This window comes from Pungitius pungitius, chromosome 3, assembly GCF_949316345.1.
Source record: "Pungitius pungitius chromosome 3, fPunPun2.1, whole genome shotgun sequence".
NCBI lineage: Eukaryota > Metazoa > Chordata > Actinopteri > Perciformes > Gasterosteidae > Pungitius > Pungitius pungitius.
The window spans coordinates 5,807,086-5,944,106 of NC_084902.1; the positions used below are offsets into that span (position 1 = coordinate 5,807,086).

The window sequence follows — 137,021 nt, forward strand, 5'->3', positions numbered from 1 at the left end:
AAGGAGGCCAGAAGACAATCTCAACTTGGGTAGAGGGGCGAAAAAAAAAAAGAAAAAAAAAAATACGCTCATCACTACCCGCATTCAACCAGCCAACTGCAACTCTCATTGTCCACAACTCAAAGCAAAGACACACAGGGAGCAGAGGGAGAAGGGGGGGGGGGGGGGGGGGGGGGGGGGGCAGAACCAAAAACGCAACACACAAACTGGGGGTCAATATAATACAGAACAAAATGCAAACAGACGGACTGAGGGGGAAGAGACATGAGAACAAAGAGCTATTCTATCAAATGTGTAGAATGAGCAAAGTCTGCAAATTTGTCTGTACAAATGATCTTTGGAGCTAAAGTAAACCTAGCTTGCTCGATGGATCCCCCCCCCCCCCCCCCCCCCCCCCCAATCCTACATCCTACTCCTCCCTGACACGCGGTGACGCTGTCCACCACCCTGGAGAGGAGACATCCCTTTTTTTTTTTTTAAATATCACATAGCAATGCAATTTAAAATGTCCCCCAGATGTTTTCATCTTTTTTTTTTTGTTTAACATTAACTACTGATATAAGTTTTACTCTCTTTTTTATATTTTAAGTTCTGCGAGTCTTGGAACACTTTTCCATTTTTTTTTTGTATTTTTTTATGTATGTGTTTTTTTGAGAGACCAGGGCAGCAAATATATATTTAAAGTCTTAATTTTTCTGCAAGCTGCTTTCTCTAACAAGAAGGCTGTACACGTAGCCTCGATGTATGTGGTTACAAAAAACTAAGAAGGAAGTCGTGATTTCATCAGTCGCTGTAGAAGGCATTTGAATGTGAGATGGGGAGAGATCAGGAAAGGTGGAACGACTGCTGGCCCTCGCGGGCCGCGATCAACAGTTTCTCTCGCATTATCTCGATGCTGGAGTAGTCAGGCAGCTTCAGGTAGTTGACACAGGTCATGACCGAGGGGAGGAAGTCATCCGGGTTCTCTGTCGACTCGAACGTCTTCCTCACAATTGTCAGAGGGGGGTTCAGGCTCCGGAAACCTGAGACACGGGAGCCAGGCGTCGGGTTAGAGTGGAGACACGGCTTTCCGTTTAATTCATTCATGTGAAGTCAGAAAAAGTCCCGTTGAGCCGGTGACTGATTGTTTGAAGTCTGCACCTATGACCTGTAGACGCGGCTGTTTAGAAACCCGACCTGCTCACAGGCATCTGATGAGTTTCAGGGCGGGAAATTAACGCTCTCAATTGTGAACCACAAATACGGAGCCATTTTAAAAGCAGAGAGCCAGTTAGAATCATTCTAGGCTAAACAAAGGAGCAACTTAAACGGACGTGGAGAACTATTATGTCCTGCTTGTAACGGAGCTAATACCTAAAATCAGAGGTTGCATTGAGTTACGCTGCAAACAGTATGTATCTGGAGATATCGGGATGCACTCAAACTTAATCTTATACCAATCTTACACTTAGTTTTTGTGAGGTACAGCAATAAAATTCAAGTGCATGAAGTTTATACAGCAGAATGAAACAGATATTAATGAGGGCGACTCACCACCAACAGGCAGTCTGGGGCTTCCTGTGACAAACTGCAGAAAGAGTCTCTGCTGCTCGGCATCAAAGCTGCTCAGCACCTCAAACAGGAACCGCACGGCACGGCTGCAGACACGTGGGAGGAAACGCACGTGAAACGTCACTCTACTTTAACACAAACCGTGCGAGATGTGAAGATTCCACAGCCATGAACTCCGTACAGACAAAGGGTTTCGTCTCACCTGTCATGTGTGTAGCCGTGGTCCGGTCGACAGCACTCCATCAACGTCTTCACGTCCCACGTCTCAGATTTACTACCACACAGCAACTGGTCAAGCTGGAGGGAGGAAGGAGAGCGTGAATTAAAAAAAAACAACAACAAAAAAACACTCAAACTCTGCTGAGGCGAGAGATGCCACACTCTGTTGATTGTATTATTATTTTGCATGCTGGAATAGTATGGCCAGCCCAAACTGGGCTTACAAGACCGCACCATTAAGAGAAAGACAAGTGTAAATAAAAAAAATGAATCTCCAGTTTCCCGTTTTGACGTGAGGAACGTAAGTAAGGAGCCTCCTGCACCTCTTCTGCTGCTGCTGCTGTTTACTCGTCATCCAGCTGATCAAGCTAGCGTTAGCTTGCTAATAGCAGTAAAGCAGTTAGCAACACTACACGTTTTTATTTACTTGCCTTTTTTGGACCATTGCTTTTTCAATCTGTTGTCTTGTATACATTTCGTGCTTTGTCCCATTTCGGTTGTTATATTATATATATATATATAATTATAAATATATTTATATGTTGTACTTTTTAACGCGGCCAAATACGGTTGTAGTGCGCTTGCACATCTGAGGGTTATACGGTAGTTGATGTTATGCCTGTAAAGGGACACTGATCCATTGAACCAGCGCAGCTAACTAAGAAGCCTACAATGATGGTAATAATTTAATGAATAAGGTTAAAACGGGAGGGTGTGCGTCTGAGTATAGAGAACAAGTTTTGACGTTGAAACCAATCCTGTTACATTTTCTGAATTATATTTTTATAAATTATTATTATTATTATTATTAGGTTTAAGGAGCAACTTATACTTTATACTAAGTATTTTTGCAATGTTAATTTCCAGTTCCGTTTTAAAATAAAGGATTGGAATTTAAAGCTTTTATCCGATTTATCGATTATCAAACCGTTAGTTGCAGCCATAGAAACAAAGACAGTCAACTTGAAAGCATAAACATGAAATAGCCACTTCTTTCCATCACAGTCAGTTCCCCAAATTGTAAGAGACATTTCATTTATACGTAGATAATATTAGCGCTCTAAAAAAAAAAAAAAAGACAATAAAGAAGAAAATGTCACGTAACTAACCAGCGAAAAAGGCCAGGATGAATGAGGACAAAGTAAAAGGAAAGGAAATGTGCTCACCTCCTCTGGATAGAAATACTGCAGGTGATGCAAGGGGAAGACAGATTCAAACCCTTCCCTAAACGACTCAAATTGCCTGGACACTCCTTCATTTAGAGTCCAGTACACCACCAGCTGAAGTGAGAGAAAGGAAGAACAAAAAAAAAAAAAAAGAATATTACAGGAAAAGATAGTCATTAAAAGGAACGTCAAGATGGATTAAAAAGCGGCATCTGCAAGAAGAACTCATTTTGCGGACCCTGAGGTACTCCTCCAGGTTGTAGATTGTGACGGGAAAGTCCTTGCCACCCTTTTTCAGCTCAATGTTGGGGAGCCCTGGAAGGGTGAAGTCCAAACCGAGGTCCTCCACGGAGCAGCCATTCATGTTTAGGCTCTCCAGGCCCTGCTGTAGGGTCTCCCTCGTCTGTAGCACAACAACAAGCAGGTTCACCAAGAGGGAAAAACAAGAAGTAAACAAAGGAGGCCGATGATGGAGGTGGACGCTCGCGTGGACACAAAGCATGAAGACCCCTGTGCTTCACCTGTGAACGGTCCTGTTCCAACCTCTTCTTCTGGCGGATGATATCCTCCAGGTGCTGGATGGACTTGGCCACACCGGGGTCAATGTTCACCAGGTCATGGGAGCTTATGGACGCCTCGTGCCGTAGCATCCACTTATAGAACGGCAGCCCCAGGGGCAGGTCCAGCTGGGAAAGGTAGTGGAGAAAGTCAGTTAAAAATAAAGACATGTATGAAAACCTATGCAATGTTTTAAAATGCTGAAACATACACAACGACAGTTACAAAATGCATCCGACTGCCGGCCTTATGCCTAGAAGCTCTTACTGCAACAGATCTAAGCAAGATGAATTTACGAGGAGAGAAAGGAAAAAAGAGGTGGTTACCAATCTGAAGTCCATAATGGCTTTGGCCATTAGCTTTCCTAAGAAACGGAACTTCATTTTGATTTTGGCTATGTGCGCTGGTTTGGTGGTCCTTCCGAAGGGAACAGCAAACAGTCCTTTGGAGCTGAACATGTACTTCGTTCCCTCTTGGCTTCCTGTTGGGACAGACAAGAGTCAGAGTTAAACCCACTATGCACGCACACGTTAATGAACAAACTTAGTGCAGTCATATTTAGAGCGCCTATTGTCTAGTTGTGGGCACATTAGTGAGGACATCACTGGAAAAGAAACCTAACTAATATCTGACCGTTCACATTAGCAACTCCAACACAACGGCCGAGCCACACAGGGCTCATCATTTCACTTTGACAGTGTCTCACGAAGGGTGTGAAAAGTAAAAGCTAAGATTGAGATTCTCGTGGGTTTGACGATTTGTACCTTTCGGATTGGCCAGAGTGACCTCTTCACCCCTCCACAGGCCGAGGTCGGCCCGCTGGAGCTCCTGAGACACCAGAGCGTAGAACTCCAGGGTGGGCCCGAGACCTGTGCCCACCTGGAAGATAAAGGGATGGTAGTTAGAACCATTTTTTTCCCCCCCCAAACAAAAAGCATCTTATTGCCCCAAAAGGGAGAGACGTCATTCAGTTTCAACATGACAGATACCTCGTTCTCGTACTGAATCTCCAACATCGCCCTGGAGCTGCCGAGGTCCTGCATCACGGACTCGGCCTGTTTCAGCAGCTCGTCGCGGTTTATCGTCCTCTGCGAACACAAGACAAGTGAGAGGAAGGAATTAAGTTCAAGCTAGAAGTAAAGTTCATAGAGCGATGCGTGAAAACGGAAATGGTGACTGAAACGGTGATATATTAAGAAAAAGAGCCCAACAATTATAAAAAGGGCCCAATTGATCCACTGTGTAAAATAGTTGTCCTCCATAAGCTGCAACAGAGTAAAGAACAACACAGCTCAAAACATCGCACCTTCTTCCTGTCAAGACGCGGTGCGACTCTGCTATCCTGAGAATCCGATTGGTTGATCTCAGGGTTTGTGTCCAGTAAGCGCTGCATGGCTCGGTCACGATCGAAGGCGGTTACGTAGAACAACATCTGCCGGGTGTCAAAGGGGAAGAAGAACGGACTATAGGGGGAGAGAGGAAAAGAGAATTAATCTTGTGGCAAAGATGGAATACAGGTGACTGATTCAATTCAAATTCCTCCTGTGAAACACTCACCAAGTCTTCCCGAGCTCTATGAGCCAAGTGGGGATGTTCCCCGTCATAATGACCAGCGGGTCTTGGAGCTGACGGTTTGCTTTGGCTGTCAGCTTACTGTTGATGAACTCACTGGTGGGCATGATTTCCTTACACACAGCATTCTGAAAAACCACCAACAATACTTTTATGTTACTTGCGCGCACGCACACACACACACAGCAAAAAAAGACTGCAAGTCACTGCGCTCCTCGTCAGGAAGAAGACTCACATCATACAAGTAGAACCAGTATCTACTGATTGAGTGCAAGACCCTCAGCAGCAGGTTGACCTCCAAAGAGGGGTCATCAAAGGTTATGGTCTCTGGAGGCTCTGAAGTGAGGTATGTCTCTAGGGGGTTGACCACACTGGGACACACGCCGTCTAGAATTCACAGTAGCAAAGATTAAGTTCATTGCAAAGATTCAGACTTGGAGGAAACCAACGATGAGAAACATTTGTTTCTTCTTCTCACTCAACTAGATTCTGATTTGCAAACATCACAACTAGGAGTTAACAATAACTTGCTGAGACACCCGGATAACGCGAGCGAGAAATGTTGAAGGTAGTAAAATGGCCCACCGTGCCACAGCTCATCCTGCTTCTTGGCGTTGCGTGGCGAGGTTTTGGTTGGAGCGGTCTGGGCCCGACCCCTCTTTCCACCCACAGCGTCTTTACTGCCGTCCTCGTCCTCCCTCACGGGCTTATACCTGTCGGTGGAAAGGAGGGTCGTTACGGTTCTGAATGCTCCGACTCGGAACATTTTAATTTGCATCGAAGGTGAAGAAAGTCAAAAGATGCCCAAGAGACACATTTAGAGCTAGAAGAAAAATAACTATAAATAAAGAAAGGGCATTTTACCATATTGTGTGCGTTTTGGTCCAGATGCCCGCTCGGCCAAGTGGGTTCGCCTCGTCGTCCGTCGACTCCCTTTCTTCTTCTGCTTGGAGACTGTACTGCCGGACGGCCTGGTACACGGTCATGTTGTACGGCAGCAGGTGGTCACCGATGTAGAATTGTAGTCTGTGACGCACACTCCCGGAATTCAGGAACTGGGCCGCCTGGGTTAACCGAGGAAGAGCATTTAAGGTTTATTGACACTGGGGGAGTTGCAGGATTAAAAGAGGCGCCTTATTCGGCATCAACGGCGCCACACACCAGAGACTCGTCGATTTCATCGTCTGAACCGTCGTCGTCGCTGTCTTCATCCTCTTCTCTGATTCGGCCGTATCCTGCAAAAACAAACATGTGATTTCAAGTTTGCAACCCAGCTAAAGAAACACCAGATTACCCATTTTACAGCATGTGGAAATCTCCCACAGCCCCTCACCTCTGACAACGAGATATCTCTCAATGGCCTGCACCAGGGCCAGCGGGTCAATCTTCACCGGGCCGCCTTTCCACTGTTTAACATTCGTGCAGTCCGGGTGTCTCTGCAGCTGACACTTGAGCTGATGTGTGTTGAAGAACTTCAGTGCCTGAGAGCCCCTGGAAAATGAAATGGATATCAAACTAGACAGTTTAACAACTTAAGATGCAGTTAAAATTTTAGTTCTTTCATCAAAACATAAAATAAAGCCACAGACCTGCTGCCATTGCCGTTGCCACTGGGGAAATCGTGCACTTTGACAGGGAACTGCTCCATTTGGCTCAGGCAGCTGTTCATTTTGTGCACCATTGCCAGGTACGGGCCATTCTCTGTGGGGTCCAGACGACCTAGAGGCTCCATTCCTTGAACCTGCAAAGCAATTGAGAGAGGACAAAAGAAGATCAACACCAGATTCTGAATATCTAGGCCGCCAAAGTCTTAACATTCCATTTCCAGTCCCTCACCGGACAGCTGGAGAACACATGGAGGAACCGCTTGAGCCGCACATCGCGGCTCAGCAAGTCCCTGTCGGTGTTGGAGGTCAGGTAGACCAGGAGCTGCTTCACCAGCCCGCTGTGCTGGATCTCAAAAGACGACACATCAGATTCTGATACAATACTGGAGATCTCCACCAGGCACTCCAAACCACCGTCGACCTGGGAAACATCAGACAATGCGTCAGGATTCAAGTGCAATTCTCTTTTACGTTAAAAAAACTACGTAAACAACAAGGCCTATCCTTACATTTGTAGGCAAAGTTATCATCTCATCACATGTTTTACCTGCAGGTTGAGCTGCTCAGTGGCTGTGCAAAGTCTCTGGAGTACATTCAGCGCAGGGTTGCTGCCGTCCACATTTTCAGAGTTGAAGTAGCGCTCCACAAACTTACTCGCCTGCTCTTTGATCCAGGCTTTTATTTTGTCTCTGCAAACCATGAGGAAATTCCTTGATTACATATAGTGGAGGCATATACGTCCACACTGTGCACCGGACATTACAAGAGAATGTCATACCTGTTGTTTGAAATGGAGTCTTTGGGGGGGGCCCGGGCCAGGCCACTCACTCCTGCTGTGCGTGAGGGCTCAGAGTTGGCATTGTTGGTCTGGGCACCCAGCTTCCCCCAGGTCTTGGGGTTAAGACTGGCCAGGAAGGACGATTTGGGTGACTGAGTACTGGTAGGGCTCTTGGCTGTAAATAACCCCCCAAAAATTAGATTAGGACGTGATCATGGATAACTAAAAAATAACATTTTAAAAAATGTCTTCAAAAGAGTAGTGGGGACGTTTGAACATTTCACACACACAGTAACACTTTAACTCACCCTGATTGTCTACTTTGTCATCATCTCTTGGGGGAGAGTATTTTGGCCTCCTGGGCCCTCTTTTAGGAAGCCGTTTCCTCTTTAGGACATCACTTAACCGCCTGGATGGAGGAGAAAATAATTATTAGAATGCTTTGGGGGAGTGGGGAAGTATACACTGAGCATAGCAGACATTTATTATTTGTGTATTTATTAAGCAACGCATGTCATGTAGTATATTCAATTCAAGATGTATTAGCAAGGTATTATTTAAATAATTCCAGAGGCAGACGTGGCCACACACACTCACCCCTGGGGGCTGAGGTCCAGTGAGTCATCCATGCTGTGCTGGAAGCTGGGGGAGCCCAGGTCAGGAGTTGCATTGTTAGCAGACGTGGTGGACGCAGTGCTGATGGTGGTAGTGCACACACTGGCAGTACTACTGGGGCAAGCCTTTGGGGGACTAGTGACAAGAAAGCTCTCAGATTCTGACAGGTTCTTCACCTGGTGCATCACACCTGTGAGGGAAAAAAGACAAAAATTGTCTAAAGCCCTCAAATGGCATAATACACAGACATCTAGTGGTGACAGTTAGGCAGAAGTCACTTGGATCTGGCTGAGGGCTGACTTTGGATCAGTGCAAAAGCAACGAATGACATAAATGCAAAGGAAAACATTGGCAGTGAATTTTACCACAGACTTAAAATGGTAAACTGCAGGAGACATTTGGCCTCATTTTGCCTTTCTAGCATTAATAGGTGAGGGACATTTTCGTTGGTGTACTATGGAATGGGACTGCAGCAGAAATAACACTTGCCATGGGGAAGTAAACTGATCTTCATACGGGATGTGCCAATTTATTGAATATTCAGGAAGTAAATGAATAGTGAAATAAATGAGGTTGGTCCCTGATTATGCTACATAGGGAACAAAAAACGTTGTCGACCGATGCAGAGCGGGTTCACGTTATATTCAGCGTTTGCCTTGAATCAGTGGTCACTTCTGCATCCTCAAAGCGTTTGAGGAATAGAAGATAGCCATCTGGGGTTTTCAAGGGGATATTACGCTACCTTCTCTTCTGAAATAGACACTGAAGACATCAGGCAGCTTCTGCATGAGGATCTCAGCCATCTGCAGAGAACCCACTACAATCTTCAGGTCCTGGCTGGATAGCATGGAGGCAATGTGACTGTAGAAATAAACGTACAAAAAATGGATTAAAGTCAAGTGACTTTCAAAACAAAGACTCGTCAGTAACTCCTGGGTTCTCTTTATTATAAGAAGTTTTTAACGTCACTGAAGATGCCACTCTGAGGCGGTTTTAATGTCAATTTTAGTCCACAGTCCACAGCACTGATACCTGGACACAGAATGGTTCCTCAGCACATCCTTCAGCAGCTCTGCATCAGCAAAGAAGATGATCCTGAGGATGGCTCTAAGGCACTTGTGTCTGACCGCAGGCCCGGCCGAGGAGCTGTACACCTCATACAAGACCCCAAACAGAGTTTTGATAAAGCACTTTGCCAACTCAGGGTCCTCCTTCATCAACTGGGCGCGTGCGTCCTCTCGACGGACCTCCTGGTGACTCCCTGGAGGAAGACAGTGAACGGGTCAGGTTCATTTGGTGACTAAATCCCACTGTCTTGCACACAGTAAATGTATAGTGATTTACCTTATCAAAAAATGACACTTATTAACAATTCATTATCTTTTCCACTTTTTTTGCCATGAAACTGGGTCACAGTTCCAAACCGACTACAGCTGCCTTCCTACTCAGTAGAGCAGGCCAAAGAAAAACAAACATTTAAGACATCAGAGCCCGGCAGTGAGGGTTTGTGGTTCCTCTTATTTTATGATGTAATGCTATGCACGGTCATCTTCACACAAATGGAATATGAAAAGGTCTGCATTACCTGTATTAGGGTTGGCAAGAGGATTGGGTTTCCTCTGGATACCACGTGCAGTTCCTGTGTCTTCATTAATCTGCTGCATAGAGTTAAAGTCAATTGTGTACACACGGCCCAGGGTTGACAAGCTGATCTCATCCTCCCCGTTCTGGTGTGCTGTCTGCAGGGCAAGATAATCACCACCCAACATCAGTTTTCCATACGGGGAAGCCCCAAATATTTGTGTGAGTATATGTATTCAGAGTGGATGACGCACTGCAGATAGCCTGAATGTTCTGTGTACTGTGTTGCAACATTTTAATAGATTAAATCTATTAGTCATCCCTTAGATAACCAACTTTTCGTGTGACTAGGTCCATAATGACAAACCAGAAAAAATGTCTTATATTGAAAACTGATGACTGCGCTATAACATTGAATATCTACATATGTAGATCTTTGGCAATTAGGATTTCATAGCATTTATTTCCAATGATGCAGAATGTGGCTGATGCACTCATACCTCAATAATGCGGCTGTCAATGCGGTTGTATGGATGCCACAGTCCACGGTCATCCCTCCACTGCCAGATGGCTCCCTCTGTCGTCTGGGCACTGCCCTTCTTCAGCATTACATCAACGGCAAAGATGCCCTCTCTGGGCAGGCAGGGCATCAGCTCGCTGGAAGAAGCACAGTGATTTGAGGAGGCTGTCATCGAGGGCAATGGGTTTAACCCTGTGGCTGACTGAAATGATTATTGTGGCAAATCAATTGTATCTGTGGTCTAGTCAGGGAGAAGTCAATATAACGTGTAGCACGTGTGTAGACCATAGTCAGTGTTGCAGAGTGTTATTCCATACAGTTTACATGAATTCTGAGAGCAAAGTCTTAAGTCATTTTAATCATGTACATGTCTAATGCATAAACACTATCTTTCTAACTTCTTAAACGAAGTCATGCAAATGGATGTTACCATATGAGGGAGGTCAGTTCGTAGAGCTCCTGGGGGCTGCGGGGTACCAGTTCAATCTGTTCCTGGCAGCTGCCATTTGAGGCCCCACACAGGAGGAAACGCAGAGTTTCTGCTATGTCTGTTAGAAAGGGAAACAACAATATGTCTGTTAGCTGCCTGGTTGCACCATTAACATGTCATAATCACTTCTCCTAAAAAGGCAGTTGAGACGTAATGCTAAGGCAACTTTAGAGGCGGCCAATAAGAAGCCAGCTGATGTAACCACACGTGAATAGTCTAGACAGTTCTGGTGTGAGAAAAGATTTGTAAGATGAATTTGAAAATGTTTTGGAGGTGCAGTACAGCATGCGCACCTGCACATACAAATGTGTCAGTTTAAAGCTGTCTCAACCAGATAGACACAGCCTGCGGGGGCAATTTGGGCTTCTGTGTTGTGGCCAAGGATCGAGCCATCGATCTTTTGATGAGGTACACTTTCATCCCGTTTGAGAATGGAACAGAACCAAACGTGTGCTAAAGTGACACTTGGATTGCTAAAACAACTCACCATAAGGAGTTACAACCACTTGTGATTCTTCATTGATTGGCCGCGAGATCAATCGGACTGTGTTTAATAATAAAAACAATAGTGGGCGTTACATTGGTGATATTTTAAAATCGTTTAAACATGGAATGAAAACAGTTTACTTTGCTAATGTACACTATATTTGCTATTAAATATACTTAATATTAAGTAAAAGTGTCGTGGGTACACAGAGTAAAACACAGTAATTACAGGGTGAGTGGCCAGGGTGTGACCTTGTGTGTGTGCGTCACTCACTCTGTTTCATAAGCTGGACTGCCAGGCAGGGGCAGTTGGAGCACATCAAGGAAAACATGCGCACAACCATGATAAACATCCCCGAGCTGAGCACAGGAGGGGTCACCACCAGCAGCTGCTGAATGTTGGTCAACAGGTCCCGCGACGCCACCTCCTGCAGCAGGTTCTGTTGATTCAAACACACACACAGGCTCGTGAGCTGTGGAGGGGGACGAGTTAATACAAGAGTGGTGGACAACACAAGAATATGGTGTCGGGTTTTAAAGAGCAATCACGTTACAAACCTCCTCGTGCTGAAAGTTGTCCACCAGTCTGGCGAAACAGAGGCAAGTGCTTTCTACGGATTTTTTATCCTGCAATAGAGGTTTATGGAAACAGCCATTAGATAAAAATACAATTTAAAGAAGGATGAATGGCGGATATGATACACAACAAGGTGCAATTTTAATTTCTTTTGAACAGAAAACTCCAAATATGGACAGAAAATTGAGGAACGTGACCTTGTGAAATTATTTCCTGTTTTTTTTTTAATGTTTTCCGGGTTTGTGAAACTTTGCGGCACCATAATTTGAGTCAGATCCGCTCCTGTGATTGTGTTACATTTTATTCTTTGGCTATTTGAGACGGAAGGAAAAATAAAAACGCACCTGGTGTGTGAGTCTCTGAGTCAACAGGGGCAGAGAATCAGCAACAAAGTGGAACTCGTCTGGAGTTATGCTCTGGCAGCAGTTGGCTGCGATGGCCAAAGCGTTCCTCTGAGCATTGATGCTAAAGAACTCCAGGTAGAGGAGGCAGTCAGCGAGCCCACCCTGCAGGCGATAAAATAAAACAAACATGAATGGTTCACACAACTGTCGCTAACAGATATCATTTTTGTTCAGTGTATGAAGAAAATCTTACAGCCTGCAATATGGCTTTGCTGTGTCGCCTTGACAACATCTCCAGGGCTGTCAGGGCCTGCTCTGCTACGTCAATGAATTGGATCACTTGAAGCTGCACAGAAGAAGGTGGAACAAGGCATTAGCACATGGAGAGGCCCCTGCTACGAGTCAACGGGTGATTAGGGACGGACAGAGAGCAAACTGTTGTACCTTCTCCAGGAAGACAGGAATGGCATCGACCACCACAGCAGAGGATCGAGGCAGCGCCTCCATCATATAGGTGAGTGCACGAGAGGCGTGGTTCATCTGTGTGCGCGGATCGAATAAGCAGTGTCATTACTAAAATGAACAACTCAGACATATGACAACTGAATTGACCGAGATAAAAGCTCCTTGTACTCACAATGTCAAAGTTATGCTCCATTTGTAACAGCGTAATCTGTGAAACAGACAGTTGAGCGTATTAATATGGAAACATAATTGTGATAAATCAAAAAAAGAAATTTCAGATTTGTTTTGAAAAGGATATGCATCATTCACAATGCAATACCTACCGGGACGAGGCTCGTGACCAAACAAAGTGAGACTCACCAAAGCAGGCACCACGCTCTTGACAGGAAATCCACCAAGCGTCTCCTCGTTGCCCATCACCAGCAGCTGGCACATCTCGATGGCCGCTTGGAGCTGCTGGGACTCGTCTCCGGTGGCCTGCAGGCCCTGCAGAAGCTGCTGCGCCTTGGAGCCTGCGGAGAGCGGGGCACAACGTGTAAACACTCAGACGCAACGCCAGGTGGGGTTACGTAGGGAGGAGGAGGGCCGGGTACTCACTCGCTCCGCTGCCGATGGTCCTGTGAAACAGCTGGGACATCCGGGGGCCCAGGGGCCCAAAGAGATGTGGGGGGAGACCCCTGGCCTCCAGCAGGGCTACAGGGACAAAAACAGCAAGGCTTTGAGAGGACAGTTTCTGAAGTCTTTACACCGGAAGCCAAAGCATTAAAACACGGGACAACTGTCTACACAACGGTCAATCTGGGCGTTGATGGACCGTTAAATCTGAGGGTGCTGGGGTTATGTACCTTGGAGCCTTCCCATTTCAGAGTCCTCCGACTCACTCTCTCCAGAGGTGGTCATGCCCACTGCTCCAGCAACGGAGCTTGAAGCTGGACAGAGACGATATTGCATCAGATTTCATGGTGGAAAATGTTTTAACGATGGATTTCATTATTCTTTTTTTTTTTTTTAAGGCCACGAGAAAAAAGCTTAAAAACGCCTGAGCCATAGATTCAAATGCATAGAACCAAACAAGAAATGAATGAGTGGCATGACGAGTACCTGAAGCCCCTTGTGATGCCTCGTCGGTGCGAGCGGCCGACGAGTTGGCCCCGTCCTGGTTGTTGTCGGAGTCGGCCATTTTCTCCTGGCGGCGAGCGTCGGCTGCCCCGCGCTTGCCCAGGCCTGAGCCCCGCCGACTGCGATACGAGGGACAGAGTGAGTGACACCGAGGACAGTCCACTGCATTTGCTCCCACAAACTTTTTTTGCTCTCAAACAAAAGTAGGAGTCGTTGAAGACCAAAACGCACACAAACTGCCAAGGGACCTTGTTGCTATGGTCCCAGGAGCTACAAGGCTTTCCACGTGTGATTGTTTGGACTGAATGCTACGTAGGGAGGATCTGAACTACAGCCTCACTTATCCTGTCAAACAACTTTGTCGACTTTGTAGGGGAGACTGGTTTCAGCTGATTTGTGAATTGCTCCCGCTATAGAAAACACTGCGTCACAAAGCTTTCACTGTGCCTTCACCATAAGAGAAGGCTTCTGTTGGTGGGTCAAACAGAGCCTGCAGGCTCTTTGGAGAGTTTCTGACCGCTATGGAGGTTTTTGTTGAAGAGGGGTCTCCCTTTAGGACGTGACCAAGATGACAAAAGGATGCACACTGATCCATGTTTCACACTATTCGAATTGATCTACAAAAAGGTGGTAAACCAAGAAATGATGCAGTGCGCCAGTAAAGACAAAAGAGCTGCAGAGCCTCGCTGTAAATAACGCAGGAGACCCACGAAAAATCACTATGTTAAAAATAAAGAAATCATGGAAATTTATTGAATATTTTAAGACACACGATTTGCTAAATCCAACTTTCATGATGAGCTGAGGTTTGTGGCAATTTGAGGGTATAGTTGGTGTTGCTGTAAACAAATATGTTTACCCTCACTGGTGAGCACCAATCATGAAGCTTTAGACTTCTAACATTCATGTATTGAAGCCTCAGCTTAGTTCCGTCCCCACTGGGTCATTGCTGTGGTTTGTACCTGGTGCTGGCACAGGAGCCCGTGGTCTTCTGGCGTGTGCTCCGCCGAAAGCTGGGGAGCTCTGCTGGAGGAGACTCGCTTCGCTTCTTAGTGGACTTCCTCAAACCTGCAGGGAAAAAAGCTGACGTTTAACTAGCTACAATGACACCTTTCAGAGATCAAGGCTTCTTATTGTGGCTGTGACGACCATCCCTACGTATGATTGTCGGTGTGTGAAAGTGTGTTACTTTGGAGTACAGTACTGGCTCTGGGGCAGCCCTGTACCACCGACTAGACGGGTATTAATAGTAACCCAAGCCACGGCCCTATAACAGGCCAACCTTCTGTTGCTAGATCCGTGACTCATAATTCACTAGTACAAAAATAAACATTCAAGTTTGGACCAACTTCATTAAAGATATAAAACTATTGTTCACCCTACTTCATTTGACCCTAAACCAGGGCAGATATTACTCCTTCACAGAGATTAAAGCGAAAACTTCTCAGAGCCATTTAATACGATGCCAAATAATGTTTAAGAGGCAGCAACATTACTGATTCAACAAGACGTGCAATGTAAAGCAATGACGAATTATTGGATCACAGATAAACACTTACCATTGTAGCTGAAAGTAGCAACCCATGTTTGTTAAAAGGTTTAACGAGGCAGAGAGATAAAGACACGGGGGGTGGTCACTGGAGCACTCCCCTTGGGACAGAAGCAGCATGTGAGTTCTTCCCTGTGCCTGCCGACATACCCCCCGGTCAGCTGGTGGGACAACAAGCTAAGCCAACTTAGGAGGAGTGTCTCCATTTTGGCCCATGGCACAGAGCCCACCTCCGCTTTCCACTGCGGTATCGGTGTGTATCTGGAATGTTTCCCGCTCACAAACAATGGGTATTAAAACTCAATACTTGCTAAAGGGCTAGCGCGTAGTATGCTACAGTTCCCAGTAAACCCACTGTGGTGTTTTAATGGCAACCCATCATGTGGGCCACTGCCGTTTAACATGGTTAAGTCAGTCACCGGTTTTAAAACCACGGTATCACCGGCAGACGTCGGACTTCTGCTTCTCCCAAAGTAGTTTTACCACTGATATAAACAACCTCTGAGCGAGAATAAAAGTCATCCGTCTGCAACCACGCCGCTGAAACACTGCAGACCAGGACCCAGAACCAATATTCAGTTTAGACGGCCCAGCTTTTGTAGCCTTTACAGAACTCGTTCAGTGGGCCGCATACATTGAACCAAATCACGTGATGCTACGGATCCAATAAAATGTGTGTACTGCAGTAAGCATCTTGGCCTGAGTGGCACATATGCACCAACGTACCCGAGTCAAGACAAGTTTTTTTTTTCACGCCAAAGTGAACTGCCACTATGAGATTAGTAGTAGACAAGTCTTTGACGCATCCAACATTAAAGCACTAATCAAGTGCCCAAAAGGGCCGATCCAACGTAATCGGAACACATCCGTTCACTGCTTAATATTAACAGAGAGGGGAATCGTTTTAAAAAGGAGGTTAACTAACCACAGATCATTCCTGAACAAAAACAAAGTCTCCATTTTAAAAGATATTGTGGCTTTTTGAGTTAGTAATTTCCCACCTGAAATAACTCTTTTAAATTCAAAGCAGCAGGGGTAAAGAAAATAGTGATGAATGGGACCTTATATAAAGAATTTCTCTCTAATTTAATTTAATTAATTTTAGTTGAATAACTCCGGTTTATTGGTTAGGTTATTGCCTACAGTGCTTTAAATAGATTTAGTTCTTGTTTGGCAGTTTGTGTTCAACACTGATGCAATAATTACTTAAGGTTACTTTGTCTTGGTAAATGACAAAGAGACTGCTGCCATTACCTAGTTTCTCCACCAGGGAGCAAAAGCAGAAAAGCAGAAATGTCGAACAACACTGATGTTATGAATTCATACATCTCTGAACTATATTACGCAACATTATCAGCTCTTTGTCCATGTAACAAGTCAGTGAGACAAGAAATCATTACATTTGTACTAATCCACAGTCGTAAACCAGAGAACAGCACATTGTCCATTAGAAGCAAAGAGAACATATTCCAAATATATAATCCACAAATCATATTTTGAGTTATATATTTTTTTGCGAGGGGAGATTATTCATCCAATGAATTGTCTATATGCTTTCTCTTGCTTAAAAAAAAAATCCACCATCAGTCAACCGGTCATTATTGATGAAATAAATGCATATATAAAAATAACTTTTCCCGGTACCAACATATTATACTGCCGCAGCTACAAATGATGTGAATCTTAAGATGAAATATCATCTGAAAAGATCACCGGATCATTTTGATGCCACCTAAAATGCTGAATTGAGTCTCAGTGAGCGTCCCAAGTCAGCGCAGTCACGTAGCGGCTGACAGGCAAGTTATGGGATCGGAAATATATATACATATATATATAAAAATCTCACATCATCTTCCATATCTGAAATCAGAAGTGTGCGCCACACTCACAATTGAGTGATCGAGTGGCAGTATTCTCCAATTTCGTGGTAATGGTACTCAAGTCGGAAATCTGAGCCAGTTCCACTGCTCAGTGAAGCTCATTGCACCACATGTGAACTTTAAAAGTGAGACAGTATTCTACGCAGTGTCAATAACTAACTATACATGGTTCATCATAGGAGTTTAATATCTGCGTTAAAGGTTTGGGCTTTGTCCAAAAGGTTTCCCTAAACACTATAGTGTTATTTTAGGAGTAAAGCATTACCTGCATGGACATCTGCAGAGCAGGTGTGATCAAATGCAACGCATCTCAGAAAGAAAGCAATTACACCAAACATGTTTGCTCACATCAGTAAAGAGTTTTGAAACAATGCTTTGACGGTACTTTAGTCAGAGGTCATGTGACATTTAATCCCCATCGTTGAAACCCCCATTCAAGAGAGAACAAAAAAGGGCTGACCCCTCAATCCTTTCAAACAATTAGAAACCCATTAAAAGAAACCTGTGCAGATACGGAGACCGGAAGGAAAATGAGTACTTGGACGTCCCACAGCAGGGACTCCTCACTCAGGTAATGTGACTCACTTGCTAGTTTAGCTTGTAATCCCGAAGGCCCAGGTTTGGAGGTCTCAGTTTTGGAGGATCCGGGCAAGGACAGTTTGGGTTTTGGCAGGTTGACTTTGGGGTTGAACCGCGCTGCCCACTCGAACTTTGAGGAGCTGGCGGTTTTGGCCTGCTCCTTGTCTCGGGTGCTGCGGCGGGGGGAGGGGCTTGAGGCAGAGCGAGAGCGCCGTGCCTTGGTCTGATCTTTTCCCTGTTTGACTCGGGCGCCCTGCGTTGTGGCGCTGCTGGGCCCTGTGGTTGAGGAAGAGGAAGAGGTGGAGGCAGAGGAGGAGGAGTCCGTCACGTTGCTACACCCAGCTTTGGCTGAGGCGGCTGATTTAGACGCCAGCTTGGTGGGTTTTGCAGTTCTGCCCTCGGTACGATTGGGGAGGGACCCAGCGGTGCTACTTAGACCGGGGAGGGAGTCTGCTTTCTTCCGTTTCTGGATCGGTGAGGCCCCAGCGGCCCCGCTCTTCTTGCTCTGGCCGCGACCTGACAATGCAGGTACTTCTGAAGCAAGTGGTCTCTTCTTGGACTTTGCTGCAACTTTCTTGGTCTCTGAGGTATTGTCTCTGGGTGGTGGGACCGATTTGGACTTCTTGGCAGGGGTCGGTCCGAAGGTACTGATTAGATCAGGAGCTTCGCTTCGCTTCAGCCCGCGAGTGCCCTCGCTCTTTGACTGGTGGCCTGGTCGTTCTTGCTCAGATGTCCCTGCAGCCTCTGGCTCGTCTTGCAACACAAATGAAGCCACGGAAAGAGTAAGACCGCTTCTGGCAAGGAGCAAGAGGGACAACAAATTACCATCTTTAAAAACCCAATATTTGTATATTGTACTTAGTATTACACTATTGGATTATGTACAGACCCAACATGCACACTGAATAAGCATAAGGAGAGAGGAGGGGTACCTTCTTGAGCTGTGGCCTCTGGACTGGCCAGCGGTGGAGCTGGCTGTGGCTTTGGAAGCTTTAGAATTAGGTCTTTTACTTTCAGGTGGAGAATTCACTTTATTTTTTACCTGCTCTGACTGCAACCTGTATGTTTGGAAATCAAAGAGCAAATGATAGTGTGGGTATCCGTAATTAAGACATGTAAAATAAAAAAAAAGAGGGTTTATACAATAGGTAAACAAAATGTGGGCTTACTGACTGCATAGCCTCTTACATTGACAAATCTGGAGTACCAAGACAAACCACTTGGTCAGCATTAACTAAGCTAAAAGAACACAACAAACTTCCGATCAAGTAGGCCGATAAACATTTTGCCTTATATTTAAATTCTAAATAAGCAGTCAAAAGCCACCTGGGAACTTAAGCACTAATATACATCTACCAAAACACAGTGCATTCCTTTTCCGAAAAACATACCCAAGGTTCCTTACAAACCACGATAAACCCCTTTCACTTGAATTGAGAGGTAAACTAAAGACTCACCTTCCTGCGACTGTGTGGTCTTGTGGCTGGGCCGCAGCAGTGTTCCTCTGTGAACGGCGCAGTGACCCCCCTGGATTGGAATTAGGCCGGTTGGACATTGGCACCTCTCTCCTGAAGGGACATACCCTTTCTAGACACTACCATTCACTGTAACAAATGAGAGGAAGAAGATAAGAATACTGACAAAATGAAATGCCTTTGATCTACTCCAACGACCACTGAGACGTCTGTGCTTTAAACAGAGTTGCTGTGCTCCGGGTGACGGCTGATTGAGCATTTCTACCATTAAGCTCACCTCTATGGCCCATTTGACATGATCAGGGAAACAACTGTCTCGTCAACTTTCCTAAGATTATACACAACAGGATAAAAAACCCCACCAGAAAAACAGTGAGAAATCCTTTTAATGACACCATCTGCTGCCAGAAAGAGCAAGGAACCAGACTGCTCAGTTGATGAGATTAGAAATTGTAAGAGGTTTTAACTATATATGGAGTAGATTTGATCAAAAATATTTAAATTATGTAATTTATGTTTTCTTAAAAAAAAAAAAGTAGAATTATGTGAACCCCTTGAGAGTAAACCACTAAGTGACCCTGTTAAGTGTGTATCACATCATAATATAATAGTTTTAAGAAGCAGCACCTCATACATAACCATTGAGCTTCTTTATGAGTAGGGATTGTTCTACGACGGAAATCCTACAAAGACGGAGTATCCTTAACTTGCATTTTTCAGCTGTACATACATTTGTACAGTGAGCTCATTGACAAGAGGGTCAACTTGCATCCACGCACCAGATCATTAATATCCCTTTATAAATTTTAATCCAACAACCAGAGGGCGAAAGGGTTGTTTAAGTTATAACCACATAAAAAGATATTCAACCATGAAAATCCTTTTAGACAATAAAACAGAATTTGATATTTTTAAATGGCCGCTAGATTTAGGTACCTGACCCACAAAGGGTTGGGGTAAGTTGGAGCAATTCTAGTCAGGGTGTAAAACAAAATATCTTATACATATTCATAAGTATAATTTATATAAATACAGTCAATAACAGGAGGGTATGGTAACGGGATTGATTGAGATAGATTTTTAAGACTTACACACAGTAGAATAATTCAATCTATTGATAGACAATGACTAATGCAACCTAAATACTTATGTCTCATCCTGAAATTTTTTGTTACGGTTTAAATCTTCATATCATTGATAATAACATACGCCACACTTGGCAAGCTCACAAGGCCATTTTAGGCCTGCACTGACAGTGCATCCTCGTCTTTGTTTATTCGTCCATTCTGACAACTGGTGCACCCTTCTCGCGTATGTGATTAGTTCAGCACATGATATGATCGGCTGCTTTTAACCCTCGCCAGTCGGAGGTTTCCTATACTACATTATTAAATAAGCATGTCGGTATCCAAATGTATACCCATGATTTACAAAGGCCTTTATTTCTGACGTAGTTCTCTATTACCGCCGACTTACGTTAGCATGTTTAGCCACTCATGTCCTAGCGAGCTCCGTATATGTTGACAGTGGCTTAGCCGAATGCGTATTAAATCCCAAAAGCGACGATTGTCCACCCGACTCTTGAATTTACGACAAGAAAATGATAAAAGGCCTAGTAAGCACGTACCAGACTCGTAAGTTAAACTTACGTTGGCTAACGTAGCGGTGGTTACATGGAAATGCGTAGTCGGCGTAACGTTACCGGTCTGTCGACCTCTTTAGCCCCTTAAAGAAACGTATTGCCCAATTCGAAAAACTAAAAGCTACTTTCTTGTGGTTTAAAACGGTTATTGTTTTTATTAAACGGCTAAGACGAGTTACATTCACCCAAGATTGCTAGCCAAGTTAACCTAAACATCGAAAATGGCAAGATCGGTGGGTCCGTCTTTCGCTAGCGGTTTAATGTTAATGTAATATAGCTAGCAGGCTACCAGCGTAAGCTAAGTTGGTATGCTGACTGCCATGACACACTAGTCAGTGTTTGGCTGTCTATCAAGTTTAAAGAAAAAAAACGTACATGCCTCACACGCAAGTAAGCTCACCTTCCATACGGTTCAAAAAGATGATAAAGTCAATAATACAAAGCTGTCAAGTCGTAAAGTAAACGGCCACGTCCACGTAACACTCTTATATAAACTGTCAGTACACAAATATAGCTAACTAACGTTAGCAAGCTATGGGGGATCACTTATGTTTTCTAAGCTGATTTAAGGCCAGTGACTGATTCTCCCTACAACGATGGTTAACGTTTTAGCTCATGTTAGTCAGACAGCAACAACTTGATGATTAACAACCAACGTGTCAACAAAGTATGTACGTCCTGAATAAAATGGACAGATTAACGCCAGCCGTTTAATTTAGCTACGTAACCTATCTTTGCATGAATAACAAGTACCAATGCTAACTATTAGCAAGCTAATGCTAGCTTAGCCAAATAAGATAGCGAGTGGTTAGTCAATGTTCACTCGCCAACAGTAGAAACGCAAATATAAACACTTGACTGTTAGCTTGGCAAGCTATCGTTACTGGTTGGAATTAGTGTCGATAGTTGTCCTGCTGAATAAAAAAATACTGACCTTAGCAAAACCGAATTAGCTACTGCAGGGCAGTTACGTAGATGACGTTTAGCGTTGTCAAATCAAACAAGAGCGTTACTGCTATTACCAGCTAACCGTGGCATGCAGGCTAATTCATATTAGCAAGCCTTGTTGTCGCTAGCTAACGCTTTGCCAGCTCGACAGAATGATAATGGAATTCTTTTGACCAACAGCCTCGTTACAACACACGAATTCAGCAGTTTGGGAACAACTTGATCACATTTTGACAATAAATTAACAATTTGTCTAGCTAGCAGCTAGCACGTTAACGCTAGCTAGCAAAAAAGAAATGGCCTCTGATACCTTTTAGACACAAAAAAACAGGAAAGCAGGAACGGGATTCGAGATATTTTCGCAACATTGATACATAATTCCTCCGATGTATTTCGATATTGAATAATCTCGAAGGTCCAAGTGACTGTTGGCCGAGATGTCACTGAAAAATTCTACCTTTTGTATAATGTTGTTACCTATTTGTTCCAGTGTTGTAGTTGTAACAGACAGTGCACCAGCTCCTCTTTTCTCTCTCTACCCCTGCTAGTTTCACATCAGCTGAGGGGCCTGCAACTGCAATATACATCCGCGTGATTCATCCGCTGACGGACTAGTTAAGTCTACTACTGGTTTTAGCTTTCAGCATCTGCTTGTTTTTAGCGAACGATACCGCTACGTAAACGGTGCTTTGTGCTTTAAATATAGCAGCACAAAACGTGAGAAAGAATTAGAGTTTTATGTTTTAGCATTCAAGTATAACGACTGAGACACCAAAGGCATCGGTGACATTACCTTGTATCAATCCGCTGGGTCGTGACCCCCCGCCCCCTCAAAACACACAAACACAAAAAAACCCAAAACATTCGACTATAAAATAATTATTAAAAAATAAAATAAAAAATAATTTCCAATATGAATCAGTGTCATCAGCTCATATAACATTAAAACGCTGCAAAGTAATTCCACTCCAGTTGCGTAAACAATGTTATATCAGTTACTTATGAGTAGTCATGGTAACAGTGCTGCGTCCAAAATGGCATCCTTACTCGGGGAGTACTTGTTTGAAATTAGTGGACAGGGTCCACCTCCTCAAAAAGATTTTTTCCAACTTCAAATTACCAATGTTGAGGTTGAGTATTTGTCAGAGTTTCTATTTATTAATTACAGTGTAGAAAAATAACTGTGGTAAACCTAATTCCCACCTTGAGTTAACAGCTAACGCTAACTAATAAGCTAACTTAACATTAGCTTTTAAATAATGCCCTAATGGCCTTCTCATTTTTATGTTGTAGACGAGCATTAGTTACTTTCTGGAAAGATGAGAAATGACTTCCATACATCCAGAAATATTTTACTTTTCAAATCACTGTTAAGGTAAACCGTTGATAGGGCAAAACTTATTGTTACCAATTGTGAAATGAATCCATATAAAACAAATATTACAGCAGGTTAAGAGTCCACCATGCCACAGTTCATTCGTTATTAAATATGTTATTACGTTACATAATAGTATTTTCGATGAATGTACAACATAAGGTTCTTCTGGCTAAAATCAAGTCATATTATTTTCACTGTGCTCTGACTGGTTATTTCTTTCTAACTTTAGGTAATATGGAGATCATGGATAATTTCTGTGAGACTTGACTCCCAGGGCGCTGCTCCCACAGAGCTGAAGGTTTCCCATGACAATTTCCTTCTTCAGAAAATGCTACAGCGTGAGTTTTTTCATCAGAACAGAAACCTTTTCATGCCAATAGCCTTACATTATATCTGTGGTAGTGGACATCTTTTTTTCACTCTTGTCTGGCAGTGTTACAGTAATTTCATAATCAGACTGTGCTTTCCACTCCTAATATCTAGAAAAAGTTGATGCAGTTTTCGGGCCAAGGATCCTGGATTACACAAGATTGCTTTGTCAAGGAAACTTTGATTACCTGGAACGGTTACCAAATGACATAGTGCTCAAAATCCTGTCCCACCTAGAGCTGACAGACGTGACGCTGCTGGCACAGGTTTCACATAGATTCAGACAGGTGAGAGCCTCATTAAATGTTTTATAGGTTTATAACAGAACAGTATGATTGTGTTATTATCTCACCACCATGTACCACCTTTGTGCTCATTAATCTTTACACTGATAACGACACCTGTAAATATGCCTTGTGTTTGGTTATCTTTTGCTCTGATTGGACTCTACCAGATTTGCAACTCTGAGAAGTTTTGGGAGCAAACCGTGAGGAATCGCTGTGCAGACTTTTCCAGTGACATGGAGGCCATAGCAAATATTATGGGCTGGAGGAAGATATATTTTACCTTTTTCCACACTAGTGTCCATGAGGAGAAGCAATGAAGCAACTGTACATGTTGATTACTGTAATGGAACAACTGCAGTACTATTGATATGGTGATGGATAGTCAGTATTAAAATTGTAATTAATTGTAGAAAAGAGTTCCAATATTTGGTGTGAGGTTTCATGTTCTCAAGTTTAACGTTGTGTTGCTATGTGTGTACTCCCCAAAAAATTGCAATATGTAGTAAACGATTTTACTGTAATTGGGACTTGTATATTGCAACTTCATAATTTATTATCTGGATTCATAGCACCTGGTTTTGTTATTGGTACATATAGACGTGTGTGTGTGTATATACATAAAATTATTATTTTTACCACAAGTATTCAATTGATGGATAGATGTTTAACGGAGACATTTTACGGGTAAATTAAGTAGAATGCTATATAATCTAGTACTCTCCCATCATGGTTCTTGAATGATGAACTGGTCTAATCTTGAAAGGCAACATCATATCAAGGCTAATGGACAATTTCAACGTATACTTCCTGTTTACATTCACCAAAGAACTGCCCCCTGCGCCCTCTGCTGATGTCCCCCAACCCTCGATGCCGTCTTTTCCTCGAGCCAACCCGGGTTTGCATATTGTCTCTGTTCCGTGCTCGGTGTTGTAGCCAGCAGAGGGAGCAACACAGCAATGAAAACTAGTCTCAGACGATGGGAGGAGGAGGATCAAGCAAATAAACCCTTGGGTAACGTGTGCAAAACAAGTGCTGTAATTCTGGTAAACATCCAGGCCTAAAGAACACAACACACCTTTTCTGGATTGAAACCGTGAATTAATTCCGTGCGTGCATCTGCGTCCTACCTCACCGGACACCTATGAAAGCAAGCTACAGTAAATTAAGACAAAGGTATGCACTGTTTTACTCGTGTTTTTTAACAGCTATCGTATGGGATCAGATGCATAGGGGATAATAATAGCTAGCTATAGTCTAAAATACTGTCATTGTTTGTTATCGTGACCAAAGGATGATAGAAACCTAAGAGGTTTAATCCTTTGTCCCGTCTGAAGGGACGAGAACAATGAGTCGTTCCAAGCATGCATTTTTACTTTCATGTTTAAACTCTATGTCAAAAATCCTTGCATTTAATTGATAGCCGGGTGTGATCTGACATAACCACATAACTTCCATGGCCTATTATTAGCCACTGAACACTGGAGACCGCCCTCTCAGCTGAGTCTAGTCTAGGAGGACAAATATTCATTACGTAACAATACAGGATCTGTCTCCCAAACCCACTTCCTGAAGCTAGGCCCGAAACCGAGGCAGAGCGGAAGCCCCATCCATTCGTTAGCTGGCGCGGCGTATAGCTGAGCCGGTTGTTTCATGCTTATCCATTACATTCACCAGGCCACCCCTCCTTCACAGCTCCTCTTTGTGGGTCAGTGATGCAGCGGGAGTGACGCAGCAACGGCAGCCGCCTCCAGCCTCCAGCCTCCAAAAAGGCAACCATAAAGTACGGGACCGGGAAACCTCTGCCAGACCCGTGGCCCACAGGCCACTTCCAGACGGCGGGGAAGAGGGAAGATGGTGAAGGCTTGATCTAGGCCAAAGAGAAGCGCGGGAGCCGGGTAGTCCCTTTCCTTTCCTCCTCCTAAACAAACAGCAGAGCGACGTCCACAGGGGCGGTGACAGGCCCAGCGAGAGACCTGCGCAGAGACATTTTGGTAGGCAACTCGTGTGTGAGTGGGGGCTACTGCATTGACGAGTGTCTTTCTATGCTAGGAGTGTAAATGCTTACAGAATGAGGATGAGGCCTACTCAGCCTTGTAGGGCTCGCCGCGGCTCCCTGCTAATCGGCGTCCGTACGGGCCGCGGCCGAGCGCATCGACACTCGGAGCCTTGTATTTTTGACCCGTACGCAGCGGTATCTATGCGGTTTGACCGAGGGTCGTGAATTATTAACTGTTTTGGTTCCAGTATAGCTTGAGATAAGATTAAGACTGAAGAATAGTCTCCCAGTTCTTCTATTGAAAATAAATGGTTCCCAAAACCGGAAGGCCGGTTTGCCCAATTATGCAAATTAAAGAGCGTTGCCACTTAAGGACATAATGGTTCAAACAGAATAATAGTACGTACTGTACGTTCAAATTGTGCGTTATTTTGTGTTAGAAATACTGCAAAACACAAATAACTAATGGAACAGAATTATAAATGTGGCCGCCATCAAAACCATTACAAGGATAACATTTCAGTGTATTCTCTTTTAATGGTGCCTGTACTAAGTTCTGTTGGGTGTATATCTTATGACTGACAGCAGTCTAAGCTTTGGTGGTTGTTGCAAACTAAACTTAAACTCCAGGCAGACTCCCCATTGTCTCCCATATTAAAGTTTTATGGCCCCAGTTACCGAGTGAGATGGCCCTTTGTGTACACTGGCCCCATAGGACCAACGTAGCGGTCTTTGAGGAAGAAGATCTCGCTATCAGACAAGAAACTTTTTAGTCAATTGTGTATTTATGAAACCAACACAACATAAACACAACCAAAGAAGGGAACGGGACAGTATAGGAGCTAAGATTTTGAGTGATACGTGAGTTTAATTTAAGGGACTACAGCACAAAGACGCCTAGAATAGATAGTTTCCTTCAGAGTGACAGCGATAATAAGGATGTGACCTGCTTCTTTGTCTCTAGTCAACAGTGCATAAAGACAAATGGCTTTTCGAGGTGAAGACCCACACGGTCGTGCGACTACGCTCCGTGGTGTGAATTAAAGAGGCTGCTTCCGTCCTCGGAGGCTAGCGAGAGGCTCAGTGCCACGTCGGGTTCAGCTTCCTCCCCTCCCCCTCGTCTGCAGTGCTGACGCATCTGCTGCTTTTGCATCAATCAGCAGCCTCTATATAGGTAGACCGAGAGCTCCTGCTGATACCAGGACTCTCGTTTCCCCACCAGCCTCTCATCTGGGAACATCTGTCCTGTGACTGCTGTGGCGCATCGTAGGACAGTAGTCAGTGCCATGATTTCACGGGGGTTTTGCGTTACCTAACCACAGTGACTGCACAGGCTTTGATGTGATACATATGCTGCACGGGCAGAGTGTGTGCGCACATTCACGATACAGATTGTGCATTCAAGGTGCCCGTCGTTTTCACTAGGGCTATAGATAGCATTATTTTGTGCGAGGTTTTTCCTTTTGGTCAGCTGCGATGCATCGGGATCTTGCAGGTGCGGTGCTGGGAGGGAGAGGGGGGGGGATTTAATGTTGTTCTGTTGTATAGCTACCCACACTATACGCTGCTACCAGCAACACAGCCCAGTGTTTTCTCTTTGGCACAGAGCTGGGTGCGTGATGTAGCACCCAGCATCTTTCCGCTCTCCCAACAGCCCTCTACCAAGCTTAATAAAAGTTGCTGCTTCCTGCTCAGTGGCTCCAGAGCGAACGCTTGGGTTAGCACAAAGGCAGACTCGTACTCCGGCTTAGCTACACGCTGGATGAACTGTGTTATTCCTACAGCGCTGTGGAGGCACATCCAGAGGAGGGCAGGGCAGATCTAGCCCAGGACCAGGGCTGCATGGATAGAGGCGAAGGACGTTCGAGCTGGAGTCATCTGCACACAGAGAGGGAGGGAGAGGAAGAAAGACGTCAGAGAAAGCTCTGCTTCTGACAACACCACTGTTCAGCGACCATCGTTGAAAAAAAGAGGCTACTTCCACCTTGCTCTCTCCCTCTAAACAGTTTTTTAATGTATAGTTGGGTATAGAGGCTTGTAGAAAGAGAGATACTGCATGACACTGTTTCCGGTTTGCCGTGCATCATTCTCTCTGATTTACTAAGGTATGTTTGCATGGTTTCCCTCTATTCATTACCTGTTTAATTTGCGGAAGTATGCTTTGCAGAAATACGTGAAGTGGTTTTTGCTTTGACATTTCGCTCTCTGTTTGACAAGACTGTGTCTGCGCGCTATATTGTCATTTCATGGTTTGTGGTTTAAGCATGTGGGGATTTTTTTATTTTTCAGGTTGAAACGTTAAAAGAGTAATATCACATGCGCGTTGAAGGCATAGCGTATAGCAAAATCCTAACTGAACGGATGACTATTTTAACATTTCCGCTCAGCATGTGACGGCAACACACCAAGGCAATTGGTATGAACTGTGGCAAAGGAAAGTTGGGAAGTTAAATAACAACACAGTAGAAAATATTAAACTGCATCTGCAAACGTCACAAAACCATAAATTTAAACAAAAGCCGTAGCACATCGCTTTTTTTTGATACCAGATGAAAAAAAGTCCTTCGGGTAGCATTTCTGCTGCAGACAAAGACACCGACCAATAAACGTACACAAAGTACAGTCTAGCGGAGACAAAGGCAAACCTCGATGCTCCGTAGGCTGCAGGATGTTTGTGGGAGAGAAAGGACCGAATGCCCAGACAGCTCATACAGTAACTCGCCGTCCCGCTGAATCCCAATGTGTGCTGCGCCATAGCATGTTGCTATGACAACGGAGGCCTGTCTGAGAAAGAAGGCAGGAGGCTGGCTCTGTTTTCAGCTGCACGAGAATACTGTGTGAAGAGGGGCGGCCATATTGGATTTGTTGCACGAACATAAAACTGAAAAAGAACAGAAAAAACAAACAAAATATGAGATCACTGATAAACTGAACTGCAAAAATACTGGAATATACAATGTCAACCTATTAGTTAATGTCAAAATTAGTAAGTGACTAAATAAAATAAGAAATCAAATAAAACTTCTTGTTAATTTAACTCCAGACTAAAATTACAATATATAGTATAATCTGCACATACTCAAACCGAATTACATCAAATTAAACTCTTCTTCCTTTTTTCCACTGAGTAAGAACAGAGAGACTAAATATAGCGGCATTGCCCCCGAGGCAGCAGTTCACAAAAGCTTCGCTAGAAAAAAGAAAGTCATGGTCTCCTCCTAAATGGCACAACCGTTGCATGGCGTGAAAAAAAATCATAATAGCGTGAAGTACTGACTAAAGATAGATATTTTAAAAATACTGACTCATGTGTGATGATTCATCTCTAGATAACGGCCTACGGGCTGAATGTGTTTTAGCAGAATTAGTCAGCATGCAACTGTGAAACACGACTTAAGGCCACACTTAAAACACAATGCTGGAAGACACATCCTCTTTCCAAAGTGTGAATGAATGAACTTTAACTTCCTCTAAGAGTTGCACTTCATTTAGTTGATGAAATCAAGACTAATCCACAAATGCTGCTTACACAAACTATAATTCCCTGCCTGATTAAAAACAGCTGTGTAACAACTAGAGGATTCAAATATGTGTCATTAGGATATCAAGTATTTAGGCCTAGTACAATACTATTAATTGAATTGGTACTTGACTTCAGAGTGGTGATTATTTTGCTTCTGTGCTACATCATACCATAGCAATTTTAACTTGCGAGGCATTATTTGCCTGTAGTTTTTAAGAGTTGACCAGAAATGTCAGACAACTGGAAATGGGGTCTATGAGTCATCAGTGCGAAACTGTCATGATCATATTAGCGTAGGCCATGAGAACAATGGGACTGTCATGACAACGGAACCAGCCCTAGTGAGGTGCTGTGGCAGCAAACATGATTTAATCATTATAAGTAATAATCACAACTGAGTGACTCACAGTAGAATTGATCAGGCACAGGCCATGACTTCCATTTCATTTCAGGTCATTATTTTTCTTTTAGAAAGATTCCTCTCTCACGACAGTGCAACTCCAATTTGGGTAGTTCATGACCAGAATGTTCCATGTATGATGGTACAGGAAGAAAAGTAATTACGCGTAGGACATCACTGTATCCAAGACAATTTCAATCAGAATCTTCACAGAACAATTACTGATTGCCGGTAACATTCTTATTAGGCCGTGTTATTTGACATAAAAACTCATTATTGTGGTATTTCTATGTAGCCGGCAAATATTTGCACCGACAAAGAGTCCACAGTAACTAAACTCTCAAAAGAAGTGTATTTTGTGTGAGTATTACAACAGTGACACATGATAAAGAAGAACAAGGAATAAGGAAACACAATATAACTAAAATACCTAACATTGTTGTGGCACCGTCCTTAATCAGTTAGATAAAAGTGCAGACAATGAACAATGGATTATCTTCTGCTGATCCAATAGTCCTACATTTCAATTGATTTCAAAGAGACGGGATGAAGATCAGGAAGTTGGAACTGTTGACTTGACTGTTGTCACAGGAGCTCATCTGTCAGGATATCACTGCCATCTAGTGCTAAAGCAAAAGAACAGCTCAAATATTTTAAATACAAAATGTACACACTACTTTTTGCTTCCACTCGGATTCACCATTTTACAAACACATTTTCAGTGAAATGATGCATTTCTCTCTCTGTGTTTCCAGATGACGGGGGGGTCCCTCATGGATAGTGCTCACTCTCACGCCGTGCTTAGCAGGCTCAACGAGCAGCGCTCACAGGGCCTCTTCTGTGATGTCACCATCGTGGTGGAGGACGTGAAGTTTCGGGCCCACAAGAACATTCTGGCAGCCTGCAGCGGGTACTTCAGGAGCGCCCTGACATCTCCTGAGACATGGAGCTCCGGCCAAGTGCTGGAGCTGATGGACCTGAAGTCTGACGTGTTCGCCAGCATCCTCAACTTTATCTACTGCTCAAAGGTGACACCACCCGGTACGCAGGACACCGGGGGCCTGGTGGCAGCTGGAAAAAGACTCGGAATTCCTTTTTTGGAGAAGCTTGCAGAACAGCAGAGGCTGGACGAATGCGTTCAATCCACGGACTCCACCAAAGCCCCAAAAAAAGCAAAGCGGGAGGCTCCCAGACCGGAGGACATTGACAAAGGGCCACGCATCACCAACGCCTTCTCCATCACTGAAGTGTGTCCGGGGAACACTCTTTTCCCCCCTCTGATTCAGACCAACAGGGCGAGGCGATCATCAGATGAGGGACAGCTCCCATCAAACAGCCCGACGAGCAACAACAACAACAACAACAACAACGAGACGACGCACGCCCTCTCAGAGCACTCGTATGCGGTGAGCACCTCTACCGAGGGGAAAGACGGCGGCGGCGGCGGCCAGTGGGACAGCAAGAAGGCCAGCGAGCCAGCGACGCCTCAGCCAAAGCAACTCGTTTACAGGAACGTTGGCCCGCTTAAAAAGCGCCACAGGCTTAGAGGAACTTTGTGCCGCAGCATACTTCCCGCACCGGCTGAACCACAACAAGATAAGCTGAGCACAATCACCCCCTCATTTGCTTACGGTGGTTCCGCAGCGCCACCGTCGCTTGTTTCCGAGGCAGAAACGGGAGAAAGAGTAGACCCCGGCATACCTGCAGCCACTGGGAACGTTCAAATGGACTTGGGACCACCCGCCCTCTCCCCTCAAACAGAGGACTGCATTTCAATTTATGGTTGTGACCACTGTGAGGAGATATTCACAAATAGAGCTCTCCTCACCATCCACGCGGAGGTGCACAAGAAGCGTTTTGTCAGTCATTTGTTTTGCAAGTTTTGTCACAAAAAGTTTATACACCTCAAACGCCTGCGCAACCACGAGCTGGTGTGTCCCAAACCCGCGAGGGGCCCGCCGGAACTGGATGCCCCCGACATGTCCGCCGACGCGTCCGCCAGAGGGGCGGGGCTCCGTTCGCACGGCTTACCGAACGCGACGCAGCTCCCTTCGGACGGCCTCGGCACGCCTCACCCAGCGGCGCCACTTCCGGTGGACCCGCCAAAGCCTTCGCGCGTCGAGAGGGCGGCGAGGCTCGCCGGCGGTCAGAGGAGGTACAACTGCAGTGTGTGCAGACGGGTCTACGTCACCCTGTCCAGTCTGAAGCGGCACGAGAATGTCCATTCCTGGCAGAGGGCATATCCCTGTCATTATTGCAATAAAGTGTTTGCGTTGGCGGAGTACCGTACGAAGCACGAAATCTGGCACACGGGGGAGCGCCGCTATCAGTGCATTTTCTGCCTGGAGACATTCATGACATATTATATCTTAAAGAACCATCAGAAGTCTTTTCACGGCATTGATCCCAGTCTCGCCGTTAAGAAAAAATCTGCCAACGGGGGTCTGAAAGCCAGTGTTTATCCGATCAAACTCTACAGGCTTCTGCCTATGAAGTTCAGAAAGAGACAATACAAGACGTACAGCCAGACATTTTCAGAGAGTGTTGACGACAACGACGAAGCGCCACCGGAAAGAGACTGCCTCGGCCCTCCATTTGAGAAAAAGGGCCCGAGCGGCAACGCTGACACCGTTTCGTTCCCCCTGACTTTCATGACCACGACGAAGATGGTGGCCTCTGTCATGCCTCGCATCAGATTCGGCAAGACGCGTGGCCGAGACGCTGACCAAAGTCCGCCCAAGGACTTGGAAAATCAGAGAGGCACGAGAGAAGAGGACGAGGACGGAGGTTCCCTCTTCACCGACTACCACGGCACCTTGTCTTTGCAGCCCGGGTCTCCCGCTGAGGCTTACAGAGATGATCCTCCAGCACTGAGTCACTCGAAGCACGTCGGCCACAATGTGCCATTCCTAAACTCTCTGAGCACTGTTAGAAAGTTAAGTGAGTTATCGGCTTCCGCGAAGAGAGTTGAGGACATGACCAAGGAGATCCTTCAGTCGAGCACTGAGAAGCTGGTGCACGATAGAACGATGGGGACGAAGACAGAAACATACATCGCCAAACCAGCCTGCCCGGGTCCATCTGTGGATGGTGACGCCATGCCCCTGTGTCAGATAACAGTGAAAATAGGCAACGAAGCCATGATCCGCCGCCGAATCAAAGGATCCAAGCTCTTCCCCAGAAAGAAAAGGAGAATCAGAGAACCGAGTGAGGAGGAGGAGGGCCAGATTCAGGGTCCGAGTCAGGGTCCGCCGCCGGCGCGGGAGAACTCGGAGAGCCCCCGGCGCCGCCTGAGACAGGAAGTCGCTGCCACGGCGGCGCAGACGTCGGAGGATCCCAATGACTGTGACAGAGCCGATATGCTTTGGCGTCCTTACTACTCTTACAAAGCCAAAAAGAAAAGGAAGACGTTGAGATTCAAGCAGGCAAAGGCCCTGTTTCACGGTTACCCTGAAGCGTCTGGAGACAGAGCGGCGCCCGGCGAGGCCCCCCTCGATAAAAGCACTCGGCCGACGGAGGAGGGCGTGTCAGGTTGCGGTGGAGAGGTGAAGCGCGGTCTGAGCAGGAACTCCAGCCCGAGGACCACCTACAGCTGCGACATCTGTGACAGCTCTTTCATCACAGAGACCGGTCTCAAAGCCCACGTCATCGGCTCCCACCCATGTTTCTGCCGGACCTGCGGTAAACAAGGCCCCCCCGGCGAGGCACCTGCCGGTGGCGACTACATCTGCAACCGCTGTATGGAAAATGGCTCCTGCTTCGATAACACAGCCCGCAGCCCCAACCCCGAGAAGAAGTACCGCTGCTCCTTCTGTCCGCAGCGCTTTCTCTACCTCGCCACCAAGAGGAGTCATGAGAAAAAACACCAGGAGGCACATGAGGAGGGCTATCATTCCGACAACTTCTCACCGTGTTCAGATTATTCCGCACACCAGAGAGAGGACGGAAAACAAGGGGACGTCAAAACAGAAGACGGCGAAAACCAGGGAGCAGTTGTCGTAAAAACCGAAAGGGTAGAAGAAGGACATTGTTACAGTGATCAAATTAAGCCTAAAGTTGAGGACACAAATGACTTCATGTCTTTGACCCACCAAGACATGTCTGATTCTTACATTAAAAGTCCATTATCGCCTGGCATTGACCCAATACTTTCCCCGACAACCCCAAAGATGAAACATAAAATAGTGAAAAAAGGGATCATTGCGCAGCATTCTATGCATCTCATCTCCCAAAAGCCGGCTTGTGACAGAGGAGGCGACAGCAGCCAGGACATCTTGACGGGGCCAAGAACATCCAGCGACAATGATCCCGAGAAGTCCTGTAGACTCTCTGGGAGAAATGACTCTGAGACTAAAGACACCCGTGTTTCTATACACAAGCCAGAGAAGTGGATGTGCAAAGAAGAGCCATTTTTTTAAAGATCTTTGAGGACTGTGGGCGACGGTCGGCAGCAGATGCAGTGAAAAAAAAACTCTGCAGCTAAGCTCAAATAAATTGTTCGGAATCAACAGCACCAAACGCGAAGAACTGACAGAACTCGCCTGCTGTCATTCCCTCCTGAACTCAATGAATAAATAATTTTGCACCTTTGTAGAAGATATATTTGGAAGAATGTGGGACCTTCTGAAACGGACTCTATGCATATATGTCAGACTCAGTGAATTAACTGTAAGCAATTGTAACCCTGAGGGTTAGGGAGTGTTGGAGAACCGATAAGTTTCCTAGTGCGGTTACATCTTCACTGTTTAATACGTGTCTGGGGAACACATTATGAACTTCACAACAGTCACATTTCTCAATCTCACGTCTTGGTTATGGTGAGTTGCACTTTATAAATAAACTATGCTGTTCTGCTGGTTCAATACTTTGATAATTCAATTCCATGCACCATTTAAATAATTATAATTTCTAAATTGACAAGTGGAACCATTAAGATTAAAGTTAGTTTTTGGTTTGATATGTGTAAAATGTTGAATAAAATGTGTAAAACTAATTCAATAAATGTTGTTGATATTCCAAACAGATACATCTTGTCCTCCTTTAGTCTGTCATTGGTAAATACTTGATTATCCATTCACAGTATTGAGTGGCCATTGACTATAAGCCTTCTTACTACTTGCCCTACAGTAAGAAAAAACATTGAAACATATTACATTTTTTTCTCATTTAACATTCATGTCTGTACCAAACCCCTTCCACAGGAAAGCTATTTCCTAAATACAAAGCCACATGGTGGTTATCTGCTTCTCCCGGGGCTTCAGGGACCTTCAGCCCATCTGAGAAGTCCATTCCCTCATTCTTCAACACAGACTGCATCTGTATTTGGAGTTGGGCCTCAAACACAATTTCCAGATGTTTTTAAATTCTTGTTTGAGTATCATTACTGATGCTATTGAAGATTTTATACAATTGCAGCATTTTCAGCGACTTTTCCTTTAGACAAGGACAGATGAGTTACTTTAATGCCAAATATTCATATGGTAGAAGTTTAGTGGAAAGCATGTTGTTGTACAACTGAAAAGTGAACATACTCACTATATTGTACAATGTAATAAAATATAAGATACAAATCCAACCTAGACTTCATATTTCTATTTAATTGTAGTGTTGTAAAACACTTCAGAAAGATATACTTGGTCTCATTTAATAAGGGATTTTAGATTTACTTTGTATAACTAAATGTATATTCTAAATAGAACCCCTGATGTGCAAAAGTTAATGATATGTGTTGTGAATTATTGTGAGCTATGTATTAACAGGAAATCATTTATTTAACGTCAGGGTTACTATGCATACCTGACTGATTTTAGGCCCCCGGCTGCTATTAGCATCAAAATCAAATCCGTGTTTTCTCCATTACAAAAGCAACCTGAAAAAGAGGAAGAGAACACAGGATGTATGTCATCTTTTCATTCAACGGTTACATATATTGGCATATTGGAAAGTGATTTTATTATAGATTAAGATGAAATAATCATCTTTATAAATGAAAAATCTTGGAATGCTACGTTTGCAAATCATCACTAATGGTGTATATTCAATTGATAAAAGAATTCACAGTATAATGAAGAATTGAGATAGTGAATAGCACATTTTCCAATGTAATTTTATCTTGGTAAAATGGAAAAACACAACCTTAAAATAACTTTATAATGTATAGTACAAAATAAAATAAAAAGTACATGTACTTGACATAACCATGTATGTAGAGATCTAAAATTCAAATGAAAATATCATTAGTATAATACCAGTAGAGAGTTAGAGATTTCTGCAACTCCGTTTGTTTTAGAAGTTCATTATTTTGCAATATTGTTAAAAAATAAGAATGTGTTCACCAGTCCTGCAACTGTGAGACCTCAGGAATGCGTCCAAACCGAGCGACACATGTCGGTCTGACGCGCGCGTGTCACACTCTGACCACTTTGAGGTAGAATGAGATTAGCTAGCTAATGCTAACTAGCTCCTACAGTCAAAAGTAGCTCTTCTGCGTTGTCGTCGAGTGACGAGAAAAAAACACTTACAAATCAACTCCAACCATCTCCAGGTGAAAGTAACATAGTCAAAAGCAAGGCGCGCGTTATTTGAGGAAGCTCAATTTCTCCGGAGAAAAAAAAAAACGAAAAAAAAAAAAAAACGTCGAGAGACACCAGTGTGTACGGGACCCGCCGTGACGCGGCAGCGGGGCTGGCTCTCCTCCTCCTCCTCTCCGCCTGCGCTCATAAACGGATGTGATAAACCCAGCGCTGAATGCGCCGCAGCAGCGATAACAGTCAGCTCTGACCATGGCGGAAGAGGACGACGCGACGGTTCGGATTTTACAAAGCCTGCGGGGTAAAATATGTAAGTGTAACCGGGCCGAGCAGAGGTTTTTTTTTTTTTTTTTTGTTCCCCACCTCGCCCCTCGTATCTGGCAAGGCAGTGAGGTCGGTTGACCGGGCGGGGGAAGCCGGAGGGGCGCGGTGTGCCGTCAACAGTCGGCCGTTTGGAAGCGGAGGCAGCCGGTTCATCTGGTCGCTCTGCTGGCTGGTGCTTCCCTTCAAGTTAGCCTAGCATGCTAGCAGAAGGAGGGGGCGCTGGGGGCTGGTAGCTTTGTTGTGAATAGTTTCATTCAGCGCCCCCCCCCCCCCCCCACACACACCTCCCGGGGCTTCGCGAACCGTCAGAGCATTGAGTTTGTTTTTTGGGGATGATGAGGATTTTTAACGTTTTCGGCGTATTTTGTGGAGCTGCCCTGTGAAGCTAACTTGACGCTAGCGGTAAAAAGTAGGCTAGCCGCTGCCTGCCGCTTCAGTCCTGGACCCTCACCCCCCCCCCCGGCCCTTCAATCACTGCAGGTATCTGACAGCCGGCCAGCTTAACGCGAGACGACCATAACATTCACGTCAGCCACCACACGACCGTTTTTTGTTGTTGTTGTTATTTTATACCGAAGTGGACGAATTGAATCCTCGGTTGCTGCCTCCACACAGCGGCTCTGACTTGGTTCAGTGACCCGCCAGGCGGGCATGTGTCCAGCCAGTGTCCTCCGTCCCCTGGTGGGCACGGCCGGTCCGCTGGAAGTACATTCCCGGGAGGCTGTGCGTCTTGTTTCGATGTGTAAATGTGCTTGTATTTGCTGCACTCGTAGATCGACTGCCGCAGATTTGATTGATCCGTTTTAATGCAGATCCTCCACCCACTGCTCCACCATTCTATCCGTGTGAGGGTTTGAGGGGATTGGTCGAGGTTAGGATGTCATTTGCACCAGTGGCATTGCTCCATCTCAATGGAGAAAGCAATACAAGTCAGAAGCAATACATTTGAAATAAGCTTTCACAAAACCACAGTTTTTCTTAATAAATAATCGTTTATATTATGTATATTTTTGAAACATGTTTGAAAAAGCATGTTTTAATATTTCTGAAGTTGGTGTAGGACATCCCTTGACTAGCTATAAATCTGGCTTGACTAAGTTTTTCAACGCACAGCCTATTGGCTGCTAGTATGTCAGGCTTGTGTGCATAGGAAGGCGAATGTAGGTTTCACTACTATGAATTAATGAAAAAACGGTGAGCAGAACCAAATAGAGGAACCATCATGGCATGTAACTCTCTTTGCAGTCTTACGAAACTCCATTCTTCCTCGTTCACACTTTGCCTTTTTCCGCAGGCCTTACATCAATCGAGTTGGCATTAGGTAAAATATGTATTCCTATGATTTTTTTGGGGGGGGGGAGGTGCAGTGGTGTACTTTGGAATATGCCCCTGTTTTTTCTTTAGTGTCACAATAAAAAGCATGAAGGGGACTGACTCAGCACACAGGTATTGCTTAGGCGCACTCTCTGACCTTTTGGGTCATGGTTCTTGCATGGTGACTAACTCCTGTTCTTAATAAAAACGGGAGATGACACGGCAGCGGCGTCGGTTGGCCAACGATACTGGATGCGCTTTGTATCTGTGTCCTCTACTACCACCGGGTCATCCCAGTCCAAGCTTAGCGACGACGTGGCGGTCTTCACCGGCTGCTCCTAAGATTAGCCATTCACCGTTATTAACGGCTTGTTAAAAAGCTGAGCTCACTGGTGGCTTTTGTTAATTAGGACGCAGCCAGGGCTTAGGGTACATGTCCAAAGCTAGAGGACCAATTTAGACTTCTGACCCTGTAATCTTTCAGTGTTCATCTGATTCCTTGTGTGCTGTTTTTGAGTGACGGCCGTCTACCTGCTCAGAGGATTTGAGTTTAACTTAACTGGCTTTGGTTTTGTTCATCTTTAAAAAAAATGTTATGTAGGCAAATCTGGGTTTTATATAAAGGTGCTTGTTATTTGTAAATCAGCGCCGTACTAGTCATTAGTTATGCTGAGGAAGTCAATGTTTCATGTTTTTAACCACATATGAGCTTCAAGGCTACATCCGCTCTGCAGCTCGCCCCAACAACCGGCAAGAAAAAAAGAAAAAAAAAATCTATGAACCCGAAGTGTACAGTTTGCAATCACACATGCTAGCATTGATTCAGGTTACAAATCCTTATCTATTATTTTTTTTTTCACCAAGGATGGCAGCAGAACTAATGCGAATAAGTTGTTTATCTGCAATCTAGCACCGCCAAATTGTGTGTTGCAATGAGTTATCAAAGATTTTTTTTTTAAGTTAAAAAAATTCAAGATCTGAAGCACACGTTATCAGAACCTCTATAGGGTATGTGGCTGTTGACAGTTTATGTAATCTGGTTCACTTCCCGGTACAACATACTAAGATTACTATTTGTCTTTACTGTTTTTACACACCCTTACAAAAGACATAAGTGCATTACTACTCTCCCCTGGATTTGCACATGACCCCTAATCACAAGTACATTTATTAACTTCGGGGCCACCAGGGATTATCTTCTTTTTTTGTTGTTGTTTTTTTTGTCCCCAGATGCTTTCAGGGCTTCTTAAATCTATATCTGTGTTGACATGGGACTTCACACTCAATCATACCTGTAAAATTACTTTTTATATCAGTAATGCTATTGATGTGCCAATGAGTTTATAACTGTATGATCTCCGTTAACGTGGGAAAGGCCTCTGATGTCTTGAAGCCAGTTGATGGCGGTAACCCCGTTCTTCTCTTGGCGTTGCAGGTGAGGCTAAGAACCTTGGTCCAGCCTCTGGTCCAAATCGACAAAGGGATCTCTGCACTCTTTGCACCATAAGTCTGGATCAGGAGGAGGTTTTCCGCACCAAGGTGTTTGACAAAAGTGTCAGGTAAGCAAGGTTACCACCTGTATCTTCTTACCGTCGTATTTCCAGTTGGAGAACTTTTACTTCATTTCATAAAAAAAGTTACACCCTGCACGCCTTACACGAGATGCCACTGGACTTGCATAATGAAGCAAGGATGTGCAAATGTCCTTTTTCACGTTGGTGGATGTCCACACAGTAAAAAAGCCCTGAACTTGTTTATTTCATTCTGTCCTCTAGCCTTACCATTTTGATCTATTGTGTATCGATAACTAAGTTTTAGAGAGCTTTTAAGAAAGCTTTTCTTATTTCATGTATTGATGGTAGTATGTGGCCAACTCAACACTAATTTTTTTTTATTAAGCTTAACATTAAAACATGTGTAATAAAATGTTCAATGTCTCAAGAGCAGAGGCCTTAGAAAATGGTAAGTTACAGACAGAGAAATATGCAAAGAGTATGTTCACAGGTACATCCGCTTAATGAAATGTGTAGTTGACCATTATTAGAATCAAAGTATTACATGCTTTGTTTCCTGGAGAGTGTGATACTTAAAGTGACTCAAGGAGAGGATGAATTGTATTCTGTCAAGTCACTCATGGCACACCTGGTCTATAGAAAGTTCTGTTTGCTAAACAAGAAACCCAAACATCCTTCTGTTTCTATGCGGGCAAAGTTTCAGGTAAATGTCTTCATCTGAACCGTTTCCCCACCATTTATTTTGTTCATTTCTAAACTAGCAGTGAACGTTTTGTAAGCTTTCGGATGTGTAGTAAAAATGTGAAACCATCAAAGATTAACAATAATAGGTGGTTGCTATGGTTTAATAATTATTGTATGTCACAGATTCCATCACTTAGTTATCCCCTGGCTCTTTGGAGGTCATTTGTCATTTTTGACTATTTGATTTGTTTCATTTATATCAATTCATTAATTGATAGAAAAAGCTTTGTTGATAATAAATACATAAATTAAGTTAAAATTGTATCAAATTAAAATAGAAGGAATTACGGTGAGAAATATTTATATTAAAATATTTATTCACAGTTGGTCTGTTGTTCTCTGTTCAGTTTGTTTTAAGAATTCAAGTCTACAAAAAGCTCAGAAAATTGAAATGACTTGCTCACATTTCTACTAAGCTCTAAACTTTGTTTGTCGCAGGCAAATTGTGAAAAATTTCTGGTTAAAATTCAGTTATTTGTTAAGGTCTTACAAATGTCAATATGTGACTCTGGCAGCTTGTGTGCAGGGCAGCATTTAATCTAGGAAGTGATCTCTACATCATAGCATATCTCACTGTAAACATGGACCTGCCTTTTCACAGGTATTTCACAAGTTGTTTATTCCTCTCCTGATTTCGGTGCCGTTCAAAAGGATTTTACAGTCTCTGAGGAAGTGCGTCCTCCCACGCTCGCCCCAGTCTTTCTCTCTGTGTCACTCTCAACGACCTCAGCCTCTGTATAGCACATCTTAGTAATCACTGAATCACTTTTTTGTTTGTTTGACTCATGCCTGTTGCATGGGCTCCTATTTGTGAAGGTTTTAAGGGCTTAATGGAAGCTCTACGATCAGCTAATGCCTCAGACTTACCTGGCATTATCACATTATTTAGAGACTAGGGTGACAACAGAAAGGAGGGTAGTACCGTGGGAGTATGGCTGAGTGTGCGCAGAATAGGGAGGTTACAATTGCATAATTTCATGTAATGTCGAGGAGGATGTGTGGGTGTACGCTGGCTGTGTTGACCAAACGCAGCGCGGAAGTGGCAGGCAAGATATTTCCACACCCAAAAGGTATAAATTGTGGAAGGACGCATCGGAGCAGGGAGTGGAGAGTTACAGACATTATTCATTCAGGCTAATGACCCATAAACTTCACTCCTTCTGACGGGCAGACTCGTGTCCGAGTCTACAGAGCCACATTTACCTTTTTTTTTAATTTCCCTTCTCAAGCCGACCGACCTTCAAGCTTTGTCGTTTGAACTGATCTACGGTGACACTTCGTAGATCAGTCAGACTCTGTGTTTTACTTGAACATATGCAAGGTTATCCCGGGACAACTTTCTAAGCGCCTGCCGGTCTGTTTGGGGCGGGCGGTTCATCTGCTGGCGGACACGTCCACCGGGTTAGCGCTTAACCTACAATCGGTGGCGTTTGATCAAGCTGCTCACCGTCTAGGTCACCGTGAGGCTGTCACCAGTTGCCAAGAACTTTGTTCGTACAATGAAACATTTTGAAGGGTTACATACATTCTTGCCATCACAAGCTGCTGTTTATTCCCACAGCCTAAAAGTCAAGCAGGTCAGGTGGATACTGCCATTTGAGATTTTGAGTGAGACTGCCAGTTTATGTGTGTTTTGAATTATTATCAAATATTATTAATACTACATATTTATTTAATCAGAAAATTATTATTATTATTAAGAGATAATCCATGGTTTCAGCAGCTGTAGTGGATGGATGTTCATGATCACTGGTTGGAAAGACCCTGTGTTTCTGAAGAACTATTAGACAACAAATGAGGAAATGACAAGAAGGGTTTTCAGGAGAGCGTGAAGGGAACATTTCCCACCACCCCGATGAGTCATAGGGGCACCCCGCCTGGTCCACCTTCTGCTAAGAGAAGTCAACAAATCCTTGGATCTCCATAGTCAAACACAAATATGTTATTGGCATTACATATTGGCTTTAGCACACGCAGTTTGTTCAATGATCGTCTACGTTTTCCTGTGTGACCTGGAGCCATAAACACAACTCTGTATCATACAAACGACACGATTGTTGTAACCTTGCAGCAGTACATTTCAAGAGTTTGATTTATTGAGCATTATGTCAAAGGATAGAAGAATTTTCTGCAACCATATAGCGGAGGAAATGACAAAGATTTGCACATGAGGTCATCCTGTTGGTGTGGAGGCATAAAGGCATTTGAATTACTGAACCAAATTTGATTGTATTCATAGCAGGTGAAGCAAAATACATTTCATCATTCTGCCTTAATAGTTCACAGTATCAACATGGAGATTTTATTTTCTGTGGGATGACATTTAAAAAAAAAAAAAAGTTATAAACTGCACCAAATGTTGTCTTCTTTTTAGATAAGATAGCACTTGTGAAACATACGGTTCCTAGCAAAGCGTAAATCTTAACAAATCATTAATTGAGCCTACAAAGTGGACTGGAAAACTGGACTACAGCCCCTAATCTGGTCTCTGCATTTTGTTTACAGCCCGTTCTATGGAGAGGACTTCTACTTTGAGATCCCTCGTCCATTTCAGTGTTTATCCTTCTATGTTTATGCCAAAAGTGTGTTCCAAAGGGACCTACCTGTGGGTAAGTTGCATTAAGCGCCGCACACGCTTACACATGATGTATATTTTCTCATATTAGTGGACGAGTTACGCTTTAATGTGTTTATATTTACCTGGGCTTTTCTTACAGGCAAGGTGTCAATCAGAAAGGACGACCTGTGTAAATACAGTGGGAAGGAGCACTGGTTTGGCCTTCATCCGGTGGACCCGAACTCCGAAGTCCAGGTAACGTGGTTGAGACAATTGGAACTCTATTCATTTATACATTTTGAATGTACAACACATCGGGTTTGACTGTGAGTACCACACGCGTGGTAATTGCCACTAAAGACGGCAGCAGTGACTCTGGGCTCGGGGGATTGCGTACATTCACAAGTAGCCGCAACACAACTCAACAAGCGGGAAATTCACATCAATGTGCTTTCATGGTTGCCTTCTGATAAGACTGTTTCCTTGTCAAAGAGCGGTATCCGTCTTGGCATTTGTTTTCATCAGTGTGAAAAACCTACATACAGCTACTGTAAATAGAGGTAATGATTTAAATATGACCGAAAGCATTACATCTGGACTTTCACGTATTGGTTGTAAACATCTGGATAGAATTTCACCAACTGACTCCTGTTATCATGCAAATGTACCCGGTCTGTTATTGCTGGTTACATAGAATTTGCGTTTTTCATTAATCCAAGTCGTCATTAGTTTGTACAAATAGTACCTCAATCTATCCAGAGCTTAAGTTGGGCGAAACAAATAATTTGTTTAATAGCATTTTTTTGTAGATTTGTTTGTTGTGGTACGTATTTAAGTTCTTGTAGTACCAACGCTAATTATACTTTAGTTTTGACTTTTTGGGTGTCTTCTTCTTTTTTTTCTTTCGCCTTTCAGCACTTTATCTCTCAGGATGCAGTTTCTAGTTCCTATCACATGTAGGACTGCATGTCCTACATGTCAACCGTACGGTTCTTTTGATCAGATAGTTTTAGTGGTGCGGTTGTTCTGGGTGAAACTACAGCAAAACCACCACTTCTGTGCTGCTGTAGCTTTACGTGTTGACTCTAGCTGCCATTAGCCCACGCCAGACTATTCTGGGTGTGTGCTGCTATACTGATTCACTCACAAGTAGACACTTTCAACTGCAAGAGTTACATCAGCGAGGATGGAGGTGTTATTGCGATGCTTCTGTCTTGTTTTAGTCAAAAGCGTTTGTGTGTACCCTGTAAGCAGCGTTGAGCTAACCGGTTTATTTGATGAAGAGCAATGGTAGGATAAACAGTACACTTGTACACAAATTTCCATTTATTAGGAAAGAATAGTAGTTGTACTGCAAGTTTAAATTTGCTGATGCTGGTGGCTGAAGTTGTAAAGTATATTTCCTTTAAAGGCCTATTGTGCAACAGAAAGAACTACGCTGCATCTCATCCCAGTGCTGATTTGCAGAGACTGAGAGCAAGTGTGTGGGCGTCTTGTTTAGTGTTCTCTCTCTCTCTCTCGCTCGCTCTCTCTCTTCCTCTCTGTCGAACACTTCCGAAGGCAAGACCGGTAGCCTTCACCACATCCGAAACCGTAAAGATCTTTAATGAGTGATGACAAAATTCACAGCTGCTGTGGCTGTTGTCACACAAGATACTACCATTAACTTAATACAACTAGAGAGAGAGAGAGAGAGAGTTAACGTTCTCACAAGCACATTCTGCAGCCCATGTTTTGTTCTTACTTGTTCAACTTTGTCCTAGTGTAAGAGTGAGATCTCTGGTTTTTAGACGTTTATAACTTCTCACGATCCCTCTCCTCTCCTCACGTTCCACAGGGTAAGGTTCACTTGGAGATGCGATTGAACGAAGTGATCGCAGTGACCGGCTCAATGGGTCAACACTTACTAGTCCGGTGAGTACCAAGGTTCAGTCAATTGAGGTCTAATCCCGTTGGTTGTCCCAAGTGAGGTTCCTCCACAATGCCCTTTAAAAAAAAAAGAAAAAGAAAGCCGTTACGAAAGCCAAAGGGCTTAACGTGAGAGATTTAGGTATGCCTACATTCAGATGTACCTCACGTTATGTGGATCGGATGCATGAAACGCACTCTGAAAGCCAAGGCTGGACAAGCAGTGCTTCGCCTGATTATATTATACAGCCCCACTGTAAACATTTCTTTCATAAGTATAGAGTCCTCTCAGGCTTAGCTTGGGTGGAGCGTATCACAACATTACTTTATCTGTCGCATTTATTTTCCATCCGTACGTCAGACATCCAAAGTTCGTCACCGGATAGTGACATGCGTGGATACTCGGCTCACTGACGGATAAGGTTTAGCATGTACACGCATATGTGTGTGCTCGTCGGACCTTGTGCTGTTTACGTATGATGTTTTTGCATACCCTCCACCTTCCCCCATTCATAATGGTGAGCGAGGTAATGAGCAGGAAGTGATGGCATCTGAGCAGGAAGCCTGCGCGTCTCACACAGCGACCGCTGTGGTTTTCTGCTGCCGTCATTCAGCGCGCCGGTCGTTTGCTCAAACTGCCACCTGCTCACCGGCCGCTTTCATTGTGCGTGCATAAACAACAATATCCTTAAAAAAAAAAAAAAACACATCAGCAGGGCCAGGGGAAGTAACAAATCATGATCAAAGGCGTCAGACTCATCATTTGCACACCGCAGTCATCCTGCCTCGGTGTCACCGGTCACCGTAGATGGCGCTGAATCGGGAGATGCAAAGGAGACTACGGGGAATATCGTCATGACGCCCTGGAAGACAATACACAAACATCCTGACATTGGCTCCGGGCGGCTTCTCCCCCCGGCTTCACTTAGTGATGGCCCGAATTCATCCTTATTCTCTGGTGACTCCGGCTTAGCAGCCACATCCTGTTTAGGGTGCCTACAGAGTGTTTGTTGACACGTGAAACAGTCGTGAAAAAAAAGCATCGGTCCCTTCGTGACACAAGGGCAAAGCACTACACAACGTGCAAGAAGCAGCGCTGCTCAAAAATGCATTGTGTTGTGTTACAATAATTATAATAATAATAATAGCGGTGACGGCTTTGATGCAGGATATAAAGGCTGAGAGTCACTGATCAACTGGACAAACATTTTTTGAATTTCAACCAACCTCAACAGTAATGTGCCTTCTGTATCAGATGTTGGTCAGGAGCAAAATTAACCTCCTCGATACAGTAAATGACTTAGTGCTTCATCGGGGGGTAATGAAGGAATTCACACATTAAATATAATATATATTGTAATTAAAATAAATTAGCATTTTGTCCACTCAATGTCATTTAGTTATACATTAAATACAACACTTTTTTCTTAGTTATACATAGAATCCATTTAAAAAGTAATTGAATGACAAAAGAAAGGCAGACTTTACTCTTGTTTTTAAATTGTTCGATCAGTCATACATCTCCGGTGTTTCTGAAGTTGTGTCCTGCTGTAACATAGTGGCACCTCACAGTAAAATGTGTAGTAAACCTCCTACACTCTGTGCTGCTATAGAGCTGTAGAGGTTTAATAGCAATGGCATTTCCACTCTAACATCGGGAGAACAAAAAAAGCTAATCCTGGACGTTTTGTTCCAAGCGGATCTTCTCCTTTTGAGGTAGCATTCGGAGAAGTGGGCCTCCCTCCTACATTTAAATTTACCACTGCTTCAGCCAGTGATCGTGATGTAAATAATCAGTATATCTTGTTCATGTCTCCATGCACTGTGTACGTTATAATATTGTCCCTCTCTATTTCTTTGTGACCTTCTGCAGGATAATCGAGTGCCAGGGGCTGCCTTTGATCAGTGGGCAGAATTGTGACCCCTATGCCACGGTGTCACTCGTTGGACCTGCCAGGTAACTTGGTGAATGCCGCGCATAGAGCAAGAAGTTTTCACAGCATGCACGTATGACTGTATTGTTTGCATGTTTTAAGCAACAGGTTTAGCTTTTAATAATAACAATCTATCAAAAAATGACAATCTGAGAAAAGTGTGACAGACCGCTAATTAGCAACTAAATCTGCACCCTGTTTGGACTTTACAGAGTTTTATTGTCTTTAGCCATCTGGCCCACATTGCACCGCCCTCGTAGTGTTGTTTTCGTCCCCAGCAGGCAGCTGTTTTCAGTGGAAGAACCCCCCCCCCCCCCCCCCCCCCTCTAAATAACCCACTCTACATTATCTGAACGGCACCAAACCTCAGACACAGTTAGCCATTAGCTGGTGAGCGTAGTGGAGCATTTACCAGCTAAAGACACATATTCAGCTCGATAGTTGGTGGCGACCTAAAGAAACTGAGCCAAACGCAAGCATGAAGACCAAATCGGTAACAAATTCACTAAATCTGCTTTAAAAGTGTCTGTCTTTATTTTAGCTGCTTTTATTTGGCCCCCAAGTGACCAAAAAACAGTTATTGCAGTTATTGTTAAACAATTAAATATAGAATCAGTTCTTAAAGTATTACACTGAGCCAACAGAAGTAGCTAATATCAGTGGTTGCCTTTGATCCATTTCACACTGCATTCGCTAAAGGAAGCTGACGCAGTAGTTTAAATATTCACAAAGATCTAATCTTAAGAAAGTCGACGGAAGCCATAAAAATGTTGTTTAGATCACATGATTAAAGAGAATGAATTTTACTGATGTTCCTCAATGAAGCTTTTTGTGAATGTGATGCAAAGAATTAAAAAAAGAATTTATATATATAATCGTGGTTTTGCTGATCGATTTGCAGGGAAACTTCAAATAAACCTCCAAATACAAGTATAAGAGTTTCTGTGATGTATCACCTCAGGTCCGACCAAAAGAAAACTAAGGTGAAGAAGAAAACCAGCAACCCTCATTTTGAAGAGACCTTCTCCTTTGAGGTAAATTACTTTTGACTTCCTTAACACTTGTACACTATTTGTGTAAGTAAGCCTGTGCATAAGCCTTGACGTATTCACTCTTAGGTCACAAGGTCTGGCAGCTACTCTAAGAAGACTCATTTCCAAGTGGAAGAGGAGGACATTGAAAAACTTGAGATCAAGTAAGCGATGGATTCTTTTCATTAAATATTATAATTTTCTTTTTGTCTTCATCTGTGCGTTTCACTTTCTGTGACTCTGTCTCTCCGTCTCTCCCTCCTTCCTTCCCTCTTTTTCTTGTTTTCCCCTCTTTAGTCTTGACAGAGGAAAAGTTATTTCTTAACAACTTGAGGACAAAAACGTAAATTTAGCTGTTGTGTGTTCTGACTACTGATAGAGAGCCTTGCATTCTGGTTAAGGATATGTGAGGCTACCGTCCCAGTGGATTCATAGCTCACTTGGTAAGACTAGACAGATTGAAAGGTAAAAACACTCGTGCATGGTTTTGAGTTTTGGATTTGAGGTGATGTCATTGCACGGGTAGTGTCTTAGTTTCTATGCACCAGGCAGGTAAGCGACACTCGAGTTGTGACATTCATTCTGCCACACTGGAATGGGATGGCTGTGTGTTTTTTTTTTTTTTTTGTGCTGCTCACACACAGCCACAAGAGAATATGTCTTACTCGATGCACAAATCGTTCGATTCCAAGTATTCGCACATGAAAGTACGTGTCTCACTTCCCACCGTCTACTTCTGCAGAGTTGACTTGTGGAACAACGAGAATCTGGCTCAGGATGTGTTTCTGGGGGAGACGCGGGTGCCGGTCAAGATCCTCCGAAACAGCCACGTCCACAAAGCCTGGTAAGGACCGGACGCCAGACGGTGTCTTTTTCTATTCAAAAGTCAAAGAAAAAGGCGTGTTTATTATACCAGATTAAGGCTAATATTCCAATTGGATTCAAGGAATTTTTCAGACTTTGAGTCCCATTAAATACGAGTTTTGGGAATATAAGACACTTTTCATAGGCTTTTATTAAATCTTTTCATTTGTATTTTGAAGATGGGATTGAAACACAAATTCTAGTTTATTGTCCGATATTCATACATACGTAAAAAGTATATTTAAAAATTACAGTTGAGAAATGGACAAGGAAGCGGGTCACGCCATTTCCAAGCCCTTGTGAGGGGAGGTAAAAAATGACGTTCTGAAGAACAACAAGAAGAATATATATTTGTTAAGGAGCAAAAATCTTTTTTTTTATATTTCTTTAATATTCCTTATATCAAACAGGAGTCGCCTGTCTGCCGTGATGGAGATAACTGCGGAAGCTTCAGGGCCAGTGATAGAAATAACCTTGTTTTCAATTAATAAAACCAAGCCAGACACAGTTGCCTTCTTTGTAAATAGATCAGGTATTTTTTATTCCATAAGACTCCACCCCCATTTTTAAGACAACTTGAACTCTAATATTTCCGTGCAACTGCAAGGGGATTTCAACCATCTTCCCAGATTGCTCCTTGTTTCCTTTGGGTGTTTCCCAGCTTTTTGTCTGTGTAGGTGATTTGGGTTCATGCCAGATAACAATCTGTTGGTACATGAGGGCTTGGAGTCCAATGCGTGGGTGGCTTTTTTTTGCACAGTGGCAGCAGCTGATGTCCTCTTGTTTTTTCTGGAAACAGTCCGTCTCGCACTCATAACGACTCCTCGGCTCCAGGAGATCAGTGCAGGTGATCTGTGCGGAGACGCGTTGCTGTGTCTGTGTACCGTGATAACAGATCAAGCAGCTTTTGAAGCACTGCGGTTCAACTATGCGTTTGATCATTTTGTGTTTTGCTCCACCTGTTGGCTTTCAGGAAGACTGCAGCAGAAATAAGAGCAATATTCTCTTAATAAAATTCAGCAGTTTAACAAATGCTTTGATTTTTTTTTTTTAGTTGCAGTTTTCGTGTCCAATAAACCTTTTCAACCAGCTGGAAAAATATGCCATTCACAACTGATTTTTTTTTTTTTTAGGTGGGCATTTGCTTTGTTAAGATGACTTTAGACCCCCTTCAGTGAGTGTTTGTGCTGAGTTCATCTTGTCGACTATCCAATTGAGTTGTGTATCGGTTTACAGGAAGTTTTCTTGCTTGATGAGTGAAACCTGTTGGTCTTTTTGCTAATTTCTCTCCAAAGAAAGCATCGTCGCAGTTAACACACACACAAAATACTAGGATGCAGGATGAATTGAGGAGACAAAGTGAAGTTGTTTTGAAGTACGGTGGTTCGGCAGCTGATTTATTATTATTCCATTATTTTTATTCTTTATTGTGTTGATCTGATCAGCCTTTCTTCAAAGGATAGTGAACTTAAAACTATTGAGCCCTGTCTAATTCTCTTAGGTTTTATGTTTCGTACTGTTGGGTTAATAGTGGTATTAATAAGTACATGTTTTTAAACACTCCACAGCACAGTGATCCGGTGTCTCTCCCATTGTGGCCCAACAGGTATCTCCTCCAGCCCAAAGGGAACGGCAGCAAGTCCAAGTCTGATGATTTGGGATCCTTGCGTCTGAAGCTGACCTACATAGAAGACACGGTGCTGCCATCTGCCTGCTACACACCTCTCTGCAACCTGCTGCTCAAATCCCCGGATGTGAAGGTAAAAGCTCCGCAAGAACGCACACGGTCATACATTTCTGGTTTCTAAAATGCACTAACTTGCTGCTAATGGCGTGCTGATGCTGTGTTCCTACTCATTTCTTCTACTCTGCCCCCCCCCCCCCCCCCCCCCTAGCCCATCTCGGCCTCGGCAGCACACATCTTGGGGGACATCTGCAGAGAGCGATACGAGGCGGTTCTGCCCACGGTTCGACTTCTGCTCCACCACAATCGCTTTGTGCCTTTTGTCTCCGCTGTGGCGGCTCTAGAGCTGGACAACACTCAGTGAGTGTCTGCAGTAAAGGGCTGGACACGTTGCGTAAATAAATAGAGCTACTCTGATTCTGTATTGCTGTGTCCTTGCAGGGAGGCTAACACTATATTCCGTGGCAACTCACTGGCAACGCGCTGCATTGATGACATGATGAAGATTGTGGGAAAGAATTACTTGGCAGTTACCCTGAAGCCTGTAATAGATGAGGTATGAGTAACACAGACACACGCACTTTCGGTATAGATACTAGAAATGTTGCAAAACTCCCCTGAAACCGCTGCTGAAATTATTATTTTAGTGTTTTATTTGTGGCTTTTTGATTTTAGTCGACCTCTATTTGGGAAAAAATTTGACTTGGTCGTCTTCATGATTTGTCTTTATCTGACTTAATAGTACTGTAAATGGCATATTAAATGCAAATTTCATAGTCAATTCTGAAAGAAATCTCAATGGAGCTCTTACTCATCTCTAGTCTTTTCAAACTTCAAGAGTATCTGATTGACACCACAAAGTCTTTGTTCAATTCTTCATCTTTTTTTAACCTTTCATAGATTTGTGAATCAAACAAAACTTGCGAGATCGACCCTGTGAAACTGAAGGAAGGTGACAACACGGAGGTCAACAAGGTGAATGCTCTCGACCGCGCAGAGATGTCTAATCTAACACATTAATCAGACTATGTATCTGACTCTCCTCTACATCATCCACATCAGTGTTCATAAGCTGTTTAATTTCTCTCTCTTTACCAATGTTTTCTTTTGTTTGCCCCTGCAGGAGAACCTTCAGGGTTACGTCCAGAAAGTCTTTTCCTCCATCACAGAGTCAAGTTCCAGCTGTCCCCCACTCATGTGTGATGTCTTCAGGTCCCTGAGACACTTGGCCTGCAAACGCTTCCCAGGTAAATGCTGGAGCCGGCCGTATATTTTTGCAGCCACTTTATTATCCAGGCATGTAAAAAAAAACCCATCAAAACAGACTCGTGGCCTTCCATACGTTGTGAAACTTCTCAGCAGGTCACCGCTTATTGTTCTGGAGAAACTCAATATTTTAGCAGTCCCCTGCGCCAAGCGGGTGTTTAGATATCACTGTGCTCTAGTTTTTCTTTTTGGTAGCATGTGGAGTTCCACGGATTCACCCAATCATCTGCTTGGCTTAACACGATGAAAACAAGAGCTTCCATTAAGTTTACCAAGTGTTTCCTTTAACAGTGGCTGCATTGTGTCTACTCCTTTGCTAGAAACACTGTGGGTAAATGTGTGATGGTTAAATGTTCTTCCTCTCTACAGCCGACCCACATGTTCAATACTCGGCCGTTAGCAGCTTTGTTTTCCTGCGATTCTTCGCCGTCGCCGTCCTTTCTCCCCACTCCTTCCAGCTCCGTTCCCACCATCCGGTGAGCGCATGGATCCATTTCATGAATAAACTGGAGCGCTAATTCACTCGTGGCCTATGCAGTGCATCGTTGTTATTGTACGCTTGTGTTTTACTTCCAGGACACAGAGATTTCCCGCACACTCACCCTCATCTCAAAGACGATCCAGACGCTGGGTAGCTGGGGTAGTTTGTCTAAAAAAATGGTAAGAAATTCTTACTAGCAGGGGTATTGTTCACTTTGTATGATCATATTAATAAAGCCACTTCCCCTTGTGCATTTAGAGAGACACTGAACAGTTAAAATTCAAAGGTCTGCTGTACAGTGACCAGAAAGAACTGATACTCAATGTCTTGGTTGATTGATTGTGTAACTCTTCATTCTTTCCTCTTTTTGTAGTCTAGTTTCAAAGAAACCTACATGTACGACTTCTTCAAATCATTCCAAGAAGACCAGTGTATAGAAAAAGTTAAAAAGGTATTTTGTAATTGTCCTCTAATGTTAGTTATGTATTGATGTGAAATGGCCAACACTAAGATCATGGTCCTGTTTTCCAGTTTCTGGATGAGATCTCCTCTAACATCAGCAAAGAGTCGAGTGGGCTGGAAGACGCGGTGGTCCTCAAGGAGGGGTGAGAGTTAATTATGTGCAGAAAGAGATTTGTTTTAGGTTTGTTTAAGGCATAAATCCTTTTAGTGAGTGGTCAATGAAAAGGGAGCAAGGGTGCTGCATCTCACATTTACCAGTCACTGTGTGACTTAGAAGTAGAGATGGATTGCCAATTAAAACAAACTCTATTTAGCGCTGTTTGAATTTAGATAATATTTAAAGTTTTAAATTTAAAAACGTTACATTGGTTTACCTCCAAAACATAGACTTGTTTTTTTAATCTCGATCTTGTGTGTCCTTCTAGGGAAGTACAGAAACGCGGCCAGGGGAGAAAACACCTTGGGAAGAAGAACTTTAAAAAGAGATGGCTCAGACTGACCAACAGGGAGCTGTCCTACCACAAACATAAAGGTCAGACCACTTTCCTGCATCTCTTACTCAACCACATCTAGTTTGATCCAGAACTTGCTGTATATTATAAGCTTAAACTATCAGAGCATCAGGCGCCTTCTACCACAGTATTATTCTCAACACTACCACCAGGTGGCGTCAAATAATCCGATTTTTGACTTAACTTAAGTTATTTGGTGATCTGGTAATAGGCTCAAGTGTGTTTCGCTCCAGCTGGACTCACTAGAGACTAATGTGATGATACATTAGTGATTGCTGTCATTTTGACCAACACCTTTTGGCACAAGGATTAATAAACTCAATGTGTGTCACTATTGGAATGGTAATGACAAACACAAATGAGAGAGAGATAACAAGTTTATACAAATAGACGAGAGTTTATAACCGATATAGTTTATAAAACTTTTCAGCTGATCGGGAGGACGTTTTAGAGCGAGTTTCCAACCACATTTTACAGAAACAAATCTTTCATGAAAAAAAAAAAACCCAAAGGGGCGGAACGACCCGAGTCTCTGCCTTAAAGTATCTGCTGAAATGAAGCCCGTATTAAGTTGACGAAGGACCAAAAGGCCTCGAGAGATTAGTTGCCACTTCTCTTAAGCCGTGAGAGCGGACGTCATCACACCCCGAATGGCCAAGAGGGGAAATGCACAAAGTTTGATTTCAGGGTAAATCCCCACAAAAAGGAGCCCTCTTTTACAACAGCGACGCATCGAGCCGACTTCACCAACTTTCATTTCAAAATGAAGGAAATTAGTTCTATATGGACACCGTTTAGTTTACGTTAATTGATGTTTTGTTAACATTGTGCACCCTTACTCCTCTCTCATTATTTCTATTCCTGAAAAGCCTCAAAAGATGTTGATTCACAGAATAGGTTGTTGTCATTGTTTGACTGACTGTATTTTACTTGACTCATGTTTGACAGAATGCTTTTTTTTCTTTTTCCAACATCTAGGAAAAGAGGCCCTTTGCGTCATCAATGTCAAAAATATCCAGGCGGTGGAGAAACTAGATGAAAGTGCCTTTAACCGCAAAAATGTAAGCCAATTCCTCTCAGACACCCATTGTGATTATTCCTAGAGGTTGGCTCATTGTATCGGATTCCTAGCAGTTCCCCAAAATTAGAATAACGAAAGGAGGATTGTCTTGTGAGACTGTGATGAAATCAGCAGTGGAATAAGTTTGCTTTACTCGTCAATGTGTGGGGAAAACCTTGAGCACTTGCAGTTATGGATTAAAACGACACTATTTTAATTTCCTAGCTGGGAACTGTCCAATGATGACCTGACCTGGGACCGTTTTGAGACACTTTCCACTTAAAACCGCTCTGCTTTTCTCGTGTCAGATGTTTCAGGTGCTCCATTCTGAGAAGCCTCTGTATGTGCAAGCAGGAAACTGTGTAGAGGCCAGTGAGTGGTTGGAGGTCCTGGGCCCGGTCAGTCGCTGCAACGAGGGACGCCTCTCCGCCTTCCATCCGTCGAATTACACCAGCGGGGCCTGGCAGTGCTGCAGGAGCCAGAGCAGCAACGCGCCGGGCTGCAAGCCCTGCACCACGTGAGTCCCGCGCATGTGCGCGGCCGGTCGTAAAGGAACCGCTCGCTTGGGTTGCGCTCTGCTGTTTTGGAACACGGGTCCTGCTGGTGGTACATTCAAAAGGCCGCGTTGTGTAGAACCAAACTCATGCAAACGGCGCGCAACGCTCTTTAAAGTTACAAAATCTTTTTTGGCATTTTGTTGGAGTCAGATGTTTGACAGAGACATTGATGAGAGTTTTGGAAACGTTTATTGGCCCGTGGACCGTAGGCTTAATCACCATTATGTGTCTAATTCTATGATGGATAACAGACCTTTTTTGTATTTAAACAAAAATCAACATTATTATGCCTCACTAACCGACAGCTGACAAAGTGCTTCACAGAGAGCACATTGCACAATGTACAAAATGGGTTTTTCAAAATTTGTGTAATCATGATGCAGTAATAAAACACATCGAACAATAACTTCCACTTGGCTCCGTCCGGCACTTCATCGCTTGTGGAAAGCAGCCCCCCCGACGGGATGCCCCTCGTGGGGTTGTCTCGTTATGAGCGGTGAGGTCTGCTCGCTGACCTCTGCAAACTCCGCTTACTGGAAAACGAGAAACACACAAAAAATAAACACAATAAACCTTTTCACAGAACTCCGCGGAAAGAATTTCACAACCAAAACCACACCGTTAAAAAAAAAAAACTGGGCCTCTTTCATAATGTCATTAAATCTACATGCAAGCTACATGTCTGCTGGATATTCACCGGTCGGATACTTTGTTTGTTTCTTTTCAACCTTATTTGTGCTATTCCCTGCTCAAAGAGATCTCGTTGCACTTTTCCCTTCTCCTCTCAGCACCGTGCTGGCCAACCTGCAGCTGGACATAGACTGTGACCGGGAAACGGAGAGGATTTTCTCCCTCCTCTCCTCCAACGATACCAAGCTGCAGAACATGGAGGGTCAGTGTTCACCACTTCATCGCAGTGACTTCAGTGGATTTCAACCTCACAAAAACAGGCCCCAGACCGCTATTTGATTCAGGGAGCCGTTGCATCATTTCAAGAGATTTGATGCATTGCTTTTTATTTATTTATTTAGTTTTTCAGCATGTTTGCTTAACAGTCAGAACACCGATTTGAGGTTAAAGGAACCCGACCCTCGAGCTGCGCCGTGTGTTGAGGTGTTTCCTGTCTGCAGATGCGTGTGCCAGCATGGCGGTGTATCAGGGCCCTCAGCGGGAGCAGGAGGACTACTCCAAGTTCACCATTCAGGAACCCAAAGAGACCTTTCAGACGCTCAAACAGCTCCGAAACGTCATGGAGGAACTACAGAAGCAGCACAACGTCCGGAGCGACACCACGGCGCAGTACGGGAGCCTGTGAGTCTGCTGTGTTCGTACCGTAGCAACAAGCGTGTTTGTATCCATGACTTGATTTAAACTTTTATGGTTGACTAATGCCACATTTACACAAATTTGTGGCCCGTTATTTTTGCTGCTGCTCCCACTCACGCAGAGACCAGGAACTCATCTCTGTAATCCTTTCCGTTTCAGCGACAACCCCATAGTGGGGAAGACCTCTTAACCCGGACGGGGAGGCGTGGCCTGGGAGAGCCACGCCCAGCAGGTGTCGGTAGTCCTCAAGGGGTCGCTGGGGTCGTCCCGGTGAGAAAAGGGCGAGCGACGCGCCCGGACCTCCAGACGCTACGAGTCCAGTACAGCAGGGGCCGCCTAAAGATGGGGGAAGCGGAGCGAACAGTCTCTGTCCTCCGAATGAAACAAAAACCCCTCGGTGGTGTCTTCTCTCCTTGCTCTGTCCTTTTCTTAATTTATGTCCTCTTTGACGTATACGGCTGTTATTTTTTTGTGTTTTTTAAAAGGCATCATTACAGTGGATGGTGTGTGAATAGGCTGCTATTTTTTTATTCACAGAATTCTTTTATTTCTTATATCAACAGCTGTGATGATGATTTAAAGTGTTTTTTTTTTCCCTGACATCCATCTTTTTTTTTAGATTTGATAATTTGTATCGTCCTTCTGTCCCCCCCCCCCGGTCTCAGGGCCGTCCACAGCTGGAACGTTGGCTCTAACAACAACGCGTGAGCGTGGTCACGGCTGCGTGGGCGGCCCGTTGGCGTCCTTCCTCCTCTGATGGTTTGTCTGTATATATTTTCAGAGTAGATGAAACCAATCTGCCTTACTTTGATGGATGTTTCTTTCACATTAAATGCTTAGGGAATAATGCAGAAGCACTTTATATATTTGGAATACTCCAAATGGAAATGATTAGATACTTGTTATCAGCTTTCCCCATTTTGATCAGTTACATGATCTTGAGTAATCCTTTTGTTTAATCCGTGTATAAATGACATTTATAGCCTGTAGATTTTAAGATATTTTTCGTGACCAAAGACAGTTTGATAGTTTTGACTTGAAAAAATAATAATGTATTTTGAATACAAAGGTTTAAAAATGGAGAAAATTATGTATCTCTATAGATATGTATGTTGTGTGTATGTATTTTTTCAATATATATATATATATACTTTTTAGTGACTTAAAGCAAGCAGACTGCATGCATTCGGTTTGGAATCCTAATGGCACATGATTGTGGTGTAGACTTGTATTTCCCTGTGATTGTGAATCCTTTTGGTACATTGTGAATCAGATTTATGGTTTCACGGCATATCTGTAGTGGCTTGTGTAAGAAATGAAACCGTAGAGAGGAATCTGTCAAAAGAGCACATTATCCCCGTCATCCTCGAATTAGTTCAGACAATCACGGCAGCCAACAAACACTTTGTTGGATTTTTTTTGTACCTGGAAGATAATCTTTCTCTTGATGTGAATCCTATTTGATGCCTAACAATCATATTTTGCTGTGATAGTCCAACAAGGTCTTCAAACCACTTAAAAACTTCCCCCCCATTTGTTAAACTGATTTCTGTTAATGACACGAAACTGAATTCTGAGATCAAACCAGCAACGCGTTTTTACTTATTGATTATTCACAAACATTTTTAAATAAACCCTGATAGTCTTTTTTTAAATTTTTTTGCTCCAACATTTGCCAATTTGAACAATGAAGGGAACTTGAATTTATTTTAAAAACAAAAGAACGTGTATTTCTGAAACCGGGTCGACTGTGTACTTTTCTTTGCCTGTGGAAATAAGTGGTTTAGTCTTTGGTCCGTCCTATATTTCTAACATGCATATCTTGTGTATTTAACGATCTATTTTTCTAGGAAAAATGTTTGTTTGTTGTTTTTTGTCTTTTTTTCGGAAACACTGATTGGAAGTGTTGGCACGGTACCGTTTCCTTTGTCGAGGCTTCGCTGCCTGTGTGCGCGTGGTGCGTGCGTGCGTGTGTGTGTGTGTGTGCGTGCGTGTGTGTGTGTGTGTGTGTGTGTGTGTGTGTGTGTGTGTGTGTGTGTGTGTGTGTGTGTGTGTGTGTGTGTGTGTGTGTGTGTGTGTGTGTGTGTGTGTGTGTGTGTGTGTGTGTGTGTGTGTGTGTGTGTGTGTGTGTGTGTGTGTGGTTGCGAGCTGCTGCTGGTTGTCTGCTTGACGCAGTCACCGCTGGCGCGTGTGACGTCCCAGAGCTGCAGCTGGCGCTGACTCGGCCCACGTGAGGGCTGGAAGGGAATCTGCTGCCTGATGAGAGAAGGATGAACTCTGTTTGTGTAACGTTTTTGTTTGGAACACACAAAAGGAGAAAAAAAAATGACTCTGGACCAAATTTCAGCACAAAGTTGTTGCTGTATAATGTTGCATGTCAACGCCATGGCTAGTTTTAATAAGTGCCAGTGAACTGGCGGTTGATGTCTTCTGGTTGTGTTCTCATATGAAGGTGACCGTGTTCTCGAGTGCTTGCTCTGAGTTCTACTTTTTTATCCGCTTTTAATAAGGGATTTTTTTTTTCCTTGTGCTGTCAGAATGTGGAAATGCCTCCAGTGGCCAGGAAGTAATCTAGTTAGACTTTCTCATGTAATATTGCCAAACTAAAAAGAACGCTGAGATTGGATGAATTACGGCAATTCAAGGTAGCAGCCAACTACTCATTTTATTGACAGAATCCGGGAGAAGTCCAGGTTTGTGCAACAGAAATGAACTTCAGGGTCTGTAAATCAAAGTTTACGCTCAAAGACTGTAACAATGTTGCATTTTCTTGTCAAATACGGGAGTGACGTTTCAAAAGTATCTCTTCTTTCTGCCGATCCGCGTGCGTCTGTCTGCTCGGAGTCGTATCTCAGCGCCCGAGTCCCTTGAGGAATGTGTGCGAGGCCTCGGGACGTCCTGCCCGTCCGCCGGCTCGGTTCTTCTGAATGTTTCCACTTCGATACGATTTTTTTTCGATTTGTTTGTTTGTACACAAAATATTTTATTTTCCATACGTGTGTTGTCTTTTCTGTGTCCATTTGAAGCAATTTACAATAAAACCGTTGAAATGCCAATGCTTGTTTAAATTTATGGTGTATCCACAATGTGCAGCACAAATTTTCCCACTTTATGAAACGCATGCTCGTCAAGTTGAAATAAGTTTCTGTGGAGGAATGCATAAATATAATTTCAAGTTAAAAAAAAAAAAAAACGTATTTGGTCAGTTATAATTCCGCTGTAGACACCAGTTTGAATGCAGAACTATTTGTGTTTGTGTGTAAAGGTGTTATGCAAAAAAACCTATTTGACCAGAGTTTATATGGTTTTTAATGTCTTTCACAAAGTCCAAGATAGTATTTGTATATTTCAGTGTGAAGTTGTGCACAAACAGGCCCCTGGTTTATGTCAATCAAACCGTCAACATGTGGGCAGAGGAGGGTTCAACTGGTCTTTCAACAGCTCGTAACATATGGCAGCAGCAGCAGAGCCCGTTTGGGCTCCACCTGTCTCTTTGAAAAACAAATGAGACAAAGATTGTTGGACTTGCTGAGTTCACATGACCTTAAAATATACGAGGAGCCAAGTTCTTTTTTGTCTCAAATTGATTGACGGGGGTTTTGAGGAGGAGTAACTCAACTGGACGGAGTGTGAGGTTTGTTGGTGTTGGAGATAAAACATCTGCAACGTGTGTTTGCAGCCCCCACCCTCCCCCCCACGCACACACACTGAAAATTATTACAGGAATGTTATAAATATAAGTGCAAACCTCAACAGAACATAATTAAATCTTTTTCTACATTTCTGTATTTCTTCCTTTCATGAACCTTCGTTTCGTGTTGATATAGTTTTATTAAGCTGAGCCCCTTCCTTCCTGCCTCCTTTCCAAAGGAACATTTTCTCATTCAGTAAAGTTTGTCCCTTTCTTAACAAGAGTTAAGCGCGTAGACTGATGTTCCGTGCAGAGCAAGCGGGGGAGAAACTGCCAGGGAACACGGTCACAAAAGTCTCCATGACATGAAAATATTGCAAATGTATTCTGACACCACAGCGTGAGACGTCTTCATGTTACTAAGAGTACAAAGCTTCGCCTTTGAAGAAAAACAGATGCTTAACAAATGTTTAGAGCCAGTTAAATGAAGCGCACTGACGCATGCTGGTTGTGACCCCTAAAACACGCAGAGCCCCCCCCCCGTGTTCCTCCGTGCACGTGCTTCTACTACTCCTTCATGGACTGTTCCTCCTGTTCCCTGCAGGTACATGACGGGATTTTAAAGGGTCACCAAATCAAAGCCAAACCCGCTGCCCCTCCTCCCGCCATGCAGGTTCTGAGACATCCACCTGTGGGTCTCCTCCTCGCCTCGGCCACAGAACAAATGAAGGTAAAACGGGAAAATACAAATAAGGGTGTGAACCACAGGTGGAAACATCACAGCCTTCGTTGACTTTCAATCGGTGCCCTCTGACCCTCTTCGTCCTGTAGGAGTAGGACTGCTGCTTTGACCCGCTCTGGTTTTAAGTGTTGAAATTTGAAAGCAAAGCCCTACGACCCCTTTCACCTGTTACGGAAAGTCCGCTGAGATAAGACCAGTGTCTTTATCGTGAAGAATGTGGCAGAACCGATTCCCCTGATTTCCCAGATAAGGAGGAGGCCCTGAGAAACGCACCACAGGACACGGAGATATCTTCCCACTGGAAATGCCTGTACGATGATGAAGGGATGTGTTTGAAGGGCGGATTCAATGAAAATAAATCACTAATAAAAAGGACAGTTCACCCAAGGTCGCTCAAAAATCCCCTTCAAACACAGTGGTGGAAACAATTGGCCTGAAGAGCAGAACCTCTGGCTGACAAAATCCACTAAAAGGACATCTGTATCAGATTGATGAAGGCTGAAGGATCAGAACATCCCGAGTGTTCAGTTCTGTGTCCCTCACACACACACACACACACACACACACACACACACAGCAGGTGATCTCAATAACCCTCCAAATGTCATCCAGCTCAAAGGGAATGTGGAAAGTTCCTGACAGCGAGTGAGATTGAGGGTCTGCTCCGACTGTACGGGCCCCACAACCTTCGTGTCAGACGTTAAATCCTGCTTTTCTGGCTCTGCGCATCACTTTGATTCCACTGTGGGATCATTGCGTTCAGGATTTACAGATTATTGGTAACCGGCGGTGTAGATTTCCCCCTAAAAGTTGTTAATATTTTACTGCACACCACAGTCCCCCCCCCCTCCTTCCCCCCCCCCCCCCCCTCCCCTCTCTGCAGGCACCAAACAACAAACCACGGACTCGAAGGAGGCTTTAGTCACGAGGTAGGGCTTCTTTACTTGTCCTTCTTGGGGAAGCCTGCCTTCATATTTATACGTTGAGATGCAGTCACGCACTCCCCGGCATCACAGTGGTCCCAAGCGAAGCCCTCCTGCTCCTCCCCCAAAACCAAAACCCCGACCACAAGGGTCCCTCCTCTTGGGTCCCTCGCTTTTTACTACTACAGCTGTGTTATTTATTTTGATGTGTGGTTTTAGGTTTTATTGTGTCTCTTTTACTGCTCAAATACTCGTTGGCCCGTATTTAGGGGGGGGGGGTAACTTTCATATATAATAAAACCAATTGTGGCATCAACCCACACAAACACGTCGTGGCTAAAGTCCAAGCCAAAGTGAAGCCTCCCAGAGCAGACCAGAGCTAACGTGGCCCAGGAGTTCGCCTCAGGTTACAGGTCTGGATCTGACCATTTCTGGCAAACCGTTTGCCGAAATTGCTCATCACCTCTTGGTTGTATGTCGAGACCGGGTTGTCTTACTGGGGGAAAAGCACGGCGACATCCTGCTGCCTCACAATCCTCTGGCTTTGTTGACGTGTGTGTTCAAATGGAGGGAAACGTGGTCAGGGGTCAGAAGAGAGAAGAGAAGAGTTTATTGGCAAATACATTACACGTACAAGGTATTTGGTTTGGTGATTAGAAAGTGACAATAAACAATGCAAAAGTAAAAAAAGTCAAATTGAACTATTGTATGATTCTATTATAGACCAATATTCTAATTCTGCTTGTATTCATTTAAATAATTCTACTTTTATAATAATAATATATGTTTGAGCACAACGCAGTGAGTTATGTTGTAATATTTGCACACAAAAAAACCTGCATTTCTGAGTAATATTCAGACCAACATCCTTCTTTTAATATTGTCGACAATATTGTCCTGCAAAGGCAGGAGGGCCGGACTCGGTCTGACGAGTCGACGACGAGGGGAAACTCTGGGAGGCGGCGGCGGCTCCTTCTGCGAAATACATCGCGGCTCCCTGGACGGGCGGCAAAGGACAGACAAAGAAGGACCACGAGTCAGACGTCTCTGTGTGAACTGAAGACTAAACTAAACTGGGAATAGGGATTTCTCAGACAAAAAAAGCTTGTTTAAAACATAGTTCAATAAACAGCAATAGACTAGTTGAACTATTGGATATAGCGTACCTTTAATTAATTAATTGTCTCAACAGGTTGATGAGCTTTGTTACAACTTGATCAGATGTGGGTGGTCACCTAACAGAGTGCGTGTGGGGATGCTCTGAAGGGGGGAGGACGACTACACATGTGTTCAGTTATGAAGACGGAGTCAGAGATCAAACTGGACCACACACATGTGTGTTAATGTAACGGTATCTGTTGTGTGTGTGTGTGTGTGTGTGTGTTGACCGCACACTGACCGGGTGGAGCGGGTGAACTGGGTGTGTGTTGGGGTCTGTCAGCAGAGGAGCTGTCGGAGAGGAGGCTGTCCTCTCAAAAGGATCCATCACAGGGCCGCTGCTCCTCTGACACACACACACACACACACACACACACACACACACACAACGTTATCACGAGTAGGCTGCATCATCTGGCTGCATTAGTATGGGGAACATCTGGCCCTAGTGACGTCATCACATAGGTGCAGCTGCCCCCCCACGTTAGCGATCGTTATCCGGTCAGAGTGACGCAACACTTGATTGATTGGTCGGTGTCGGTTGTTCTGATCCTCACAGGCGGTCTGTCTGCAGAGCTGCAGGTCGATCCGTCGGCCTTTGATTTAAGCTATTGTACACATATAGGGAGGGGGGGGGGGGGGCATGTAAAACATCTGCAATCTGTAATTTGTGTCAATGTCAGATAGATATAACAATGTCGTCATTGTGCATTAACCAGCGATAATTTGTCTAATTTGCAGATGTTGACTCATACAGATGTGGACACCTCTGGCACGGGGGAATCCGTTGAGGGGTGTTTCTTAAGGACAAGAAAGAATCTGTCTACCGTATCCCGGCATCTTCTCAGGATGCAGTTGTGTCTGTCTTCAGTGTAACTTTAAACAAGCGGGTAGATGTTTTTCCTTTTTACATTTAGAAACAAAGATTTAAAAAAAAGCTTTCAGTAATTTCAGCTCAGCAGTCCCCCCAAAAATCTAATTCTAAACAGATTTGATTTGAAAATGCAGGAATCCCGTTTCTGAATCTTCACTCCGATCTACAAGGCCTGATTAGGTGGTTTGGACTCGTTCAGTGACCTCAGAGAGAAAATGATCTTAAAAGCAACTGAGAGTTTTTGGCATCGCTGCTTTGAAAGGAATAATTCATGGATTCTCTCTTCCCTCCGGTGTCTGATCAATAAGACGCTCTGACCAGTCCGATTTTATTTGGAACAGGACCCTTCTGAGTAATTTCCCCCAAACTGTCATAATTGATCATTTGAAATCAGCCGCCCCGTTTCAGCTCTTTACTCCATCCGTTATCTGAGTGAAAATACTCAAACTAAGCTATTCGCTGACACTAAACACCCTGTGAAACAATCTGGGGCCTCATGCTACCAATTCTGTGATTTATTTTTCCACTAAATGGCTCAAAATGCTTAGATGCTGTAAACCTGAATAGTAAAAGCCATCGCTCAGCAGCTTTTAGCCTTTAATATAAAGGGCGTGCTGCTGGCTCCACCTCTGAACACTTTCCATTTATTCTTTTGTTTAAACTTAAAGAGCTTAGAATAAATCATCGTTCAGGCTGCACTACAACATTAAAATGGAAATGTTCAAATACAACTGACCCACATTCCGTCTCCAAGCTTCTGCTTTGAGTCCATTAAACAAAAAAAACTTGTTATTGTTTTTTTCCTATTGATTTATCGGTAATAGATACGTTTGTGCAGATATACGCCGCTTAATTAAGTACCAACTGCACTGGGTTCTTTATGAATGTGTGTCTCACCAGGTCTTTGAGGCTACCCAGCACCGCCGTGGTGACGATGCCTGCGAAGAAGGCCACGAGGTTCAGGCCGGCGAGGGTCCAGATCAAAATGTACAGCGTGAAAACGTCCTCACAGCTGCGCACTCCCGCGAACTCGTAGTAGTTGCTGAGGTATCCCCCACTGCGGAGAGAAAACAGCAGCTCCGCTCAGCACCCACGGCTTTTGAGGTGGGAGGAATACAGGGATACAAGTTGTGATCTTACTTGGCGCAGTCGTACAGGTCGCAGCAGTAGCAGGTCCCGCTTTTTACTGTCAGGCTGCAGGACTCCGTTGGACTCCAACACGACACCTGGAGGAGGGAAACAAGTCCAGCGTGTGTCACTGTTTACCTTTATAAATACAACACAGTCATGACAAACCTTTCCGTTGGACACGTGTTACCATTTATTTTCACAATTAACACCAAAGGCACTTGCAAAAGACAAGTTAGTCCAGTAGCAGTGGGTTTTTAACCAAAATGTAATTTAATGAGAATAAATGAAACTCAATCTAAAACAAAGCCACTGAACTAAAATTATGATCTGGTTTGAATTCAAATCAAACAGCCTTATTAAGATCATTTGTTAAATGTTTCGTGGTTGCTGATCCACACAGGAAAGCATACGTTGCATCTCTGAGTGGGAAAACAACGCTAAATGAAAAATAGTGCATCCAGTGCGTCTTTACTCACGGAGGTGTAGAAGTTCTCGTAGACGAAGCTGCCACCGCTGCTGTAATACTGGCATCTCTGTGCCTTCAGGGGACGCATGTCCTGGCAAGGAGTAAATAGGGGAAGAAATATAATCCACAGGATGTCAAACCAACGGCATACTGCTTTATTGACGATTAAAAACAAGATATTTTCAATACAGTTGTGTGTGAGATTATCCAGATATTGTTTTTGCATTGATTGAAGCCACGGGTCCATTTCACAGGACGTGTGTGCATCCAGCGATGAGGTTGCAGACGTGGCTCCACATGTAGATATAAAGGACTGAATCTAAGGTAGCGAAAGCACAGCCTTTCTTATCTTCAGCTGATAAGACACTGAATAAAAGAGTAAATGACCAAGTGTTGTGTTGGGGTGCAGGTGGTGCTCTTTATTGTCTCCATGGCATCATGTGTTAATGATAGTTAGTGTAACGCTGCATCTGAAGGAGTCAACAATAACAGAACATTTAATGAATAATACATCTATGATCCGACATTTTTAAAAATCTTAGTCCGTATGGTATGAAAAGGAGCACAGACACGGGGAACAAATAACAGACCATATCTGGTTTCAGATAAGTGCTCCTAAATTATAATATTCACAGCAATGTGAAGAGCCTCAGAGGAGGCTGTCCTCCTGACATCCCTGTCAAAGCGGGATGACAGGAATTACCCCAACTTTGAGAATTGAATCCAGGGACAACATATCTCTAATTGAACATTATATATCATCTTATTCTTCAAACAGAAAACTCTCCATGATATCCAACATATCACAAGAAATAATGTCTATATTAGAGGTTTGAAGCAGGAATGTAGCTTTTTTTTTTTCAACCTGTGAAATGCTCGCCGTCTATTCGAGCATCAAATCACACTCAGTAACTGCGTCAGCTACGGAGCCAAAGACAACCGAAGGTCCCCGACACTCCTCCCCACGGTGGGGGCCTCTCGCTGGAATCACGTCAGGCTTCACCACCTCTAATTCACGTGGTCGGCTCGCACCATAAAGGCTGAGACGTGAGAAATGAGCGGTTCCTTATTGATTCACGGTCTTCTCGTGTCGTACGCAACGCAAGGCATAACTCACCATGCTTAGCGCAATGCAGACGCCATCAATCACCAGGCACACGAAAGAGGAGATGATCCCGAAACTGAGAAATACGATGGCAGCCGTCAGCTGGAGGAGGAATGCAGGAAAAAAAAGCATAAATAACAAAACTTTCCGCAACAAGATGAATTACTTTTTATATTTGGGTAATTGGAGTAGAATTACACAATAATGCAGATTATAGCTTTTTACCTTCTAACAGAAGCTATTGTAGCTCTACATGGTTTCTGTTTTCAGCAGCATTTATCAACCTTTTTACAGCATTGCTTTGATCTTTAAATATTTCATACTGCTGTTTATCTGATGTAATTCATTATATTGTCTTTAGTTCCTCATGTAGCCGTATTCTAAATCTTTCATACGGATTAACACTGCGAAAGGCCTGGTATCAGAAAAGCAATGTGATAGTCCTCTTTGTTTAAACCCTGACTGCACCCAGGGATAATGTTATTCCTGCCTATGAGAGCAAAGAAAACAGAGCTATGGGACCATAAAGAGTCCAAAAAAGACTCATTTCTGCGTTTCATTAATCACGATCTCAACGTACCACGTACGTGGTAAACATCTAGTGTTAAAAATCAGGGGAAAAAAAAGAGAAAATAGTGTTAAAAGGTGTGAGTGTTTCCAGAATCCTGACTCGCCAAAGGTTGAACTGCGTGGCTTTAACCCACACAACTGTGATCGCCATTTTACTAATTACAGTAAATGCCTTCTAAATAAAATTCGCCAAAACCACGCAGGATTGTGCCCCACTAAAGGCCAAACATATAGAAGGATTTTGTGTAAGCTGCTCAGACGTGGACACTGACATCGGTCCGATTCTGACTCAGAGAGTGTGATTGGGCGCCGAGGACAAAAGGCCAGTGTGCTGCTGGAGGCTCTTTAAACACGTTCAAGTCAAGCCTGACGTTTCCTTACACATAACCGAATGGTTTCAGTCAGTTCCACACGGTGAGGCAAATAATGTATTAAATCAATACTGGTATTGGATCCGCACTCAGTACCGGCCTTTACCCAAAGCCCGGGAATGCCTGTCAGTATTGGGACTGCGAAGGTTGGATCGCTGCGTTTCCTCGTGTTTGGTGTTTCACTTGGCAGCTTTGTAGAAATCTGTCGTTTGAACTGTTGATCTTTTCCCAAATAAGGCAGTAAAAGGTATGTGATACACATCAAATATATCTGTATTTGACCCAGGAATAAGATGTGATACACTGAGGAAGAGCTATTTGACCTTTGGACAGTTCACCGATAGGTGAACCTTTTGTAACGCGCCCATCGCATCCTGCACATTGATGAGCAGCTCTGCTGGTCACCATGTTAACAAACTTAGGCCAAAACACATTGCTCTGTGACGTTGGTGTGCACGGGGAAAACCTTGGGAAGAGTTGTGAGGGAGGATGCACGTACAAGAACATACCAGCTGTTTGCGGTTTTCTTCCAGGAGGAGTCCTACAAGTCCCAGGAATGAGCCAAGCGTGAGCTGTAAAGAAAATAATGTGATGACCACAGTCATTGGTGTATGCAAAAACAAAGAAATTGTTCATTTACATAAGGATAAGGATTTTCAGGAGCTTTGAAAATGTCTCTTGTGGTACAATTCTAAAAACATACGTTACGTTTCATGTCACATGATGTTGAAAAGGGTCATCGAGAGTCAAATCAGTGACAGCATTGTATAAACAGAGATTTATCCAGCAAAGGGATTCTGATGGATTGCAGTTGACTTCCCTTTGTGTTCTTCCCGTTTCAAACGAAGAGAGAAAATTTAATTTGAGGTATTGAAGGATGTTTGACTGAACCCCGGACTTGTCAATCATTACTTTTACATCCCGTCTAAAGGGATTTCTGTCACAAGACTAGAAAGCAAAGTATTTGGCCGGCGCTGCGAGACTGAAGCTTTGCAGCTGAAGTTCCATAACCGTCACATCGAATGCTGCGAGATGTTATGAGCTCCCATCTCGTGTACTTGGAAGCCAAATCTGTCATCTCGATGTAACTCAGCGGAATTGAACAAAAACAAAAACAAAAACATCCGGAGATCAAATCAAAAAACTTACAATAACACCGGAGACGTAGCCGGACACATTCAGGCTCTCGGTCCGAGTCGTTGCGTAGACCCCGAGCACCAGCAGCAGCAGGGAGAGACTGAGCATGCCCAGTACCAGCCCCAGAGCTCTCCTCAGCCTCAGCAGCACCTCTGGCCCACAGAGGAGAGAGGCACAGCGCTCGCTCAACTTACGTCCACGGGAAAAGACTTGGAAGCTTTTCTACCTGCTTGTTTATGTTAATGCCAAACAAGACCATCCTCCCTGTTCTCTTCATAGGTCAGGAATACTTGCAACCCGGCAAATTGTAGGAAAAGAGCGTAATTAATAACAATGCTTAAATGTGTCCAACAAACAAAACTTCAACTTTTAACCCTCAGACGTTTTAAGTCATAATGTTTCTTTCTTGCGTTATTAATTTCTAAATGTACACATAGTGGTTAACCATGTGCAGCTGTGTGACCTAAATATGAATAAAATATTTGCCAATAGATTTCAAAATCTATTAGTTTATTTAGATTTTGTATTATTGGAAATCTACAAAGTTCTAAGAAAATGTAGTCGAGTAAAAGCTACAATACTTACTATTGCAGAAGCATAAAAGTTTCCCATAAATACAGTACTTAATTAAATGTAGCTCATTCCACGACCACTGGTTCAGCTTTGTTTGTTTATACAATGTCAACTTGATCTACGTCTTAAACACAATTAAAGATTTGGATTCTTTGACCAAAAGTAGATTGGAAAAGAATGAAAACTTTAATGCCAGAATATCAACAGTCCCAGAGATGATTTTGGCATCAAGGTAACACATAATAAGCAGCTGCAAGTGTAACCGTCCCATGGACCTGAACACATATTTCAGCAGTTACCTGATGCCCGGCTCTTTGGCTCTGGTTTGTCCCGGCCCGTCGCTCCCTGGGTCCTTGCAGTCATGACTGATCCGCTCTCAGGTCCAGCTCAGGTCTCAGTTCAGGCTCACAGACCTTCACTCACAGCCCGGGGAAGCCTGAGTAGTGCTGGATGTCTACTTCACTGCAGCTCTGTGTGCAGCTCTGTGTGCAGCTCTGTGTGCGGCTCCGGCCTGTGCTGCATTCAAGGACGGTCGGAAACTGTGCTGCTGTCAAGACACTTACAATTCAAGATGCAATTGTTGGCATTCTTATCGAATAACACTTTAAACACGGCATGCGGTGGTCGTGGGCTGATTGAGCTGCTACAGAAGATAGAGAAGGAGAACATGTGCATGGTCAGTGAACACGTCTGTCGCTACCAGATGTTTATCAGTGCATGTCGTCTATGGCCTGTGGCCCCACTTGAACTTCTCTCTATGAAATGTCATTCCGTGCTTCAGCTCTCTTTGCTCTCACATGTGCAGAGCGCTCTTCATTCAAACCGGTTCATTTGGAAATAGACAACGAGCAAATCATAAAAACCTCAAACTGGGGTTACGAGGTGAAAGGGCCTCGAGATTTCTCACAGATCCAGCAGTAATGTCATTTTTGTATTTTTATATTGTTTTATCTGTTTATAATCGTCGACCGACTATCCTCTGCGAGACGGATAGGTCTAACACATACAGACGTCCCAATCCTGAAGGTTATGAATCAATCAAAAGCCAGGTGGACGCAGTTACAAGGAACTGGGAACATCTAGGAGAATTTACTGTGCGATAAATTACTCTTTTTTTTCCTTTTACTTCTCTGAGCAAACAGGTTAGCAAATAGAGATAAGAGGACTACGCTCTACTAAACCTCAGTTCCAGATGTTGGAAAAATGTTAAATCCTCCTGTGATTGTATAGAAAACAATTCAACGTAGTCTTGCTCAAACAGCTTTGGGTTCCAGTAGTTCTTCTCATGTAAAAAGTTTCTTTCAAAAGTATAAAGTGGATTACATTTTTTTTATGTATTCACGTTTCCTTAAATTAAGGTAAATTAAACGGTCTGTACTTTGGAAGATGTGCATCTCGCAGCCTCAAATTCACAGGCCTTCACATTGATTGAAAAGAAAAAAATACGGCATGAACATACATTTATATAATTGTTAATCCAGGTACAAGATAAAACACAGACGCATCTCAAGACTCAAATCTCTCACGTCGTGTCGGACTTGTTAATCTTGACTCGGGGGTCGACTTAGGACCGGCCTGTCGTGACTGGAGACTTGATTTGGGACTTTCCTGCTTTGATGTGGGACTTGACATTTGACTTGAGACTTACCGGTGACTTGCAAAACTAGCCCTTGCTCCCAAGTCGGCAATGACCTAATGGAGCCCGCAAGGTGGAGGACGAAGACACTGATGATGATAATGGTGATGATGATGATGATGGCACTTGATCCAGCTGGGAAGGGGAAAATTCTGTGTAGATTCTGCTACAACTTGCAAAGAAAGGTACCTGCCAGTCATCATCAAAGAGATAATAGCTATATGAACTACTTTCTACACAACATACTTGTTTCTCTATTCATTATTATATATCATTTATTTGAATAATTCAAGGATTTGTTTTTAAATAAGCTCTAAATGTTTTTTACCAGAAGTATAATAACAATTAATGGCATTAAAAGTCTCCCAAAAGCCGTAATCCAGTTTACGGTTATTTTCAAAAAAGATTTTTGTTGCACGGATCATATTATTTTTAGTGTTTGTGCTTCTAAGAGAAAGAGGAAAGGTAGTAATTGTTACCATTAAGAAAAGGCTCTGTGATTCTTCATCGTTTTATAAGTGATTACTCACCCTCCAAACCTTCAGCAGTACACACATTGCATCAATCTCCACACAAGAAGAAAGAGGGCCGATGCCCACGGGAAGGAGTAAGTGATCCCCTCACTTAGACTACAAAGGTAGTGACATAAACTTTACAGTTAACTTTACATATATGGACAATATGAATCAATTATTTATAATATAATTATCATTATTGGAGATTCAATTAAACCGGTATAATGCATATGGTTGTTTCCAAAATGATTAACAAGGTGTTTTTAGGTTTTGTGGGGCAGCACTACATGCTTAGCATTCCTTGGAGAACTAAGTGTCAAAATAAACCCACAAACAGCCACAAACATCTGGATTCTGTCTTGAGAGGGAACGGTTTCAGTCGCCGGATGCGATCCCTGAGATGAAGAACTGCACCAGTCTTGGGTTTTTAACGTTTTTAACTTTTTTATTTGCTGTGCTGAAAACATGACGGGGAGGAAAGGCTCTCCTCTAAGCTTTTCCGGGGAAACGCTGAGTGATGAGTGTTGAAGCTAACGTATAATAGATATACCTCCAAAATGTTTTTTTGCAACAATAGGATTTGGGAAGGTATGTGAGATATGTCTATTTCTGACAAATGTAGGAATACATTACATACCCAGGACACCATCTGCATATAATATCATAACTAAATAGTTTTCCTGTTGGACAGAATAAAAGAAACACACATAGTAAGTATAGTTATTGCCCACGGGATGAAAAAAAAGCTCTATATGCCCCCCACGCATGGTTGTATTGTTATTATTCTGAAATGTTTGTTACATTTATGGAAACATGAGCCCCAGAATAAAGGAAGCATTGCTTCTGCTATTTGTGGATCTTTTTTATTCTGAGCTTTTTTTGATTTTGTATTTTATTCACGTGTTATTATGAATTGTATGTCTTAAAAAGCCTCGATTACAGACTTCAACTCCGAGGCAACAGCGCCATCTTTTGTTGCTATGGAGAAATGATGCTCTCCGCGCCAGCTAGCATTAGCACGAGCGTCCACATACCGGGCACGTCCATTTTGTTTAGCCTAGCTAGCCTGGCTAACGTCGCATTACCGGTTGCAGAGATGGATGACGGCGACGAGCCGGGGATCGTTCTCTCCCACAACACTTCTTCAGGCTCCAAGTCGAGCGGGGACAAGATGTTTTCCCTCAAGAAGTGGAACGCGGTGGCGATGTGGAGCTGGGACGTCGAGTGTGATACGTGTGCTATTTGTCGCGTACAAGTGATGGGTGAGTCCGAGGAGGAGGCGCTGTTGGTCTGCTAGCTAGGCTGAGGCACTGGCTAACGGAGCTAACCCAGCTAACGGAGCTAAAGCGGTCGAAGTTGCCAAACTTAGCGCCACTGTAACCTATTTCCCTTTTATTTTCAGACGCTTGTCTCCGGTGCCAGGCGGAAAACAAACAGGAGGACTGTGTCGGTAAGACAACGTCGGCCATTAAGCACGCCGTAGAAACGTTAATGGGGAAAGAAACACTGGCTAGCTAATCCAACAAGCTAACGTTAGCTAGTTCGCAGCAGCTAGCTGTCAAATAAAGCTACACGGCCAGTTGGTGGGAGGGTTTTTAAACTATTCGTGTGTTCCAAGTGAAGCGAAATGACTGACATGAGGATAACAAGGAAATTGTTATTTTATTTTTGGGGGAGAAAGCACATTTAACAGCTTGACGACGTTGTAACGTTAAATATACGTTGTTTCATGTTACAGTAACGTTAAAATTAAATCGCACAACCTGTTTAGTAATTAGTTTTTACTGTAAACCACTGACTTTCTCTCGATTAATAAAGTTTATGCTTTTTGTGAAGCTAGTTCACCCGATTGCAGATGCATCTTTTTGTCTCAGCGTTTGAGACAATCAAATGTTATATTGTTTGACTCTGATGCATGACATATATGGAAATGTTTCTATGAAAATAATGAGATGGTCTTAATGCATAGTGCCTTTTAGGTACAGTAGTCTTACACACCATCAAAACACTCACAGTTTTACCTTAATAATCTGTGTAACCTAAGCTGTTCTCTTAATAACACTCTTCTTACTTCTATCTTCATCTCCTTTCAGTTGTATGGGGCGAGTGCAACCACTCCTTCCACAACTGCTGCATGTCCCTTTGGGTGAAGCAGAACAACCGCTGCCCCCTCTGCCAACAGGACTGGGTGGTTCAGAGAATCGGCAAATAAGCTCCCAGTCCGGGCGGCCCGAGTCTCCAACTACACCATATGTGCACCCGGGAGTGGTGGCAGACCTGACAATGATCACTGCGGCGTCCGGTGCCGAGAGCCACTGACGCCCACGACCCGTCGTCCTTCTTATGAATGCATGTTCCAGTACTCCTGGTGCCCAAGTTGGACGGAGGGCTAATGTAAAGCAGACTTGTTGTTCACTGATTGGTCGATGTGGCTCTGGACATATCGTGAAGAGAAGAAGTAACCTTGTTACGGTGTTTGGTCACATGTTAGCTTGACGTTATTGTCTGTGGTGGTGTTCAGCAGATCCTGAATACGTGTCTTTTTAAATAATAAAGAACTGTATATAGCTGTACACATGGGTTCTTTCAACCAGTCATTTGGACACACCAGTAATTCTTATAAAACATTTCAATTATGGAAATTGGTATCAATATACTTCTACAACACCTTCAATAGTGGTGTTCTTCCCAATGACAAAACTATAATCAATAAGTGCCAAACTTAGGATCCATTAGCAACAAAGGTTTACAAACTCCTTTATTTTTCTTTGCTTTTATGTGTTTTATTATTTATTTCAGGGGTTAGGTTTTGTGGGAAAACTTGCTTATATTCTTTAATGCAATCAAATATTTTATAGCCTGTTCAAAAAGTCAGGGATGGCAGAGCATAGTGTTAATGCCCAATCCATCCACCTTTTGAACAAAATGCCCTTTTAAACTACATACACCATCTACAGAGTTCACAGTGATTTAGAAAACCAAAATGAATTTCCTGTTAAAGGACGGAGTCCAAAGTCCTTAATTCACCTTAATGCCGTAAGTACCTTTGGAGTCTACGTGAACTACCTGGAAGCCGCTCTGCCTCTGGTACATGCATGGGGATGTTGGCTGTATTTCAGCTTCACGCTTACCGATTAAAATGGCTAAGATGTAACTAAGAACATTTACTCAAGTACTTGTCCTTAACTGCCTCGTCATGGATCAGGAAACGATGATGGAAATAATAAATAGAAAGCAATAAGACTTTGAATTGGGCCATTTTTGCAAATATTTTGCTTTCTGTACAGTACTGCCAGCTGCTAATTCTCTATTGTGCACATCGATGTATTGATACTTTTACTTAATTAAAAGATCTGAGAAGTTCTGCCTCCTCTGCAAATCAGGTCGCCTAATGTGTGGAATGATTAACCATTCGTTTACTACCAAGAACGCTTCAATATGATTACGATTTTATGGATTCAAATTAAGGCCGAACATCTCAGTTTTTTTTAAAAGAGCAAAGAGGATGTAAACAAATACCTTGTTTTGTCTAAAAGATAAAGTGAAGGACAACAATCTCACATTTGGAACATTTTTTCTTTGGAAATGTATTTTGAATCACAAACTGATCATTAATAGTTGTCGAATAATCTTATGATGATGAAACCATGATCACTGTGGATGTCATTCATATTACCAAGCTGCTGTTGATGAAACATGAAAACCTGCCTGTTGATGGTCAAACACAGTTGTTCCTGCAATAAACACAGCGTCACTGCAGAGGAACATGTTACCATGTGATCACATGACCTCAGGAGTTACTGAATCATTTCAGCTGTGCAAATAAAACATCTAAAACCGATCTAATCTACTCAATTGAATTATTTGTGCATATGTTCATGCTATTTTTTCCATATTCTCTATAGGGGTGGAAACAGAAAATCCATTGTCTTTTGTGATCGTTGTCACAAAATAATATTGAATGTTGCCAAAAATGCAGTTAAGGCGACTAAAGATGAAAACTGCTGCAGTTTTAAATATATACGAGTTGTTTCGCTAAGCTGTTCAGTCTTCATTCTCCTGACACTTTAAAAATCTTTCATGAAAAGTGGTACTTTAGGCTGCTTATCCAATTAGGCCTCATTTAGTGATGCCTTCACTCTCCTGCCTATAATAAGCAACAAAGTGTGCGTATATTCACTCAAACAGCCCAGCATTTATCTCTCAACAGGCTTCTGTCAGCCATCAGTTGTTAGGACCAGAATCTGCCACCTCATCATCTCATGCTGGCAGCCCAAATACAGCTCACAGGCACTCTGCATCCGCTAAAAATAAATGCAAAGCCTCTTAAGTTCAAACCACGTAAGTTGCTCCCCCTCAGTGCCGCCGACCAACAAGGACGTAAAGGCACTTAGCTTTACTTAGTACATCCCAGAAGGACAGCGGTCCTCTTACTGCTGCGGGAGGCCCAGGTGGGAAGGATGTTCAAGATGCAGGCGCCCGAGGGGCCCCTGCAGACGCACCAGCTGTGGCGTTGGAGACGGTCGGGCCCGGCTGCCCGCGGCGCAGGAGGCCTCTGACATGGGCGAGCTGCTGGGACTGAACAGCCTGGTGGCCAACACGGCCTACCTGACGGCTCAGCACGTCGACCGGGACGAGCTGAGGAAACTCAGGCCCCCGCCGACGCTGCCCAAACCCAAGATGTCCTCCGCCCTGCGGACGGCGGTGGGGAGGAAGTACGAGTCGCTGTGTGAGCGTCAGCCCATCGGGAGGAAGCTGTTCCAGCAGTTCCTCCGGGCCTGCAACCCGCAGTACAGGGTCGCCGCCGAGTTCCTGGAGGAGCTGAGTGACTGGTGCTTCGCCGAAGACGACGCCAGAGAGGCGGCCATGCAGAGGATCCTCGCCAAGTTCTGTCAGCCTGAGTCCGCCAGCTTTCTCTCGTATCTGACGGGAGAGGCAGCTGAAAGATGCCGGAGCCTGTCGGACAAAGACTTCGAAGTGACGTCCGGCCAGATGAGGGAAGACACTCGAGACTTCCTGAGGGGGAAGCCTTTCTCCGAGTATCTGAATAGCCCCTTTTTTTATAGGTTCTTGCAGTGGAAGGAGTACGAGAAGCAGAAGATCAGCGACAGATACTTTCATGAGTTCAGGACTTTGGGAAAAGGTGGCTTTGGCGCGGTAGGTGGCAGAAATCCCAACATCTAAACAAAAGTTTATATCTCAGATTGGACTTGTACGTTTGAGAGTAAGACATCTGGACGTTGTAACACTGTTTCCTCTACTTCTGCATTGCTCATCATCCTGTAGCTGTTACACACGCTGTCCCCTAAATGTTGTGAGGTCTTGTGTTAAAGTTCCAGCAAAAATCCACTTCATGGTGACTCAGTAACAACGCGCTGAATTAAACTGTGATGTAATGTTCTTTGTTGCGTCTTGGTCCAGGTGTGTGCGGTGCAGGTGAAGCAGACAGGCCAGATGTACGCCTGCAAGAAGCTGAACAAGAAGTGCTTGAAGAAGGAATCTGGCGAAGAGCTGGCCCTCGTGGAGAAGCAGATCCTGGAGAAGGTCAACAGCCTCTTCATTGTGAACCTGGCTTACGCTTACGACAACAAGACCCACCTGTGCATGGTCATGGACCTCATGAACGGCGGGGACCTCGGGTTCCACATCTACGAGCTCGGGGAGCGGGGTATCCGAATGGAGCGCATCGTTTACTACGTGGCCCAGATAACCACGGGGATTCTCCACCTGCACTCCATGGACATCGTGTACCGCGACATGAAGCCCGACAACGTGCTGCTGGACGCCCGGGGGCAGTGCCGGCTCTCGGACTTCGGACTGGCCGTGGAGCTGCCGAAAGGCAAAACGGTGTGCCAGAAGGTCAGTGGCGGAGGCTCGCCCCGTGGTTTGTGCTCTTTATCCCTGATCGTGTGGTTCGTAACCTGAGAAGAAGGGCCCGGTGATTACCCTCCGTGTTACTTTTACCACCATGAGCTTACCGGGCTCTGAGAGCTGCTCTGACAGGCGACAGCACAAGCGAAACCCTTTTTGACGAGTCTTAATATGTTAGGAGCTTGAGCTCATCCCCACTGGGACGCTATGCTGCGTGAAAAATGTATGAAAGACGGCGTAGAGCCTTCTGAGCTTTAGCTGGTTGGTCTTTGCTCTCCTGATGGCGTCCACGTGTCCAAGCAGACGAGTCAGGTCAGAGACAGCGATAATGCCAATGGAAGGATTAGTTGCTGTCAAGGTGTCCGTTGCTGTATTTTAGTTTGTATTATTTTAGTCAGTGTTCAATCATGTGATGGAAAGTCTGCTGCAGATACATTAAATAAAGTTCATTACATACCAAATAAGACGTTGGAAAAAGAATCCTACATGAATGAATTGTAACTGGTTGTCTCTGAAACACTTGTAGGGGGTTCATGAGTAATTTGAAGTCGGTAGCATGCAACTCAGACATTAATAACTAATGTATCGCACCAAAGCTGAATATCACCTGTAAGCGTCTAAATGGTCGCACTGGTTACTGCTGTGGTTATGTTGAATAAATAAATGTTTGCATTAGAACCCTCATCACCAGCTGAATATGTGTATTACGATCTATTTAACCCGAAACATGGACAGCAATAGCAATGATCTCGTCATTGTTTAAAGAGACAAAAAACATCCCAAAACACAACAGTATGTCCACACCTCAACTGGCCATTAATGATAAAAGAGGCATGGCTTGCAACATATTTAAGATGGTTTGTCCTCAAACTCAAAGCATTTTTAAACTATAGGTACAAATGTTATGCTACAGAACGACAGAATCTAACCACACCCGAATACCTGTATACACAAATTGCACTTACTGTTCTACCCACCTGTGTGTCGTCAGGCTGGTACGACCGGCTACATGGCCCCCGAGATTCTGAGGCAGGATTACTACCGCACGTCCGTGGACTGGTGGGCCGTGGGCTGCAGCATCTACGAGATGGTGGCCGCCCGCCTGCCTTTCAAGGACTACCGAGAAAAGGTGCAGAACGAGGAGGTGACTCGTCGCACCCTGGAGGACGAGTGCCGGTTTGAACACAAACACTTTGATGCCCCCACCCAAGACATCGTCCGCCGCTTCCTCAAGAAGAGGCAGGCGCATCGCCTCGGGTGCCGGTGAGTAGAAAGCGCAGAAAGTAGAAAGTTGCATCCCGAGCACAATTAGGAAAGGGAATATGATAGACATGGGGAATGAACACAGGTTTAATGGATTCTACTGACTCGGCCTTTCCGAACCTAATCTCCTTCTCCAAATGTCTTCCGCTTCTTCCTCACAGCAGCGGCGACGACCCGCGAAACCACGCGTTTTTCAAGAGCATCAACTTCCGCCGCCTGGAGGCCGGCCTGCTGGAGCCGCCGTGGACGCCGAAAGCTCACGTGGTGTACGCCAACGACACGGACGCGTTCGGCGACGTCTCCGAGGTCGAGGACATTGAGTTTGAGGCCAAAGACGAGAAATTCTACAAGCGGTTCAGCACGGGCGCGGTGCCCATCCGCTGGCAGGCGGAGATGATCGACACCGGGGTGTTCGACGAACTGGACCCGCCCCGACTGAACGGCCACAGCGGCGACGCGGCGTGGGAATCCAGGACGTGCGTTGTGTTGTAGCTCCCTGGATCCGCTCGCCGGCAGCGCACAACTGGGCTAAAAACAACAACGGCACACGAGTGATCCGAGATTCGGGTTCCTTTGACGCCACCAAAGTGCCTGGTGTGATGAAAAGCTCGGGACCTTTCGCTCACACGTTCACTCGCCTTTTACCCTGATGCGTTTCCTCCTGCCTGTGTGTTGGTGCCCGGATGGAAACACACGCTGACATCGCAACTGCTGCTAAATAGTTTGCCCTCAATTTCTGGTGAGGAAGCATGCGCAGTTTCCATTACGTCACCCAGGAAATTTGGCAGCCGAGGGTTTCACACGTGTCGGTGAACGAGCTGCATAATGGCTGCGTGTCAACAAACAAGCAGCGTGATTGTTATTATAAGTGTTTGCAAAAAAATGTGCCACGTCGGTTTGGACGGACGTGAATCCCACGGAGGCCTTTGACTCGCGTGAGTCGGTGGTGAAACGTGAGGGTCTCCCAGTAGCAGGCGTCCACCACCAAGTGCCGCCAGACTCCCACAAAGTGCGTCAGACCCCCCCCCCCCCCCCCCCCCCCCCCCCCCCTCCCCCCATCATCCCCACTGTCCTGGCTCTGTACTGCTCAGGTATTTATAAGCACCGGGTGGCCAGTTTCGCCCTAACTGGACCTAAATGGAATGAAGGAGACATTTAGTGGTCGTTCCTCCGCACAACAAGCAAAACTTTATTTCTTTATTAAACCCTGGATTTGTTCAAAAGCCACACACAACCTAAAAAAGAGAGACGTGCACTAGCTAAAGCTTAGCACTAACGTCTATTTTGCTTCAGATTAGCTTCCGTATCCAACTGCATGACAAAAACTTCTGGTTGCAAGAGTTCTCTACCTTATTGTTGTTAATACATATATTGTTTAGTTTTCATCCCATGAAAATTATTTTGTCATTTCAATGTTTTAAAGGTATCTTTACTTATTATTATAGGGACCAGAGAGATGAAAAAACATTTACTGCAAAGCAGGTCATTTTATTTGACTCATGCAATGAGCTGACTTGTCCGTACGTTACAGTGCCAATAATATTTTGTAATATAAAAATGTGAAATTTAATTTCATTATGATGATTTAACATTTTAAAGATGTAGCTTTGTGACAGTTTCATGCCTCATGCATGTGTTTTACAATGTTTGTTGTTGTTGCCAAAGACCGTATTTTGATGAGATGTAATGCATAATAAATAAAGCACATTTTTAAAAGCATTTTAAAGTTCAATAAAAAAATTCCATCTGCATCGCTGCTGAAATGATCACTAACTGATAAATGACTATTCCTATTACTCAGCGATGACATTCAAAGTCACAAACATCCAGGGTCAGTCTGGAAGTGGTTAACGCTTGTCTCTTTATAGTAAACACACTACATTCACAATCACAACATGACGTCCCCCTGAATATTTGATCCACACCCATCACTGGAGAACCTCAGACCCATTTAGATAACGAGGGACGGATAAACATGTGATGTGCTAACTCCTGCGGGGCCGGTGACCTCGCAGGCCCGAGAAGTGGCTCCGTTCACGCTCAGCCGTCATGAGATTAGAGGGTGGCTCAGACGCGAAATCCAAGACGCAACCCGATCGTCGCCGGCTGCGGGTGGGAAGTCCACCGCGGACGACGTGGCGACAAGACAAGCTCTGCAGAAGGTCTCCAGGAACATGTTTCTACCAGGTGCCTACAAGCAATCAAACACTCGCACTTACCCACACCGATTGCACACACACACACACACAGACTTACACAATCGTGTTACTTCCGTAGAAGCAGGAATGGGGTTGGAGACATCAAAGCAGGGCAGGGTGTAATTCGCTATCTGCGTTTGTTACATGCTCCGGATTCACATCAGAGGAATGTGCCACACCAGCTCCGCCTGGCAGCCAAGGGATGGAATCACATCAGCAATATTGCACCTTTTTCCCTCCTTACGCTGTGAGCGTGTGTCTGCATTTATGTGCACATGTGTGTGTGTGTTGGATGTAGGAAATAAAAAGGTGTTTGTGTCTCTATGTGCATGTGTGAGCGTTTAGGAGAGTGGTGACAAAGTGGTTGAACAGGGGAAACAGAGGGGTCATTGTCTGCTGCCAGGTGGGGGAAAGACGGTCGTGGCCCTCTGCGTCGAGCTCACTGCCAGTGGGATTTAATGTGTTTGAAATTAAAAAAAATTGTAACAGTTGAAATCTCTCTTACTTTGGGTCATTTTATGTGAGAAAAATGTAAATAAATTAGAATTTAAAGGAATGTTGTATAGTTATAGCTATTCCGTGGTGAGCCTGATGCCGCTTAGGGAGGGTTTTTCAATTTTCAAATCTCCATTGCTTAAATTCTTAACATTTGTATAAATAAGTGAATTCCTGCAGAGCGGTCCAACAGAAACAGACAGTGTGTGTGTGCCTCTGTGTGTGTGTGTGTGCATGATGATCTGCCCAACTGAGGCCCAACGGGCAGTTTCCATGGCGCCCAGACCTCAGACCCATTCCACTGCCAGGAGCTGGACGACGTCATGGATGGAGCCTGATCACACACACACACACACACACACACACACACACACACACGCACACACACTCACCTAGACTCTTGTGTAAGCAGTCGCACACTCTTATCCCTGGTCCTATCCCTGCACCATGTTTGGTCCCTTTAATGCAACTTTCATCCGTCTATATCATTTAATCACATGTTCAGACAAACGATCTCACCACATTGACTGATTGTTTCAGGATTCAGAAATAGATGTAAATGACTTAAGCAGGATTTTCTTGCGGGACTTTTTCCACATAATCCTAAAATGAATTACCAAAGTTGCTGAGAAATGTTACATTTGTGCCAAATAAATCAGAATTCATTCGCAAGCCCGAATAACAAACCAAGCAAAACAGGCAAATACCGGGAGGCCTTTAATGGGTAGTGCAGGGTATATTTCATATTAGGTGGTTGTGCGTCTCTAATAATTGCTGTTTATCTGAAACATTTACTCCATACAAGTTTGTCCTTTGGCCCTAGCAATTTAGAGATAATTGAATAATATGTTAATACGTTGTTTTGATCACTTTTGTTTCATTTTTTCCAGACAAAACAACATCTTTTTTTCTAATAGATTGAACCACTCTGCAATTTTTCCACATGCCTCCGCTGTACACGCGTTGTGACTGCACCCAACCTTCTAAACAGCTACTCCACTTCTTGACTTTCAGTTTACCCATGTCCACGGTCACATCCCTCCAGTCACCTGTCGCTGGGCACAAAGCTCTCCCCCGAACGAGGAGAAAATCCCACGGAAACAGCTCAAAGTTCAAAAAGTCACAGCATCCTGAAACCCGATCCGGTCCGAGCGCAGAGCTTTCTGATGTTCCTCCGCTGCGGGGCGATTGAGGATCGGCACATCAAACGAAGGGAGAGAGAGTTATAATGACACAGAATACTGTACGAGGGGGAAACACTTTGCAGCCCCTCGCGCTGAGCTGAGAGCGGGTGGGGCATGTGTTAATGTGCTTTCATTACAGTGCACCATGTGGCCCGCGGGGTCACCGACCCCGAGGAGTCCACCAGAGAAGCGCTCGGCAGCAGGTTTCAAATCAATCGAGTCCCACAGTGCCACACAAATCAGAAATATAAGCTGTGAGGTGCTGTTAGTTTCTGAGAGTGCACCCAGTTTGATTCAATTAGCTGGTACTTGTTGCATTCTTAATTCGTGGTGTAATATGACGGACAGTTGGCTCGGCAGGAAGCCTGGGACGAATCCAAGACCATCTCTGCTCTCTTAGTGTGTGTGTGTGTGTGTCTAGACTCTGTAACCTGCCTCTTTGAGTGTCTGCTCTCAATATCTGTATGTGTGTGTGTGTGTGTGTGTGTGTGTGTGTGTGTGTTATTAGACCATCCCTGGACATCTGGGGTGTGTCGATACACTGCTCCGAATGGATAAAATACCACAGACAAATGTGCAGAACTATGTCTGTAATAAAGAAACGTGCAGGATGTGTGTGTGTGTGTGAGTGTGTGTGTGTGTGTGTTTGGTTGGGTCAGTTTAACACTGAAAGGAGAGAAATGCTCCTCCCGCTGTGACCAGACTACGTGGTATTTCCTCACTATTACTCCACACGCCATGACTCATTTGGCCCCAGCACACTAGCAGGAAGAGGACAGAGCGGTATATTCGGATTCCTGGCAAAAATAATGTATACTCATAAAAGGATGCAACTCGTAACCCTTTCATTCTCTATGCAAATGATGTCAGTGCGCGGCGGAGGGCTGGAGAGCGTCCACTTTGGTGACAGCAGCCTGGCGTCGGCACTGTTTTCGGGTGATGTCACATTTATGGCTCCATGAGCTGTAAAAAGGTGACAGAGAAGCAGCTGCCTCGAGGTTCAGCATCTCACATTTTGTCGTGTTAACCGTGTGCAGAAAGTGTTTCCTGGTCCACAGAAGATGAGGTGATTCTGATGGAAATCACAAGAGTTAACAAGTGCCTCACGTTCTGGTGCTGATGAGAAAGTGTAAAGCAGTTGTGTGTAGCCAAACTGAACCGTCCCTTCTTATGGAAAATAAATGTCCTCATAGTCAGATGCAAAGATGCAAATTATAATCAATGTTTGAATGCATTCCATATGTGTTGGTGTGAGCACCGAACCAAACACAATGTGGTAGTTGGTCAAAAGCATAAAGGACAAATCAAGGAATGGTTGAATAGATAATGTCATCTCAGGTTCATGAGGTCAGGTAGGTGGAAAAAAACAGGGCCCGGTTGCTGCCTGAGATTTGGCTGAGACGTTCAGCACTACTTCAGTTTCTGTCTCCCGGCATTTATTACCCGACTCAAGTAGCAGCCTCCATCGAGTGTCTATTGAGAACGCTGTCAACGGTAGGACTCCTCAAATCTAAAAACTCCACACTGTAACCTCAACCTGACATGTTATACTCACAAGTAAAACGGACTAATATTCTTTGTGCTGATCATGAAGATGGGGTCGCACACACACACACACACACACACACACAGCATAAACACATGCACTCACTGCCCACAGATGTTCCTCCACATGGTTTTATCCCTGAATGCAAAGTTAACTCTTCGCGTTCTGCACTACGCTTCCATTCATCTCTGAACCACTACACAAACACAAAGGAGTATATATTAGTGCAACTTAGATGGTAGTGATCACTGCTTTGTCCTTTGAAATAAAATGATGAATGCTTGATTTGGTGGACATAAAATCCCAAATAGCAATGCTCCACCAAAAGATGCCACTGTGATTGTCACACATCTGCTCTTTGGGATGAAACACCTCCAGCGGACACAACAGGTGCACTCAAAGCGCAAAATGAGCCCCTCAGTGAGGCTGATGCAAACAGGGACATTGACGATACTCCTTTCGTTACGTTTAATCAGCACCAATGAAACATGTCTTCATAGGAATGATAATAAGGTAACTTGTCCTGCTCTAACAGGTGCAGCGAGGCCAACGGGAGAGGTGGAGGGGGGGGGGGGGGGTGGGGGGGGCTGTAATCGGGGGAACATGAGTGCGAACACCTGGGTGGACTGTAGGTGTGTAGCAACTTAATCCAATCGTAGGTCTGCTATCAGACTTCAAAGTCCCCTCTAGGGTTCCCTCCAGGAGCCGCGCTGCAGGGCCCTACACGCCTACATGCTCTACATGCTAAAATACTTTCCAGGCCCCTTGGTGCCAGATTGCAGCTGGTGCACTTTTCTGATTTTTTTTTCACCCCTGCCCCTCAACACGGAACTGGTGATGTGAGCTACGCGGTTCAAATAGTTCTGATAAACCCAATTCTTCCTCAGATCGTCTAATGGACGCACTCAAAAGACTCCTTTTGTACCTCTTCTGAACTGCATTTTGCTATTAAAACCACAGCTATTCTCGAGTTTCTTTCTTAATCTCGTCCTTGCTCTTATAGGTGAGAGATCTGCAAACAGCTGCTCTGGGTCACATGCTTCGTCGCATTGTTAACACATAAAAAGCCCCCCGCCCTCTTCTTAACATCAAAGTCTCTCTTTTTTTTCTTTTTCTTTTCTAATGTCGAGGCAACGTCCTCTGTTTTGGCTTTGAACACGTACTGTATGCCATTACTGCCCCTCTGGTGTGAGGAGCAAGATGTGTGCACGCAGAATACACATTTATACACACACACACACACACACGTACAGCCAAGGCACTGGCATGTCTGAAAAGAGCCCTTTGATTGAGCGGCCCTCACTTGCCGTTTGAGTTGGCATTGCAAGAGTTCTCCTGAGGTGCCCTGGCCTCTGCACACACACACACACACACACACACACACACACGCGCGCACACACACACACACGCAGCGCTGAAAGCCTCGTGGAGCCTGCAGGGAGTCAAACTGCTCTCACCTGTTGTCTCTGGCAGCCTAAGAGGGGCCGATTAGCGCCCAGGACTGACAATGTGCTCTTTGTCCCCTGGTTTCTCTCGCTCTCCCTTTCTCTCCCATCTCATACTTGCAGTCTGTCACTTCTGCCACCGCTCACGTCTCCTCTGTTTCTCCCCCTCAATGTCTCTCTGTCACTCTTTGTCCACGCGTGCGACTTGACCCTCTTACTATTTCTGTCTGCCTCCCGTCTCTCTCTCTCTCTCTCTCTGTTTCTGCCCCCCCCCCCCTCTCTAATGCCCTTGCAGCCATGGGAGCAGCGTGTGGAAAACAGTTGAGCGCTTTTATCGCAGATCATCGAGGTAATCCCTCACAAATACGCTGCGTGGCGGCGCTGCTCACATGCTGCCGAGGTCTCGAAGCCAGATTTAACTCGTTTTGCTCTGTGCAAGATATCGAGGGCGGGAGGTCGTAAAGCAGTGGACGTGCAGGGTGAATCCAGCGCCAGAGAAATGTGCGGTCTGCGGCACATGTTCCACTCTGAATGGCATTAGCATGTATTAGCGAGGCCCCCGGTCCTCCTTGGCTGGCATCTGTGGGCCAGAGGGTGTAACAGCGGTGCGTGTGTCCCTGCACGGAGCCCCCGCCAGCAGGCCCCGGTGTGACATTTCCACCGGCTGGGTCACAGATGCACAGCTGTATGAAGAAGACCTCAGTGTGTGGAAGTCAAGCCTGCATTCCTCCGCTCATTGGAAACATAAGTGGACAGTGTTGGGAATAGGAGGGGGGGGGGGGGGGGGGCACTTCAAATACTCCAACGTATCAGCACAAGACATATGTCCCAAAGTATATTGTGATATTTTCAAGGCAAATAAAATTGTTTGAACAGCAAAATGTGTAACATCAATGTTGATTGTTTTTGAGCGGACAGAACTGTGTACTGAAGATTTTGTTGAGTTTAAAGCAATTTGTGGGTCAAATTTACCTGGACGTGTTGGTTCGAGCTGTATAAACTGCTTAAAGTAGATTAAATTCAATAGTTCATGTAGTATAAGCTATAAGATAAATGGAAATAAATACTCAAGGGACCTTTTATATAGCACTATATTTATATTTAAAAACACTCATACGAAAATGTTTTACAGAGGAATTAAAATCACATTTAGATCATTAAAATTGAAATAAAAAGCTAAATGTATCGGATACAATAACCCGGCATCCTTCGACGGAGTGCGGGCTCGGTTGGTTCCGTTGGCCCAGTTGAGCTGGCAGTGGTGGGCAGTGCTACCTGTCAGCTACCGGACCTCAGGGCGTCCGTCTTCTACTCCGCTACACGTCTTATACGAAGAATTCTATGAAAGGCCTCTTTCAAACCTGAGCTAAAGTGACGACCCCAGAACCGTGGCCAAGGGGGGGGAAGCAAACTCTGTGTAGTTCACAAGTCAAAACTCTTTAAGGGATGACAAAAGAAACTTGTTCTTCGACGCAGTTTGGAGGAATTGGAATGATTTAGAGGGGTGGCATTAATAGCATCTACACAGAAATAAAGGACTGTGTCATCTGCACCAAAAGACGTTACAATTGTACAATGAAAGGGTAAAATTGTTTGTATACTTATACTTTAACTCATGATTTTGCTATTCAAATCAAACCCAACAGTCTTGCTCACATGAAGTTCAGGAGTCCAATGAATGTGCTGCTTTCTTGTTTCCACATACGAACTTGTCAGTCGGCATCAGTTGCCTCGTGCACTTTAGGACTAATCCACGTCAGCCGCGCGGGACGGACTGCAGAGTGCAGACAGCAGCACAGACCTGCTCGGTAACAAGCACTGCCCCAGTGAGCTGCTGGGAATACAGCCATTGCTGTGCTGTAGGGCTTCACTGATGGGCCACGACAGATTGAGCCCCCCCCCCATCCCTATGGATTGAGGACTCTCAGCTCTCAGACACGCTGGAGCTCTATTAGACTTCAGCATTCCTCCCTGTTGAACCACGTCGCCCAGCGTGGATTCACAGCCCCCCCCCCCTCAGCTCAGACACGTGCTGTAAATCAGCGAGCAGAACCCTTCAGACGTGTGCAGTGAATCGACCAAGACACAACAATGACACACGAGGAGGCCAGGAGTCTCCTGCATCATGACTCCCGTCTGAGCGCTGAGCTTTTGGACAAATGTCTTGAGCCAAACTGAAAAGTCACATGACCTCTAATGCACTATTTCAGTCTTTTATGGCCCCCGCTCCGCACGGAAAAAATGTTATCATTCATGTTTTTTTCGCAACGTTGAAGACGCAACGCCAACAGCTGTGATGGATGAAGCTTTCTTTTCAACAGGTTTTGGGAGAAGTGAGAACCATCAATAATTTAACTTAACTGTTGAGTCTGAGGGAGTTTACTGTGCTGGCCCGAGCTTTAGACGTTGGAGAACAGAGTGAAGGACATTACTGGAGGTTGACGCATTAAGCTCTAACTGATGAATGCATTAAACTGTGGCAGCTTTCCCAAAATCATATCACTAGAAGAGACAAGAGAGAGAACATATTCACCCGTATATGCTTAAGGGAGTGCCTGTATTTTATTGCTCTTGCCTAAATTCATCCAGATTATGTGAAGATCCTAGACTTTGCACAAAAGTCAAAAAGGCTAAAAAAGTATTTGGCCCTTATTCATGTATTACTGGAGATTACTTTTAATACTTGCAGACAGGTCAGCATCCATTACCACGATTTATTTTACAAGGTTGTAAAATGAATACTTTGTCAACGCTGAAAAAAACCTAAAGCTTCTATATGGAAATATAAAGGTATAGCTTCATTGAAACTAAGTTTGTTTGTTAAGTAAAAAAATTTGATCAGAGAAGTTTTTAATCGTAATCTCTGCTTACTTAAAACGTTGATTTCACAGTTGTCGACCTCATTTTAGTTCATTGACCACACTCGTCAGTAACACAATCGCAAAATGACCTATCAACATCTCCAAAATGACTGAATGATTTTAGTGTAAAAAGAGCTACTGAACAATCCATTTACGAAACAGATGATCAGCCAGGTGTGTCGCATTGATCCCTCGGGTCCGTTCAAGCCTGTAAACACACAGGACCGAGCCGTGACCCCTGAACCCGTCCAAGGACCCGCCTCTTCTGTCCAACCAGGATGTTCATCCAGCAAAGGTCCATCCAGAGCTTTTGCAATTTTCTAGACATAATTATACAAATGACAGATTACTTTGTTTTCCGACCTCTGCTCTTTATCGATGAAAATCATCTTCTACTTGGAACAGTCACGATGTTCTGTGATTTCCCAACTGTGGAAAAGAGAGTCAGGTCACCGCCGATGCCCACAACACTCGATCAAACGTAGAAATCTCAACAGAAACAGGACAAAAATCCTCTCCCGCAGACGCTATCTCTCCCTCCGTCGCACGTCCCAAACCATTGAGGTTTTTTCCTTTCATGCCCGCTGCAGCGAGGAGGTTGTTATGAGTCTTTCGAGTCGACAACTGGAAACCTGAACATCGTTGTTTTGGATCTTTATTTATCTCGGAGATCAGTTTTCTGGTGCACAGTTTGGCATAGGGGCACTTTATCTCACATCCCCCCTCCCCCACAGCGCCGCAGTGTTGATGGGGGCATGAGGTGAACACACACACACACACACGCTCACACACACACTCACACTCACACACACACACACACACACACACACACACTCATACGTGGTTGAGCTGGAAGTATAAACCTCTTTTCATTGCATTGGACTGATGTAATTACAACCAGATTCAATGTGAATGAATTCAAAACACTACAGCGGGTCGCTGCTCGGGCAACCCGACCCCCCCCCCCCTCCCCTCCCCTCCCTCCCCTCCCCCCAGATGAAGTCACCTCTGGTGTTTCTGCTACTCCGGGACTCGTCACAGGAAGATGAAGCTCGCAGTGTGACCGCGCTGCGTCTCTGATGCTCACCACTTGTTATTTGTTTGAGCGGCGTGAGAGGCGAATGAAAGCTGGTCAGCGCCCAAAATGACCCGTCTGTTTTCATCTGGTTGGAAATCCTGCACAGATCATCTAATGTAGCTGTGATAGTCAATAGTTCCCTTTTTGAGGAGGTAAACACTGAGGAGGTAAACACACTTTTTTTACTCCTTCCCCAAAAATACAAACTTTCTCATTGGAAAAGGGTTTAGCCAAATATTAACTTGATTTGTTGTTTTTCCAGCTTTTACTTTCTTCAGACGTCAGTAAGGTCCGATTGGATTAAAATATCAAACAGGCATTTGGGCCGGTTACAAAAGAAACACCGTTTTCATTCGTCTCCCTCGGCCGACTCGAGCAGCCCGTGAGCGCTGGTGAATGTGCGCTCTATGTCCAGACAGACAGAAGAATGAACTGCTTTATTACCTCTGTGCAGGGCTGCCAATCATTAGAGGTGTTCATCACACTGCTGCAAGAACAGCCAGAGTTTACCGAGATATACAGTTCCTTTTGCACGTGTATTCCTTGCTACACTTGTACTAGTAAAGTATTCCTGCAATGAAAAGTCCCTGTGCACACAGAGGATTTTGTGATGTTATCATGCACTGCTGTCATTTTATCTCGCAGTGAAAACCCAAATCCTCCCGTCGTTTTCAACCTCTTTAGTGAGAGTTCAACCATCGCCGCACTCCACCCACTTCCCATTGTCACGATCCCGATGCGTCCCGAGTGCACGCTGATCCCGCTTTATCACCACGATCGGACCAGAAAGAATCCCGGAGCCGGCTCCTATCTGATGGCTTTCCTCTGAATGTCATTTCAAGTGTTGATAAGCATCAAATATTGTATCCACCTCATAGTTACACAGCTAAATAGATTGTCTTTCTGTCCAATCCAAAATGACCAAGCCGTATTTCAGCAGCTTAAGTGACCTGTGAACTCCGTTATGTTTTTGCCTCTTTAGGAGTTTTTTCTTAAACTTTGCATAAAAGTATGAACCAACAACTGTTGGATCAGCCCGGCAGCTAGCTCATCGTATTACTGAGGCGGGGAAACATCACTCTACTCATCAATATCAATGTCCAGGTGTGCATGCGTCATCTCCGGCATGTTCCAACCCAATCCACCACCCCCGTCGCAAAATCCAAGACCAACGATAGCGGACAGCCCTTCAGCCCCGGAGAGCCCGGCTGATCCTCCCTTTCGTGGGAGTTTTCTATAACTCAGTCTTTGTGTGTTTCCACACGCTACCCAAATTCCATCCCGGGGCTGCTTCACGCTGCACCGTACCCTGCCAACACTTATCACATCAGCACAGGAGACTGGCGGGAGTTTGTAAAAACCCAACATTTTCAGGCACGCTCAAACACAGACTGCTGCTCAGTGACTCCGGCCCTCCGTCAGATGGCATCGGTCTGGTCTTGCCTTAAACAAAAAACCTTGAAATCTTAGACAAGTATCAGAACAAGGCAGAACTGTGTCTAGCCTGCAACCCCCTCACCTCCGCTCTTATACACACACACACACACACACCCCACCCGCTGACCCCCGCCACCATATGCCAAAAATTATCATACAAGTTTCTCTTTGTATCCATATTTAAACACGATGGAGAAGAATTGAGCCTTTATACGAGGTGGAGACGGTGTGTTTATCCAGCAGCGCCAGCACCAGGAAACAAGAGAAAGACCCCTTTGCTGCTGGTGGAAGCAGGAAAGGGTCGGAGAGGCTGCGGGCCTGGTGGGGGGGGGGGGGGGGGGGGGGGAGGGGGGGGTGAGTGGAGACGGGGAGAGAGAAAGGAGAAAGAGACTCATTGAGTGACAGTGATTTAGGAACTTCAACTTTCAACGATTTCCTGCATTTGGGAAAATAAACTTCTGGGTAAAACACGGGTCAAAAATCAAAGAAGTCTTTTAATATCAAAAGGTGTGTGTGTGTGTGTGGGGGGGGGGGGGGTATTTTTCACATACATGTTGCAGTACATCAATCTGTTTACACGGCAACTTTATGAGGACTCCTTTACTTAATGTGACAAATGCGCTTTTCCTCCAAATCATTACAAGTTGAGGAATCAGAGGAGAAGGTTTGATATTAAAGGTGAGGTGGTTGGTGTTCAGGTACCAGGAAACGTGTGTAAGTAAACGTTATGTCCCCAAAAATCATAGGAATGCGATGTTATGTGTTCGCTTGCAATTGTGAAAATGAGTATTTGAGGACAAAGCCTGGGCACTGATGTTCATTATTTAATGCTATTTTCAAGTTTGTCATTGGGTTCTTGCTTCTTTCAAATTACGAAACATCATGCTCATGAACACCCCAAACTACAAGAGGCAGACACTACAGGTGTAAACATGTTTTTTTCAGACCATATCACGAGTTCTGTGGCTCCAGTTAATGTTTTAGTGTCATCACTTCTAGTGAAGAACTTTTATTAAGTCGCCTTCCAGTAGTATTCAGAAAAATAAGATCTTTAAGAGGTTATTTAGCATCACGGTGTGTCTCAATGCCACAAATATTCTGAAACTACGGGCCAGAAAAATGAACAAAGGAACAAAGTGCAGGAATGTGAGGTTTTGTAAATGGTCCTACTGATCAAAACAGAGCCCAAACAGAACGGGCCTCCTCATGACCCCCCCCAGCCCCGCTTCTACGCTCGGGCCAACCAGGAAGGCTTGAGGTTTGGAGGTTTCTAACCACAACGGCCTTCTCGCTCCTTTCGCTTCACTTTTTGAGCGAGCTTTCTTTTTTTTCTTCCAAAAGTAAGACGCTGGATGAATGATGTTGACCATGAAGGGCCTCCTTGTTCACGTGGAATAATAAAGAAAGGATACCCTGGTGGAGAACTTTGCAGTAATTTCTCCTCAAAGTATGTCTGGGCTCAAGAGTTGGCTGAGAGAGGAGAGAGAGCCTGTCTCATTTCCTCCATGATGGATGAGCCTATTAGCTGTCGAGTGTTAGCGCAGGTTTAGCCTCACACCTCTGCCTCACACACACACACACACACACACACTCATTGTGCGTGAGGCCTCATTGTGCCGAGAAGAAGAACTGCGGAGGGAGGAGATGACGAGATCACAAGTTTGGCAAATGTTGAAATTCCACAAACGCTAAATCCCCCGTAGCGGGTATTTAAATGATGATGCTGCATCGATGCTGGAGATCCAAAGAACAAGCAATCTAATGAGATTGAGTCAAAGCGTCTTCACGCTGTTGTTTGTACTTCTTTGTGGTTGTTATTTGTGAAGGTTTGACACACCGTTTCCCTTCTAGTGTGGACTTGGGTTTATTATCACCATCACATCCTATGTACATATATATATATTATATATTATTATTATATATATGGTCCGGCTTCCTCTTAAGCAACAACAAGACTGTGTTGTTGCAAGAAATGATCAAAAGTCAAAGCATGTGCAGAGTAAAATTCCTTTGCATGCCGTGGCAGAAAGTTGTCGTGAGCGACACTGCTTGTCAAACCAAAACTATTGTCGCATCACAAGGGAGTCAGAGAACGTGTTGAGGGAGAGCGTATCCAAGGTTACACTCCGAAACACGTGTAGTTAAACCAAGCCTCCACCGAGTGGGCGCTGAGCAATGTCAGCATTGAGAGCCTGCTTGTGTGGCCCGTGTGCCGTGGAGCGGGGCCCAAGGTGCAGGACAAGGTGACGCGGGACGGACGCCAGCTGCAGGAGAGAGAGAGAGATGCTTTTCATCACCCGAAGGCCCAATCCCAACCTCCTCCCCAAACCCTGAGCCCTGAACCTTCAGGGACTTGGCTGACGTCCCCCTGGTGAAGGGTTGGGGGACAGACCGTCTGTGAGGGCTTGAATTGGTCAGGCTATTTATTTGTCCCGACATTTGTCTGGTCTCACAATCACACCAGTCTTATTGGTTAATACCTGAAAGGGACTAGTTATGCTGTGTGTCTTTGTGTCACTCTTTTACAGGTTCCTCCAACAGATTTTAAACAACAACTGCGATTTGGCATCAAAGTCCATGTTTGACCCTGAGGATAGTTCGATAGCATCGGAAAGATGCCTTGCCTCATTTTCCTTTTTTGTCTTTTGCATCCAGCAGCGTCTCCACTATTGACCAAGAAAATGATTTAATCCCAACTCAGGAGGCTCACTGTTTGCGTTTTGTAAATGGATGCACGCACACACACGTTTGCATCACACACACACACACACACACACTCGAACCCTTCAGAGGCTTTCCAGAGAAGAGTCCACCTGATTCCTTCATCCATCCACAAGTTATAAATAGGACTCGTTTGACGCACCAGTGCAGGGACTTTGAGGGTGGGCAGATGGAGAGGTGGGGGGGGCAGGGGGGAAAGGGGAGGAGGGGGGGGGGGGGGGGGGTTGGAAGGCGACGGAGGGTCAAAGATAGTTGATATTCCTGTGCTTGTCCTCTAACTGCTCTCACTCTCAATATACCGCCCCCCCCCATCCCCCCCTCTCTCTCACATGCAACTCTGTCCTCGCTGTCCTTCTTTTCCTCTCTATCTCGCCATGTGTCCTCCCTCACTCACTCTGTGCAGCATGTGTCACTCGCACTCTCTCTGGCATGCGCACTATTCCTCATGCACTCTCCCTCGCTCTCTCTCTCTCTCTCTCTCTCTCTCTCTCTCTCTCTCGCTCTCTCTCTCTCTACAGCTGACAGCATGTAATTGAAATGGTCAAACACATGAAAACATGACAAATGGCCAGAGATATTTGTGCTTCATCATCATTGTTGCAGACTCTGTCTCTCTCGCTCTCTCTCGTCAACTTACAGCTTGTAATGTGACTGTGCCCAGACACATGACAAATGGCAGGAGATATTTGTGCTTCATCATCATCATTTTAGTGGACCCTTAACCCACCCCCCCTCCCCCCCCCCCTGAATATATCGCACACTTGGCTGAGGCACGGAATGAGTGAACATGTGTTAAATGATGGTTCTTTGGCCTGCACATTTCCCGACGGAGAGTCCCTGAGAAACGGGATACGCAGGTTCAAAAGATTTAAGAAGATCATCCGGATTAAATGCAGAGTCAATGTGAGGGGAGAACAACATATTGATTTTTAACCCCGTGTTATTGCTTTTGGCTCACATTGTGTGATCACTGCTGATCGGATCAAACTCCTCGGTGTTTGGGGGCCTCGTTTGGTAAGAAAACCGAGATAAAGCTCCAATGAAGATAAGACCTAGAGGACCCACACTGGGCAGCTGTACCACTCGGTCGGGACAGTTAACACAACGCGCTGATAAGCAATGCGCTCGGTTGAGTCACTTACGAATAGATCATCGACCAAGTTACACAGTAACATTTGAAAATGTTGGCTCCTCTTTTTTTCCGTTTGTCAATCGCAAGGCACGTGTCGACGTGCTTAGTCTACTCTTCCTCGTGTGAAGTGTTTTTTAAATCCCTGTTCACAAGGTGAAGGGCAAACCTACTGCTTGCCACCTGTTGCACACGACAATCTTGTGTTGTTGGGTTTTTTTTCTTATCAATAACTCTGACTGGTTATCGATAATGGCAAAATAAATAAATAAAATAAATAAATTAGTTAGGAGGAAGTGGGCTGCAACCACATGGTTGGCATCTTAAACCCCACTTAAGTACAATTATGTTCAAAGCTTTGTTGTTTCAGTTTTACCAGGTTCACTAAGTTGGTTTTGTAGTAATGAGACATTTAGACACGAGAGGGAAATTACAGTGTTTCTGTATTTTGGCCTTTGAGGTGTGTTCCTGTTATTTTGTCTACACCACATTTATCACACTGCCCTCTTTATTTGTGCCCTGTAGTCCTTTTTTTTTTTGATCGAGGTATAAGTTGAATCCAAATAAAGCAAACAGCAGCTAAAGAATCATTTGTGTCTTTTTATTTTCATGTCAAAGGGACGCAGAGTGAAACCCGGCCGTCAGGCTGTTGTATCGCAGCCTGTTGATAGTGATTTGATAAAACTTCACCGCAGACAATTACATGCAAAGGAATGCCGGCGGCAACGTCTGCAAAGTCAACAACCGCTGGCGAAGCGCACAATCAAGTTTGTTTTTCTGTGTCTCCGGCCTATCCCAGCAGCCATCTTTTTAGCTATACCCTGAGCCGCTATCTCGTGTCTCCGTCCCCCACGACATCAGGCGGGGGGGAGGGGGGGGGTTCCGAGGCAGACAACGCTGGATACGCCGATAGTGCCGGGGGTCTTGTTTTCCCTTTTTCGTTGCCAGGATGTGAGGTATAAATAGGCGGGCGAGCTGTTGGCGTGTGAGCGCGGCATTGAGTTATGTGACCGTATAGCTCGATAGCGGCTCGATACGTGGCCGCGAGGCCGCTGCTGAGAGCGGGGGTGGGGGGGGTGGGGTGGGGGGGAGGTCGGGCGCCTCCCATGCCCCGAGATCTGAGGGGGGCCTCTCCCCGGAGGTGGTGATGGGCGGCAGAAGGGCACGAATTCAGAGTATTTTGGTGTTAATTGAGCTTATTGGCCTGCTATTCACAGCCTTGACATGTGATTGATTTAAGGGATGGCGTGAGGCTGCGGCGGTGTTGACCTCTCCGCTGGCGGCTCCTTAGATATGGCCTCAGGACCGCACAGCTGTGGGGATTAATAGGCCGCCTTTATTTTTTTTCAAAGAGGAGACGAGCCATCCACACTCGGTCGGCGTTTTATTGCTTTTCCGACGCTACGCAGACGAAGGAGAGGAGAAGGGGAAAGAGAGGAGGGGGACATGTGAGGGGACTCAAGCTTCAAACCTGTGTACCGTTTTCCAGACGGGTTCGACCAACAAACATATGACATTTGACATTTGCATGTGGACCATTAAAGATTCTTTGACCAGCAAGCGTCAACTATTATATTACTTCATTTTTTGTTTATATGGTATTTTACTTATTTAAGACAATAATGCAATGTTGCAGAGTATTATTCTCATTCTTGTCAAGAGTTTGATGAGAATATAAATAGCTGGACGCAGAAACCCAGGTTGGCTTATATTGGCCGTAAGGGACAAGTCGACACTGGACATGGAGCGGCCCGCTCCGGTCCGAACCATCAACCCTGCGGTGAACGGCACAGCCTCCGTGCTCCATGCGCCGCAGTCGCACCTAAAATGGATTGAAGGAATTGAAGAAAGCAGCAGATTTACTTGACATATTTGACATTTAACCTTCCTTTATGTTTAATTTCATTCTGTAACTACAGTTTCCAAATCTGATGGACAATCCTTGACTAAATAAACAAAGACTTCCAGTGTTATTTTAAGTCAGATACGCTACATGTTTCTTTAACCTTGCTCCATCCAGCAACCCCCCCCACCAATTCCATTTTTAGTCCGGCCTGTCTGACAGTCTGAAGTCGATCACTAGCACGCGCTGCTTGTGACTCGTGGGGAAATAAAAATCAATCCCTGCACTCACCAGCACAGGAGGGCCACGGCAATACAGCGTCTTTTACAACATGACAGGAATTCTATTCTCATTGTTATTCTCCTGCAGACATTCTAACAATTGAAACAGAAAAATGCCATTGTTTAGATCCTCTGACCCTTCGTTGCCTCCGAGCAAAGCCTCAGCCATTGAAAAAACCCCCCAGCTCTCTCCAGCATGGCTGTGTGACCGCGCAGTAGTATTGCTTTCAACTGCATTGCTCCCCAAGGACATCAGAGAGTGGACCTGAGTGTGCCCAGAAACTTCAGCCTTTGAAAACAAAGCAGAGACATTTAACGGTTGCAAATTGCACCATTCAGCATCAGGCTTCCAGTGCAAACATTAATTAAGTTTTTACCTCTTTGGTTGTTTCTGTTAGGACACTGTGACTACATTCATGAATTCCTTGGACAGGAAAACTTCCCATTTATTTTAGAAAATCCTGAAAAAATCATTTTCTCTTGTTGGCAGCTCTCGTTGAGGACATATGCCGTGAGGGCATGTGGACACTAATCAATACCAAATATGCTCACTTTAAACTCAAACACTAGTGGTCGAGTAGACCTTCTTTCCAGCAGGAGTCATTTTTAGACTTATGTCACAGTTGGGATAGTTTAGAGTAAGGCCAGCTGTTGTGAACCAGCTATTTCCATACAAACTTTTATTATCCTCCCTTAGAAATCTTTTCTGTAGTGATGATTCCACATATTATTAATGGCAACTTTGTTGATTTTTCAAAAAGGGGTTGTGACATGATTCACCTTTAATGTAAGAAATGTAGCACCATTTTCACCCAGCTTGCAGCTTGTTTAAACCAACCAAGGACAAATATGGAACTTTTTTTACAAATGTAGATCTTCCAGTTTTCTCTGCTTTCGATGCAGGTGGCAGACACAGAGCTGTCCAATTTGAAAGGCAGGTCCCTTCTTGACTCATAAACAAAGTCAACAGTAAGCATTCGTCAAAACAGACCCAAAAGGGGAGCGGAGGAGCGAGCAACGTCATTGCAACGACAAACTGCTTGTGGACCAGTATATAAACTGGGTGGCTGATCAGGTGACTGGAAGCCAATAAGCCTTTTTCACAGAAAACCGAACCACTGTCAAACCCAGAGATATTTGTGTGTTACTGTGTACCCACACTGTCTCATAAATATATCCTTTTTTTTAACAAAACATTATTTAATAAGTTTTTAGCAACAAACCTAGCCCCTGTCCTTGAAAGAGGGCATGCATCATGTGGCTTGTAGCTGGTAGCTAAGACTTTGCCCTCATGTGATATGTTTGGATCACAATGTGTGCACATAGCACTTGTTGACGTTAGAAGGACACCAAATGACTGTACAAACGTGGCATTTAATAATAAAAGAATACTTCTCCAATTGACTCCGTGGAAAACCACCACCTGTTTGAAATCTAAAAACATTATAAATAGTTATCAAAATGCTTTCCAAGGATTTATTACTTTAATCTCCATCGCTTTTATTCCATCTGTGAGTAGCTCCTCTATTTCCACTGTGTATTACTCTGTGGGACCATTTACAGCAAAACCATAAATCAAATTATAACAGCGTCTTGCAGTGCCTTTAAGCATGCTTTGCAAGTTTTTAAGTGTGGACATATGGGATGTTTGGTCACCAGGTCAGCCTGGATGCATCAATATTCAAAACACATTCACAATAAGTCATTTGTACAGAAACACAGCCGGATTATCTGTCCATCTCCATTGATGCTGACATCTCGAGGGGACGACAGCAGAGTCATTCATGCCATCTGCCACAGGCTGTAAAGGACATCATCTCATTTCAAAACACTGGCGGATGAGGAACACAGATGGGCCGAGGGGATGAATCAGTCCCGTTCACTCGGTCACCTGATAGCACTACATTAAAAAAATAAAAAAACGCATAAGAGTGAAACGAAGACATTTCATGCACACTGTCCTCTCATTAGAGCAGATAGCCATTTCAACTTGTGGAGCTGGAAAGAGTAAACGCTTAAAGAGACACCACCACGCTGCACCACCACGCTGCAATCGTGGTCAGAAAGCGAAACAATTAAACTGCCGCTAGCTCTCCCTCGTCGGCTCGTTCCCTGGGCACCGCACGAATGGTTCATTACTACAACAGAAATGAACACACAGATAATTGCATGATCCAAGCCGTAACCGTGTACCCGTATTCTCCTTGTCAAAGGCCCAGATGTATTACTTTAAGTGTGAGGTGTCTCTTATTACAGCCATAACAATCTCAGACAGCCCGTGTCTGTGGATAGTAATGTCACGCCGGGCTACGGCAAGGCTCACCCATTGTTCTCCACAGGATGTTTATAGCTTTGTCCCTGATATATGATAACCAATAAGTGAGAAGTAGTAATTACAACCCCCACACTGCACTGGAACGCCTGATGAATGTGTGAAATAAAAGACGTGGGGGGGGGGGGGGGGTTCTTTGTGCAGGATGGTTATTACAAAGCCATTCAGAGGTTTGACATACTGCAGTATCATGAGCGGGGGGGCGCGAGTAGGGGCACAGATAAATAGAATATATCCATTTCCTCCCCACAAATAGTAAAGTAAATACGAGTGACCTTCTTAAAATAAATGCGCTGCAAGCCAAATCAAAATACTCTGTTGCGCATACTTTTTCACCACTCCTCGCTCAGGTCGAGAAAAAATAACACAATTGGGTAAAATAAAACTGCACAAGGAAAGCACAATGGTATCCTATTGTAGAGTCCAGGACCCGGAGCAGTGGTGGGGTCAGCCCATGTGTCTCCTAAACTGACCCGCAGATCGCTGCCATTCGTTCTTAATCAATCGGAACTTAATGTGCAGAATTGTTCATTTCTAAATCAAGCCGGTTAGTGGTTTACAATTTTTAGAAATGGTTTTACATTTACATTTATTGGTAATTTGGGGCGGTTTTGCCATATTTAGGTTCATTCCAGTGTCCAAGGGCGTAACCACGTAATCTTTGGGGGGGTCGTATATTGAGAAAAACAGTTTATTAAATGCCCAACAAGAGAGTAGAACACGCTGTTACACCACACCTAAAAAGACAATGATGGTGAAGGGTATTCATTTGGACCCCCTGATGTTTAAACCATGGTTGCGCCCTTGCCACTGTCCCACTGTATCTGACCGTTCAGGCTCCAGCCGGCTGCTCGTTAGCTTAGCGTAGCGTATTGCCTGGAAACTACCCCAGCTAGTTCCTGCACAAAATAAAACATGAATACGTTTGCTTTGTTGTTCTTGGATAACCCTCAATGACACTTATTGTGGATCGGTTGACTTTAATCCAAACGGCTCTGAAGTTCGACCCTTGATCCACCAGCGGTCCCGCCTCAAGAGGCTTTGTGACTTGGATGCTGATGCATCCTGATGGGTGCTGCTTACCTTGGAGAACGATATCAGTGCGATAATAATCTGAGGCCTTCTAAAGGAACACTCAGGCTTCTCCAGGCCCTCCCCAATGACCCTTCTTTTTTGAAGAGTGAACTTGAAAACCTTTAAGCGGGGAGAATGCAGAGTTGTAATGGAACTTCAGTCGGTTTGATTCACCCGAAAAGCGTCGGCGCTGACGCACGATAAGATATTATCTCGGAGTCTGGAATGTATTTCCTCCCCCGCCCGATCAGGCGTAGATTGAAGTGGGATGGTTTTTGTATGGCTACACATCTGATAAAGCAGCACACAGGGCCTTCATCCAGCTCAATTTGTCATATAGAGGAGGAGGGTTTCACCCTTAAGGCACAGGCAAACCTTTAGCCTAATTATACAAAGTACAGTATTTAAACAGAAGCATTTTCCCATCTTAAGGTCTTAAAGGAATCGTGGGGGGGAGATGTGCTGAGATAAAGCGCAGCAAGTACGAAGATTATCCGTAACCTGTGGGATATATCAATTCCATTTAAATCAATTTTGTTGGAATCCTGGTTTTTGCTTAATTTTGGAACCCATGGACAAAAACATGGCTTTTGACATTTAGCCCTGTCGACTTATCATTTAGGGTGTTGTGGAGGGTTAGTGAAAGAAATAGCTTTGAATTAGAATTTTCTAACCCTCGGTCTTCAGTCGATTATGTATCATTGTGTCCAGGCGTAAATGTTGCTCGCTAGTCACCATAGAGCGAGGCTGGCTCTCTCAGGCTGGCTAAGCTAAGCAAATGTTTTGCTTAGCTTGTATGCTAAATATAGCCTTACAGTTAGCATACAGATTATTTCGGCTATTTCTTCAAATAATTTTTTGTTTGCTACAACTTAGTTCATGTGCAAGAGGCCACAATATTTACTTATCAACACATTCGACATTGAATGCCAGCAATGATCTAAATGTTTCAAAGTCGCAAGTCACTTTCGGACCAGACAAGTGCAACGCTGCCTTCGGCAGAGTTTTAACAGAGGGGGCTAATAGAGACAGTATGCAGTTGACAGCCAATTCAGTCCTGCAGGGCGAGAGGCCAAAATCCTTGAGTTCCAGCCCTATTTGAGAAAAGATCAAATGTTCAGTGCAACAGCTGTTGAGCTGGAGGCTCTCCCCACTCAGCCACTAGATGGAAACAATAGCCCTCTGCACCACACAATTACTGATGCATCGGTGTGTTGCATGTTGTGCCTGATCCTGTGCATTGTTTTTGTCTTTTGCCATCTTGCCAATTAAAACCATCCTATATTTGGATTGATTCATTGAGTCCTCGTGTTTTTCGAGGGGGCCGCCATTCAACACGGTCCATCCCTGAAGCACCCCCCCACCCCCTCAACACACACCTCCCCACACCCTCTGAAGTGTCCTTAAGCAAGGCAATGAAACCCCTTCCAGCTGCAGGAGAGCTTTGTTTAACTGAAGAGAACTGACCTGCGGGGCTCAATAAAGTTTCATGTTATACTGCATGAAAACACCACCAGAAAATGGTGACAGAGTAATTATGAGGCGGCAACAGTAAATCACCAGTGGGACTATCGTTTTACAAGAGGAGCAGAGGCTTTACTTTGCTCGACTGGGCTTTGAGCAGTATAGGTAACGTCTAATGCAACCAGAAGAGGACATTTTTGCATCACATTTTTTAGTTTCCTCTTTAGCCCTTACATAATAAATGACAATACAAGTTTAAGATTCCTTTGCAGGTTGTAAATGATGCTTCTGTATCGATAACTTAAGAGTACAGGCAGCTCCTGAGTCTAAAGTAAGAAGTTTTTAGTAAACACCTAATGTATTTAAGTTCAATTGAAGTTACGCTTACATTTTTAATTGCTTTGTACTTTTACTCCGGCGCATTTTTGATATCAATATTTTACACAGACACGTACAGTATTTACCAAATATAGGATTAGTGTATAAATATATTTAATTGGTTTCTGTAGTACATTATATAGTGATTCAAATTTGTTCAATCTAGAACAGCTTATGAAAATGTTGTTGAAATGTTAATGCATCAATTGCAAAGATCCACTGATATCACAAAATACAACAGACAGGCGTAATTTTCCTTAATTAAAGTATTTTGCTGTACACTTTTAATTTACTTGAAAGCCTCAAAATAAAATGTTCAAGTAGTCATAGTTATGTATAGTTAATTAGCTTACTTGAAAACTAAGGACACAGTCTCCTGCTCCTCAGTTGCGATTCATTCATTTTCCCTGCATGAACCACGCTGTGACAAAGACAGCAGCACGCTCACAACCCGTCATGGCATTCTGACAGAAACTCTGATATGGCGCTCAAAGAGGATATGAAGTAACTTGAGCCGCAGTAGAAACAAGAGCTCAAAAGAGGCGAAGCCATTGCAGCCGTTCCATCTGGAGGCCATTTACAGTCTGTTGAGGATGATCGCATCGGGGCCTGATATATATCGGGCTCGTACACGGGACTCCTGAGTGTCACAATAAAAGCCCATCTGAAGCCTAATGTCATCACGAGTTCAAAATATCACCTCGCCTCGGGGAGCGTGTTGGTTTCCAGCCGTTTGCATGGATGAATGGATGAACCGAGTTGGCGAGCGAGAGAAAAGAAGAGAGCTTTAGAGAGAATGGAACGTTCCAAATGTAAAATCAACAGGGCCGTAAAACGTAGACTGTAATCGAGCGAAAAACGATTGACTTTCAGCTTGAAATGTTGACTCTTGCATCAGTTGTATTCATGACGTTCACCAGCGGTAGATTTTGTAATTTGAATGTTCATTGATTTTTAAAAGTTCTGTGCGGGGGGCTTCTGCCTCCTCCTCCTCCTAGAGAGTTTCCTTGAGATGGGAGATGTTGCCCTCATAATCAGGGCCCTTTTTGGTTATGTTGTTTTTTTAATCTCCTGCAGGTATTCAGTGTCTATCTGACAATTCAGATGTTGATGAGCCTGACAGTATAACCGAGAGGATTTAGCAGATCTATCTGCTGTGTCGAAACTTGAAGTTGAATCACCAGTACAAGAACAGTTTGAACAGTCTTTGAAAAGAATGACTAAGCTTTTTCTTAAAGAATTAAACTACATTAAAAGGTCCATTCAGATATTAAATTAATTTTTAAAAATCACCTAGTAGTAGTAGTAGTAGTATAGTTTTTAACTTTGTTGTTTCAGTTTTTAATTAATATTTGACTATTCCTTACTTGTAACTAGAGCTCTGGTTTGTTTTGTTAAAAAACATCAAGTGCTACAGCGGTAATGGATGGTAATTAATCCAAACACTAGCAATTTTGTCAGTTGAAAATTGCATATTGGCCAAATGCACTTTTTTTTCACAATTTCAGGTGTTAATAATCTTTAATGAATGCATCTCCACAGACCAGCTGTGCACTTTTTAGAGTAGTTGTGACCGTGCCAATTGATTCAACCGTTGTCCTATTTAGGAGTCAAAAGAATTGGAATTATTTTTCATTCTTCGAGAGCTGGTCAACCCGGCCTTGTACACGCAACTTCAACTGTTATGAGTAATGACACTCCCATTAACTAAGAGGCATTTTGTAATAAGAACAGTAGAGGGGGAAGTGTCCTTTAAATGAATGAGTAGGAAACACAGTGAAAATGCAAATTACTGCATTCCAATTGTTTCAACCATATCTGAAAGTCTAAGTACTGGTACTGAAATGGCTTTTGTGAGGGGAAAACCCATTATATCACTCATTATTGTTATTAACAATGACATTGATGAACTGTTCATTGTAGTTGGTCACGACGAGGCTAAACATCCATCTTGATTTAGGTCAACTGAATAAAGTGACCTAGGCTCACACATTTTTCTTTGCAGTGGGTTTGAAGTGTAGCCAAATAATGACATTTAAACAGTCAAGTAAAAAGCAAGAACCTCATATGTGACAGTAGCCTCTTGGGTTGAGTCCCACTAGAATTAAAAGTAGAGCCTGCTTGAAACCGAGCCTACTGGAACGACTCTCACCTGCGGGCTGCGGGTCAAAATCTCACACATTTTGCATCGTTATTTTTTTTTAATTTTTTTTTTTTGTTGTCGCTCATTTTCGGGGGTCCGCGTGCGCGCGGGACACGTGAGAGGCGTCTGACCGTCCTCCAGCATCTGTCTGATCATTTTCCTTGTGCGGTGCAGCCGGTTGAAATGTGAGCGTCACGGAGCCGCCCCCCCCCCCCCCTTTTACACCCCCCCCCCCCCCCCCCCCCCTCCTCACACACACACACACACACACCCTCCCTCCGTCTCTCCCCTCGACTGAAGTCCCTCTGAGCGGCTCTCAAACTTCAGTGTGAAGCCTGAACGCGGAGGACGAGGAGCAGCGAGCCGACAGCGCGGAGTCGCGGCAAACGTTTTAATCAGCCTCTCTCCTGTCGGTTTTTTTTCGGGTGGGAGGTGACGGCGACGGGCGGTGGGGGGGAGAAGAGCCGCAACAAGCAGCGCAACGTCCGCTTTTTCCCCCCCGTTATCAACGGCTACTAACGGTCGTCGGTTTGAGGAGTCGCGCGCCGCTCTCGGGGTTCGATTTGGATCATTTTCCTCCATTGTTTAGTCGGAAGTTTTGGACTGTCACGTCCCAGGCGCGGTCCTTAATATCCTTATATCGGTCGTTTTAATTCAACGCCACTTAACTGGACACTCGGACACTTCATGCAGCTTTTCTTCTGGTTTTTTGGAGTGTTTTTCACCCCTTGCGAACGGAGCAGTAACGGTCCCACTAGCACCAGCCTCCGCCATGGGGGAGTAGCGGGCAGCAGGGGACCTGTCTGCGAGCGACCCCGTGTTTGGTGACGCTTTCTATGCTCATTTCAACAAAACAAAACAAAAAAGGGACACAGATCGGTTTTTGACTAAAAAAACAATGGCCCCGGACGGCCGTCCGCTGACGGCGGTGATTTTTCTGTGGGGTCTGCTGGTGATTTCTGGCTCCGGCTTCGAGATCGGCTCCTACGACCTGGAGCGAGGGAGACCGGCCAAGTGTGAGCCCATCGTGATCCCCATGTGCGAGGGGATCGGCTACAACCTGACCCGCATGCCCAACTTCATGGACCACGACGACCAGAAGGAGGCTGCCATCAAGCTGAACGAGTTCGCCCCGCTGGTGGCTTACGGCTGCGACGTGCACCTCCGCTTCTTCCTTTGCTCCCTCTACGCCCCCATGTGCACGGACAAAGTGTCGACCTCCATACCCGCCTGCAGACCCATGTGTGAGCAGGCCAGGGAGAGGTGCGCCCCCATCATGAAGAAGTTCAGCTACACCTGGCCGGACTCGCTGGACTGCTCCAAGCTGCCGACCAGGAACGACCCCAACGCCCTGTGCATGGAGGCCCCCGAGAACGAGACCAGGGCGGAGGGGAAGAAGGGCGAGGGCATGCTGCCGGTGCCCCATCGCCCCAGGCAGCCGGGCGGCGGGCGCTCTTCGGGCGGCGCGGGCTCCTGCGAGAACCCGGACAAGTTCCAGTTCGTGGAGAAGAGCCAGTCGTGTGCCCCCCGCTGCTCCCCCGCCGTAGACGTCTTCTGGTCCAGGCAGGACAAGGACTTTGCCTTCATTTGGATGACCGTGTGGTCCATCCTCTGCTTCGTCTCCACCGCCTTCACCGTCCTCACCTTCCTCCTGGAGCCCCACCGCTTCCAGTACCCGGAGCGCCCCATCATCTTCCTCTCCATGTGTTACAACGTCTACTCCGTGGCCTTCATCATCCGCTCGGTGGCCGGCGCCGAGAACATTGCCTGCGACCGGGAGCACGGAGAGCTGTACATCATCCAGGAGGGGCTGGAGTCGACCGGCTGCACCATCGTCTTCCTCATCCTCTACTACTTTGGCATGGCCTCTTCCATCTGGTGGGTCATCCTCACCCTCACCTGGTTCCTGGCCGCGGGCAAGAAGTGGGGCCACGAGGCCATCGAAGCCCACAGCAACTACTTCCACATGGCCGCGTGGGGCCTCCCGGCGCTGAAGACCATCATCATCCTCACGATGAGGAAGGTGGCCGGGGACGAGCTGACGGGACTGTGCTACGTGGGAAGCATGGACTCCGGGGCGCTCACGGGCTTCGTGCTCATCCCCCTGTCCTGCTACCTGATCATCGGCACCTCCTTCATCCTCACCGGCTTCGTGGCCCTCTTTCACATCCGGAAGGTGATGAAGACGGAGGGCACCAACACGGAGAAGCTGGAGAAGCTCATGGTGAAGATCGGCATCTACTCCATCCTCTACACCGTGCCGGCCACCTGCGTCATCGTCTGCTACTTCTACGAGAGGCTGAACATGGACTACTGGAAGCTGCGGGGGCTGCAGATGAAGTGCGGCTCGTTCAGCGGCCCGGGCGGCGACTGCTCGCTGCGGACGTCGGTGCCCACGGTGGCCGTGTTCATGCTGAAGATCTTCATGTCGCTGGTGGTCGGCATCACCAGCGGCGTGTGGGTGTGGAGCTCCAAGACCCTGCAGACCTGGCAGGGCCTGTGCAGCCGGAAGCTGAGCGACAGGACTAGAAGCAGGAAGCCCTGCAGCGGCGTGAGCTGCGGCAGCACACACTGCCACTACAAATCGCCCGCTGTGGTTCTGCACATGGCCAAGACTGAGCTGCACTCAGACAGCCCCACGCATGTCTGAGAGGGAGCACGACACACACGCACGCACACACACACACACACGCCTATGCCCTGAATGAGGAGCTGCTAAAGACTTTGTAAGAAGATGGGTGCTGGAATGGAAGTGTCCGTTGCTGCCGAGGCTTAGGGACACACGGGCGTCACCCTGAGACACAAATCGTATCCACAGTATTCATTGCATAAAGGGAAATGTTCAGTGTTGTTACCCATATTCTTCTGTTTCAAAGTGATCTGTGCAGTAGACATGCCATTTCAAAGCAACAACAACAACAAAAAAGACGGTTATGGGAGGTATGTTGGGAAATATTCCCCATCCCAAAAGTGGCATGATTAACTGTATAAATCTGTATAAACGTTTTATTTATTGTAAATATATTTAATTTAAAGGTAGCTCTTATCAGATGTGTTGTTTTAGATGCATATATTAAAAGATAAAGGGAATTTGAAGTGCCTTTTATTGGAACTCTGGTTCTGGCCTTTTTGGAGGATAATAAATTTGTGGTATTCATGTTCAACTTCCTCGCCGCCTGATTGTTTTTGAACCATCTCACGCCGTCTTCTAATGTTTAACTATTTTAACAGCCTTAAACTGATTCAGATTTAATAGTCACAAATGATTGCTCATTTCAGTCTTGTTTTCTTGCCATTCGGGGATTTCGTTTTCTTACTGCAGGGCTTCCTGCCAAACGCGTTGCCTTCCAAGTGCATGATGGGACACGTCCCAGAGGCGTCCCCAACAATAATCCTCAAAGAGAATCACTGATGAATAGAGTGCGCAGAGCGTGGCAAGTATTAACGTTTGCATCATCGTCTCAAAGATGCAGGAGCAGAGGAATATATTTAATTAATGGCCGGTTTTAATCCTGCCACCGAGTCATTGTTGTTGCCCTCTCGCTGCTCCATTTGATCCCCGTGCAAACACTCGACACTTTGATCTGAGAGGACGGGCCTGAAGTGGATTTCAGCCTCATTGCGTGGTTCCACTGGCAGATTTAATTTGAGCTCGGGCACTCAAAATTCTGGGTGTCCATAGATGGATTTTTCATTGGACCTTTAGGTCTATACGTCTGTTGCAGGCTCTTGGAAGCTATATTTCCTGGTGTAACTTAAGGGACTTCCACTATATAAAAATGTGTGAGGCCTTTCGTTTGGCAAAAAAAAAGAAACCATCAGGTATAAATAATCACTGACTGATTCAGAGAGAAAGTATGCGCAACATTGTTTTCATTAACAATACGTTCCGTCTAGCAACAAACATTTCGGTAATAAAGTCCATTTTATTAAGCACAAGAGCCACCGTGTTCTCACATGGTCCATAAAAGAAGTGAAAATAAACAGCTTTTACCTTTCTGGGCCGTGTAAACTGCAGCCACACACAGCACGCCGCCTCACAGCGAAACACAGTGGAAATGACAGCAGTGGGATTGATGGCTACGTCAGTGGGTAATTGTGCGCCGTGTCACCAGCAGCAGCAGCAGCACATGGACGTGACGGACCGGGAGCTTTGTTTTCATTAGGTCACCGGAGCCCCCAGTGGCAGTGAAGCAAGCGCGTGCTTCGCTGCCATCTCCGGAGGGTGAAAGCGTCTTTGTTTCCCACCCTCTGCGTTCCCGCAGAGGTATAATGACATGCGTGTACTACAGCGCACGTTAGTATTGATTTACTAAAGACACGTCTGTCTAAATCAAAGCGGTGATGTGTCTCGGTGGTAAATTAACCGCGTTTTCCATCAGTGCAACGCCTGAGTTAACCCCCATGTCTTATTCCTCCCCTCCGCAGAATAAGACTACGTTTCATTACTCAGCCATTGTAGACGTTTGTCCGTCGGCTCGGCAGGCGAGCGCTGCGAGTCTTGGACTCTGACACCGTGTGGGCCACGTTTAACTATTTGAAAAGAAGAAAAAAACAAAAAAAAGAGGGGGGGGGGTGGTGGGGGTCTGTTTTGCTTGGAGCTCGCCTCGCAGCCCGGAGCCTCGGCTCGGGTGGTGTTTTTAGCCACATGTCATGGGCGCCTGAACGGGGCGGCGTGCTTCCTCCCCAGTTTACACTCCAGTGACATGACCCAGAGAGGCCAAACACTTGCTGTGTGAGACACAAACCAGCATGTCCCACCTGCCCTGATTAGATAGTAGTGGTAGAGGGTTAAGGACACGGGGGGGGGGGGGGGGGGGGTTGTACAGAGGGCAAGTTTGTCTTCTGCACCACAGCTTTGTTTCAATATCCTTTCCCCCTTCTCAGCATTTGTTTTTTTTTTACAATTCTTTTGCACTTTAATCTTTCCATTTATGGAAGAACATGCCGAAGACAGGTTGTGTATTTGTTGTTGTTATCACTAAAGGTCAACGACCTGTTCCAGCAGCAGCAGGACGTCTTTGCTCTGTTTTCCTTCTCCACAAATATGAATTCTATTCCTACATTTCCAGGTCACCGAGCGCTATTTTTAGTTTTTTTTTTTCTTCTTCTCCTTCGCAGAGGAAAGGAATCAGTGAAGCACAGAGCTTGAGATCGAGGCGAGAAAGAAACGTTCATTCCAAAAACAGAGTTTGTTTGAGCTGTGGTTCCTTTGGCGCCAGAGACGTGGCTGGGGGGGGGGGGAGGACACCTTTCCTTTACACACACACACACACACACCTGGGGTCTGCAAGGGGTCTATGGCATCAAGCTTATTGTAAAGACGCCACCTCAACCTACTAATAATGTGGTTTTTAGTTCTGGGCCCAGATGTAGGGAATCCACAGCAGCACTTTAGATTATCCTGGAATATTTCGTTGTGTCGACTGTGAGCCTTACGGTGTGTTTATCTGTTCTAGAGCAACACAGAACCGGACCGTTTACCCGGGATTTGTGCATTTGTTTTATATAAAGAGGCGTGAAAACACCTTTCCAGCTTTTGCTGCTGACGCCATGTTTTTTTCTGCTGGGGAGAAAATCCGCCCATCTGGTCACGGCTCTGATTAAAGGCGATCATTATGGCATCAATGCGTCTCCCTCATGGACTTAAACCCCTGCCCACCCCTGAGGGGGAGAAAAAGAGAAAATAAAGCATCCTTCATTACCCTGCCCTCCCTCCCCTCTGAATCCCCCCCCCCCCCCCCTCAAGCACTATCCCTTTCCTGTGCTGTTTTGATGTGTAAATGAGCGCATTGAAAACCTGCAGGCCCCCAAAGAGGCGCTTTCCATGAAAATGCGGCAGTCAGAGAGCACAGGAGTTCACACAGCTCGCCACTCCTCGCAACCGGACTCCGATCAGACACCCAGTACGCCGCCGCTGTCTCCTCCGTTGGACGGGGGGGGGGGACACACCAGACATGGAATCACACACAGTGTTGCACAGAGGCGCAATGACTCAGATCAACGCGCAGACGTAAACATTTACACTGCGACCTCTGGGAAGGAACAAATGCACAGGCAGGCCAGGGGGAGAGTTTTTGGCTTTGTGGGGGCTTTTTTTTTTTGGAGGGGGGGGGGTTAAAATGAGGATGCAATGTCTCAAGTGCCCGAAGAGATGCGGCAGCTGAGATTCTTCAGGCGGCATCTATCGTGTCAGTGGAGAGAAAGGCTGAGAGATTAATGCTTGAGATTAAACTGCTTCAGAGAACTGAGGATTGTCTGTTTTGTTCAGTGTCTTGGAATTTCAGAAATGTTTCGCTCTATTCATAACGACATGTTTTGTAACAAACACCAACAAGTCTATCAAGAGTCTAATTGAGTCCCTTCCAGGTTCACCCTCGCCTTTGTCTTATCGGCCTTTCAGGATTCTTTCTTCTTCTTTTACCTTAAAGAAATTCTGAATTAGCCGTTTTCTGATGAGCTTACTTTGGAAAGTGGTGAAATAATTCCCCCACAGTAGCGGCTTGATGGCATTTTTTAAAGGCTGAAATATTAAGACTGAATTACACTTATCAGTAAAGTTGTTACTGCACTCTTCCTGACCCGACGCTTCTCAGCCTCACTTTCCAGACCATCCTTTCATCTCCATATAAAAAGAGTGCAGCCAGACCACTGGAAGGATTCGGCTTTTCAATTTGGGATTAAGGATGACATTTTCCTCAAAAAGGATCCAAAACATTTCATTCATATGGCCCAAAATCCAAAAATCACTCATTAAAGGGCTTTACTAATCTGTGAAGCATACGTCACTTTCTATCCTCAGAAACAACTGAAACTTAAAGATCACACACAAAAAGAACAATTAACCTCAAATTACATTTTGCAACTAATCAGCAATTTAACTTCCCCTCATGTACATCTCAGGGATGAAGCTGGGGCCGCTGTAAAGAACAGCGGGTTAGAAATCTGTCCTTTTACTACACAAGGAGAGTTCAAGGACGTGGAAAACCAAATGAAGATATATACAACACACTTTGGGATTTTGGATTCCACTGCATGAAATTGGAAAGGACAACATGGTAGAAATATTCCCTTTCAAACCTTCAAAGGACTTGTTTATTTGGATAATAAGCGTTGAGGACCTTTGATGCGATCCAGATTTAGCTCCTGCGGTGATTAAAGGCATTTATCAAAAAAATCACCAAACGGACGTAATGCAAGACGCAGGCCGGTCCAATCGGATACAAGTGGAAGCCGGGCATAAAGTGGTAACATCTAAGAGATTCGACTAAGAACAAGTTTCCAGCTTTTTCTTTGCTGTATCTTTTTCCCTGTGAGTGTTTTCTCCTCTCACGTCCTTTGATCAACAGGCGGAAGGCGGGGAGAAGTAAAGCTCTCTCTCATGCCGCTCCTCGTTCCCGTGCTGCGTCTGCCTGTGGCTGAAGGCGAGATGAATCAGTGAACGGGGGGGGGGGGGGGGCAGCATCCGCTCTCCGAAAGCCAAGAGCGGTGCTGTGATCACCGTTAATCCCCTTTGCCACTCTGCCGCCATCTCCTCAAACAAAACATCCACCTCATTCCCGACGGTCTTCCTTTCTAATTAAGGCGACGTCGAGATTTTTTCAGAAGTCACCTTCTGGTGCTCTGCAGCGGGGGGGGGGCGGCAAATGTGCCGTTTGAGCCAGAGGTGCAGCGATGGCGAAGTATTTGTTTGAGGGTCAAATCGGAGCAGGCCTTTCATCGTGTGGCTGTGTTGCACGATCAGAGGTTTCGGGATTATGTGGGTCAGACATTGGAGAGCGAGAGCACCCCTTTTGTAGCTGCCATTTTTATTCAGTTGCTAGGCAGCACCCGCTCTAATCTCTTGTACCAAAGAGTCTCTCTCGGGAGAGAAAAGAGAGGGAAGCAGGAGTTACAAAGGACGGGAAAGAAGTGGGAAAACAGCATCGACAAAGAACACAAACGCAGGCAAGGGCCGCTCTTAGAAACCCTCTGAGGGGAAGCAATGGAAAAGCACAGGATGTGGGAGTCTAAGCTCAGCTCTGCTGAACATCTCTAACCCCCCCCCCGTGGTTTTGTTAGTGCCATTGACTGAAGAACTAAAAGATGATCAACCAATCACACACCCCCAACTGCAGGGGACAACAGCCAGAGCATGCTGTAAATCTGGAGCCAAGCTGGTTTTCGTCTGATGGTGTGCGTCCCGGATCGGGGGGCCACAAGTCGCTGTCAACGGGTACCAAAGTGGATCGGAACCAGATCCGGGGGTCTCGGGTCATCTGGCAAGTGTGTCTGCTGTCACACTGCCACCGCACGCCCCCCCCCCCCCCTCCACATCCCCCTAAATGTGCTCATGTCACGCTCAGCCATCAAAGCAAAGGCTCAGTTCTGTGTTCTCAAAGAGGAGAAGAGAACCACCCCCTCACACCCCCTCACACACACACACACACACACACAGATCCCCCTGCGGGGCTCTGTGAGGATCTTCTATCCTCCGTTGCACAGTCTTCAATTGGGGAGTTTTGAAGTTTGTTCTAGTCTGCACATTTCTGGGCTTTTTTTCCTCTCGATCGTGATTCACGGAGGATCCACGCGGCGTGCATTCTGCAAATCACAGTCTGTGCGTTAAATAAGATAACAGTTGTTAGCTTTGCATAAAAAGCTGAGCAAGGGTTGGACCGGTAATTTCAAAGCTTGGAAACTTATTTGAGAAAGTTAATATTCTGAGCTTGAGGCTCATTAGAAGCTTTGGCTGTAAAATATTGAACCTCGCGGCAGCCATAAACTATTGATTTAAAATAATATTTAAATTTAAGAGATCGCACACTTCTAAAAGTAGAGCTTGCAATCCTATCACTCTACTGTGTGAAGAATTTGAAATATTAATCAGATGGCAACCATATTAATAAGAGGGAATAAATGAAGAACAATTTGCCGTCACGCCAGGCAATCGTTTTCCCAGACGCACGCTGAGCTGCCCAGACGCAGCCTCACAGGCGTGAGAGTGGTATTAATCTGCTCATCTAAGTGCCCCGAAAGAAAGCCGCTTCCCAAAGTGTTCTAAAAATGCGTTGGGCACATGAAGCAGACCCAAACAGAGGAGGCCTTTCAAACCCCCAGACTGTCGAAAGGTATAAAAGTCCTTTGTGAACCAGCTCAAAGGCTGTATGCTGGGATGTAATTGGCTAATTAAGGAGAGTTTGCAGTGTGTGTGTGTGTGTGTGTGTCTGTGTGTGTGTGTTCGTGTTTGGGGGTTGTCCTCATGTTATTTCTGCTTTTGGTTTCTCCAAATGAACATGTTAATTAACTCAAATGTGTACTTTTTTTCACAGTATATGCTGAGATTGCCCAGGTTTGTTGGTATCATGTTGAAACAAAATGGGCCGAGAAAAGTCCAGAGAGACTATTTTGGGGAAGGGGGGGGGGGTTCAAACACATTTGGCCCAAAAAAATCCTATCATCAATTAAATTGTTTTTCCGGCCAAGACTGTTGACTCAGGCTGATCACTGTACATTAGCCCGTCCGGGTAGTAAAAGGAACCAGCTGGGGCCACACTCACTGCAACACTGGACCTTTTGTCAAGGTCTCAGCCCCCCAACGAGTAAAATAAATTTTTTTTTAAAAAAGCTTGTTGCATGAGAGATCCTCTTTGTGCGCAAGCAGACATTGTTCCTATTGTGGCGTGTCAAGGCTGACATGCCAGGTCCAACACAGTGCTGAATAAACTGTGGTTTGTGTACATACTGTAACTGTAGGCTGTGGAAAAGGAGCACGGCGGCGCTCTGTGATGATCTTGGCGGTGCCGGTGAGGATCTGGCGCGTAAAAAGGGCAAACGCGGCTCGGAGCAGCGGTACCACATGCGGCCTTTTTCTTTTTCACCTCAGGATAATAACGGCTTGTGGAGGGGTAGGAAACCTGCAAGGATCAGCCTTCCTGTTCGCACCCTGTCATGCGTGAGCTGGCGGGGTGCTTGTGTTGTTATGGTCGTGAGACATTTCCTGTGTGTGTCTTGGGGTTGCATCTGGGCTTGTTTACAGCCCAGCGCAGAGCCTCATTAAGTGGAACATGTTACTAGACGGATGTGGAGGGGCTCAAGTGCCTATTAGTGGGGCCCGGCCTGCAGCCCCAAAAAACCAGAACCCAACCGGGCCAGCTGCTTCATGATACAGCCTGGTTTCCTGCCCCGAGCTTACTCATGAGAAAAGGCTTCATTTACGCCAAATAACCCCCCCCCCCACCGAAACACCACATGTTTTATTATCCAGGGTGACTCAACATTGAATTCCGGGGGATTTTCTGTTTTTGTTATAATCACATCCCATGAAAATACCCAAGAAATCAACCTTCTCTCAACTTCTCCACCCCACGTTTCAATAGTTTCATTCAGAAACAATGACTCAATAATATAAGAGCAGGGCACAAATGAATATTAATATGAATTTGGTGCTTTAGTGAATGTCATGTATGTATGTGGATCCCAAATGGAGCTGTCGGTATAGCAGGACACACATAATAGTTACAAAACATTGTGAATTAGTGGTTTTAGTCTTTTGGTGATCAGATCCTTTAAGTCGAATACAACAGTTTGAGACACCACTGCGTTGCCCCCCCCCCCCCCCGGCTCATCCTCTCATTGGTTTTTTTTTGCGTGCATTCATATAACCGTGAGACTCTCACACATCTCCCCCCCCCCACCCCGTCCTCCCTTCTCAGCAGCGGCCACATGAATTCCTCCACACAGCTCCAGTGTGAAGTGTCCTGCAGAAGGAGGACAAAGCAGAGAGGGATTAGCGTCCCTCCGGCCTTTCTGCTCGCGCACAACCCCTGCGCCGCGTAACACTCCCCCAGCGTGACACACAACACAACCAAACACTCTTCTGGGGGGCTACGCTACTAAAACAAAGCCCCCCCCCCCCCCCTCCACCGAAGGAGGTTCGGTGGAGGAGCTGCTGGGCAGGCGGATGTGAGGGAGGCCAAGAGCTCGTGGTGTTTATGCTGAACAGCCAAAGAGTGGGAAAACGCAGAGGAACACGATCCCCGTGTTTTCCCTACTCGGGGGGGGGGGCTAATCTGACAAAACGACAGAGGGAGCAGATTCCCTCACGGAGAAAGCTGCCACTTAGATGTTTATCCTCGCTAAGGCAAACATCTCTTTTCGCAGGGCGATACGAGTGGGCGGGATACGCGGCCTACATTTATTTTGGGTGTGAAGTTTTAATTAAAAGTGAAAGCCGCCGCCCCCCCCCCCCCCGTAGCTTTGTCTCTCCCCTCGGGCTTCATCTGAAAGTGAAACGAAGGGAGAAAAGCAAAACTGCAGAAGACGAGACAGATGGCAGAAAATAGACAAGCAAACAAAGACATTTAGGTGGGAAGACGCAGACGAGTCATTTATCACTCAGGGAGGTGTGAAATCTCCCTTCTCTCTGTTTGTTTTCAGTGGCGGTCGGACGGAACAGCCTTGTATTACAAAGCGCCCGTCGCTCCCACACACACACACACACACACACACAGGAGGAGGAGGGCGTATTGCTTACAGAAAGAAAAAGTGCTTACTCTCCAGAGTCTGGTTTTTCCTGGAGCACCCTGGCGTGCAGGATCACCTGTGTCAACTGGACCTTCAGGGGACCCAGGAAACAGGATGAAAAACGCTGCACACGTTCCATCCATGCATTTTTGTTGTTGTTGTTGTTGTAGGTTTAATGATTTTGAGGAAATCAGGTAAACCCTGACAGCGCTCACAGCGCTTTACGAGGGGGAGACTGAGCTCACGTTGTGTTTACCAATCGCCTCCGGATGCAAACCTGCCGGGGGCCTCGTTTACGAGCTGGCACACGGGGTCCCTGGTCACTTTAAAGCTCAGTGTACGTACACATTGTTAGCAGCAGCAACACAGCGGCAGTAAAGCTTCAACATCCATCTATCAGCTTTAATTGCCTTGAGGAGGCGGAGAGTGTGTGAATGGGCTTCAGTTCTCCCACGTGATGAACGTTCCAGACTCCTTTTAATTAAAGTCAGGGCTGGTGTGGCTCGCTGAGCAGGGAACGTCTCCCGTTTGTCCAGTAAAAAAAACACCAAAATCTGATTTTAGAGATTGTGGTAATTAGTCATCACACACAAAATGTATACTAATGAAAGTATGAAGCTGGAAGCTTCAGTCCAGTGTAAAGTCAGTGTAAAAAAAAAAAAACATGAGTGCGCACAAATAAATTAAAAAAATTGGCTCTGTGTGGGAAATCATAAATACTTACTTACTAATTTACAAGTTACATGTTTGTTTCATCTGTAAAAATGTGTAAAACCGACAGGAAGCGGTTTAAAAGAGGGGTTGTGTGCTGGACGAATCCCTGCCAGGGGACGTCCTGTCGGCCCGTCCACACTGTCCCGTCTTGCACTTTGACAACACAAATTAGTTTAAGTGCCTGGAGCCTGTGAGCCTGAGAGACGGCGGCAGGCAGATTGCGTTACCCTTTGGACAGGGCCGAGCTATAGCCTTACCGCCATCCCGTCTTTGTGCTGCGCGGACCGCCGCCGTTGGCTCTCACCTTCTCGGGTGGTGTCACCGACAGCTGTCCAGCGCGTGGACAAAGTCAACGACTGTGTCCCCGCCGGTCTCCAGCTAAAGAGAGAGAGAGAGAGAGAGAGAGTTACCTGGCCTCGCTCTTGGTGTGAGAGGATGCTAATTGGCAGCGAGGCGCCAGTCTCCCCCCCCCCCTTCCCTCCTCCCCCCGCCCCTCCTCTGGCGTCGGTCACGGCCAGGGAAGGTGGCATTAAGCCTGGGCTCCGAGCGCTCCAGACTCCGTGGGTCCAAAAAAAGGGGACCGGGGGGCACGGACCCGGCGGTGTGGAGTCAAAATCCCTCAAGTACACACCTGGCCTTCATTTTGAACACTTGAAGGGAAAAGTCCGCCCCCGGGGGACCAGCACAGGGAAGTTGTTTCATTCGGAAATAAGAAGGGAGAATTATTTTCAATTTAAAAGTGGCGCAAAGTCCTTTCCAGTGTTTGGTGCAGAGTTCCCTCCTGGCTGATTGGAGTTCACCCAATATGTGTGTGTGTGTGTGTGTGTGTGTGTCCCCTGGCTCCCGTCTGCCTCCCCTGGATTGGACTCCTGTCGCCTTCCCAGGGAAGGACCGCTCGACCCGGGTGGATTTTCTTTCCCTCACATCTGCTACGTATTTAGCGGAGCCGGGGCCACTCAAAGGCTCCTTTATGGAGCCGTCAGCAGCCCTTCGACTGCTTCCTATTAGGACACACACACACACACGCGCGCACACCTAGGCACCCAGCACGCACAGGTTTGGACTCCCGCTTACCGTCCAATTGCTATATTCATCTAAGAAAGTGTTTTCTCTTCCTCTGCATGTAACCCCATGTGGTATACAGAGACGCACACCACACAAACACACACCTCCAGGGTCTTACTCAAAACTCAAATCGGCCCAAACAGCTGCGGCCTCCTCGTGTGTGTGTTTTTTTTCTTCTAAGCGAATCACCCGTGCATGGTGGAGCAGTGCAGGGGTGGTTATCGGGCCATTACACACTTTAATCTATTTATTGCTGACATCCCCCTCACCGGGGCACATGCACACTCCACAGAAACATGAGCCGTGACAGCGGCAAGGGCCATCGTGTAACTCGGGATGGATCTGATTTGGAGAGAAAGGGCAGAAAACACAGATGTAGAAACTAGAGACTGGTGTTGGGGGCTCGCCTCTGAACGTGTAACTACGAGAGCCAATTAAATGCTTTAGAAACTGGAGGGTTTCTTGTCCGTCAGTGGAAGTGAGCCTGTATTCTACTGGGGCAATCAAGAGAACGGGAGGCAGGCGGGTGGGTGAGTGAGTGAGTGGGTGAGTGGGAGGGAGGGAGGAGCCGGTTGGCTGGTGAGACCCGGCAGGAGGGAGGTGATCAGGGGGCAGCCGAACGTGACTGGGTCTAAAGTTACAACACAGTCGAGTGTCACGGAACGCCATCGGATGAATGAGTGAAACTGAACTGAATCGCAGCGCTCCGCCCCTGATGCGTGTTTCGTTCCGAGAACTCGGAAACACGTTTTTCTTTTAAAAATCAACTCAGAGCCGGCGCGTGAGCCCGTCCCGACACTTCGGGATCGCTTAGATGAAGCCTCGGCGTCCATGAAAGGCCTCGGCCTCCTCGTTGGTTGTGCTGCCTTTCATCTCCCCCCCCCCCCCCGTGGCCCTCATCCAATTGTTTTCACATCTGGATGCCCGAGTTCAAAGAAATCCCCGGGTCATTTTTTCAGATTGCCTTTAACATCCCCCCCCCTTTAGTGCATTGATTTGAATCTGGAATTATTACTGATTATAAAAAGGAGAAAGAAGTGACGCCAAGAAATCCAAAACCATCAAGGAAAGAACCGAGGACACGATGACTCTGACAACATGCAAACACGCGACACACCGGGCTTAAATACACTGGGGAGGTGCAGGTGATTGGACACAGGTGGTGACAGGACAAGGCAGGAAGTGAAGTTGACCCAGGGACACAAGAGGCATGAAAACTACAAAATAAAACAGGAAGTGAACCCAAACCGTGACACAGGAAAACTGTTGCAGAGGAGGGATCGAGGCCCTTTGGGGAGAGAGCTCGTGTGTCCCGAAGGGGGGGGGGGGGGAGCCATCCTCAGAACTCCTGCGTTTCTCCGCTCCCTCGCTTTCCTCCGCTTTTGGTTACGTGATCAAAGGGAGAGGACGTGTGGGGGGGGGGGGGGGGGTGAAGGCTCTGTTTTGTGAATAATGCATTGATGATCACTTGAGCTCGCACTTAAAAGCGAAAAGAAATTTAGGGCATGTCATCGTGTTCCTTCTCTGTCAGGGCTTTTCTGTCTCTTTAGCCCCGCCCCTTGTCCTCATTTTCTCTGTGTGTCCTCCTGGTGGAAGACTGAGTTGAGCTCATTCTGGAGTGGGCCACGATGGGACACAAATGGAATTCGGTACGACCTCCCCTCAACGCTGTTATCATAAACGTGTGTTACACTGATGAGCGCCGTCCGTCCTCCAGTGGAGTCCCCTCACAGGATGTACTTGCTGGAACGCTTGTTCGCTCCCTGCCAGGTGCCCTCTGCACCGACTTGGACCACAAGTAAATATTTGCAGGGTGGGCCGCTCAGCTCTGCTTTAATAAACACACACACACACACACACACACACTGCGTGGAGGTCCCGCTCATACGCTGCTGCTGTCAGTTTGCTCAGGGTTCAAAGGTCACTCAACGCATGGGCAGTGTTTGCTGGGTTCGGAGGGAGGCCCCTCGGGTCAGACTCTGCCGAGGGACGGCGGAGGAAACCCGAAACCCCCGATAAGTGTGTACGAAACCTCGTCAAACCGCCGGGCGCCTTGCCACGAAGGAGCCAAGCGCGGCGAGGCGAGCTGTGAACGGCGCCGACGCGTCGTCGCCTCTTCAGGTTTAACGCGCAGAGCGCTTCTTGTTCTGAGAGAGCGACGTACCAGTTGTTGTTTGCGGCCGCCTGACGGATGTAAATCCGGTCATCCATCCCACGTCTGGCTCTTCAAGTGCAAAAGGAAATCCATGGTGTTCACAGGGAGGCCTCTGTGTGTTTTCTGTTGTTTGGTGTAAAGTGAGATTTTTAGTTTCTCCCTCCGGAGCACTGAGCGCTGAGGGCGGGACGAGGAGCTGAAACGCGATGCAAAGCTTTGTGAAGCTGAGCGGAGAAGACTTTACTACGAGTGATGCTCTTCACTTTGTCACTCAAGAGTCTGTACCACAATCAGCTTCATGCGCTGTCAATAACAAGAACATACATTAAGGGAATGAACATAAAGCATTAACCTACAATACTCATGTCAAAATATTGACTGTATAGTAAATAACATGCACATGCTAATTGACCTCTGTGCACAAAACATTAACTTTAACAAAAAAAAAAAAAATCTGCTTAAATAAGGGAATGAAACAAAAGTTTTTGTCCAAAAGTAAAAGAGGGCGTGAGTGGGTACAGCAGGTTTCCTTCCAAAGGACTCTTTTAGAGTCTTTAAAGTCAACACGCAGTAGATGTTTGGTGAATAATGCACATCTCAACTGCGCTTCATTGTGTAGGGTCGAAACATTACATAAATCCACCCGACTTCTGCAAGTTAATAGATCACAGCTTTATTGTTTTATTCAGGTTAACGAGTCGTAGAGCGGTGAGGAGCCTCGAGTTCATCAGAAGTTCATTCGAGTGAATTCACGTCAAAGGTAAAGTTTGTTTTGGCTCCAGTCCCCGAAAACGTCCCGTCACGTCGATTCATTAAAACTCAGGAACAACAAAGGCTGCAGATTTCCCTCCGAGCGCCTGCGTGCACGCAGCTCACGGCGTCCTCACTCCGCCTCTCTTCTTGTGGGTGAGGAACATCTCGTTCACAAGATGTGAATTCAGCTGTGGGCGAGTTTGAAAGGCTCCTCGTGCCACCGTCTCACTGGATCAAAGTATTTGAGGTCAATAATGTTCAACCTTCAATCACCACACAGATGTTTTTTTTTTTTTATGGCACAGGGCCCCAAGAGGCTCCTCCTCCTTTCTGCATAACGGAGCGCTTCCTCTATTGAACGGTGATTCGTCTGCATTAGAGGAGATGTTCCTGAGAAAAGGATCATGGCACCATTCACACCTGACCCTTTGTCCTCCACGATCACAAGACTTTACGGGTGGAAAGAAAACACGGAGAACTTTGCTCTTTGTCCATAGACTTTATTGGAAATTCTTTACAAGTGAACCTGCCCACAAAGCCAGCTTTAGCAACTATAAATATATATATATCAAAATGTGTTAAGTGTAAAAAGAAAGCATTTACAGACCAGTCTCAACTTAAGGGCCGTGACCTTTTCTTTGCTGCTCTAAATGACAAACAATTAGAGCAAGGAATTAAACGAGTGTTTAATCGTGTCAGGAACAAACTAAAATGAAGTCACAATTATAGCCGCACTAGAAGAGGTCAAACCGCATCAGTGTGTATGAAGAAAACACACATCGACCGCACAAACTACACAAGCTGCTGCTCATCCTGAAAAGGCCGCATTGGGTTTGTGACGGCGTGGAAGGCGTTAAACACGAGGACGCCACGGAGCGCCCCCCGTCCTCCTCCGCTGACCACAGAGCCTCCATCACCGAGCCACCTGAAATCCGCTGGGACCAAAGTGTTGTGGGAGCGCCACCTGGTGACCGAAACCGGGACGAGCGATGCACTAAATCCATTCGAATAATCTCTACCGGGGCGATGGAAAAAGTAAAGACGGCGCTGATATGTTCTTCATTGACTCGGAGAGACCCGGTGAATCAAACCTTGCCATTTATTGGATGTGATTAAGAACAAGTTATCATTTACAATACCAAATAAAATGTGCAAAAAATATCAAATATTCAAAAATGCCCATTTTCATAACAAATGTCACATTTGTCGATTTAAACACTGTTTACAAATGTTTATGCACATAATTTCCACAAAGTCTGGTCCTGGAGCTGCTGGCATAGTAGGTGCACGTTACACAGGAGTGTAAAGTGACGGGTCGTTGAGGTACCGGTTCTTTTAAAGTGGCGGGGGCCACTGCAGGAGGAGGGGCCGCTCGGCCAAGAACCAGACTCGGGAGTCGAGTCCGGGTTTTAGAAAACAGCTCGGCACCGAGAGCCGAAAACAAACATGTGTTTTAGCACTAAGTCGACCACACGCGTGACCGGAACCGCCGACCAGGCAGGTCACCAAATCTGCACGTGGGCTGAAAAATAATGACCTAAAACTAGTAAAAATCCTACGGTGTTTAACTATAGACTGGCATTTGAACCTAAGGTAATCTTGGTGTCAAGATGCTTAGTAGTAAGAGCGATTTACAGGTGACAGGAGAAATATTATAGTTATCAGCGCTGTTTTTGAACAAAGACAAACCTCCAGAGGGTTTCTGGCGACGTGGACACGCTTGGTGTGGGATCAAAGAGTCTTAAGAGCTACAACAACCCGTCGTCTCATTTAAAAAATAAAAAATAAATCACTAATATTAAACATGTTACAAATATAAATTGGTTTCTTTGTTTTTCAAAATATAGACAGTAATTCAAAAAAAAAAAAAAAAAAAAAAGAAATGAAAAAGAAAAAAAAAAGGTCCATCTGAGGATTAAGTCCCGCTGACTGAAGAGGAGGAGATGGAGGGTCCTCGATCATTCTTAGAGGAGCGGAACAGACATTTTAAAGCAAAGACACGACCAACAAAAGAAAAAGCACCGTGGACTTTATGAGCGTTTCTGTCGCTTGGAATGTCGCTGCCGGCTGGACCGCAGCTCGCCGCCATCGCGCCCCCGCTGACGAGTTCTCTGCGTGTCCCGCTCGCCATCACTATCCTGCTCCCTGTAATCCTTCCTGCCTGAGGTGGTAGAGGTCCTCTTACTTCTCCTCCTGCCGCCATCATCATCATCCTCATCCTCCTGATCATCATCATCATCATCATCATCGCCTCCACTCTCACTCTCCGGTTCCCTCCGTCGTCGAACTTCTCTTGTCTTCTTCTTGCTTGATTTGCCATTCTGCATTTTCTTCTTTGGCGGCGGCTGCTCCTCCTCCTCCTCTTCTTCTTCTTCTTCTTCTTCTTCATCATCATCATCATCTTCCTCCTTCTCCTCCTCAGATGTTGCAGGCGCTTGGCTGATGCGTTTGCGTGATCTCCGGCGGAGGTACCCCAGGCCGGGCAGCTGCTTCTGCAGCAGCTCAGTGAAGGTCTGCTCCGTCTTGACCATGCAGGAGAGCACGGTGCTGCCCTGCTGGTTGTACTCCTCTGCGTTGGAGAAGACAAGCTTCAGGTCCTCCAGGAAGTCCTGGCCGTGACGATACGAGCCCTGGCGGAATTTACCCAGCATGGTCTGGAAGTCCATGGGCTGGGAGATGATGTCCAGATAGTCCTCTGCCTCCTCCGTCGACACAGGCTCCCTGTGGGAAGAGGATGAGCCGATCATTATTCATGGGGTCTGGAGTCATTCGAGCAGAACGATGAGTCTCTTGTCAACAGCAAACTCAAGAGCATAAAGCAGAGCTGCAACATCTGGAAATACCGTTTTAGACTAAATAGCAGCTACTAATTTTAATTCCATAGTAGCAAAAAAAATAAGATTTATAGACTGCATGTTTTTTAAAACAATATATTGAATGTATTTCAATAACCTTAAAGACCATGTGGGGATTCTGTGGATATTATGGTTATACTAGGACACTGTAAACACATAGTCTGTGCAGCTCATCCCGCTCACCTGAAAGGCCAGCTGTAGCGGAACTTCATCAGTTTCTTGAGGATTTCCTCGCACCTCTCCAGCTCCAGCGCCTGCCGGCGAACTCCAGTGTGGGAACTCTGTCGCACCTGCAAGGAATCGCACACAAACAACAACTTGTTTATTCTGAAAAATGGATCAACTGTGGCCTGTTTTGGCTAGAAGTCCGTTGCTTCACAACACGAGGGCGTCCTGCTGGTTTCCTACCAGCTCATCGATGTCTGCCGGGCTGCTGGGGCCGGCCCTCTGTTTGCTGCTCTGACTACTTGAAGACGGCTGCTTCTTGAGTTTACTTTTTGAAGGTTTCTGCCGAGATGAAGGTATATTTTTCTTCCTTGGTCGCACTGTAAGGAAATGACACGTGATCACGGTATAAATAAAACAATAGGATGACGTTTCACACAACCGGAAAATAGTTCTCATAAAGTATTTTTCATAATTTAAATATTGTTTTAAACATGAATTAACACTCAAGTATTTGCTTTAGTTGTAGGGAAACAATCCCAGCCTACACTACTGTGAGTGGACAAAGCCTAGAAATTAGTTTTAGGCGTGAATCGCGATCCTCAACTATTCTGCGCTGCTGCATCGTTATCCTTGAAATGACAGAGGGGATTATCCCGTCACATACTCCAAGGCAAGCCGGAGTGAGACACGGCTTCAAAGCAAAAAGGTCCAGAACTGAGCGGCGCTACATGCCAACACAGACAATAGAGACAGGACCAAAGCGCCCGGTTAGCATTCCTCTCGATGCCAACCGTCAGCACCAAGGAACCCCACTTCCCAAGGGCAACAAGTGACGCAATTTATTTGTTGCAATCTTTTTGTCAAGTGCTGTAGATTCGATACAAAACTTTATGTATTGATGATGAAAGTTCAGCTTGAAGAAGATTCAAAGAAGTCCCAAAGGGACAACATTAACTTGCTGAACCATTTCATCAAATCTGGACTTCTCTTGCTGATACTCACAGCTGTGACCCATGGCTTTGTAGTCATTCTCCTCCTCATCCTCTTCATCCTCCTCTTCCTCAGAGTCCTCCTGTTCAGACTCCTCGTCCTCTTCCTCCTCTTCCTCCTCATCCGTGTCTTGGTTGTAGTTCCTGCAATAACGAGGTCAAAAATCTCAGATTACAAAGACAGAAGTCTGTACCCGGGTTTACATTTCTCTCACAAATTCTCAAGCCACTGCGCTGCCATTTTCCTTCACTCAAATATTTAGACTGGGGCAGTACACAGTCGGAGGAGTACAAACTGGGGCTGGGCAGAATCCGGCAGAATCATACAAAATCTCAGGATATGACTTTTTGGCCATACCGTCCAGCCGCAGCACAAACTGTACCTTATTACATGCATTACAGTGACCACAGAGTAGTGCGCGGGTCACATGGAGCGACGCAGTGAGCGGCGGGCGGCTTACCTCGATCGGGAGCCGCGCCTGGCCACGGTGGGCTGGCAGGCCGGACACAGCCATTCCCCGGTGGGGATGCCGTAGAGCGCCGGTCGCAGGCAGAACAGGTGGAAGGCCTTGTTGCACTCGTCACAAAGGATGAGCTTCTCGTCATCACCTGGAAGAGAATACAATACACACATCTTAGCTTTGGGCTAAAAGGCTATTCTTTTAATTCAGTCTGCCAATATTTTTGTTACCATCTTTTCTTCCTGAAAAAGGCCAACAAGTGTGTGAAGCTGTGCAGGTAAACAAGTTGTTTTATTTCTTTATCACGGTACTGCTGCAGGTTCACCTGTTGGCCTGCGCAGCTGGCTGCTCTGCATGTAGACCTGCCTGACATATCTAGTCTGTCCTGCTCTGAGCCTGTCGCTGCTGCCCTGTCTGGATCTGGGTCTGGGTCTAGACTCCGTCAGCTTCAGCACAGACCGGCTGTGCCTGAGCACTAGATTGGGAGGAGAAGGAGTAGTGGGGCACTGCTTCGCTCACACTGCGACTCAATAACCCAGCACACCTATTAAGTAAGGACCGACTGTTTCTTTGTGAGGGAAAACAGAAGAAAGCACATTTATTAGACTCTAGGGAGCGCTGTAACTGGGGTTGACTGGTTTCTTTGAACAAGGAAAGCCGTGTTGCAACAAAATCATTTTAATTCCAATGAAGGCATAATGCTCTCATTGGCTGCAAATAACCTGTGATGCATTTTATTCACAGCGGACTCCCTCCTTTGGAGAAGAGGGGTGTGACGGCGGCAAACAGCCCTACCTTTCCTGCGACAGACTTTGCAGCGAGCATTCTCGGCGGACATGTCCCACTTAATGCAAGCGTCCAGCATCCCCAGCAGGACGTGCATGCGGGAAAAGGTCTGGGCCTCTCTGAGGGCGGTCTTCCACTTCTCTACTGCGGTCGCCACCTGAGAAGAAAAGCATTCATTTAAACTTTCCCATGAAGAAAAACCCTGACAGCGGCCGCTCTGCCTGTACAAAGAGTCTGGGCTTCACGAGCGAACCTGCGGCCCCCACGTGGCTGCAGCTCAAACAATGAAAAGCTATTATTACCGGTGCGTTGTCATGCTCTTACCCGGGCCTCTGCTGCTAGCTTCTTCTCGTCGTCCACCTCTTCGGCCTTGCTGCTCTCCACCCCGCCGTGCTTTCTCTTCTTTTTCTGCTTGGGGGCCATGAAGCCCTGCAGGAACTTCTTGATGACACAGGCCTGAATGGTGATGATGCACTCACCGAAGTCTTTCAAGTTCTCCATGTCTTTCAACTGGGAAAGGTAGATGAAAAAATATTTTTTTTTTTTTACCATCACAATATTTTGTGGACAAAATGCAAAAGTACAAGATGCCAAATATGATAAAATCAGTGAAATTTCACTCACCTCCTCTGCAATGTCTACATTGTCATCCAGGTATCCCAGGCCTCCCTTATGGAGGCGTGATGCGACCTCTATGATGTCACTACGCAGGAACTTGAGCAGCTCTGTGTAGCCATCGCAGGTCCTCAGGGACATTTTGGCCTTCCGGGTCTGATGGACAGAGTGGAGGATGTCCTGGTACCTGTAACAGGGAGGAGACAACTTCTAATATATATAGTCTCCATCAGTGCTGCTACTACTCCATCTTCTTTTTGGAGATGCTGGAATTTCTTTCATTATAACTTAAGCTTTCTGCTTCTATTAACACCAACATAACACATTTTTAAAAAGGAGTTTTTTTTTTTTAAACTACGGCTACGGAGTCATTTTTTCCGAGAGAGAGAACGCACCTGCTTTGTATCTTGGCCTTTAGTTCGCTCTCTCTAACCCCGTGAGGATGAAGACTCTCCACTAGTTCCTCCAGCTCAGCTGGGTTGTCACAAATAAACCTGTATTCAAGAGGCAGAATATTAGAATGAAAGATAAGATTCATAAGAAAAAAAAGGATGAAATTAAAGAGGAGAAAAAAACGCAACAACGCTCGAACCAGAGATTCTGTCCTTGGTTGGGAATAGTAGTTTCTTTGCAGATGTCTGCTGGCGCCCCCTGGTGGGCTTCCTCACTCATAGCACCATCAATGCTGCCATCATCCATCTCAGCTCCTACAACACGAACAGTCATTCATTACAAAATAAAACCAATGACACAAAGCAAATTATGACAAAGGGTTGGAGTGTTGACACCGATATTTGGCATTTGATCAGCCAAAGTAAAATGTTTTGCTTAAAGTGACTGTACCTTCATGGGTAGCTGTTGACTCACCATCCTCTTCCTCTTCTACATCAGGCTCGGCGGGTTTGTCCTCAGGTGGGGGGGTGAAGTTGTAGTCTATGCCTTCATGCACCCAGCCTTTCTCAATGTACAGACCAGGAACCACATCAGAGAAAAGCCAGTATCTGAACAAAGACATTCAGCAACCATGGTTACCTTCTTACGTGAATATTATACAAATCACATTCATCTGTGTATTATCGTTGGTGTTGAGCACTGACCGGTTATGATTCCTGTCAGTTCCCAGTGGGATCCGGCGCAGGACAAGTTTGGCTTTGGTTATACCTTCCTGAAAGGCCTTTTCGACAGCCACCCTCTGTTTTCGCTGTCGCTCCTCTTCAGCCTCCTTTTCCATGCGCTCTGCAGGGAAACACAAACACTAATAAGGCCGAGGTGCACGAAACCAAAGAACTACACAGAAACAAAAAGTAGGCTGTCGGCTCTAAATGGAACTCATTCACATGATCTCAGTCAGAGGTGGAAAAAAAAAATACTGAGAATCAAATTTAAACTTGTGTGTTGCCACAAAGTTCACCTTTGTTCTGTCGGTCCATCTCCTCTCTGTCCTTCTTGGCCTGCATGGACATCAGCCGCCGGCTCTTCACCGAGCTGATCATGTCCTCTGGCTCAGGTTCTGGCTCTACCTTTATTTCTTTTTTGATCTCCTTCTTGGTGGGCACCTCTTTCTTTTTATCACCTTTGAGTCCAGAATAAAAAGTAAATTAAAGATTAACATGCGCAACAATAAACAGCTTCTGATGAAGCAGAGCAAGCTCTACGGTTTACCAACTGCATACCTTTGCCCTCCTTTTGCATCTGCTTCTCGGCCCTCTTGCGGTCGTTGACCTCTTTCAGCATCGCCAGACGCTCCTTCCACACCTCGGCCGAGCGTTGCTGCATGGCGTCGACGTGGTCTTCGACCGAGTAGGTCATGAGTATGCGGTGGCACAGCGCCACCAGCAGGCTGACCTTCTCCTCGGGGCTCAGCTCAAACACCTCGATGGTCTCCAGCTTCTCCAGGAACTCGCTGGTCACCACGTCGTCGAAGCCGCCCAGAGCTCCCGACTGCACCGAGCCCTGGTTACTCTCCTCCCCGTGCGCGTCGCACGGGCGCAGGCACAACCGCGCCAGCTCCGACACCGAGTGCATGGTGAGGGGGATCTCGGAGAGGGGTATGTCCAGCTCGCTGTAGCCCTCCGCCAGCTCGTCCTGCAGCAGCGTCTGAAGCAGCACCACCAGCACGCGGTTCAGGTAGAGGAAGCCGGACCGCTCGCCCGCCAGCGCCTCCATCAGAGCCACCGCCGTGATGGGATACTGGTCCTCGGGCATCAGCAGCCCGGCGTAGCACTGAAGGAAGTCCACCACCATGGCCACGTCACCGAACAGGGTGTTGGGCAACCCCTCGGGCATGTCGACGAGCTTGAAGGCCGGCAGAGTCTTGCCCCCTTCGATCTCCTGGTCCTCGTATCTGCGCGACTGCTCGCGGCGGACCAGCATCTCCTTCTTGCGTCTCTCCTTGGCCCTTTCCCGCAGCTTCTCTCGGACTTCCTTGCGCTTCTTCTTGATCTCTTCCTGCTTTTCCTCCTCGCTCATGGCCGCCCAGCGCTTCTTATGCTCCAGCAGCTCCCAGCGCTTCTGCACCAGCTCCTTGAGCTCATCCGGCAGCCGGTCCCTCTCTTTAGGGGGCAAGGTCTTTGCCGTTTTGGAGATGAGGGCGGAAAGGGAGTTCTTTTTGTCCTCTTTGCCCTTGTGCTCCTTGTAGTAACGAAGGAGGTGGAGAGCCATGGGGTGCCGTGGCTTCCCCAGCTTAGGCGTACCCATGCCGGTACTACGGGCTCTCTTCTTAGGGCTCCCAGCGGAGGTGCTCTTGGCCAGATGCAGCAGAGTCATCTGCTTCATCTTCGGTGTCTTGGCGCCGGATTTGCCGTCCTTTTTAAAGGCCTCAAGGACATTGAGCTTCTTGTCGCTGCTCTTTCCAGTTTTCTTCCCATCTTTCTTTTCCCCAGACTTCCTGCTTGATTTTGGAGTGGAGGCAGAGGAGCCTTTGCCTTCTTTTTTTGGAGTTCCAGAGTTTATCTTAAGAGGGGACCCATTTATTTTCTGGAATACAGACAAGAGCCCATGAAGCAAAACTTTTGACTTAAAAAAAAAAAGGGGACACCCCCTTACCATAAAGTAATAACAGACACAGCAGTGTAGACAAAAGTCAGTTTACCTGCATGTGGCCCCAAATGGTTGGACTAAGGGGCATGCCTAAAGAGTCAGTCTTTCGTTTCCTTTTCTTCTCTCCTTTCTCATGTCCCGATTCCTCTCCTAGTGCGTCAGAGTTCTTGAGCCTCTTGCTAGGTTTACCATCTGGCGATGTCAAGCTCTTACGCTTGGCAGAGGGATTCTCTGCTAAAAACTTCAGAAAGAAAAGGAAAAAGTGTGAAACAAGAAAAAGCAATACCTTAGTCAATATTCTAATGTAGGAACAAAAATGACATTACATGTCATTTAGCTGACGCGTTTATCAAAAGCGACTTACAATAGGTGCATTTCAAGAAAAAGCAAATTAAGTCAAATAAGCCGTTTCACAACATGTTCTAGATATGTGGCATTAAAAGTACAATTTAAATGCTAGTTTGTTATGACCACGGGTAAATTACCTTGTGTGGATCAAGAAGAAAGTCACTGAATTTGCTGGGCAAGTTAAATTTTTTCACTAGTTCATCTTCAACCACCCAGGGAGCACTCTCGCCCATGCCCACCCTCAGAGCATAGTGCCTGATGAAGTAGCGCATGATCTCCTTGGTCGGAGGGCGCTCCGTTCGAAAAAGGCTGTCCGATGGGACGTCACTGATCACCTGTGAGACAAGTTGTTGGGGACGATTCAGCGACACCTTCTTTCAAAAATCAAAATGGTGTGGATCTCAAAATATTACAAAAACAAATATTATATACTAGCAATATAATGGTTTCAAGAAAAGACCTATTGTGACCCGGTTTAGACGGTCCCGTTGGGCACAAGACACAGACCTTGTCCTCAGTGATGAGCTTCACGTCGTACTTATGGGGAAGAAATTTGGGCATCACCCATCTCTTCTTCTCTTCCTTCATGGCAGTGGGAAGTTTCCTCGGCGAACGCCGTGATCTGTCACCTGATTGATAGACAAAACAGTATCACGTACAAGTTCAACGTTCGGAATAAGATAAACAGTTTTGCTAAAGGAACATACTGATCATAGCACATGTTATCTCATAATCATGGTGCACGACAACATCTACAGCCATCGAAAGGGTTTTCTCTGTACTCACTGAGACTCTCTCTCCTGTTCTCCTCTTCTCTGGGAGGAGGTTCTTTCCTCTGGTTCTCCTGACTTGCATTCTCCTTGTCGCTGGACGGCGAGTCACAGACACCTTCAAGCTTCTTCTCCCCCGACTCACCTTCTGGAGTTTCGAGGGGATGGATCTTCACCACCTTTACTTGCAAACTTTTGTCCTTCCCCACCTGAAGTGACAAGGCCTTGTAAGAAACTCAGAATAGACCAAGAGGGTTTTCATTTAAGCCCATGCTGGATGGATGGCTTTCTCATATGCGTCGCATTAGTGCCTGAATCATTTTTAACTGTTATATTAGATTTCATTTTAGATCATATTTTCTTAAAACTTGTTATAAGAGCCAAAGACAACTGACGAGGAAGAACATCTATGTGAACATGTCAATAACCTTCAGCAAATGTCGAGGGTCTTAATTTGCTGGTAAAAAACAACAATTACAGGAATAATTTTTAACTGAATATCTTCAGGACATTAAATTACAAAGAAATGTAACAGGTCAAACTGACCAGGAAGTCACACTCTTCATCCACAGCATACTTGGTGAGGATTTCCAGCCAGGCCATTTCAACCAGTTTGTCTAAAGACACTGTGTTGTGGTGGACCATCTCCAGGACTGGTTTCTCGAACCACTGCGGATACTCCTCCTGAAGTCTGCACACAGGAAATAGTCAGCATTAAGGGGAGTACTAAGTTTGAATACATGATAAAATAGTTTTGTAGGGTGTGAGACGCGCTATTTCTGACTAGATTTATTTCCCTTTCACTTATTTGTTTTTGGTTTCTGCAATAGATTCCGCACTGGGATGAGAGCATTACATAATCGAGCTACAAAGGGCTGAGAGTGACCAGCAGGGGGAGTCATATGTCCTGGCTGATATAATTAGAGCTTAAATACAGCCGATCTGCAGGGACTTGAGCTTTGGGCAACAGAAGGCTTCACTGTGAGGTATCTATGGCAACAGACACATGGTTTAGTTGACAGCACATACCTCACCTGGTTTGTGATAAATGGACTGAAAGACCAGGTGGACTATTTTACTTTGCTATGGCGAGTTCTTGCCTTTTACAGAAGAAGATAAGGAAACTATCACTAGGCCGTTTCAGATTCAAAGATGACTCCATCACAACTTCCACATAGAAAGAGGAGGAGCACCGGCTTTATCCAATCATAGCAAGGAGCAAACCAGGGACCTTCACTGGGAGATAACGACTTTCGTGCTACTACCGAGCTGCTGTCATGCACGCAATTAGGCTTTGCGGGCGTCAAAACAACTAGCAGTGGAATAGCCACTTAGAAAAGAACCACAGGATTACTGGACAATTGAGTGCATAACACACAAACACACAATGTTGACGTGATACTAACAGTTCGGTGACTTCTTGTTCCTCCTCCCATGCTTCTTTGTGCGTCAGTTGACCGCTTCCAGTGCTCTTGCATGTCCAGATGTGCTCACTATATCTCAACAAGCGTGCCTCATACTCTCTGTAGGCATTTAGTTAAAGAAAACACAATAGTAATATGAAAACAGTTACTCATTATTTAACCATTTAGGAAGCAATTACAAACAAGACAAAAATAACCTCCGAAATATAAAAAGAGATCGAGGTTGGGGAACAAAAATGAGTTTTACTCAGATCTAAAAAGTGTACAAAGGTTTTAATTTAAGAATATAAAACCGTAAATGGTGCTTTGAACGAATACTGATAGTAGAGAAAGACTGGAAATGAGTCCAAGCTACCTCGTTATAAACATGGTGGTCTGTGGAAATATTGAGTACATTTCTATGGTTGGTCAATGGGAGTAGAAAGTTAGACTGTAGACGGGATAGCATGGAGAGGTTCAAGTGAGGCCTGTACTTTACATCGCTGTTTTTTTTGTCAGTGATGACAAATGCCGATGTTAAATTTGTAAATGAAAAACAGCAGAGTGAAGAAATGTCATATTCCTCGGTGGTATTCCAAATCTACTCCAAGTTATGGGAACTTTGGCCACCATTTAAAAAAAGCGTCAAAGTTCATTTTCGCACTGCGTGCGTCACATCGGGGTTCCATGAACGGTTACACGAGCTTGCTGACAGTTTAGGTTTAGGAAAGTTTTAACAAATTTAAGTTTGCAGCATTTCCAAGGTACCCGATCAACTAAATAAACCAATTCTAATAGACTAGTGTCCTCTATTGTCAAACTACAAACAACCCGCACCGGTAGCTAAAGGCTAGCCCCCTTACAGAGGCTAACGTTAAGAGCTAACTGTGCCGAGCAACATCCTCAGCCTGTTAGGGAGGACGACGGGTTATTGTGACATAATGGGATACCTAACGTTAGCAGTGTGCTAGCTAACCGTGCTAGCATTGGTAGCTGACAGCGGGGCTGTGGGAGCCGAAAGTGAAAGAACGTCCATATCAGTATTCTACATTTAACTGAATGTGTATATTTGTCGAATGTGCCACACACACTACAATTGTTTCGCTAGCTTTGCGAACTAGCCAGCTAACGTAACGTAGCCGCCGGGACTGATTAGCAGAGCAGTGTGAATGTTAGCTCGCTAGCTAGCCTGTCATCAGTGCAACGCTACACCCGTGCAACATACATGCGGGTAAACATTACGTGGGGAAAACGCCAGGTAACATTAAATAAGTCATAATAGCCAGCTCTCTGGTCGTTCGCGTGGGGCTTTATGGGCATCGATTTAACAATGTAGACAAAGTCACTTATTTAGCCGACCGGTGTCTCGATAAGTCGAGCCCGAGCATCATGATGTTAAAGGATACTCTTTGTTCCTGAAGGCCTCCTTGGTGTGCTCGATGATGTAGACCTCCTCTCCCGGGCCTGGTGGCTCGGCTAGCGGCTTAGCCAGTGGATACGGTTTCCGGCCTAAAAGCGGTGCCATTTCAAAATCCACAGATGGCACGGGCGCCGATGGTAGAATTAAATCTTCAAGCAACAAACTAGCACAGAGGTATGCGACGATATGTCCTTGGCATGTATGCAGGTGTCCCGAAATGTCTTCGCTCGTGTGACGTTACCGCCGGCAGGCCCGGCTCCAACGTGTAGCAGCTAGCTAGCTGACTAGCTAACGTAAACGGGCTGAAATGCTATATTGTTGCAAAACAATAACAGTGCGCCTCTTGCCGCCCGCCTCATCGCATCCTTCTCTCCTAAAGTAGCGGTCCCATGCTGGTTTCACGCAGTGTCTTAGGTGTAAACGAGGTTACCGGAGTTGTCTCTCTGTTTCTTAGTTAACTTTTAGCTCCTCCGAATGACCACGTAAGTACGACCCACACCGAAATCAAACTCGCGGCGAACCGCCAAAGCTCCGTTCAGAAGGGAGGTATGGCGCGTGGAGGATCCAAAGTCTTTTCAAACTAGGCCTGTTCTCGTTTGAACAATTGTATTGTCAGCATCGCTGTACTGCCGGGTCTTCTTGTTATCCGTTAAGATAATTAGAAAGTGTTACAAAAAAGTAACCTGGATCAATCAAGAGGTTAATTCCTTGTCGAAATGGCGGGAGTTTCTAGTCCACCGGTACGATTGCGTCCGCAGTCGGAACTCCGTTTCCCCGGCAGCAAGCAGCGTGACGAGGACGTCCCGCCCTCTCTCGGCGTTCATTGGCTCCTTTGGTAAAGCGCCTTCACCGAGTCGCTCTGTAACCCTCTCTCATTCGCTGACATGGCCTGTCTTTTGTCACGCTAGAATATCCCCTTCAAATAAACCACGCCCGCATCGAATATAGATGAGAAGCTCGAGGTCAGCTGATGACAATATAGATTATATGATCTATTTTACTCATAATGCTAAGATACATTTCAACGTTATGATTATGTATGTTATTGTAGTTAACTGTGAATTAATTCCCTCTTTAATTATTGATTTCATTTCTGAATCCATTGTCTGGTCTCCATTTTGAACAGGTCTGATTAAACAATAGGCCCTGCCTTTTTAATGTAGTAGATATGCGTGCATATCGATCAAACCATTGACTGCAGCATCAATTAATTGCAATGGAATTAAAAAGTAGCATTTATTATGGTTTACAATGTCAGCAGTTACATTCATGGGCAAATTATGTTTTAAATATTAAAAAAAGATTCCTTGCATATGACAAGCCAAAAGAAAATTGGTTCCAGAAAGTGTCTGGTATCTAATAGAAAATGGCACATCTAAACATCAATCTGCATAAAGCTACATAATTAAAACCGTTTTTCAAATGGCCTGTAAACCTCAAAAGTAGGATACATGCAAATGTAAAGCTCAACTCCCATTACGAGTAAATTATTAAAGGTAGCCCAAAAACATGTACAGCATGTAAGTTGAAATACACTGCCTGCAGCAGTAGTGACTCGCCACAAAAAGTATTGAAAATTCCCCGACATTCATTTGAAAAAACACTTTTAACTGAATACTTTAAAGACCTGTAAAATTGAACAAAGATTGAGCTGTAAATCTTTTTTCCCCTTTTGCTGAAATGTAACATTTGCGTACATATGTAAAAAAAGAAATCTGACTGAGGACAGGGATTTTATGCATTTTGACAAAATTATTATGAATCGGCTATCTCATAACAGCATTTTCTCCTGAGCAAATCTTCTTTAAAGGGGGTGCTCCTGATTCCTCCAATTCCTCCTGTTGAATAAAAAGGGGCGGGATGTTACTTAAATGTTCACATACATTTTATAACCGGCTACGGACCCCAAAAATTTGGAATTTAATGTGCATTTCATGCATGTTCCATCAGAGAAAATGGTTCGGTTATCCTTGAACCCGATTTCAGAAAGTCAACCTGTGTGTCGGGGGTGCTCCGTCGAACAGCTCCTGATGAAAGCAGATCCTCTTTGATGAGGGTGGGAGGCTCATCAGCCCCCTCCTGGCCTAAATGAACTGGCTCTGCATTCACAAGAAAAGGTGGACACATGTCCTCATTAATTCAGCACTCAGCTCCAGTGTTATACTCAAATACTGTGTCTGGTTGGAACCTTTCTAGATCAAATTGAGTATAAGTATACCATCCACACTCTCATGGCCCAGCATTGGGGGCTGAGAGTCCTCGGTCCGGAGGCTGGAGGTGTGAGGAGGGCTGACCTGCTGCGAGCTGGAGGTGCTGCTGCTGTTATCCATTTTGGGCTGGTAAACATCCGACAGATAGCTCTGGTTGCTGTTTTCATCTGTGGAATGCATCAATTTCTTTTCATGTTTTGTCATGTGATATTTTTGCTTTTTTCAATACACGTGCAGTCACTACACACAGGACGGCTCCATGATTCTATTAAATACAGAACTCACCAGTGAAATCCAGTAAAGAGTTAGCATTTTCCAGCATCACATCTTTCATTCCTCTAACGTCTCCACCTGTGGATTTGGTGCGATATATCTGATGTAAAAGAGAAAGAGGGGATGTAAAATCAGGCTACTGGCGCACCCACACTCTTTAAAGAAAAAAAACCCATAAACGCGATCGTGTTTTTACGTGGCACAGGCCCCCACCTGCTTGGTTTCTGTTACTGGCACCCACTTGAATATGCGTAAGGATGTGTCTCCAACTGTCACCCATTTCTTCTCCCTGTTAATGAAACGAGTTGGATGTATTAGTATTTCTCGCAATGAGCTTAACGCAGGTCCAATAGCGCACCATCTGCTTCAGTAGCATCAATCTGTAACACGGGGCTACATGCTCGTGCGCTTTCTCTGCCCACAGCAGACAATGACAGCGAATTTAAACATCCCGTCACGCTCACTTACATCCGTCGTTTGCTCTACACGGGCGTGTAAACCCCGAGAGGACAGATGTCCGACGGTGTTCATCGATGTTGCTGTTATGTGACTACAGGACGGCCGTTACATTACGGCGGCATGTGAGGCTGTGGCCATATTGACAGCTCTCGGCGGAAAAAAAAAAAAAAACGCACGTTAGCCCCGCCTCCCCTGTCAAGCTGGGGCATTGATTGGTCAAAAGCCCCGTCAATCATCTAACTTTTCCGACTGAAGTTTGTTGAGCGTCGCAGCAGATATCGGGCTACAGTCACTAATACATTTCCCTCCATATTGTCTCCCGGACACCTTACGTACCATTTGCGCACCTTCTCGATGGCAGCCAGGACCTTTTTAATGTCATCTTTAGCCCGACTTCGGGTCTCAGCGCGGCCTGTTCGTCCCGACATCTTGATGCTGTTATGATTCATCTACAGATGCATCTGAAAACTTCCAGACCAAGCCCCAGTCCTCCGTTACAGTGGTAATCTCGCGAGATTTCATCGTCTCATTTTCCTTGGTTGCTTTTTTTTGGTTGCTTTATTTTCCCTAGTATCCTGCTGATAATGTAATTACTATAATGATAGGGTTTGCACATTTAGTGTTATTTTTTATTCATATGGGTTGGAAGTTCCTATTCACAGTGCATAATTTCATATACTTAGGTGCACTATTGAAGTATGTTTACTTTCCTTGATTATTTTCATTATATGCAACTGTGTACCAAGATGTCAATACAATTCAGCAATATTTTCCCAGAACTGAGCCCTTTTATTTAATGCACTTTACATTTCTTAAGCCTATTATCCTGGGTTTGTTCTTTTTGTTCTACATTGGGTACCAGGGAAACAAAATATCCGTTGTTTGTGTACTATACTGCACTACACAGTATAAAGATAGATAACAAAAAGTTCCATAATGTGTCTCCTAAACTAAATTGTATTTTTAGTCCAAAAGAATTATGTAACAGGTATAGTTCACTATCCAGATCTATGAAAGCTTAGTTAAAGATAAAATAACCTTTTTTTCTCGTGGCCATCAACAAACCAAACAATCCCGTTGTCCTGTATTAGATGTTCATTGCTTGCAAAGATTGGTAGAGAAGAATGATTTCTCTTCTGGACTTTCAGATGGCTTTATTAAGATAATTGTTTGAGGCCCAAAAAGCAACAAAACAATTTCACAGAAAGCAAAGATTGAGAATATTCCCCAATTCGACTACTTTTGAGTTGCAGAACTAAAAAATGTACTACTCCGATGATCATCGGCCACTCAGATTTATCTTGTGACTCTGAGGGGGCCTGATCCCCAGGTTGGTATTGAGTAGCCTAAAGTACTCATTTTAAAAACCGCTCCATCTCAGCTTCAGCTGTTTAACTCGTCAAATGCGTTAATGCAAATCTAATGTGATTATGAGTAGGCCCTACTTTTTATACCTTGAGTAAGCCTACATTAAGCTCTGTGAAATGTGAACTATCGTTTTGACTTCTAGTTCCCATCAGTGACCAGCAGAGGCTAGCCTTGAGTTGTGCAGAGCAAACATTCCTCCACGCCTGAGAGCAAAGGTTGAGCCTGTTGCATTCATAATTCTTGGGATGATCACTGACAGGAAATCATGCACTGCTTGTCTATATCTTCCAGAGAAGGGTCATTTCTTTTTAACCAGCTAGCTTACTACAAAACTGATCCCAGAGCATC

General features: G+C 45.2%; 9 protein-coding genes across 20 annotated transcripts; 5 read left to right on the forward strand and 4 right to left on the reverse strand.

The window, feature by feature from the left end:
• Positions 1 to 460: 460 nt before the first annotated feature.
• trip12 (thyroid hormone receptor interactor 12) lies at positions 461 to 22,352 on the reverse strand. Of its 9 annotated transcripts, none has more exons than XM_037462242.2 (43): positions 22,199 to 22,352; positions 19,114 to 19,260; positions 18,589 to 18,714; positions 17,663 to 18,450; positions 14,611 to 14,716; positions 13,631 to 13,767; positions 13,375 to 13,458; positions 13,127 to 13,222; positions 12,890 to 13,041; positions 12,702 to 12,737; positions 12,509 to 12,604; positions 12,318 to 12,410; positions 12,065 to 12,226; positions 11,702 to 11,770; positions 11,418 to 11,583; positions 11,145 to 11,201; positions 10,598 to 10,715; positions 10,148 to 10,304; positions 9,652 to 9,721; positions 9,099 to 9,327; positions 8,809 to 8,927; positions 8,049 to 8,256; positions 7,760 to 7,860; positions 7,452 to 7,626; positions 7,221 to 7,362; positions 6,903 to 7,094; positions 6,656 to 6,807; positions 6,400 to 6,557; positions 6,228 to 6,301; positions 5,931 to 6,130; positions 5,652 to 5,779; positions 5,302 to 5,453; positions 5,052 to 5,194; positions 4,801 to 4,957; positions 4,484 to 4,582; positions 4,259 to 4,373; positions 3,821 to 3,975; positions 3,458 to 3,622; positions 3,175 to 3,339; positions 2,937 to 3,050; positions 1,754 to 1,848; positions 1,534 to 1,637; positions 461 to 1,022 (listed from the first exon to the last, which is right to left on the reverse strand). In XM_037462242.2, exons 2-43 carry the CDS (start codon positions 19,209 to 19,211, stop codon positions 826 to 828), a joined length of 6,150 nt encoding a protein of 2,049 aa, XP_037318139.2. In that variant the 5' UTR covers positions 19,212 to 19,260; positions 22,199 to 22,352; the 3' UTR covers positions 461 to 825. The 9 variants fall into 9 exon arrangements, with proteins under 9 accessions (XP_037318139.2, XP_037318130.2, XP_037318081.2 ...); XM_037462233.2 differs by having other exon boundaries at positions 9,652 to 9,724; XM_037462184.2 differs by having other exon boundaries at positions 9,652 to 9,805.
• A 1,745-nt stretch (positions 22,353 to 24,097) lies between these two features.
• zbtb38 (zinc finger and BTB domain containing 38) lies at positions 24,098 to 34,698 on the forward strand. Of its 3 annotated transcripts, none has more exons than XM_037462262.2 (3): positions 24,098 to 24,928; positions 25,430 to 25,746; positions 30,430 to 34,698. In XM_037462262.2, exon 3 carries the CDS (start codon positions 30,430 to 30,432, stop codon positions 34,090 to 34,092), a length of 3,663 nt encoding a protein of 1,220 aa, XP_037318159.2. In that variant the 5' UTR covers positions 24,098 to 24,928; positions 25,430 to 25,746; the 3' UTR covers positions 34,093 to 34,698. The 3 variants fall into 3 exon arrangements, with proteins under 3 accessions (XP_037318159.2, XP_037318167.2, XP_062417100.1); XM_037462270.2 differs by having other exon boundaries at positions 25,448 to 25,746; XM_062561116.1 differs by lacking the exons at positions 24,098 to 24,928; positions 25,430 to 25,746 and adding an exon at positions 27,623 to 27,856.
• Positions 34,699 to 36,335: 1,637 nt separating this feature from the next.
• rasa2 (RAS p21 protein activator 2) lies at positions 36,336 to 58,798 on the forward strand. The gene is made up of 24 exons (XM_037462283.2): positions 36,336 to 36,514; positions 39,278 to 39,401; positions 42,606 to 42,709; positions 42,818 to 42,912; positions 44,495 to 44,571; positions 46,439 to 46,522; positions 47,461 to 47,533; positions 47,618 to 47,694; positions 48,273 to 48,374; positions 50,001 to 50,154; positions 50,290 to 50,438; positions 50,520 to 50,634; positions 50,979 to 51,053; positions 51,202 to 51,325; positions 51,714 to 51,820; positions 51,921 to 52,004; positions 52,199 to 52,276; positions 52,357 to 52,430; positions 52,713 to 52,819; positions 53,778 to 53,860; positions 54,168 to 54,376; positions 55,205 to 55,308; positions 55,547 to 55,727; positions 55,902 to 58,798. Exons 1-24 carry the CDS (start codon positions 36,457 to 36,459, stop codon positions 55,930 to 55,932), a joined length of 2,469 nt encoding a protein of 822 aa, XP_037318180.1. The 5' UTR covers positions 36,336 to 36,456; the 3' UTR covers positions 55,933 to 58,798.
• A 2,834-nt stretch (positions 58,799 to 61,632) lies between these two features.
• On the reverse strand, positions 61,633 to 70,061 carry LOC119211838 (transmembrane protein 255B). The gene is made up of 9 exons (XM_037462733.2): positions 68,723 to 70,061; positions 67,863 to 68,002; positions 67,223 to 67,285; positions 65,785 to 65,874; positions 64,678 to 64,758; positions 64,211 to 64,296; positions 63,968 to 64,127; positions 62,438 to 62,542; positions 61,633 to 62,035 (listed from the first exon to the last, which is right to left on the reverse strand). The coding sequence occupies exons 1-9, from the start codon at positions 68,784 to 68,786 to the stop codon at positions 61,913 to 61,915; spliced, it is 912 nt and encodes a 303-aa protein (XP_037318630.2). The 5' UTR covers positions 68,787 to 70,061; the 3' UTR covers positions 61,633 to 61,912.
• A 1,334-nt stretch (positions 70,062 to 71,395) lies between these two features.
• Positions 71,396 to 73,147, forward strand: rnf7 (ring finger protein 7). Its single transcript, XM_037462734.2, has 3 exons — positions 71,396 to 71,836; positions 71,977 to 72,024; positions 72,668 to 73,147. The coding sequence occupies exons 1-3, from the start codon at positions 71,563 to 71,565 to the stop codon at positions 72,784 to 72,786; spliced, it is 441 nt and encodes a 146-aa protein (XP_037318631.1). The 5' UTR covers positions 71,396 to 71,562; the 3' UTR covers positions 72,787 to 73,147.
• A 1,561-nt stretch (positions 73,148 to 74,708) lies between these two features.
• grk7b (G protein-coupled receptor kinase 7b) lies at positions 74,709 to 78,716 on the forward strand. The gene is made up of 4 exons (XM_037462732.2): positions 74,709 to 75,731; positions 75,996 to 76,433; positions 77,437 to 77,708; positions 77,870 to 78,716. The coding sequence occupies exons 1-4, from the start codon at positions 75,135 to 75,137 to the stop codon at positions 78,198 to 78,200; spliced, it is 1,638 nt and encodes a 545-aa protein (XP_037318629.2). The 5' UTR covers positions 74,709 to 75,134; the 3' UTR covers positions 78,201 to 78,716.
• A 24,901-nt stretch (positions 78,717 to 103,617) lies between these two features.
• Positions 103,618 to 106,476, forward strand: fzd9b (frizzled class receptor 9b). Its single transcript, XM_037462730.2, has one exon. It carries the CDS (start codon positions 104,216 to 104,218, stop codon positions 105,965 to 105,967), a length of 1,752 nt encoding a protein of 583 aa, XP_037318627.2. The 5' UTR covers positions 103,618 to 104,215; the 3' UTR covers positions 105,968 to 106,476.
• A 14,703-nt stretch (positions 106,477 to 121,179) lies between these two features.
• On the reverse strand, positions 121,180 to 133,150 carry baz1b (bromodomain adjacent to zinc finger domain, 1B). The gene is made up of 21 exons (XM_037462807.2): positions 132,350 to 133,150; positions 130,947 to 131,063; positions 130,087 to 130,231; positions 129,557 to 129,749; positions 129,278 to 129,399; positions 128,908 to 129,105; positions 128,475 to 128,663; positions 127,057 to 128,359; positions 126,795 to 126,956; positions 126,481 to 126,619; positions 126,227 to 126,384; positions 125,976 to 126,090; positions 125,779 to 125,877; positions 125,393 to 125,570; positions 125,093 to 125,278; positions 124,778 to 124,925; positions 123,983 to 124,130; positions 123,535 to 123,665; positions 122,773 to 122,909; positions 122,548 to 122,654; positions 121,180 to 122,230 (listed from the first exon to the last, which is right to left on the reverse strand). The coding sequence occupies exons 1-21, from the start codon at positions 132,466 to 132,468 to the stop codon at positions 121,540 to 121,542; spliced, it is 4,785 nt and encodes a 1,594-aa protein (XP_037318704.2). The 5' UTR covers positions 132,469 to 133,150; the 3' UTR covers positions 121,180 to 121,539.
• Positions 133,151 to 133,574: 424 nt separating this feature from the next.
• bcl7bb (BAF chromatin remodeling complex subunit BCL7B b) lies at positions 133,575 to 135,811 on the reverse strand. 2 transcript variants are annotated; one of them, XM_037479148.2, is made up of 6 exons: positions 135,642 to 135,811; positions 135,060 to 135,135; positions 134,859 to 134,946; positions 134,582 to 134,740; positions 134,359 to 134,462; positions 133,575 to 134,201 (listed from the first exon to the last, which is right to left on the reverse strand). In XM_037479148.2, exons 1-6 carry the CDS (start codon positions 135,752 to 135,754, stop codon positions 134,130 to 134,132), a joined length of 612 nt encoding a protein of 203 aa, XP_037335045.2. In that variant the 5' UTR covers positions 135,755 to 135,811; the 3' UTR covers positions 133,575 to 134,129. The 2 variants fall into 2 exon arrangements, with proteins under 2 accessions (XP_037335045.2, XP_037335054.2); XM_037479157.2 differs by lacking the exon at positions 135,642 to 135,811 and adding an exon at positions 135,315 to 135,469.
• Positions 135,812 to 137,021: the final 1,210 nt, after the last annotated feature.

What these genes read in the sequence shown, in the direction of transcription:
- trip12 (XM_037462184.2), bottom strand. Translation starts at nt 19,211, where the DNA reads ATGTCCAACCGGCCTAATTCCAATCCAGGGGGGTCACTGCGCCGTTCA. An exon ending in GGCATCACAAGGGGCTTCAG is followed by an intron (nt 13,459 to 13,630) that starts GTACTCGTCATG and finishes GTCTCTGTCCAG; the next exon opens with CTTCAAGCTCCGTTGCTGGA. An exon ending in AGGAACCATTCTGTGTCCAG is followed by an intron (nt 8,928 to 9,098) that starts GTATCAGTGCTG and finishes TTATTTCTACAG; the next exon opens with TCACATTGCCTCCATGCTAT.
- zbtb38 (XM_037462262.2), top strand. Translation starts at nt 30,430, where the DNA reads ATGACGGGGGGGTCCCTCATGGATAGTGCTCACTCTCACGCCGTGCTT.
- rasa2 (XM_037462283.2), top strand. Translation starts at nt 36,457, where the DNA reads ATGGCGGAAGAGGACGACGCGACGGTTCGGATTTTACAAAGCCTGCGG. An exon ending in GTGTTTGACAAAAGTGTCAG is followed by an intron (nt 39,402 to 42,605) that starts GTAAGCAAGGTT and finishes TTTTGTTTACAG; the next exon opens with CCCGTTCTATGGAGAGGACT. An exon ending in CTAGAGCTGGACAACACTCA is followed by an intron (nt 50,439 to 50,519) that starts GTGAGTGTCTGC and finishes GTGTCCTTGCAG; the next exon opens with GGAGGCTAACACTATATTCC.
- LOC119211838 (XM_037462733.2), bottom strand. Translation starts at nt 68,786, where the DNA reads ATGACTGCAAGGACCCAGGGAGCGACGGGCCGGGACAAACCAGAGCCA. An exon ending in AAGAAAACCGCAAACAGCTG is followed by an intron (nt 65,875 to 67,222) that starts GTATGTTCTTGT and finishes TTCCTCCTCCAG; the next exon opens with CTGACGGCTGCCATCGTATT. An exon ending in CAGTTCACCCGCTCCACCCG is followed by an intron (nt 62,036 to 62,437) that starts GTCAGTGTGCGG and finishes CCGCCCGTCCAG; the next exon opens with GGAGCCGCGATGTATTTCGC.
- rnf7 (XM_037462734.2), top strand. Translation starts at nt 71,563, where the DNA reads ATGATGCTCTCCGCGCCAGCTAGCATTAGCACGAGCGTCCACATACCG. An exon ending in TTGTCGCGTACAAGTGATGG is followed by an intron (nt 71,837 to 71,976) that starts GTGAGTCCGAGG and finishes TTTTATTTTCAG; the next exon opens with ACGCTTGTCTCCGGTGCCAG. An exon ending in CAAACAGGAGGACTGTGTCG is followed by an intron (nt 72,025 to 72,667) that starts GTAAGACAACGT and finishes ATCTCCTTTCAG; the next exon opens with TTGTATGGGGCGAGTGCAAC.
- grk7b (XM_037462732.2), top strand. Translation starts at nt 75,135, where the DNA reads ATGGGCGAGCTGCTGGGACTGAACAGCCTGGTGGCCAACACGGCCTAC. An exon ending in GAAAAGGTGGCTTTGGCGCG is followed by an intron (nt 75,732 to 75,995) that starts GTAGGTGGCAGA and finishes GTCTTGGTCCAG; the next exon opens with GTGTGTGCGGTGCAGGTGAA. An exon ending in GCGCATCGCCTCGGGTGCCG is followed by an intron (nt 77,709 to 77,869) that starts GTGAGTAGAAAG and finishes TCTTCCTCACAG; the next exon opens with CAGCGGCGACGACCCGCGAA.
- fzd9b (XM_037462730.2), top strand. Translation starts at nt 104,216, where the DNA reads ATGGCCCCGGACGGCCGTCCGCTGACGGCGGTGATTTTTCTGTGGGGT.
- baz1b (XM_037462807.2), bottom strand. Translation starts at nt 132,468, where the DNA reads ATGGCACCGCTTTTAGGCCGGAAACCGTATCCACTGGCTAAGCCGCTA. An exon ending in AGGCGCGGCTCCCGATCGAG is followed by an intron (nt 123,666 to 123,982) that starts GTAAGCCGCCCG and finishes TCGTTATTGCAG; the next exon opens with GAACTACAACCAAGACACGG. An exon ending in CAAAGCCATGGGTCACAGCT is followed by an intron (nt 122,910 to 123,534) that starts GTGAGTATCAGC and finishes ATTTCCTTACAG; the next exon opens with TGCGACCAAGGAAGAAAAAT.
- bcl7bb (XM_037479148.2), bottom strand. Translation starts at nt 135,754, where the DNA reads ATGAATCATAACAGCATCAAGATGTCGGGACGAACAGGCCGCGCTGAG. An exon ending in ATCGAGAAGGTGCGCAAATG is followed by an intron (nt 135,136 to 135,641) that starts GTACGTAAGGTG and finishes TTTCATTAACAG; the next exon opens with GGAGAAGAAATGGGTGACAG. An exon ending in GGAGCACCCCCGACACACAG is followed by an intron (nt 134,202 to 134,358) that starts GTTGACTTTCTG and finishes TTTATTCAACAG; the next exon opens with GAGGAATTGGAGGAATCAGG.